This window comes from Octopus bimaculoides, chromosome 3 (genome assembly GCF_046866305.1).
Source record: "Octopus bimaculoides isolate indiv1 chromosome 3, ASM4686630v1, whole genome shotgun sequence".
NCBI classification, from domain to species: Eukaryota; Metazoa; Mollusca; class Cephalopoda; order Octopoda; family Octopodidae; genus Octopus; species Octopus bimaculoides.
In genome coordinates, this window is record NC_142930.1 from 10,262,263 (window position 1) to 10,397,262 (window position 135,000).

Below are 135,000 nucleotides of genomic sequence, written 5' to 3' on the forward strand. Positions count from 1 at the left end.
ACATGATTTATATCACTTAAACAGTAAACCAAGAGCTGACACAACTTCAGATCCAGAAACAGATAACTAGTCGCGAAACTTGACCTACAAGATGAGAATAAGAAACTTTAGGGTTTTTGTTTTGTTTTAATATATCGTATTCAAGAATGACTATACAAATTTTAAAATAAATGTGAAGGAAATTGAAAATGATATTGGTGATCTGTTTAATGAAAATAAATATTCATATTGAGAATATGTACAGTAATTTAACAACTTTTTGGGCAATCTAACTTATGTTATAGTGTTTGTGGAGCGTCATGAAGTTTCTAAAACATATGATATCGATAAAAATATTTCTGGCACCATAAAAGGAAAATGAAATGCTCTGATGCTTTTTCTAGGTTACTATTGAAGTAAATATAATCAATATTAAGTTATCCCGCTACCGTCCCGAAACTCAGTCCGATTCGCAACTCTGGCAGGACGGATCGCCTGTGGCCCGCTATATTTCAAGGTTGTGCCCCAGCATGGCTGCAGTCCAAAGACTGAAACAAGTAAAAGAATATATATGTATGTATGTGTTTATATATATATATATATATATATATATATATATATATATATATATATATATATTTATTTATTTATTTATTTATACACACACACACAGAGAAAGAGAGTTTAAATTATAGGTATTTATATTGGTAAACACATTATAACAAACTTTAATCATAGTAATGATCAGTTTAGGACAGCTGGTTGTCAAGTAAGATACGATATTTTCTTCATTTTTTTTAATACAGGTCTGGGGTGGGGTAATATAAATCTTAATTTGATATAATTTAAAGAACCCATATTGTGCAAATATTAAGTTTACATATACGAGAGAGAATAAAAATGTCTGACGCATGTCCTTCCCTAATTGTTGCAGTTAATACAGATCATCATTTCTTCCAAATATTTGGCGGGATTAAGAATTTAAAATTAAAAAATTCCTTGGATAAAGATGCATAGACTCATATATTTATTTATCTGTTACTTATAACGAAGTATTTAAAGTTTCTAGTTGGTGGTAATATTTTATTCTTTTTAGAAATCCTCAGCATGATGTAACGTTTAACTTATTTATTACTCTGTGGATATCGAGTCTATGTCTCCTCGTTATCTTGGTGACCACTGCAAAACTTGTGCATAAACTCCATCCTTTTTATATCTTAATTCGCTGAATTTTGAGATCGTTTTGTATGAATCGTAGCACATTCACGATTCACATATCGCTTGTGTTTTATTATTTGACTCCGATTCGATTAGATCGCGAACTCTTGTTATAATGCTAACAGCGGTGACTTACATTCGGTTCGTTCAGAACATTTTAGAAGAATTTAATTATAGTTTACTTTATGATTCATACGAATCATAAAATTAAATTTATTGTTGGTTTACCTTGGATTCAACGATAGATAAGTTTACATTTTAAACAAAGTGAACAGTGCAAATATATGACTACACAGATTTCACATTTCTGTTCTCATATTATTTATTCAATGGAAACACTCAAACAATAAAAAAATTTCTCAAAGCAAAAAATAAGTTAGCAAACTATCATTGTATACAGCGCTTTACTTCTACGAAATCACTTAGACTTACCGTATCCTTATCAGATTTCTTAATAAATTTGTTTGACATCTCTCATTCTAAATACCTTTCATACCCAAATGTCATGTTTGTCATTATTCTAATTACTGCTTTGTAATGATCGTGTGGGTAAGGTGTCACCGAGTTAAATCACTTAACTCGACTTGCTTCAGTTTACTAAGCTTCAAATAACCTACTAGAATTATCTGAAGGTGTGAGTGTCAGAGGTAAGATCCCAGCGAGTCTGAAATTCAGTTCTGGTTTCTTTTCTTCCCCACCCTTTTTATTTAGTCTGAGGAGGTGGGACATCATCTATAACCTTTACAAGCCCACTCAGACAAGTGAGGTCGATGCAGTTGATGTTCATCTTATATGAATATCATGAACGTTACCATGCTTACTTCCTCACAGTTAAAATTATTGCGTATACCTGGATAGCGCAGCGGGAAACTACTTCATTGTAACTTATCCTTAATTGCATGAGCCTTTTAAAGATCAGTTTCAATTCTAAAGGGGGAACCCCGACTCGGTAGTGTGACTTCCTAGATATAGAAGTCCAATTCTTTTACAGTATAACCTACTGTCTTAGAATGAGCAATAAAGTTCTAGATACAGAGGAAAGGTAGATAGTTTTCTACAGCGTGATAACTACTGCGTTAGGATCATATTCATTCTAATTCTGATTAAAGGCATTTACACAGAATTTCAGTGTGGAAACTAGAAGTGAGAAAGTCTTGCACTATCTGAGGGTCGTTCGTTCAAATCCACAACAATTTCCATGAGTTTCTCAACAGACCATTCTAAGGAGCTGCAGTTTGGTAGAGTAGTAGTGGCAGTCGATCTTCTGTTCAAACCAAGGAAACTATATTTCCATTTTTGTTTCCAAATTACAGATACTATCAGGATGGAATTTGAACTCAGAGTGCAGGGAACCCGTAGAAATATGACAAGCCATTCATTTAACATTCTAATCACCCTACCAACTCGTCACCACAGTACATACATACACATGCACACATATATGCATTCATACATATATTTACTCATATTCATAACTATATGTAAGTATGTATGTATGTATGCATGCATATATACATACATACATACAGGCATACATACATACATACATACATACATACATACATACATACATACATACATACATACATACGTACGTACATACACGCAATATTACATATATATAAGTAGATTATAAACGCATGTATGTAATGTTGTAGTAAGAATTTTTTATAAGTGTTAGTAGTATTAAGGAAGCTTTTAATTTTGTCCGAGTGGAGAAAAATATCCCTCGAATTGTGAAGCGTCTTTCAATTGTTTAAATTCTATTGAAATTTGTTGGTCGTATTTTACTCTTCTGTTTAGTATGCGCAGCTCCAATTCAAAAGATTCCATCAACTTATATTGCGGTGGACATTTCAGAGTTTTAAAGCCGAACTTCTTATGTGTAAGCAGATTAGGGTCATTTTTCTCGGATGAAGAACGCTTTACAACGCATTCTCTATATAAATGCTTCGGATTTTTTAAGTAACCTCTTTTATATATTTTCTGAAAGAATGGTTATATACTTTGCCAAAAAAAAATCCAATAGATGTTGAATCATAGCTTTAAAGAGCAACATAGAAAGGGGATATGCAAACGTGTAAATTATCCAAAAGTGAAAAAATAGAAAGAATTCAGAACAAAGATGTAGAATAGGATATAAATTATATTTTAAGCTGAACTTACATAGATTGTGAATATTAGTTTCACGTCTCAACGATTTTTAAATAATTAATTTAATAAATGAAACAATTTGGTATTTATTTAGAGAATACGTTATAGAAACTTTTCAAGAAAGACGTTAATTATACAAACTTTTTTGTTGTAGATAAAACATTATTACACAAGTTTATCACTTAATCGTCTCCTTGTCTTTTGATATGTGGCAACAAAATGACGAATATTTCATTCCCGTTAATTAAATATATTACATACACACATTCACACACAGACTCATGTATAGTTAAATATGCATGCATAAATATATACATGGGGAGGAAATTAAGATAAACACAAGTATAAATACATACTCACATACATATATATATATACATATGCAGATATATATATATATATATATATATATATGTGTGTGTGTGTGTGTGTGTGTGTGTGTGTGTGTGTGTGTGTGTGTGTGTGTGTGTGTGTGTGTGTGTGTGTGTGTGTGTGTGTGTGTGTGTGTATATATATATATATATATATACAAATATAATATATACACAGATATATATACATATGTATATACATATATGTGTGTGTGTGTGTGTGTGTGTGTGTGTGTGTGTGTGTGTGTGTGTGTATGTATGTATGTATGTATGTATGTATATACACACACATACACACGCACGCATGCACACACGTAGCTATCTAATTCTGTTTTGTTCAGTGTGGTTTACTGTTTTGCAATAGTTCCTTGTAAATCACACTCGATCATAAATTTAAACTAATAATATACTACAAAAACATCAAAACCCACAACCTCATAATCAATAACACACCACAAGCATGTAAACCCGAGAACAAGCAACTAATGAACAAATTAATCTATAAATTTGACAGTAAAACTGTAAGTTGCAGACTTCATGACTCTGAAATCTATACATATAGAAAGCCACAAAAACTGCAGCATTTGTATTGGCAAGTTTGCTTCCCATTCACACGGTTTTGGGTTCTATCCCACTACGTGGAACATTGCGCACGTGTCCTCTACTATAGCTCCCGGCCAACTAAAACCTTGTGAAGGGATTTGGTAGACGGAAACTGAAAGAAACCTGTCGTGTGTATGTATATATTTTTATGTATATGTGTATCTATGGGTGTATACGTTGTACTTATGTTTGTCCCCACACGTCTTTACGTTTACACACCGCTTGACAACTGGTGTTAGATTGTTTATATCCCCGAAACTTAGCGGTGCAGCAAAAGAGAGCGGTAGAATAAGTACCAAGTTTTTAAAAATTACAAGTACTGGAATCGATTTGTCCGACTAAACCCTTCAAGGTGGTGTCTCAGCATGGCTGCAGTCCAATGACTGAAACAAGTAAAAGAGAGATAAAACAAGGAAAAGATTTATAAATCTCTGAACTTATAAATTGTGAAGTGTCTTTGAGAAAATAAATTGATCTTCTATGAAGTTTTGACAATGATCATCTCAGTTTTTTTATCAACAGAGCTATCTCCCCATTGTATTACAGTACAACTGCTTGAGTATTTTCCAGCCACCTAACCGTTAGTACAATCCAAAATCAGAATCAGCATGACACAGCTTGTGACAAAGCTGCTACTTTGAATAACCAGCACGATCTATCCGTCGAATCTTCTAAAAGATTTTGTGCATCTTATTTCATTCACAATGTTTGAATCAACTCGAGGTTATGAAGAAAGACCGTGCAGTAGAATCAATATCGGGCCTTAATAAGTATTAGGTCTAGTCAGCGACCTGTCACGATACAGGACAGTATTAGAGATATATTAGTTCCCCTCACGCTTGTTGAACCACAGACAATAATATTTATGCTTCGAATAATAAATTGAATATTTGATCTGAAGATCACTAATGTTTCTAGCGCAAAAGCATGATGTATACTTGCTAGTTATTTTATAAAATGAACATTAATTATAAAAAGAACATTAATTTGCATTAGCCATGAAAAGGTCAGTGGATTCCTAAAACATATCTCACAGGTATATTCTGTGGTCGATAGTTCCTTCACTTTCCTTTCATCTTCTTCTTGTAATATGAAATAATTTGATGAGTTGTAATTAAAGTGTTAGGTAGCATATAAATATTTATTCATCTTCGGTGTTTTGACTGATGACAATTATGCTTATCTACAATTATGTTTATCTCTCGGCGGTATGTGTGTACGTGTGTGGCTGGGTGTCTGCATGAATACGTGAGTATGAGCTACATGCATATGTTATTCTTCATTATTTCCCTTTCTGGTGCGGAAATTCTTTCCAAAATATTAACTATTCTGTTTCAAAGACGACATATTGATTCTTTGTAACGTCTAAACAATTTCTTTCAAAGAATATTTTACTGAACTGCACAAAATTATTCGTACTAGAAAAAGAAAAAGAAAAACGAAAGAAAACGATCAACTTCCCTTGATTCACGTATATGTTTCATGTTTCATTCTTCCGTTGCTGTTTGATCTTTTTCTAATGAGGAATACTTCATTCTTCAACTATTCAATGCTTTTACTATTCAATACGAGCTTATTTTTCTTTTAATAACCATCTCAGATGTTTGAACTAGAAACAAAAACAGATGATATTTGTTTTGCGCTAAGTTCAGCGAAAAAAATAGTTAATGTTTGGAATTAGTCAAAGACGGCTAAATAAAATATGCTATTTTATTTATTGGAATGAATTTTCTAAGGCATTATGTTTATTATTGTTTTTACAATATTTGCTAAAGTACTACCACGTCGAACATATTTCCTTATTGCTGTTTATGCATTTGCCATATAATTTTAATGCACAAAACAGCAATAATAAAAATATATCCATGTATTTTTATAGTTATTTTCAAATAAGTTTTCAATAATTAAGAACTGTAGGGCAGTCAAAATTACCAAAAGGAAAGATCGACTTGTTTTAAGTTTAAATCCCACCAGTATGTACCACTAAAATACCGATATCAATTCATCCTTTTCCAGGAAAATTCATTTGTGTTTCTTGAGAAATATACATCTTAAACTTTTATATAAAGAAGTGCTCTCAAGCCCCAGTTTCTATTCTAATAAACAAAATTTACCCCAAATCTAAATTCAAGGAATTTTATTTGCTATTGTAGTCATTACCATTTTAGCATTTCTATATTTTATGACATTATTACAATATCTCTGGCTCACAAAATCCTAATGATAACCAGTTAGACTTTTGGCACAAGGCCAGAAATTTCAGGGGAGGAGGTTCAACTGGTAGTTATTTTATCGACCTCGAAGGATGAAAGGCAATGTCGACCTAGCGGAATTTTAAACTCAGAACATGAAGACGGACGAAATGCCGTTAAGCGTTTTGCCCGGCGTGCTAACGACTCTGCCAGCTCGCTCCCTTGTTTCTTATAGAAATATTAACTGGAAAATTTTACTACCATTACTATGAAGAAAATGGACGTATTTCTTTGTTTAACATGTATTGCAATACGATAACTGTTTAACCTCTAATATTTGCTTTCATTAATTCAAATGTTATGCGGTCGCAATGGTACTGCTGAAGAATTATTACCATATGATGATTTAGAGAAGCAGCTGGAATGATCCACTGTTGCTTTCTTCAAAACTAAGAGAAGAATTTATCTCAATATCGCAAGTTAACGTGATATTCGTCTGTTCAACAGACTCGAAATGGTATAGCAGTAAAATATAATTCTTAAAATTATCTATTTACTGATAGACAGATTGAGGAAACGTGAATTAAGTGTGTTTGCAATTCACTCAGTACCTGAATTCTTCACACTTTGACCTGTCTTTACAAACAAAACCTTAAAACAGCCTTTGTTTAAGTATCTGGGAATTGCAGCACAGTTATTTACTTTTATTGTCTTGGGATTTACACTTTTACCTTCGGTGTGAATCTAATACATTCATAATAGGATTAAATCAGACATTTTGCTCATTTGTCACATTGTAGTTATGTGCGAGGTTTTGAGGGAAGTTTATATAACGCTAAAGAAATTGTCTCTGCCTGAGTTATTATCATTAGTCCGTCTTCACTAAATGACCTCTGTTATTTTAAACTTGATGCACCAAATCAATGAACTAGCTTATCTTCACTTCCCTGTACGTTTTCTTTCTAATCCTTTCTTAGTTTTACCACCCTTTAACTCAAATACAATATGAACTTCATAACGTACCGACTCAAATTCATTTCCCAGATTTTAAACTCTTGAAAATAGTGTATTATGTCGTTCTGTTTTTTTCCGGACTAATAAATATAAATCTTCAAGAACTGGTCATTCATATTCCATCCATGAACGAGATATCTTGCAAATGCCGAGTTTACTATGTTCGCCATCGAAAATGTGGAGACATTGTAAAATTGATAAATTGTTGAATGCTGTTTTCACTACTCACATTATATCTACCGATATTGTTGTCTGGAAAGGTTTCAATCCACCAATCTGATTTTTCCATATATGTATGAGTGATATATTTTAATCCCTTGGCTTTGTGGGGGGTGCGCGTGTGTGTATGTGTGTATGTGTGTAACAAAGGGGAAAAAGGATTAAAAATCCAGGCAAATATTTTTTAAGCATTCCATAGGGATCTAACTTCACTAAATTGTCCAGTGAAAGCCATTGGTCCACATCGACTGTAAAATTATTTTCAGCTGCCCGTCCAATTTTCAAAACCCGAAATTCAAATAGCGAATAAATTTAGGATGAAGTCAAAGAGTATGGGAAAAAAGCACAAATTATGAAGAATTATGCAGTCTTTATTTCTCTTACGCGTTTTTCAGATGGAATGGCATTTCAAAATTCTGCCATGCAGAAATCATATATATTTATATGAAATCGATTAATATGTATGATTTCTGCATAGCAGAATTATGAAATGCCATTCTATCCGAAACGCACCTAAGCGAATTAAAGAACGTATAATTTTCCATTCATTTTGTTTTTCATACAAACACACACACACACACACACACACACACACACACACACACACACACATGCACACACACACGTACAAACACATACACACACACATACACATACACACACATATACACACACACGCGCGCACACATATAATGCTTGTTTTTATGGGAAGCTATATATATATATATATATATATATATATATATATATATATATATATATATATATATAAGTAATTTAACATTAAATTGAAGGCTCGTGCAATACTTTTTAGTGGAGTCAGACAGCAACCCTTTTCGTGAAAGACAAATGTACGCGCGCGCACACACACGCAGACATACTCCTACACACATATGCATGTTTTTAGAATGCCCCTACAATCCTGATATATTGCAGTTGCTATTTCTTATACACATTTTAATTCTGCTTCATTTATTTATCTATTTATTTATTTATTTGCAGGCGATCTACAAACATGCTACTGTTAGCTGCAAATGTCACGGTGTGTCTGGTTCTTGTAGTCTGAAGACTTGCTGGCAGTCATTACCAGATTTCCGCTCGGTAGGAAACCGACTTAAAGAGAAATACAATGGAGCCACTAAAGTTCATTTTAATAGCCGAGGCACTCGGCTGGTTCGACGTAATCATAAGTTTAACAAACCTACAAAAGAGGATATTATCTACTTGGACGACTCACCTGATTATTGTACGACAAACCCTGCAGCAGGCGTTCTTGGAACAGTCGGAAGGGAATGTGACTGGACATCAAAAGGCCTTGGTGGCTGCGCATTAATGTGCTGTGGGAGAGGTTACAATTCATTCCGTAAGAAAGTAACGGAACGTTGTCACTGCAAATTTGAATGGTGTTGCGAGGTGATATGCGATACTTGTGAATATTACGTTGATGTGCATGTATGCAAATGAATTCAACAGACAATAATAATAAGAAATTAGCATTTCATGTTACAAGTGATAATAAAAATTGGTGGAATCAGTTTATACAAAAAAATTATGTACGCCAATTGATTAATATCATAAATATAAATAAAGTTCGTACAAGAGGAGCGAAGAGAAATCTGGAGAGTACAAAAAATTAAAAGGCAATATGGAATTGAATGTTCATTTATATTATATACAGAGACATCATTGTCGTTTGTATCATGGGATACTCACATAAACAGAACAATGATAATTCTATGGAAGAATGGATGGCACGTTGAAATTATGAAACAACAATGGATTATTTTGCTTCATTGAATTCATCTGCACTAATTATATTCATTTTTAATATCTTTCTTTTTAAATATCATTATTTTAGTGAAGCAAAAAAATCAATGAAATATGATTGTTATAATTTAAAAAAAAAAAGAACTTAATTTTGACAAAAATAATAGCAATTATAAATATGTGAACTCAAATAGAAAATCAAAAATATAAATATATAAAACATGATATAAATAATAAAAGAAACGAGAGATAGTGATGAAAGAAAAAATATGGAGAAAAAGAATTCTCTTTAAAAGTGTAAAAAGAAATATAAGCATTTATGAATATTTAATAATATACACGCACAGACACAAACATACACACACATTCTATATACATACATACATATAGATACATATAATATATATACATATAATGTATATATACATATAATATATTATATATATACGCATATAATATATATATATATATATATATACATATATATATATATATATATATATATACATATAATATATACATATAATATATATGTGTGTGTATGCCTACAAACAAAAGAAAAAGTACTCAGTACATGGTGTAAAGTTTATATTTATTATGAATCAGTTAGTAATTCACTCCATTGATGTAATGGTGAGAATCATCAACAAATTCCTTGTAGCATAAGTGTGTGTGTGCGTGTGTGTATTATATATATATATATATATATATATATATATATATATAGATAGATATATATATATATATATATAGATAGATATATGCATATATATTATATATAGGCATATATATTATATATAGGCATATATATATGCATATATATATACATATATATACATATATATATTCATATATATATATATACATATATAGATACACACATATACAAACACACATACATACACATATTTATATATATATATATATATATATATATATATATATATATATATATATATATATATATACATATATATATATGCATAATAATTCATATATACATACATATTAAAAACTCTTGAGGTTTGAACAAAAAATTTTATTGTTTGACATAAATAAAACAAACTCATAACTTCAAGTGGATATCACTAAAAATAACGTTTTATATTTCGTTAATTTTACTATTATAATGTATCATATATTTCCTATCCAAATTCTAATGTATATATATTTTTATTAGGGCTAAATCTCAAAGTAATTGATTTCTTTATATCTTGACACAATCAAGGATTATATAGAGAACATCATTTTCATTTCCCTTATTGTTAAATGTTGCAACTTTAGCATATACGTGGTATCAAAATGAAAATGAAACCCTTGTTAATTGCTAATTTATAATTTGCTGAATAATCAAATAACAAATATATATGTTCGTTTATTACCAATTCTAAGTTAGCGAATAACAAAGACTGAAGAAACATGTCTGGTTATACTGGAAATGACTTCATTAAACTTTCAATGATTATAAAATGCTTAATTTCTTTCAATAATTATGAAATGCTTAATTTATTTTTCTTTGTTTTTTATATATTTGTTTCTTTCTTAAGAAAAGTCTAATTGCATTTCTTAGAATTATTGTCAAATGCAGACGTTTCGTTAACGGATGAATATATTTGGGACATTGCAAATAATAAATTGAGATTTTTTTTATTTCTCTTTTACAAATTTTAGCTCTTCTTAGCTATTTTATTACTTTTTCATTGAAGACATTGGGATGCCGGACTAAAATGTTTTGCAGTATTTAGTTCGGTCTAATGTGTTTCAGAATTCACATCTTGCCGAGGTTGACCTCCTCTTTCATCTCGCCAGTTTTCATAAAATTAGTACCTGTAAGATACTGAAATAACTTACATTACTATACACAACTGTTTTTATAATTATGAAAAGAATTTTTATTTTCTGTTGTAGAAAAATCTGAATTTGTTCTTCTCATTAATGCTGAATTAAATTCATATAAGTGGTATTTCCGCTTCTATTTGTTTCTTTTTTTTTTTAACTGAAAAATGAACAAAAATGTTTATATAGTGGAGTTAGACTGATCGCATGGTCAATGGGAATTTGATACATAAAAAATTTTCACCGCTTCAGATATTTTGAGTATAGAAAATAGAAATTTGAAAAATTAGTTTTACGTGATGGAACACCTGCTGAGCAATAAGAATGACACGCTAGATTGTTTTATGTGTAAGTAAGTAAAAATGGAACGTTTGAGTGAAAAATAGAGTAAGAGTTTAAAAAATCAAATTTGCGGGAAATGCATTTACAACCGACATAATAAATTAAAATTGATAAGGAAAATAATAAATATATAAAACATCATACATGTACATAAAGTAATAAGCTAACAAATAAATAAATGCATGAAATAAAACATTTTCAAGGTTAACATTGTTAATTTAATCAAAAAATGTCATTGTACCTTTCGCTACCGATACTCAAATTTCATACATGCTTTATCTGGCCTGTAAAACCATCCACATTAAACATAATTTTCAGGGTCTATACCTAACTAGTATTGTCATTAATCAACAAGAGCTACCAGAAAAAATATAAAAGAAAATATTTTTGCCACGGAAATGTTATAAGAAATGATGAGTAACTGTAGATTGTCTTTGTAAGTAAATTTTCCGTTATATATTTATCCAAAACCACCTGTTTTAAATGTTCCAGTACAATATATGAGAATTCCTAAGATGACGAGTTATTTGAATATTGTCTTCGTGGAAACTGGAATAAAGATATTAAAATGTTTTGTGTTCTAATAAATACATACCGTGCTAAGTATAGTAGTAACATATACTATATTAATCGCTCCCTCTTTTCATGTTAGATTATTCTACACCATTTTAACTCGTTATATGTGAATAACAGTGTGTTTTGTATTTGTCAATTTTTCTCTGTATTTGTGAATAGAGTATGTACTTGTTTGTATGCGTACAAGTCCAAAAGTAATGTTCGATTTAATTTTCGAATAGATTTTAAAGCACATAAAATCTAAAGTTATCTTTCTTGATAGAAGGTGCTTCTGAAAGTTAAAGTTATTGCATTACAAATTGGTGAACGCGACGCTCAGAAGTGTATGCAGAAGGTCACCACTCTGAATATCTAAAACCATGAGCATTTTTTATAAAATCTAAGTTTCTATTTAACTTGCAAATTGAAATGTGAATAATAAAGAGCTTCTTTACAAGTTGATACACACATACATATACACACACATACATATACACACACATACACTCACACACACACACACACACACACTCACACACACACATACTCACACATATACATTGAGTAGTGAGTAGTTAATCAAACTTTATCTTATCTTTAAAATTCTTATCAACACTTAACTTTTATTGTCATTATGAGTATAGTTTAAATTCATTATAAATTATTTTTGACTCATTACATTAAATGTGCTAGCCTACACTTAACTATCTGTTCTTCACGCATGAGGCAACCTAGAAACATTTTCTAGTGCTATTATTCTAAATTTCCTAATTAGTGAATAATTTCCATACAAAATTATATCATCTCAGGCGTTCTTAAATCTGGTAAGTGAGTGTTCAACCATACTTTGCTGAGGAGGTGTAATGAGACCGAAACTTGTCTAAATTTATCCCCGAAGCTACCAAAGATCACAGTTACAATCCACTGCATTTCTTCCTTGACAGAAATTGTCATTACCGCTAATTTTCATTTAGATTCCAAAGCACTAATTAATTTTAAGCAGCACACTGTGACAATAATTATATTGATGTTAATACTGTAGTCCTTGCCTTCTTTGACAAGAATTGTCATTACCATAAATGACTTTTCTTCTCAGTACGGGTGTAATTCCAAATGATTAAAAAATTCTCTGGGCCTCATTTCATTAAGATAGCCCGCACATAACTATATTTTATTTATAACATACTTCAAACGAGAACAATATTTTCTCTGATCTTCTTCGGGGTTATATCCTACACATATGCATTTTGCTGATATGTGTTTAAAATCGTACACCCCTACAGTATCACACAGCGATTAATTGTACTGAAGCAGAAAATATGTGATGTTTACCACTCTAATAATAATTCATCTGAAAATTATAAAATGTAAGAAAATATTTCCTAATACATATAAACAATAAATGATTTTGTTTCTTTTATCGTCTGTTTCCTCTCCTTTCTATATTCAGAAATCCTGTAACGTGTGTGTGTGTGTTGCGCGCGCGCGCGTGTGCATGTGTGTTATATTGTATAAACATATATACATGCTATATCTCTTTACTCTTTTCTACTCTTTTACTTGTTTCAGTCATTTGACTGCGGCCATGCTAGAGCACCGCCTTTAGTTGAGCAAATCGACCCCAGGACTTATTCTTTGTAAACCTAGTACTTATTCTATCGGACTCTTTTGCCGAACCGCTAGATGACGGGGACATAAACACACCAGCATCGATTGTCAAGCAATGCTAGGGGGACAAACACAGACACACAAACATACACACACACATATATATACATATATACGACGAGCTTCTTTCAGTTTCCGTCTACCAAATCCACTGACAAGGCTTTGGTCGGCCCGAGGCTATAGTAGAAGATACTTGCCCAAGATGCCACGCAGTGGGACTGAACCCGGAACCAAGTGGTTGGTAAGCAAGCTACTAAATATAAATATATACATATATATATATATATAATTTATCTTTTAATTGTTTCAGTCATTAGGCTGCGACCATGCTGGGGCATCGCCTCGAATTTTTGGTCGAATGAACAAATCGACCCCAGTACTTCTTTTTTAAGTCTGTTACTTATTCTATCAGTCTCTTTTGCCGAACCGCTAAGTTACGGAGATGCAAACACACCAACACGGGTTGTCAGATGGTAGGGGGAGGATAAAACACACCAACACGGGTTGTCAGGTGGTAGTGGAGTGATAAACACAGACACTTGCCCAAGGTATCACGCAGTGGGACTGAACCCGGAACCATGTTGTTAGGAGGCAAGCTTCATGCCACACAGCTACGCTTGCGCCTATATATTCATTTTCAGCTAGAAAATTTTACATTTTTACAATGATCGACATAAGTGGGTGTATATGTGTATGTAAGAAGAGATGGAGAGAGATTTTCTGAGTGTGTGTGTGTGTGTGTGTGCGTCTATGTGCGCAGGGAGGTGTCTAACAGTTATCTTTCAACGCTATTACCTTGTTGATCTGTGCTCAAAAGCAATTAAGATATTCGGGTTGACTATAAATCTGAAAAGACTCAGTATTCAGGAGACAACTTCGTGCAAATTCTACGATTTCCGATTATTCCAGCCGTCCGTGGAATATCTGCAGTGGACGAAAGAGTAGCTTTATCAACTTATTTGCCTTCTGTTGCTTTTATTAAACTTTTTTTGCTGGTTTGGTTTTAAAAGATTGTGCCCGTATCCTTCACTGGCCATACGAGATCTGCTGCTGGTGTATTTTCGTTGTCTTTTATCCTAGGCCAACCCAAATCAAAGCCGTTCCAGTCGAGACAATCCTGAAGTGTTTCTTTTCTTTTTTCCCTTTTTTTTTTCAGGCATAGTCTATCTAAAATTATATTATCCAATGTCGCTTTCGTTTCTAAGAAGGTATATTGTGGTTTGAAGAAGATTTTATTCCTATTTCAAGTAGATCGAGCATCCAGACTAGGTTTGCTCGTTAGGTCAGTTACTGTAAATATTTGGCCCAGGGTCAATATTGTATCACTTCTACGTTTGTTGTTTTCCCTAACAACTGGGATTATAACTCATGAAACAAGCTCACCGGGTTGATTAAATTATCTAAATCAGGGGTTCTCAACTATTTTTTTATCTATGGACCCCTTTGGTTGCTATTCTATGCTGGTGGACCACCATAGCCATTCGATGTTTAAAAACGGATTTTATAGATATTTCTTTAAAAATTCCTATTTCGTTTATCACTCATTCACTTGTGTAGATTGAATTATGTAAAACACCAAAGAAAGAAACCTAGCTGTTTCTTTCAAAAGCAAAAGTATCCAAAGCAAAATGTTTTCATGGACCCATAAAATATCATTGTGGACCTAATTTACTATTTTACTTGTGTGGACCCAACAAAATCTTACATGGATCCCAAGGAGTCATATCGACCTCGATTGAAAACTACTGATTTAAATTAATCACAACGATGTTTTAAAATTGACTCTGCAAACTCGGTTAAAATAAGCAAAAAGATGTTTATTGACTTTTTTCGATAGAAACAAAGTATTCTGTTATGTAAGATGATACAGAAGACTAAAGAACTAAAACATGCGGTTGTTTAGACAACAAATCTCAACAAAAATGTTTCATGTCTTTAATGACTTCAAGTACAGATTGTTCCCTAAAGCAAGATAGTCAGTTTCCTATAACTATTGCATCTCACTGTAACATTTATGAGCTTGTGTTTAAATTAAACACTGTACTCGAGTGGCACTAGATGTTTATACACAACATTCACATAGAAACAATTATACCGGACATTGTGAAAACTATCTGAACAAAATCCGTCCTTCACTGCAACTCTACAACGTGATTGTTATTCTATCTTCGACACTCCAAACTATCAATCAGCTATCAACTCTCATTTTCGCTATCACTCATTTTCACATAGCTCTCAGTTGATATAATACTTTATACTTCGTTCATTTGCTTTGTTTTTGTTTTATTTTTGTTTTTGTTTTGGATTTTTTTTTTTTTGCTGTTTCTTAAGAGAACTGCTCGACACAGTTTCTATTCAGCATTCGAACGTTTTCCTCGATGTAACAAAACATGCACAATCGCGCGCATGCACACCTATATATGCATGTACCTACGTACGTATGAATGTACGTATGTATGTATGTAATTGTATGTATGTTTGTATGTATGTATGTAGAGAGAAATATGTAATAATTTATATGCGGAGGAGTTATACAAATGCTCGTACCGAAAGCCATTGCGTAGGACCAAAAATACAGCCCGCTCCATCTAAACTAAGAAACAAGTACTGCAACAACTTGAGGCTCAAAGACCCAAAGCTCTTCAATGCTTTGCCGAAAATATTAAGAAACCTGCACAATGTGAATGTGAATATTTTCAAGAAGAAACTGGACATTCTCCTATCCACGATATCAGATGAACCAAAATCCGGCATGAAGTACAGACAATGGCTGCAGTATCAAACTCTCTCATACACCGAATATAAACCAAGAAAAAGTACATGCAAGAAAAAAAGTACAGAACAAATTCCACCACATAGAAGAAATCGATTACATAAGATGGCTGTGAAAACGGTACAAAGTCACGGTGGTACTCCAGCATGACCGCAGCCGCATAGCTGAAACACAAAAGAAATAAAAGATAGCGCGCCAACAGATGGCAGCACATGGTTGCGTACGCAGTGAGGTCTAGCAGTGACCTTCATGAGGCAGTATGCCTAGTAACATCGCTGTGTTTACTTCGCAAGTTGAGAAATTTGTGTTTTCGTGGTAACGTGTATGCCGTAGTCTGCGATTTTACCATGGACAGGAAGTTGGAACAAAAAGCCAACGTGGGATTTTGCGTTAAATTTGGGAAGTCTACAACAGGCACATTGAGCATGCTTGGGCAGCCTTACGGAACGAGGCGACGGGTTGAACGCAATGTTTCGAATGGCACGGGAACTTCAAAAGCAGAAGAACGTTCCTGGAAGACGATGAGCGATCTGGAAAACGGCTCCTTTCCCCAGAAAAAGAAAGGTTTGGTTGCTATTTCTTGCACACCCTGCTACCACGTAACTGGTATTTCGTGTCCTTTATTGCAAATAGTAGTAGAAGAGCGTGCTAGAAATTGCAGCTAAATCTTTGGAGGTGAGATACATTGAATGCACTCAAAAAAAATCTATGGAAAAGAAAAAAACTGTCACACCGAGGTTATGACCGGGTCTTTTACGAAATATTTACCGTATTTTTAAAGTCACTTTCGCTTAAAAGTATTTTTCCCATCATAATGTGTCTAATGGAAAGGTTAGAGTTTATTCCCTTTTAAAGTTATTTTCGGAGTATCTTCCCATTATGCACCGCTTGGGGTATAACCCCTACTTGTTTTATTCCGTTTGTATTCACATTTCAGGGGCACTTTACTTTCAAAGTATTTTCCTATTATGCGCCGGTTTGGCTGTGTGACAATGCAAGCAAACAAGATTGAATTTCACACACACACACGCACTCACACCCACACTCACACTTACACACACTCACACCCACACTCACTCACACACGCACACACACACACACACTTGTATAACGAGAGAAATAGGGGTTAAATTTAGACGAATTTTTCGGTCTGTACTCCAATCGTGAAGCCTGACTAACAGAAAGAATGTCAAGTGAGGAAAATTGGAATCTACATGCATTTAATCCACAGAGTATTCCATACAAACTGAAAATTAAAGGAGGGTCATCATTCAATGGATTGATACATTTATCGCAGAGTATACTAGCAATCAAACGAAAACAACCAACACGCTGTTGTTACATCACTTATTGTAGGTGACGATTGTTTCGAATTGCTGGAGGAAATATTTCGTCGGTTTATACATTGATTCGTATATATATATATATATATATATATATATATATATATATATATATATATATATATATATATATATATATATATATATATAAAATAATGCAAATCCATATCATCATTAATTAATCAATCAATGAAACAGATTACCCACTTCTAATCACATCAGATCTTAAAGTTTTATGGTAATAACTTTAAGATGTGATGAGAATGATAGAGAGTAAATTAATGACTTAATCAATTAATTCACTAATTAATTACAAAATGGATTTACACAAATCTTATTTGTGCAAATAAATGTGTATAATGAAGAAATTGTTCTTATTTCCTCTAGTTCGTAACCTTTGATATAGTTATGTAACTACCCTGTTTTCATTATTTTGTCTAATTGCCATCTGTCTGACGCAGATGGCAATTATATATAACTTTTTCCAAAGAAAGAAAATAGTTTTATATAAAGGAAAAATTATAGAACCAAACAATAACGTTTCGGACATAGTCCTTCATCGGGCACAAAAAGAATAATCCTGGAAAGAAGAAAAATATAAGACAAAAAAAGATGAGAAAAGAGAAGATAGCTAGGAAAAAATGCACGCGGGTGACTCGCATGTGCGATTTCAGAGTAACCGGAAATGTGAGAGAGGTAATTGCGGTTTTTAATGGCAGGACAGTATCTGTTGGTACGTGTCAATGTGTGTGTGAATATGTATGTGTGAGTGTACCCTTATATGTGAGAGTACATGTGTATTTTGTGTGTATGTGTACATATGTATATATTTGTATGTGTTTACCGTGTATATGAACTGCATGTGTGTATGTATAAACAGTGTGTCTGTGTGTGAGTGAGCGTATGTGTGTTTCCAAGCTCATGTATATGTGAGCATGTGTGACTTAGTCTATAGTGTAAGTTAGATGTGTATGCATGCGTCGGTACGACGGCTAACAGAGGTTAGGTCAAGAGACTGAGTAACGTGCACGTATGCATGTGTATCAGTGTGCGTGGGTGTGCACATGTGTGTGTGTATGTGTGCGTGCGTGCGTGTGTATATGAGTGCGTGCAGACGTACATTCCTGAGGGAGGAAATGTGAGCGTAGTGAGATTGGCTCTGTGCGTGTGTGTGTGTGTGTGTGTGTACAAGTGTATGCGTGAGTATGTGAGTGTCTGTATTTCTGTACATGTGTATATGTGTACATACTCACGCACAAACACATACACACACACACACTCACACTCATACATAATAGATACATATAGATGCATATACAATAGATGCATATACAATAGATGCATATACAATAGATGCATATACAATAGATGCATATACGTGACATGCGCATAAAGAATATATCCAAAGATGATCCTATACAAAAATCATTATATTAAAAACTTGCTATACATGATGTAATTTAAATTTGTTGTTTCTATACATTCAACCCTCCAGGTACATCAGTATTTTAATTTCAAAGTGTGGTTAACGCTAAAAGGAACATAACGAGAAAAAATTACTATAGGCAATTAAAATTTACAATCCTTAACGAGAATCTATACTTCGAGAGAAAAGTAAAATTTTTTCTTCGGTTAATTTTTCACCCCTTGTATAATAAAGACTAGTAGAGTGTCAGATTTGGGACAGGCGCAAAGAAATATTTAGACTGTCTCAGTTCAAATGCCCAACGGATCACCTTCCTTTTCGTCCTCAGGGAACGATAAAATAATGAGCACTCATATAACTCAGATCGATGTAATTGGCTCTACTCTCACTCAAAATTTGCTGCCTGTGTTAAAAATCTATATAATGGATTAACATGTTTTGTTTTGGTTTGTGGATTTGATATAGAGGTATGTAATATTGGGATCTTTTTTAAAACGGGGGCCACATTTTTCATTAATGTTTTACGTAGTGTTTTTGGTACCGAAAGACTTTCAAACTTCGTATACTTATCTATTTTGTGTTATAGAACACAAAAATATTTTTGTATTCGAATTTATTTCATGTAAAAAATTGTCTTATTTCGATAATTTCAACCAATCACTGACAAGTATTCAGTTGTTTACATTTACTCCTTTGGCTGATTAAGCGGTGTAAAGCGTATTTAATTTCCATAGCTTCGTTTTGCTTTTTGCTTTTTAAATTTGCTGTTTTACCCTAATCCTAACCTTAACCCTAACCCTAACCCTAACCCTAACCCTATCACCGATAGAATTGTTTCAGAATCGTTTGTTTATGTAGTCGGCACTTAATGTATATCGGCTGAATGGACGTCAGTGATTGGTTGAAATTACAGAAATACGACAACTTTAACATGGAATAACTGAGGGATTTCTTTTTTTTTTTAAGAAGACTAAGAGAAAAAGATGTTTTATATGACACATTCTACCAGTGTTCCAAATTTCAAAGTGTTTCGTTAATGAAAAATGTGGCCCCCGTTTTAAAAAAGATCCTAATATTGAACAACATTGATTCCAATTTCAGAATCTGTATTTAGTGAGATATCGTCTTGAAACTGGCAATTATTTCGTTTATTAATATGTGGTAAATATCTTAAGTTGGCAAGCTGGCAGAATCTTTAATGCGCCAAACAAAACGCTTACCTTCATTTTGTCAGCCTTTACTTTCAGAGTTCAAGTTCCGCTGAGGTCGAATTTACCTTTCACCATTTTAGAGTCGATAAAATAAACACCAGTTGAGCACTGGGGTCGATGTAATCGATTTATTTATGCCACTCTCTCCAGCAAAAAAGTTGTTAAACTTTGTGCCAAAATTTGAAACCAACATGTGATAATTATCTTATTGATACTTTATCACAGCGTAAAATTCATTCTCCGAAAGTGAAACTATCCATAACGAAGCTCATGCAAACTATCACACACACACTCACGCATATATTAACGAATGAGGAGAACAAGAGTCACTTAATCACGTAATCACCTTCATACACCTACAGTTCGGTGTACTGAGAGTTGAGTGTTTGTGCAAAATACTGTAGCTTTCTCAGAGTTGAAGAACTTCTATGTGGTCGCTCGATCAACAGAAACAGCTATAAGCTATAAGCTAGTGAAGGTTACTCCTGTTCTCTTGTCATTCGTTAATTATTATTACGCTCTGTACTCACGCTTTTAGATTTGTAAACTACTTTTCTATTACCCGCGGCAGAACCAATATTTTCCTAAAACTTGGTAATTTGTCCCTCGCCCCATCCATAATTCTTGCAGCAGCAGTATTGAGTTTGATCTGCCATACTAATGCAAACACACAATCAATCACTTTTAAGGTCAGTCAGGGTCTGACCATGTGTTTCCTCTAGAAAAGGTAGAATGTACCTTAATATTTCAGTTGCTTTCACTTCAAGATCAAAAACTGATTTTATACACATTAAATAACAACGTTAGCTAAATCTGAAATGCTGGCTCATACATATATAATTACGTGGCTTGTTTCAAGACCTGTTGTGGTAGGAAATGTAACTGAGATGGTATACAACCTCACACAACAGAACATGAAGATTCTTTATATATATATATATATATATATATATATATGAGATGGTATAGATTTGACAATTCATATTGGTGTAAAGGAGAATGATAGACATCAAACACACACAAATAGAAAAATCACAGAAAATTTTTGAGAGCAGATTATTTAATAAAGAGAAATTTTGTTGAAGAATGAAGTGTTTTTTTGGTCAACCACATAATTAAAATAAGATATCGACGATGTCAGATAAAAGAGGTATTACCGAGGAGAACCGAAGCTTTCATGAAAAGTGGGAAAATTTGTATTTTGTAACATGTAAAGGATAATATACAATGCTTGACATGTTTGCATAATATTGGTTTCAAATTTTGGTACAGGGCCAGCAATTTCGGGGAAGGGGTAAGTCGGTTACATCGACCCCGAAAGGATGATAGGTAAAGTCGACCTAAAGTGGGTTTAGTAGGCCTTCTTAAAGAAAAGCTGAACAATCTAGGTTTGCCCATTTCTGTTATCCATTACATTTTGCATCATGAAGCAATGTATAGTGGAAGATTACGGATTGAAAACATTAGGGTGTGGTTGTGAAAACCATCAATTTTATACAAGCAAGAACTCTCAAGCACCAACAGTGTGAATCTTTTCTATCCGCTATGGATAATGAATATGGAAAGCCTTTGTACCATTCTGAAGTAAGGGGGATCAATCGAGGGAATGTTTTAAAGAGGTGTTTTTTTTCTTTGTTCGATTTTTTATTTTCACTTTAAGAGAAGAAATTGGATTGTTCTTGGCAATAAAATGAAATGATACTCCCATTTTAAGTGATCCCATCTTTGTTTCTACGCTTGCATTCCTCACTGATCTGAATAACTATCTTAATGTTCTAAACTTGAAGCACCAGGACCGAAAGCTGGTTATAAAAATGATGTGCGACAACGTGAAGTCTTTCAAGCGTAAGCTTTTATTGTGGGCAAAGCAGCTTGCAGGCAGGAACTCAGTTTGCTTCACGGCCTTGGAGAAAGTTGAACCACAGTGCTTGAAAGAATATGCAGGTAGAATTTATGATTTCTGCGATTCCACTGACCGTGGATGTTAATACTGTTTCTGAAGAATTTCAGATGGAGCTACTGCACCTTCAGTGTGATACCATACTGAAGCAGAAATATGCAGAGGTTGGTGTTCCTGATTTCTACCAGTTCTTCCAAGTGAGATATTTCCCAAATTGCTTGCCTCATCTTCGTAAAATTTTGACCACATTTGGGAACACATGTTTGTGAGTAATTTTTCTCGATAATGAAAATATATAAACCTGTGTTGCACTCAAAACTAACTGATGAACAACTACAATCCGTATGGAGGCTGGCCAATTTACGTGATCCGAATCTGAACATAGAATCAGTGATTACTTCAAAACGTTGCTATAAATCATCTTCAAGGTAATTAGAATTCAATTTAGCCTCACTTACAGAGTCCGAATTCAGTAAACAAATATCATAACACTATTTTTATTTACATTTTGTATTAATTCACACATCCCACTTACTGTCGTATGCGTATTGATTTTGGTGAATAGTTAAACAGCAGCCTATCACTTTTACATGTTAGCATTATTATTGGCAGAAATCGTGCTCCCCTCGTCTCACTTTTGGCCGTCTGGGCTTCTCCCCGGGACATAATGAATTTTTCGTCTTTGAGTTTAAAACTCCTGCCCTAAAACATACGCCATGTCCCTAAGCTAGATCATAATGTGTGTGTGTGTGTAATCAAACAATATGTCATCCAACTTTTTAGCAACTTATTCTATTTCTTCAGTGAAGAAAAACATTGTTCTTATTTTTCAACCAATCTTAATATAAGCTGTCCGTTAAATTAAAAGCGTATTCCTTTGGTATAATGATAAAAGTAGATATTACTGTCAATATCCGACTTATAATAATGATTTCAAATTTTGGCACAAGGCCAGTAATTTCGAAGGAGGGATTAAGTCCATCACATCGACCCCACTTGCTCAACTGGTACTTATTTTATCGACCTCAAAAGGATGAAAGGCAAAGTCGGCCTCGGTAGAATGTGAACTCAGAACATGTAGATGGATGAAATGCACCTAAGTATTGTGTTCGGTGTGCTAACAATTCTTATTTCTTTATTGCCCACAAGGGGCTAAACACAGAGAGTACAAACAAGGACAGACAAAGGGATTAAGTCAATTACATCGACCCCAGTGCGTAACTGGTACTTAATTTATCGACCCCGAAAGGATGAAAGGCAAAGTCGACCTCGGCGGAATTTGAACTCAGATCGTAACTGTAGATGAAATACTGCTAAGCATTTCGCCCGGCGTGTTAACAATTCTAGCAGCTCACCACCTTCCGGTTTGTAATAATGATATGGAGTTACATAGGATTTCTTTCTCCTAAGTATTTTGATAATGCCTCATAAATGTTTTGTCTGTCACTGAATTTTTATGGTAAAGAGGACCTTCTTAATTTTTTGTCGTCCTTTGTCAAGATCATTTTTGCGAGTTGCTTGAAACAACAGTATTCTACCTTGTTTGTAGTAAATGGAAAATGACCAGATTTCAGATTGCACGTTTTTGACAGTAGAAACGGTGAATTTATTTCCTTTACGCAATTATATAGGAAATTCATTTCGAAGGCAATAATTAATGTAAGTATATAACACAACATCATACAACAGTTTAGTTGTTGCTGTTTACCCAAGTCTGCTCTCACTGAGCAGACATATAGAGTAAAAGCATCCTCGAAATTACCTTGTCTTCTTTTTGTACTTTTAGAACTGCATTAGCCAATGTGTCCTTCCTCTTTCTAAAACGATAAGATGTGATCTAGGGGAAATTTAGCTGCTACTTTTAGCAAATTGAGTGACAGCGAAATCTGTAGTTTTCAACCATTGGATTACTAATTTTGAAAAACTAGTAAAACATTTAGTAAAATGTAAAACGTTCCTGAATATATTTGACCAAAAGCGATAGACATATGCACTACAATACAATATTAATTACTTACAAAAAAAAACTGAGGAATATTTATCGAAATATATCAAGGGTTAATGTATGGTTGTTGTTTCTTTTTTAAGTTGCTTGTATCCTATTTAAATATTTATATAAAAAAAAAAGAGCCGTGAAAGATTATTGATTTTGCTAAAATAAGCCACGATGGTGCAAGGTTGGGTGGGAACTGCTGTTGTAGAGGTTCCCACATTAACTCAATAGTTTCGTTGTCGTTACTTCTGCTGCTAGTATCCATCAAACGATACAGGAAAATTAATCAGGGCCAAATAATTTCGTGATCTTAATCTTAATTAGCTTTCGAAATTTAAGCAGAGAACTATTTGTGTGCAATACAAAAAAAGAAAAAATTCGGATTCCCGCAAACATTTTAGGAGAATAAAAACTCAAATAATAGACTAAACTATGATTAGATTATGCAAGATGCAACTTTTAAATTATATCAAGTTTTTTTAAGAAAAAAGTCATAAATAAACAAGTTAATGTTTACAATAGAGAGTCATCATAATTGTCTGCCACTTTTATATTTAACATTTGAGAGCGAATTTGAATTTGTTACGTATAATTAAATATGATGTAATAGTTATAATAGTGACATATTATTTTTAGATTTCGGCTATTTATCTTCTGAACTCAAATCCTGCCAAAATCAACTTTGCCTTTCAACCAGATACAATTAAGTACTGGAACGATGTAATTAGTCAACAACTTCTCCTTCAAAAATTGCTGGCCTTTAACTGAAAGGTAAAGTGGACCTAAGCAGGATTCGAACTCTGAGAGCTGTAACAAGTACAACAAAACATTTTATCATAAGTTCTAACGACTACGCCAATTTTTGTATTTCGGGACGCTCATTTTTTTTTCCTCCAAATAAACACACGCACTATATATTTGTTCTATCGCCAAAAGAATCATTGACCAGCCCGAAATGCCGAAATACAACAATATCTGTTTCAACACACGATTTAGCATCAGAAATCTTGCAACACAAATTGATAAACGTATATATATATATATATATATATATATATATATATATATATATATATATATATATATATATATATATATATATATATATATATATATATATATATATATATATATATATATATATATATATATATATATATGAACAATATTATTTATATATATAGTATACGCAGCTGAAAGATTATTTAATTATAAGAGCCATTTATGTATCACACTTAATGTATACATATTGTCGGTAGACCAGTTACTGCGGCATCTTTCGTGAGATAACATCTCTGATGGACGTACTATGTTAAAACCATAATGAATATCAGAGAAAGACAAAAATTCAGCCCAGCTGCAGCTAGCGCGAACGCCAGATGCATTTCAGCTTTTAGAAGCGTACTCACTGCTAGCCACACGCTGGTGGTGGGTCGGTATTATGTATTTGTGTATTAATGCATTTTCTCAAACAGTTTACTCTCTAGGCAGTCTCAGTTGTTCCTTTTAGAGTTAATTATTAATTAACAAAGTGGCACGATAACACTTACTTTTAGAGACGGATTATAATTAATTGGATTTGTTTGAATTTGATGAAAGGGAACAACCCTACTAGAAATTAAACACAGTACGTAAGATGGGGAGACTAAATTCTCGGATACATTAATTCCATTGCTCTGCTATCTAGGCCACATCCACTACCTTAATAGTTAATAAGGCGGTGAGCTGGCAGAATCGTTAGCACGCCGGGCGAAATGTTTAGCGGTATTTCGTCTGCCGTTACGTTCTGAGTTCAAATTCCGCCGAGGTCGACTTTGCCTTTCATCCTTTCGGGGTCGATAAATTAAGTACCAGTTACACACTGGGGTCGATGTAATCGACTTAATCCGTTCGTCTGTTCTTGTTTGTTCCCTCTATGTTTAGCCCCTTGTGGGCAATAACGAAATAGGCATTTCGTCTGTTTTTACGTTCTGAGTTCAAGTTCCGCCGAGATCCACTTTACCTTTCACCTACTTTCGGGGTCGACAAAATAAGTACCAGTTGAGTACTGGAGTCAGTTTAATTGATTTGGTCCATCCCCCAAAATAACTATTGACCTTGTGCAAAAATCTGAAACCAATATTAAATAAGAATGTAAGGTAGCGAACTGACAGAAGCGTCAGCCTGCCGGCATTTCGTCCGCCTTTACGTCCTGAGTTTGAATTCCGCCGAAGTCGACTTTGCTGTTCATCCTTCTGGAGTCGGAATAAGTGCCAGTTGAATGCTGGTGTCGATGTAATCACTCCCCGAAATTGCTGGCCTTGTGCCAAATTTTGAAATCCGTATTAAATAAGAGTAAAACATATTCTTGATTGGAATTTCTGTGGCATCTTGTGTAATTTTTAATAACTTAAGATAACGTCTGATGATTATAAACTACCATATCTATTATCTTTAAGATAAATAGATAATATCCAGCGTTTGGTCATTGGCAATATCTTCACCGTCCTAAACACACGGAGTAAATATTCACAACATACAATGAACATTAAAACAAAACGAAAAGAAGACAAATCATTGTTTCTGTTACTAATACTGTTCTGGCTGTAAATTATCCCTAAAAAGGCTTTCACTACTGCTTAAAAGAAATACCCACCTACCATTACAAAAGTATCTGTTTGTTTATCAATTCGGCAATCGGGCACAATCATATAGGCAACTAAAAATATCCAAGAGAACTGAAATTGTGTTTATAAAAGCTTTTTAAAAACGATACACACAAGGATCTGTAAATCTGTAATAATATAAATACTAGTCTCACATATGGTCCCCCAAATACAGCTGGGAACAGAGTCAACACATTTTGTTTCTATTTAATTTTATTTTGTTTTACATGACTGAACTTCGTGTTTTCTTCCTATAAGAAAAAATACTGCCATTAATTGACTGAGTTTCTGATTTTGGAAAAAGTAACGGTTTTATGATTTGATGATCTAAAATACATTTTAAAATATCATCGGGAAACATATGGTATTGCTAATCTTAAAATTGTGTTAGTTTATACGGCTTTTACTGAAGAGTATAATGTTTCATTCAAGAGACTGAAGAGAATAAGAAAATCATTTTAATATCAATATTATCTCAAACCCAATAGGGGGCTCATTCTGTCCTTCATCTCTCCAAATTCGATAAAAAGTATTTGTTATAACCTAAGGCCACTTCATTCAATCCAGAACCTCCATCAATCAAGATAAGTAATCAATATATATGACATATGTAAGTATCGTACAATAAAAAGTTTCGAGTTGCTTTTTAAAGCTGTTCCACTTTCTCTGCGAAATTATCCCTCATTCGAAAAGGCGCCATCACTAATATATCTTGTCTTCTATAATTCAGAAGATACGAAACTTAATACGTTCAGATTGATGTGACTGTACACCACCGCAGTAGAAACTTCACTGAATATATTGGATCAGACTGTTTTTAGTTCAAATCCAACCGTATCTTTTGATTTCATCCTTCCGATAAATAGTCGACAAAATAGATGCCTTTAGCATAATGAAATTTATTCGCACGTCTCCGCTTCTCTCTAAATAAAATATAGTATAATACAATGGTTTCAAATTTTGGCACAGGGTCAGACATTTTGAGTGGGGTAGAAGTCGATTACATTGATCTCAGTGTTCAACTGGTACTTATTTTATCGACTCCGATAACTATTGATATTAATAACAATATAAATATAATAAAATCATAATAGAAATATACATATATGTATAGAAATGTAGGATATCTCCCACTTTTAAGTCTTCAGACATGGATACGAAATAATGCAGTTGATGAACACTTGGAAAGCTCACTTATATATAGTCTATAGAATTTACTGGCGTATATAGAGATAGAGAAAGAAAAAAGAATGGATAAGAAGGGAAAATAGAGATGTAGCTAGATGTAGCTAAATAATATATTGATTACCAATCTCCAGCCTGTTGTTTTTCTTATTTAATATTCTCTTTTATCTTTTACTTGTTTCAGTCATTAGACTGTGATCATGCTGGGGTACCGCTTTGAAGGGTTTAATCAAACAAACGACACCCAGTCAAACAAACGACACCCAGTCAAACAAATGACACCCAGTCAAACAAACGACACCCAGTCAAACAAACGACACCCAGTCAAACAAACGACACCCAGTCAAACAAACGACACCCAGTCAAACAAATGACACCCAGTCAAACAAACGACACCCAGTCAAACAAACAACACCCAGTCAAACAAACGACACCCACTCAAACAAACGACACCCAGTCAAACAAACGACACCCAGTCAAACAAATGACACCCAGTCAAACAAATGACACCCAGTCAAACAAACGACACCCAGTCAAACAAACGACACCCAGTCAAACAAACGACACCCAGTCAAACAAACGACACCCAGTCAAACAAACGACACCCAGTCAAACAAACGACACCCAGTCAAACAAATGACACCCAGTCAAAGAAACGACACCCAGTCAAACAAACGACACCCAGTCAAACAAACGACACCCAGTCAAACAAACGACACCCAGTCAAACAAACGACACTCAGTCAAACAAACGACACCCAGTCAAACAAACGACACCCAGTCAAACAAACGACACCCAGTCAAACAAACGACACCCAGCCAAACAAACGACACCCAGTCAAACAAAGACACCCAGTCAAACAAACGACACCCAGCCAAACAAACGACACCCAGTCAAACAAACGACACCCAGTCAAACAAACGACACCCAGTCAAACAAACGACACCCAGTCAAACAAACGACACCCAGTCAAACAAACGACACCCAGTCAAACAAATGACACCCAGCCAAACAAACGACACCCAGTCAAACAAACGACACCCAGTCAAACAAACGACACCCAGTCAAACAAACGACACCCAGTCAAACAAAGACACCCAGTCAAACAAACGACACCCAGCCAAACAAACGACACCCAGTCAAACAAACGACACCCAGTCAAACAAACGACACCCAGTCAAACAAACGACACCCAGTCAAACAAACGACACCCAGTCAAACAAACGACACCCAGTCAAACAAATGACACCCAGCCAAACAAACGACACCCAGTCAAACAAACGACACCCAGTCAAACAAACGACACCCAGTCAAACAAACGACACCCAGTCAAACAAACGACACCCAGTCAAACAAACGACACCCAGTCAAACAAATGACACCCAGTCAAACAAACGACACCCAGTCAAACAAACGACACCCAGTCAAACAAATGACACCCAGTCAAATAAATGACACCCAGTCAAACAAACGACACCCAGTCAAACAAACGACACCCAGTCAAACAAAATGACACCCAGTCAAACAAACGACACCCAGTCAAACAAACGACACCCAGTCAAACAAACGACACCCAGTCAAACAAACGACACCCAGTCAAACAAACGACACCCAGTCAAACAAACGACACCCAGTCAAACAAACGACACCCAGTCAAACAAATGACACCCAGTCAAACAAATGACACCCAGTCAAACAAACGACACCCAGTCAAACAAACGACACCCAGTCAAACAAACGACACCCAGTCAAACAAACGACACCCAGTCAAACAAACGACATCCAGTCAAACAAATGACACCCAGTCAAACAAATGACACCCAGTCAAACAAGCGACACCCAGTCAAACAAACGACACCCCGTCAAACAAACGACACCCAGTCAAACAAACGACACCCAGTCAAACAAACGACACCCAGTCAAACAAACGACACCCAGTCAAACAAAAGACACCCAGTCAAACAAACGACACCCAGTCAAACAAATGACACCCAGTCAAACAAAAGACACCCAGTCAAACAAACGACACCCAGTCAAACAAACGACACCCAGTCAAACAAACGACACCCAGTCAAACAAACGACACCCAGTCAAACAAACGACACCCAGTCAAACAAACGACACCCAGTCAAACAAACGACACCCAGTCAAACAAACGACACCCAGTCAAACAAACGACACCCAGTCAAACAAACGACACCCAGTCAAACAAACGACATCCAGTCAAACAAACGACACCCAGTCAAACAAACGACACCCAGTCAAACAAACGACACCCAGTCAAACAAACGACACCCAGTCAAACAAACGACACCCAGTCAAACAAACGACACCCAGTCAAACAAAAGACACCCAGTCAAACAAATGACACCCAGTCAAACAAACGACACCCAGTCAAACAAACGACACCCAGTCAAACAAACGACACCCAGTCAAACAAACGACACCCAGTCAAACAAACGACACCCAGTCAAACAAACGACACCCAGTCAAACAAACGACACCCAGTCAAACAAAAGACACCCAGTCAAACAAACGACACCCAGTCAAACAAATGACACCCAGTCAAACAAACGATCCCAATTTGGTACTTATTCTATCAGACACTTTTTGCCGAACCGCTAAGTTATGGGGACGTAAACAAACCAACATCAGTTATCAAGCGGTAGTGGGGATCAACACAAACACAAAGATACACAAACACACGCACACACACACACACACACATACACACACACACACACACACACAGTTTCAGTTTCCGTCTACCAACTCCACTCACATGGCTTTGGTTGGCCTGGAGCTTTGGTAAAAGACATTTGCCCAAGGTGCTACGCAACGGGACTGAACCCAAATCGACGAGTTTGGGATGCAAACTTCTTATCATAGAGCCATGCCGAAATATGTTTTAGAAATATTTTAGTATATTATATACATATAATATACCATATAAGTATATATGTATATGTATACATATGTGTGTGCTCCTTACTTGAGCCACGCATTCCTCCTCACAGATCTCGACGTCTGTATCCAAAGGGCAGCTGAGGAAATATGCAATGTCCGGTTTTTATCGACAGTGGGTGGCAACAGACCACCTTATCCGTCAGATATGGTGGACTCGGACTCCGGTCTCCGGTCTCACTGGCCCTGCCGGCATTTTTCTAGTCGGTGACTCACCAACAGAGTTCTCCCAACATGTACTCACCAACAGAGTTCTCCACAACACAACTAAACTTATTGTGATTGGGGAGAGCGAGATGACCTACGCGACATGGAGCCAGCCTCGTCCTCCCTCTGTGGACGTTTATCTCCCTCTCTCTTTTGTGTACGTCCTGTCTCACCCCCACCAAAAAAAAACAAATGGAACGCCATCCAATGCAGCATGATCTCAGACGGGCAGGTGCGCCGTCTTGACCAGCACTGTCTGGCTTGTTTCCGCTCGGCCTTCCAGCTCCACAGCGGTATCTGGCTCAATGCAGTGCCATTACTCTCGACTGACAGTCATCTGGATAGAGGCTTTGCTTCGGGATCTGTGAGCCTCACAAATGCAGCTGAGGATTCACTGTAGATTCTTTCCACCCATTGACATGCCATTATAGTGCATGCCATATTCAACGCCATATTACTCACAAAGAAATCATAGAACATAGCCAAGGCGCCAGCGCAACCCAGCGGGGCTGGACAGCGGAGACTGTATAAGGCCAGGCGGCATGATAGTTTTCCCGTTCTACGATGGGAGGCCCCTCATAACGAATGCCAGAGGCTGGTGTGTTTGGCTACCAGTCCAGGCTTCGCTGCACTAGTCGAGAAGGAAAAATATCAAAGTATAGACGGCTCTTTGACAGATTTGTGGTCGAACCTGTGAAAGTGGAGGACTCCAGCCTCCTAGGTCCCCAGACTACATCTGCTCATTGCTATCAGGGCAGAGATGGCTATCCACAAATGCGAGTCCCGGAATATGAAAACTCATCATCATCGGAATTGATGAGAGAATCCATCATCAAATTATGTGTGCGTGCGTGTGTGTGTATGTGTGTATATATATATATATATATAGAGAGAGAGAGATATATAGATATATAGATATATAATGTAGTAGTAGTAGTAGATATAAAGAGGGCAAATGTAGTAAGAAGCTTGTTTCCTAACTACATGGTTCCAGGTTCAGTCTCATTGCGTGACACCTAGGGCAAATGACTTGTACTATAGCTTCAGGCCCACCAAAGCCTTGTGAGTGGATCTGGTAGACGAGAACTGAAGGAATATATATATATATATATATTCTTGCGGCGGACTGGCATCTCATCCAGAAGAGAATATATGCGCCCCATAGAATCCGGAATACTATCTTTATGAGCATACGGCGGCTTGGGAAACTGCCTTTGATCAATTCATATATATATCGAATAGTGGTACAACAATGCACCAATATTTGCTGGAAATAGCACTCTATAATATACGATGCTATAGTAAAGCTTCACTGTTTATATATATATATATATATATATATATATATATATATATATATCTGGCAAAGATATTTGCGGGCAGCAAACATAAAAATTTCATCTTAACTGTAGGAAGAACATTAAATAAATGTACAACCTACATGTGGAAAATCTAGAACCTAGGTTTCGAACTTTACAAATTACGTATATTATCGACTGCTATTTCCAGTAAATATTGGTGCATCGTTGTACCACTATTCTATTATACTTTAACCTGATGGTGCTTTGTTTGACTAGGATATATATATATATATATATATATATATATATATATATATATATATATAGTTGGTACTCCGTCGCTTACGACGTCGAGGGGTTGATCCCGGAAATTAACGTGCAAGTGGCTGAGCACTCCACAGACACGTGTACCCTTAACGTAGTTCTCGGGGATATTCAGCGTGACACGGTGTGACAAGGCTGACCCTTTGAATTACAGGCACAACAGAAACAGGAAGAAAGAGTGAGAGAAAGTTGTGGTGGAAGAGTACAGTAGGGTTCGCCACTATACCCTGCCGAAGCCTTGTGGAGCTTTAGGTGTTTTCGCTCAATAAACACTCACAACGCCCGGTCTGGGAATCGAAACCGCGATCCTATGACCGCGAGTCCGCTGTCCTAACCACTGGGCCATTGCGCCTCCACTAATTCAATAAAAATAGGGCTAATAAAATCTCAAGAAATTTTTTTTAGAAAAAAAACCAGATTAACATAAAGTAAAATGCTTGAAATTCGCTAAGAAATTGTTTCAATTTATAAGATACCTGGGTAAACCTTAAGCGACAATGCAAAATAACTCTTACTTCGTGAAAGTCATTTGATCCTGCATCAATTCAGTACATGTGATATCAATAAAGATTAGTGGCAACATTTTAGTTGTTAGAATGCGGATGTGACAATTAACCTGCCTTCTTCGATAACAAAATCCACGACATTCAGGCAACAATGATGAAGCAGTTCAATATATTTGTTACATATTGCCATACAACGGAAGCAAACAAGAAGGTCAGAAAATGATCTAACGTAATTCAAGAGACAACTTTTAATGTGCTTGAACACGAGCGCGCACGTCCGTGCCGTGTGTATATGTGTACGTGTATGTGTGTGTATGTGTGTGTGTGTGTGTGTGTGTGTGTGTGTGTGTGTGTGTGTGTGTGCGCGTGAGAATGCGTACGCGCGCATCAAGATAAATATTTATCCCACGCACTAGTAGAGATAAGTGGAGTCAATTGCTTGACCTTTTGAGCATTGGAGGAACCTATCAATGGGTAATCTGCCTTATTACCTACAGAGGGATGGGGGAAATGAAGTTGTAATGTTCATCTTTTTTTTTACAAAGGAATTCGTGCAGTGAAGCAAAAAGTAGTAAAAACCAAGAATAGAAATGAATCGTGGAAGGAGGGAGGGTCGTTGTATGGATGCGATAACGATGGAGCCTCTATGCAGTCGCCCGTTGCTAGGAATAGCAATGAAATCTTCCTCAAATTACATCCTATCATCTTAAAGTATTTTTCAAAGAAAAATAGGTACGACCAGAGCGCTTTTTATTTAACTTGGAGTTAAATAACAACTGCCCTTTGCAGGTCTTCATAACACTATCGTCGTCATCATCATCATCATCATCATCATTCAGTCGGGCGACTTGCCCGGACAAATAATTCATATGTAACGTTTTATTTATGTATTAATCAGATATCTTTTGTTGGAATATGTTGTTGTAGGGTTCCAGTTGATCCGATCAACGGAACAGCCTGCTCGTGAAATTAACATGCAAGTGGCTGAGCACTCCACAGACACGTGAACACATAACGTAGATCTCGGGGATATTCAGCGTGACACAGTGTGACAAGGCTGACCCTTTGAATTACAGGCACAACAGAAACTGGAAGTAAAAGTGAGAGAAAGTTGTGGTGGAAGAGTACAGCAGGGTTCGCCACCGTCCCCTGCCGGAGCCTCGTGGAGCTTTAGGTGTTTTCGCTCAATAAACACTGACAACGCCCGGTCTGGGAATCGAAACCGCGATCCTATGACCGCGAGTCCGCTGCCCTAACCACTGGGCCATTGCGCCTCCACCTTATTGGAAAATAACACGTATATATATGACACATATAATACAAAAGCACATTAATATACAAATCCAGAACCGAAGAAAATACAAACATAAGCGCAGAAAGAAAGTATAAAAGGGAGAACAAAAGCAAAAAGAGGAAGAAAGAAAGAAAAAAACATCAATTCAGCACCAAGTGCTTCAATTGATCGCAGGCCAAAAGGTTCAACAGAACCTACTGAATGAAGCAAGCCAACACGCTGGCGGCATTACCACGGGTGATGGTGAGGCTAAAGGCATTAGAACAGCCAAGCATAATTCATATTGATCCTGGCCGGTGACAGTTTGTTGACTGTTCATCCGTTCAGTATAAAGCTGTATTCGCCATTGACTCAATAGTTCATTTGCCAAAATAATTCACATCCACCATACTGCATCCCGTGATTTTTACCAGGGACTAGACTTTGATAAAAATCAACCCCGTGATTTGGTCCGGAGCTGTTTAGTCCCAAATCTACGGCTGACCTTTATCTATTTGCTAATTCGCCCATAGCTGGGACCCTGACAAGTGTCATAGCTCTAGGTCAGAGTAGACCTGGGGGAAATAGTGGTTAAGAAGTGGGCCCATGTTTCTCAAAACCCAGGAACTCTCGAACCAAGGCCCCTCTAACGGAAGCATTTTAAAGTCATACCTACGACATACTGTTTAGACATAGGTGCATTCAACCACTGTGAGAATTTGTAAGAAGTCATTCTTAGTAAGTTGGTTACATTCTGTCCCTATACTTCTGAAATTGCCGAAATAATACAATCAACAGGGATCTATTAGAAAGAAATTGCATTGTTAGTTGGGGTAGACACGTTCCGACAACAACTTTTGGAGTCAAACCAGAAAAACTAATGCGAATGGCTTACCAACCATTCTAAGGAGGCAGAGATGCCTTTAGGTATTTTGTTTAATCTTTCAACGGTGGTATTGCAATATTGATGAGTTAAGATTCTTCACCTCCTGCTACCTTGGTGGGGGTTTGCCCTAAGAGTATCTTTCATTTCTAAATAATGTTGCGGTGAATATAGTCGTTATTACTTCTCTTCATTACATGCTCGTGTGGGACATATTTGATTCTGCCTCTATAGCCTGCATCTATAAGTGCCTTATCATACTTATCCTTGTGACTATTAAATATGTCCTCGTTAGAGGAGCGGTAGGGAATCCTTTTGCTAATGCCTCTTATTAGAGCTCTTTTTACTGATTGTGGATGGTTACTGTGATAGTTTATATACTTTAAGTTAGAGTTAGGTTTCATATAAGGTTGGCGTAAACCCGTATTTAAATTACAATTAACGTCTAAGTAGTTGATAGAGTATTTTTCATTTTCTATAGTAATAGAGAGGCCGAATGTATTAAATAATAAGCTATAGATGTTGTCCAATTAATTTGTTTGTTGATCTGAAGTTTTCTCCATTTTCTGATTACTTATATGTGTATATATATATATATATATATATATATATATATATATACACACATATACATATAAACGTGGTTACAGAATAAGCCATGGTGAAACACCTCTCACGATAAAACTATTACATAACACCTTTCATTTACTTTGTTTCTTTATTCCTTACTCTGTATTTAGCCTTCCATGTGAATAAACGCATTAAACCTACATGCGTTTATTTGCCTTTCTACCTATATATTTATACGCATAAATGTCTAAATGTATATGTATTATGTTACTTGTATGCATGTAAGCACCTACATATACATATATATATATATATATATATATATATATATATATATACAGATATAGGGCAGGGAATCGTCAATTAGTAATAAAATTAATAATTAACAATTTTGCCAAGTAGTTCAGTATGAAAAAACCTTTATCGGTAAAACCATTTGTAATCATAAATATACAGGGATTAGCAAGAGTTGCTTCTCCAACATACTGAAATTTTAGAAATAGCAGTCAAAGAACTACTAATTCCAAACTACAATTTTTTTTGTGGCGCACATGGAATAGATTCTTTGGAGTGAAGTGTTTGAACTCACTAGCCGATAAATTTCGTAAGTGCCTTCCTCATGTGGTTTTGATGTCGCATGATCAAAATTTTCCATGAGTTATATAGACACTTTCAAATTTATTCGAATATTGGGCTGAAGATCGGAATAGAGTACCTTCATACTCTTAACCGTGAAACGTCGTACTCAATTAACTAAAGGCAGGTTTGTTTTTGCTTTTCTCTTCTGTTTTTTATTCTGTGTGTGCCATAAATATCGCCATCCATTAGAGAAAAAAAATTTGTAGTTTGGAATCAGTAGTTCTTTGACTGCTATTTCTAAAATTTCAGTATGTTGGAGAAGCAACTCTTGCTAATCCCTGTATATTTATGATTATATATATATATATATATATACATGTGTACGTGTGTGTGTGTGTGTGGATATGTGTGTATGTATGAGTACGTACATACATATATGTTTGTGCGTGTGTATGTATGTGCATGTACATATACATGTTTGTGTGAGTGTGTACGTTGTGAACGCACGATGTTTATGTATTATGGGAATATGGTTGCATGTATATTTTATCTTTTTTTTTCCACCTATTAGAGTAACTTCCCTTTTCTATATGTGTGCGCGCGTGCGAGTAAGTGTGCGCGTGTGTGCGTGTGTGTGTGTGTGTGTATTTGCGTGTATGTGTGTGTCTACTGTAATACATCAGATCGAACGCTACTATATAGATAAAGTACCAAGCGATGAAATAATTGGATAGCATTACTAAAAGAAAAATGAAAAATAGATGAGTGATCTAAAAGACAAAATTAAGATGAGCATTCCATAAAATATTTTGAGTGATGTGACATGATGGTGATATGCAAATATGAGTGGGGAGTGGGGTAAAGTCAGTGGAGTGGTGTGGGGATAAGCGGGTTGTACGGACTGCACAGGACGGTCATTTTACATGTATTTGGTGTGGTCATGTATCAGTGAACAGCCTGTTTGGCTACTGCACAAGTTGACCAAAGCCTATGCTACACCACTAAGCAGAAAGTACCAATGCTGATCTATTCATATTCTCTAACCCACATTAGCAAATAATGCAGTGTCTTACAGCTCTATGCTGAATGGAAGAGCAAATAAATAACTGTCAATTGACTGCTAAATAAGAAAATACTAGGGGATACTGAAAAGTTCCTGGCTTTGAGCAAAATAAAATTACAAAAGGATCAGTTAATTATGATTTTATTCAACATATTCCTCTTTCAGATTCACACACTAATTACGGCGGCCCTTCAGTTTTTCTAAGCCTTGTAAAAGAACTTGAAAGGTTGAGCATCCAACCTTGCTTTTCGCGACACCTTTAAAGTCAGGAACTTTTCAGCACCCCCTCGAAGATCAAACCGTTTAGCTCAGCACTAAAACCTTAACACCTTTTAAAAGTGATCATCATATTGTAACGACGATGATGTTTTAATGTCGAAGTTTACATCAGGGAAACGACTGAGTGAAGAACAATTCATTAATTGTTACGAAGGCCGTTTCTTAAATTGATTATAATGTCAGTCGTTACACTATAAAATCAACGACGTCATCGCGCCGTTGTGTGTACATAAGTTATTTGTTTGATGCCGCAAAATATTTTCTGTGAATCCCTGATTCATTGAATTAGTATTCTCTGTGTGACTGCTACGAAGAAAGACATAGAAACAGTTGTCTTTATAATTAGAGAGAGAGTGTGTGGATGATTCCATTCTCGAGCGTAACTCTCTGACTCCGGACCGGTCGATGTTCTTGGTTTGGCGTCCATTTACCAAAGAGAGACATAAGAAACCCATCGCGTGTGTGTGTGTGTGTTTGCGCGCGCGCGTTTTTGTATCTGTGTTTATCCCAACCAACGCTTGACAACTGGTGTTGGTGCGTTTATGTCCCCGTAACTTAGCGGTTCAGCATGGCCATTTTTGAGTTTTTTGGGGGTTTTTTAGTCAAATAATCTTTCGTCACACATCTAGACAGAATGGACTAAACAGAACAGAAGACAGAGAGTCGCTGAGAAGTTCACAGAAAGCGTAACGAACGATTTAAGACAATGGTCAAACAATAATAAAGCTAAATTGAAGAACGAATATATAGCGATTGCATTTATTTGGCAAAAAAATGACCGTCCTGAAATATATCAATATTTTAGTTGGTTATATGATTATAGGAACGTGGTTATACACCATTAGGTGTACACCCGCTTCCGTACATTAAATTCTGAAGAAACAACGGAACGCAGATTCTGAATTATCAACACAACAATATTTATTTACAGAGGAAATAGGCAACACTTCGCCCTTTGGTTGCTGAGACGCCGTCAATGATGTTGAGAGGTTATTTGTCTAGCTCCAGAGTTGGAATGTTGGAAAGAGACTGTCTCCAGAGTTGGAATGTTGGAGACACTGCTTGACACGTCCATGCTCATGGCCGGCCGGCCGAGAAAGAGAATGAAAAAAGCGGGAACGTTTAGATGTTGAATTCCACGCATGCGTGGATAAAAACGCAGTAATGGCGACTGTACCTTGGCGCCAAATGACGTCACTACATGATAAATGATCATAGTTGTTTATAGATAGAACAAGTAAAAAAGTGAGATCACCAATCATGGAACCGAGGGGCAGAGTTCCGTGTGGCGCCTGAGTTCGCTCTATCGTGGATTTCAAAATCTTAGCTTATTGTATAACTTTGGCAAAGATTCTAAAACCTTCGACAAAACTATTAGACGGAAATTTTACACAACTTTCTTTCAAATCTACGGCTTCATTGGTTACGTAACATCCGATACTGAATGGCCAAAGTATGTTCACGTAGGCAGTTATGCTTGTCACTCCGTTACTTAGCCCCGTTACTTAGCTGTAATGCTTCACGTGATTAGTTAAAGGAAAAGGCGAAGAGCGAGAGAAAAATAAGGGGAAGAGGAAAAGACGGAGAGAGAAGCATCCATGGCATGAAACTCTATAAAATTTTGCATAAAGTATATTAAGTATAGATATAAAGTGCTACATTACGGGGACGTAAACACACCAAACCCAGTTATCAAGTACTGGTGGAGGACAAACACACGCGCGAGTGCGTGCGCACACAGTTACATTGTCAAAATTAGAAACATTGGGATATTCAAATAATCGATTTAGTTAAATTGAGATTCAATGATTTCAAGCCGGCGACACTCAACACATCTTAATCAATCGTCATTATCGTCACCTGCCGATGTTATTTATTGGAATTAAACTAAAATATTTATTTTTCACTTGCTTCAGATATTAGACTGCGGCCATGCAATGCAAGGACACTGCCTTGAAGAGTTTAGTCGAACGAATCGACTCTAGAACTTTTTCTAAGCCTGATACTTATTGTATCGGTCTCTTTTACCGAGTTACGGGAACGTAGACAAACCAGCACTGATCGTGAAACGATGGTGGGAGACAAGCACAAACACACACACGTGTGTGTGTGTTTGTGTGTGTGTGTGTGTGAGAGAGAGAGAGAGAGAGAGAGAGAGGTTATAGACCACCGGCCATTAAGGTCTGAAGAGACGCTGTAAGGCTAAGCGCTTTATGGACGCCAAACCCTGGGAAACCCCATAGACCGGTCATAACTATCTTTATCTAATTACTCTACTGCTTTATAACTTGACTCTAAGTCTTAAAGTGTGCTTCTCTTTCGGATTTATTGTCGTGGTTCACAACGCATTTTTTTTTTATACACTGAGTGGGTACTACTACCTCGCAAGCCACGACAGACAGAAAGGATGCGCTTGGAGCCGAGAGTTTTAGTTTGCGGAAACAATATTTATACTTCACTTGAGGAAACACAAGATCTCATAATGCAGGGAAACGGTTGCATAACCAAATACCTGCAAACCTGGGGAATTACGTTGCGTGGAAACAATTGTAGTTATTAAAAATAAAAGTTTCTCTGTACTACTTCTTGTTGACTCCAACTTATTCAATTATCCATTCACACACTACAGAAGCCCCAACGCAAATCTGGCAGTACATATAATACTACTGCTGGATAGCATCGGGTGAAATCTAAAGGTACTCTACTATGTTCTCAACAGAATATAACCTAACTATATATATATGTGTGTGTGTGTGCGCGCGCGCGCGCGAATCTATATGAGAGATCTTCTCAAGGCATATAATGCAATATTCTATGTTCTAACACAATATCAAAATTAAGCTGGAGGTCAATGTTGCCATTTGATAAATATTTTTATGATTTCTTAAAAACTCTTCGGGGAAAAAACAAGGCATATCAACACACGTGTGTGACCCATAATTTGTTTCCTCATAACGTCCAGAAAAATCAATATTTCTAAATGAAATTTTTACAAATATGCTTCAGATGGTGCAGATTCTGATTATATCGGAATTTGTCATAAAAATTTTTTTTCCGAGGGTGGACAGAGGAGTTTCTGAAAAGTCACAAAAGTCGGCTTTGTTTCCTCATAACTTTCAGAAAAATTAGTATCCTTTTATGAATTTTGCTACAAATATCTTTCAGATGTTGTAGATTACGATTATATCGGAATATAATGTGAAAAAACATATTGACGGCCTCGCACGCATAGATACTGACACACATCACAATTTTTTTCGAAATTTTAAGTTTCATTTTGTGATGTGTGTTAGCATAGGCGCAGGAGTGGCTGTGTGGTAAGTAGCTTGCTTACCAACTACATGGTTCCGGGTTCAGTCCCACTGCGTGGCACCTTGGGCAAGTGTCTTCTACTATAGCCTCGGGCCGACCAAAGCCTTGTGAGTGGATTTGGTAGACGGAAACTGAAAGAAGCCCGTCGTATATATGTATGCATATGCATGTTTGTGTGTCTGTGTTTGTCCCCCTAGCATTGCTTGACAACCGATGGTGGTGTGTTTAGGTCCCCGTAACCTAGCGGTTCGGCAAAAAAATCCGATAGAATAAGTACTAGGCATCCAAAGAATAAGTCCTGGGGTCGATTTTCTCGACTAAAGGCGGTGCTCCAGCATGGCCGCAGTCAAATGACTGAAACAAGTAAAAGAGAGTAAAAGAAAAAAGAGAATATATATGTATATGCATGTGTGTGTGTTTGTGTGTCTATGTTTGTCCCCCTAGCATTGCTTGACAACCGATGGTGGTGTGTTTAGGTCCCCGTAACTTAGCGGTTCGGCAAAAAAATCCGATAGAATAAGTACTAGGCATCCAAAGAATAAGTCCTGGGGTCGATTTTCTCGACTAAAGGCGGTGCTCCAGCATGGCCGCAGTCAAATGACTGAAACAAGTAAAAGAGAGTAAAAGAAAAAAGAGAATATATATGCATGTGTGTGTGTTTGTGTGTCTATGTTTGTCCCCCTAGCATTGCTTGACAACCGATGCTGGTGTGTTTATATCCCCCGTCACTTAGCGGTTCGGCAAAAAAAATCCGATAGAATAAGTACTAGGCTTACAAAGAATAAGTCCCGGGGTCAATATGCTCGACTAAAGGCAGTGCTTTTTTTTTTTTTACTCCATATCAAATTCCGATATAATCGTAATTTACACCGTCTGAAAGGCATATATTGAACATTTAAAAGAAAAACATCAAATTTCCTGGAAATTATGAGGAAACAAATTCGGAGAAGGAGGAGGCATGCTAGTAGTAGTAGTAGTAGTAGTAGTAGTAGTAGTAGTAGTAGTAGTAGTAGTAGTATACCAAAAAGGAAATATTTCAAGGCTAAAAAAGTATCAAATGGTCTGTTGCATTTTACCACGATGATTTGACGTCTTCCGACGTATAGTACCCCACCACCAGCAGTGCTAAAGAACATTCGTTTTTCCTGAGAATGTTCTAGAAGATTCTCTGTTTCTTTCTTTCTCTCTCTTTCTCACTCTATGTCTTAAAACCGGTGCTCAGTAAGTAACAGCAGCCCGCCAAAAAGAAATTTATGGGAAACCCCCCCGAAAGTAAACTATCGTAATTTCGTGTGCAATTGCATCATATGCATAAATAACAATGAAAAGTTTAGGTAACAGCAGCCAAACCGAAGCACTTAGTTGCATTATAGGACAAACACTGAAGAATAGATTTTGTAATTGATAGTTACTTCCCCTTAGCATCTTCCTTCTGTTTGTTTTCACTTCCCACATTTGTTTGTAAAAATATGGACTCGCAATCGAACGATTCCCGGCAGTCAAAAAAACAGGTAACTTTTAAACACTTTGACATGAGTATTTTTTAATAAACAAATTTGATAATCTAATTGAAAACTTTTCCTTCACATAACGCTAAAAGCATCTTAGAATTTATTTAAAGCGCTTTTAAATTTCAGAATCATCGTGAAAGTGAAACTATTCCGAAAAAAATGAATTGTATTTCCTATATTTGCCATTGATCGCTCTCGTTTATTATTCGTTGTATATCTAACGGTAGTTAATTTCTTCCTACAAGTTTGTAATCTTTGAAGTCGCAGATATCTCATAGGAAAGTATGTGTTACTTATTTACTTCATATTTATATATTGCTCTATTTCATGCAATGGAAATTCCGATTCTAAAAATACTTTTTTAAATTTCAATTTTATGTTTGCATTTTTTTTTTTTACTCTTACACATTCTCAGACACTTTCGCAACATATAGAATTTTGTGAGAACTTTTCCAAAACTCTACCTTTTGTTCGAAAGTTCATGTTCTTCAAACATCTTGACACCCACCCACCCCATCTCTTATCGAACCTTCGGAATAATGGATATTTTTTTGTTGTTGTTCTGGCATTTTTCGTCATTTTATAATACCAAACCTTCAGAAACACGATTAAAATTGGAATTCTTTTCAAAATTACAAGTTTCAAATTTCTAACCCCCTTCCCCCGTCACACACGACACGAAAATTAAATTAATTAAATCAGTTCATCGTTGGAATTTCGCAAGAAATTTGAGTTGTTTGAAATGCAGAAAAGAATAATTTTATTGAAGGAAAATAGAGTGGGACAAACAATCTTGTTTTCCCCTCTTTCTGTCATAACAACAGTTTGTTTCTGCCCTTTTTCTAACTAAAATGGTATATTTGTATTTGTTCTCTCTCTCTCTCTAATTAACTAAACACTCACCAAAAGCCCCAGCAAGACGGGGAAAAAAATCTTGTCAAAACGGACGGATAGACGTAGAATATGGCTATTGAGTAATAGAGCGTGGATGCATGGAAATATCCGAGATGGTAAATGAGCATATCATTTGATATACGCATTTGTTTCCCAACATGGTAAGAAACCTGGCTTTGGGTTCAGTCCCACTGTGTGGCACCTTGTGAGTGTATTTAGTAGATGGAAACTGAAAGAAACCCATCATGTGTGTGTGTGTGTGTCTGTTTGCTCCTTCTGCTGCTTAACAACCAGTGCTGGTGTGTTTATATCCCTGTAACTTAGCAGTTAGGCAAAAGAGACTTATAAAGTAAGTACTGGGGTCAATTCATTTGACTAAAATTTCCTCAAAGCAGTGCCCTAGCATGGCTGCAGTCTAAAGTCTAATGACTGTAACAAGTAAACGATAATATATATATATACATGCACAAACTTGTTACCAGTTCAAATATGCTTGAGACATTTAAACCCGTAAGAAAGTCATTCACTGTATTTTGTCAGGGAGAAAATTTCTCACTGAAGACAGACAAGTGTAAATAGACCGAGTCAGTTCACAGTGTTTCCTAACCAGACTGGTGGATGCATGCATTTTGGAGTAGTTATCTCATCTTCAGCACAAGGAATTGAAAAGACAGACACTGCAAACTAACAAAAGAGACAGGTCCGTCTTATATTCCCATCATTGTGCTTTGATTGGTTGCACTAATCAGTGGTTCACTGTAAATAAAAGTACAGAATGAAAGCACTAAGCTGAGATGTGTATAAATACAAACTTGTTACCATTTCAAATATGCTTGAGGCATATTCGAATCCATAAGAAAGCCATTCATTGTATTTTGTCATGGAGAAATTTTTTTGCTGTAGACAGAACGATGTAAACACACCAAATCAGTTCAAATATGCTTGAGGCATATTTGAACTAGCAAAATGTTTGTATTTATAAACATCACTGCTTAGAGCTTTCATTCCATAAAAGTGCAGTGAAGCTAAGTAAAATCATGGTCAGCTAATTAAAATCACACATACAGGCTTGTCCTTTACAAGTACTGGTACCATGTAAAATGCACTTGTGTTGGTGTCTGTTTTGGCAGGATTTTTGCAACTGGATGCCCTTCCTAACACCAATGACCCAGCAGAGTGGACTGAGTGCCAAGGCACACCCTTGAGGTTTGAAGGCCATAATATGTGGCAGGACATTGCCAAAGAAGTGTGATTAGAAAGTGGGGAGGGGAATGCAGTGAGTGGTGAAAAACCTGGGTATATAGAGTGATGGGGGAACTACTGGATAGCAAAGATAAAGAAACAGAGGGCCATGAGGACAGGATTGGGGAGTGGGAGGTAAACATAGTAAAAGCTGATGAGCAAATGACAAAGTCATAAACTGTTGCATACTTGAAGAGTTGTGGTTTAACTTTAGGCCAACTATGATAAAGTAAATCCTTGACCAAAGGCATTCCAGCTGTGACCATCCTATCTTTTTTATGGGCACATAGGTCTACATTATTTAATCTAAATGATTAAATCATATTTTAGAATGTCAATGAACCAAAAGTAAACTTTTAACCTCTTAACATATTATCTTGTATATTTTCCTTCAGAGATGTCTAGTAAATATATATATATATATATTTGAATGAAAATATATGTTCACTGTACCCTGAGGTATCTGTCACTTATTTCTAACCTGAAATACTTCATTCATGATGTTATTCCCATTTTCTATCAGTAACTTCATAATAAATCATACCTGATCCAAAATAATTTATCTACTTATTCTTCCTTATATACAGATTCAAAATAAATAATAAAAAAATGTTCTTTGCATGGAAATTGAAAAAAAAAATAGGTATGTTAAGAGGTTAAGAAGTAAAATAGAAATTCAAAATAATCTACTTAATTTCTGTATATATGATACTACAAACACATGTATTTACTTGTATTTCATTATATACATACCTAAAGTTTAATATGAAAAGTTCGGTTGTACTTTGTCAGCAGTTAGTACATTAGCATACAATTACTTTTCTCTCATTTAATTTGTCATCGACACTTGCTGCTTGTTACAATAGGTGCTGTTTAAACTATTATCAATATATAAATAATTATATCTAATGTTATTACGAATACCATTGGTATGTGTTTGCTATGACTTTTTATTACTGTTGTTGGCATTATCTGGTTGATGCAGGGGTAATTATTTCTGGTACGTGAAATATATAAGCAATGGGAAAGGGTGACACAGCCACATTATCGTTATTATTTTTATTCTGCTGCTCTTCACCCACCCCTGTCAGTCACTGCCTCTCCTTTATTTCTCCTCCAGACTCATGTATCATTGGTCATTCTTCAACCTTACAAATTTCTACAGTTGTCACCTAGATTCCCCTCTTTCCTACTTATCATTCCTCAACACAAGTTCATTATATTTGCCCTCTTACTTATTCCCTTTCTCTAACCATCTCTCACTCTCCCCTTACTCCTTGCAGCCTCTTCCCACACACATCTTTTGTCCCAGACATTACCATCCAGTTGTAATATTGTAGAGGATTATTAAAGTGCAAGAAAAAAAATTTAAGAAATATAAATACAGTTATTCTCATGGCAGTTTATATACAGAAATTCAGTATATTTCATTGCTTCACTTTTATATTTTACTTTCATTTCTATGGTACTCTTGCTTAAGGGTACTGGCAATGTGCAATTAATTTTATCTTGAGAGAAATATACATTACTCAAGTTACTGATGTCTTGTATTATTTCAAAGGTATACATTATTATAAAGTAAATACAAACTACTGACATGTCAATTTCTAAGTTTGTAGCTTGAAGAACAAATTAATTCAGTTGTGAGAATTAGTCACTGAAATCTGCATTATGCAGCTGTGTCAAATATTGCTTATAAAGCTTTCAGTTTAAATATTACTAGTAATATTTTCTACAATGCTTTGGAATGTGAACTTTTTCTTTCGTTCTTTCTTTCTTTAGTAAAAGGGGTTTTAAGATATATTTTAAAAATCATATCCTCTAATGAGAAGGATGTTATGAAATTAGAGAAGATTGAGGTAGATTAGCTACATTGAAAAATTTTAATATATTGAAGTCAACCATTCCTCTCAGTTCAAATCTTTAGAAAAGAAACCGTCTTCAAGAGTGTATGTTGCGATGCATATTGAAAAAGAACACAGAGCTTCTTTTTGATAAATAACATGTAGACAACCTTGGCATCACTAGAGAATTATCATATCAAAATGCATTAATTATTAGTCATGTTACCATTATGTTTGCTGCGTTCTAGTAACCACAATGTTTCCTCTCTTAATTAAAATTGACTTATTTGTTTAAAATTCTGCATATTTTGTGGAATTCATTCTAGATTGGTTACTCACATCCTGTCAGATGATAATCTCTGATGGAAATAACCTTTTCATAATTGTTTCTAATTGACTATGTGTCATTAGTTACCAACAACAAATTGAAAAACAAAAAAATTCTCAAACAAATACCACTCGTATTTACAGAAATACTGGCACTGTAAGAACAATTGTTTTCTAACTCATGGAAAGGAATCTTCTGTGGGTTCTTCCTTATTATCAATAATAGTTAATACTTGAGACACTTTAAAGACATAGTTCTGAGAAGTTTAAATTTAAAATCCACAGTTTGGTTCAGTTATGTGGTAGACACATTTGAAGAATTTGTCAAAGTCTTACCAGACCATATCAACTCCAAATATAATTCTATGCTATTCATTATAGAGAAAACAAAATAGATAATCTTCCATCCCCAAATGTTTTGGTGCAATCCTCAAGAGCAAGTTTCATAACTCCTAAAGGACCACCCAATTTGAAAATCTCAGTATTCACACAGATCAAGAGAGGTATCACCAGATATCTAGAGCAGCAGGATAAAACCATCTGCTACAATAATGTTACATATAAACAAGAAGTGTGGAGCCGTGTGGCTTAGTGGTTAGGGTGTCAGCATCATGATCGTAAGATTGTGGTTTCGATTCCTGGACCGGGCAACACGTTGTGTTCTTGAGCAAAACACTTCAGTTCACTCAGCTGGCAAAAATGAGTAACGCTGCGATGGACTGGCGTCCCGTCCAGCTGGGGAACACATACGCCATTGAAACCGGGAAACCAGGCCCATGAGCCTGGCTTGGCTTTAAAAGGGCGCATTTATTTATTTATAAACAAGAAGTATACTATGGACAGCTTGCTTGTGTACGGACAGCTATGCTACATGGCAGTGAGACATGGGCTGTGACTACTGAGGATATATAAAGACTTGAAAGAAATGAAGCCAGTATGCTTCACTGGATGAGTAATGTCAGTGTGCATATACGACAGAGTGAGAGTGATTTGAGAGAAAAACTGGGTATACATAGCATCAAATGTAGTGTGCAAGAGAGAAGATTGTGCTGGTATGGCCATGTAATGTGTATGAACAAGGACAGTTGCATCAAGGGGTACTGATTTCTAATTGTAGAAGGAACATGTGGAAGGGGTAGACCCAAAAAAATGTGGGATGAAGTAGTGAGAAAGGATGTACAAACGTTGGGACTCACAGAGAGGATGACAGGAGATCAAGACTCTTGGTGGTTTGCTGTGCTTGAGAAGACACATCAAGCTAAGTAAAAACATGGTGGCCCTTGCATACAGGTTCATCTCTTGCAACTCCACTCCAGTTGAGCATACCTAATCTTGCAGGCTCATAAGTGTTGGTATATGTATATTTCTACATGTGTGTGTGTGTGTGTGTGCCTCCAGTGCTAATATACAGTGTCGCCAAAACAGATTAAATTTCCAATAAGTCATGCCAAATCATCAGCATCCAAAGCTAGATAATCAATAAAATTTTGCCACTCCTCACCATTTTAACTGATCCCCATCAAAAATTGCTGGGCTGGAATTAGATCTGCAGAAATATCAGACTGATTTAGCAACCTTTCAGAAACTGGATCATAGCTTTCTGTTGATAAAATTTCCCTTAATCCTGTAGATACCAACTAGTTCTCCTTTCCCTTTGATATATTTCCTTTCCTATAGCTTTAATAAAGTCTCCTTCATTCCTGTGTTGTGTTTCACTTCCCTACTTTTTGATCCTGTAGTCTTCTAACAGCTTTGGTGATCTTGCATTCAACACTTTATCTTTGACATTAGGCTGTTCTTTTATTCAGTTTTTGTTTTATTCTATACCCAATTACAGATTATTATTTCTGTATACACTTTCTTGAAATCAATTCATTTTATCTCCAATGTATCATGTTTTTTCTATTATTTTCTCATGCATTGAAATGGTTACGCATAAACATCTAAGAGAAAGTTGTTTCATGAATTTAAAATGAGCTGAGTGGGTGTAGAGGAACCTGTTGAGACATATAAGCTTCTATAGCAGCAACAAGTCAGTGGAATGATGTCTTGGTGGTTGCTCAATCTACCTGAAACAGCAGCCAAATTTCTCACAAATCCCTACTATCTTAGAATTGAAAGACTCGTGTAATACAGTAAGTCTGGAAAAGGAACGTAATGATCACGACTAGAACGTTAATCATAGATCCTGCTCAAGAATCGGTCATGCGGTTAGCGTTAATCATTTTTTAAAGGGAGGTAATCTAGGTAATTTTTTTAGAGTGATTTCCCTTCATCTACCGGATTTTTTTTTATATACATCTGACGTCCCGGATAGAAAACGTAATAAAATCAGTGCCAGCTATAATTTCCATAGAAAATCTGTAGAGATGACCTTAATGCGTGTTTTAAAGAATATATTTACAATGCTAATATTTTAAATGTTCTTAATCTAGAATAATCCAACTCTTGAGACGTGACAGTTGTCGAAAATACATTTATTTACGAAAAATGTTAAACTGTCCATAAGAATTATATATATATATATATATATATATATAAAGTGTAGTATATTGCCACTTAAGTGTGGCTGACCCCTAGGGGTGGATGTTACTGTTGCTTTTAGCCCCAGGAGGACATCTCCTCCAGCTGGCTTATCGACACACGACTGTGTCCTGTTTGCCAAGGGAGTTATCCCTCTCACCACGACCAGCAGCACGAACGTATCCGGATTTCAGGGTTATTTCCCTTCGTCGGCGTTCGACAGCTGATGACCTTGGCGAGAGAGAAAAACCTGGCAAATCTTATATCTTCTTTTCCAGTGACATTCTTCACTGATATTGAAAAGGTGAAAACAAGCAATGTTAATTCTCTAAATGAAGTATTAACAGTAACTGCACGATAAAGTGTAGTATATTGCCACTTAAGTGTGGCTGACCCCTAGGGGTGGATGTTACTGTTGCTTTTAGCCCCAGGAGGACATCTCCTCCAGCTGGCTTATCGACACACGACTGTGTCCTGTTTGCCAAGGGAGTTATCCCTCTCACCACGACCAGCAGCACGAACGTATCCGGATTTCAGGGTTATTTCCCTTCGTCGGCGTTCGACAGCTGATGACCTTGGCGAGAGAGAAAAACCTGGCAAATCTTATATCTTCTTTTCCAGTGACATTCTTCACTGATATTGAAAAGGTGAAAACAAGCAATGTTAATTCTCTAAATGAAGTATTAACAGTAACTGCACGATAAAGTGTAGTATATTGCCACTTAAGTGTGGCTGACCCCTAGGGGTGGATGTTACTGTTGCTTTTAGCCCCAGGAGGACATCTCCTCCAGCTGGCTTATCGACACACGACTGTGTCCTGTTTGCCAAGGGAGTTATCCCTCTCACCACGACCAGCAGCACGAACGTATCCGGATTTCAGGGTTTTTCTCTCTCGCCAAGGTCATCAGCTGTCGAACGCCGACGAAGGGAAATAACCCTGAAATCCGGATACGTTCGTGCTGCTGGTCGTGGTGAGAGGGATAACTCCCTTGGCAAACAGGACACAGTCGTGTGTCGATAAGCCAGCTGGAGGAGATGTCCTCCTGGGGCTAAAAGCAACAGTAACATCCACCCCTAGGGGTCAGCCACACTTAAGTGGCAATATACTACACTTTATCGTGCAGTTACTGTTAATACTTCATTTAGAGAATTAACATTGCTATATATATATATATATATATATATAAAGAGGGCGCATGGCCTAGTAGTTATAGTGTTCTACTCATGATCTAGCAATCGGGACTTCAATTCCTAGACCGGGTGGTGCGTTGTGTTCTTAAGCAAAACACTTCATCTCACTTTGCTCTGCGATCACCTCGGCGCCTAACGTGTGGTACACCGTGCAGCTGTTCAGACAACGTCGGTTTGATGGAGAGAGTGAGCCAATGTGCAGCACGAACATTTGATCATTATAAACGAATCGTTTGTGCAGGTCGTTCGGCAAAAGCTGAAAACTAATACGTCGTCTTCGACGGGAGAATCTATCATTCATATATATATATATATATATATATATATATGTGTGTGTGTGTTTGTGAGTGGCTATTTTAAACTAAAGAAATTTTCTTATGCTCCTAGAGTTGTAGATGATTTTTTTCTGGATATTGAATGATAAATAACCAGTTTGTCTGAAAGAAGAGCATGCAAAGAAGCTGAAAAAGACCAAAATCCACCCGATTAGGTAGATTTCACCTTTTATTTGTTGCTGTTGCAAGTTCTCGAGGTGTTTTAACCTTAAAACATATTTTGGCACAAGACTAAAAATATCTTATTAATTTTAAATTAATAGGCGCAGGAGTGGCTGTGTGGTAAGTAGCTTGCTTACCAACCACATGGTTCCGGGTTCAGTCTCACTGCGTGGCACCTTGGGCAAGTATCTTCTACTATAGCTTTGTGAGTGGATTTGGTAGACGGAAACTGAAAGAAGCCCGTCGTATATATGTATATATATATGTATATATATATATGTATGTGTGTGTGTATGTTTGTGTCTGTGTTTGTCCCCCTAGCATCGCTTGACAACCGATGCTGGTGTGTTTATGTTCCCGCCACTTAGCGGTTCGGCAATAAGAGACTGATAGAATAAGTACTAGGCTTACAAAGAATAAGTCCTAGGGTCGATTTGCTCGACTAAAGGCAGTGCTCCAGCATGGCCACAGTCAAATAACTGAAACAAGTAAACGAGTAAAAGAGTAGTAAACTATCTTTAAATTTACAGAGCCATTCTTATTATCACCATCATTGTTTACGCGTCCACTTTTCTATTCTTTCATATGTCAGAGCTTATTGAGGCATATCTTTTTTACAGCTGGATGTCCTTGCTGTTGCCCGCCCTTACCTGTTTCCAAGCAAGGTAATATTTCCTTGTGACTAGATGTGTTGCACAAAACATTGAAAATTAATGATACTACTTGTGTAGCAATGACACTCACTTACAATTATTGCATGATGTCAAGACAAGGAAGCACAAACATATATACATATGTGTGTGTGACAGGCTTCTTTCAGTTTCCATCTACAAAACCCACTCACAAGGCTTTGGTTTGTAGTCTGTGGTGACTGTAGAAGACACTTACCCAAGGTGCCATGCGACTGGAATGAACTCAAAAAAGATTTGGTTGTTTTTGTTGTAGGTCAAGCAACCAAGTAGAGTCTTCCTCTTTAGCTTGATTCAATAGAAACACTGAAGTAATCTAAGGAGCATCAATATGGTCACTGCATGTAATACTAGAAATAATTACCAATTTTCCCTTTAAATCACTCCCCTTTTAAAAAAGGATCATATAAAACTACAATAGCTACTGTAGTATCAGAGACATAATAGTTGATTAAAAAAGACAGGATGGTCATCGTTGGAATGCATCTAATCCTAAGTTTCTTGAATTGACTGACCTGAAACTAAACAGCAACAACCCCAATAGGCAAACAACATTATATTCTCATCTTATCAGAGAACAAAATCATAAATTAAACATGTTTCTTATTGAGAACCATCTGTTTGTCAGTAGAAACATGATTTTCTTTGGTATTCAATTTATTTCTTCTAAGTTTTCTGGGTTTTTAATGTTAATTTTAACTGGTGTAGGCATTATGTTTCAAAAGAAAATATGTAATGATTTTGACAGGATCCAAATCATATATTTTCTAGGGACTAAGCAAATATTCTAATCATTATCTAATAACCGTGGGGGTGCAATGGCCCAGTGGTTAGGGCAGCGAACTCGCGGTCATAGGATCGCGGTTTCGATTCCCAGACCGGGCGTTGTGAGTGTTTATTGAGCGAAAATACCTAAAGCTCCACAAGGCTCCAGCAGGGGATGGTGGTGAACCCTGCTGTACTCTTCCACCACAACTTTCTCTCACTCTTACTTCCTGCTTCTGTTGTGCCTGTAATTCAAAGGGTCAGCCTTGTCACACTGTGTCACGCTGAATATCCCCGAGAACTACATTAAGGGTACACGTGTCTGTGGAGTGCTCAGCCACTTGCACGTTAATTTCACAAGCAGGCTGTTCCGTTGATCGGATCATCTGGAACCCTCAACGTTGTAAGCGATGGAGTGCCAACAACAGATATGATATCTAATAACCATTACCATTCTTACCTATATTCAGTCTATATATACTGGAAGTTCTCAGTATTATTGATTCTTTAGAAAGTGCATCACTTATTTATCCAGAAGTTGAACTGTATAACTTAGGACATATAGGGAATGAGTCATCCTTTGCTGGTCTGCCATATAGATGAAAATTCATACAAAGGAACAATAATTAATGTAAATTAGTGTTAATATTACATAAGTAACATAACTTGATGGATATAATTAATTATATCTAATAAGAATCAACATACACATATTTTGAGCTGATTTTTATTTGATGCATTTTGAATTCAGCAGCATTTTACATCCAATTTTCTATGCTCACATGAGTTAGACGTTTTTTTCTATAGTTGTGTTTTATGACTGGATGCCTTTCCTATCATCACCCATTTTAGTCATGTCTGATGATGTAGAGAGATGCAGTATATGTATTCTAAAACCAAGATGCACAGTATATTTTGAATGTGGAAAGTAATGTTGGTTTCAGATTTTAGCACAAAGTCAGCAATTTTCGTGAAGGGGATAAGTTGATTACATCAACCCCAGTACTCAACTAGTTCTTATTTTATCAACCCTGAAAGGATAAAAGGCAAAATTTGAACTCAGAAGACACACAAGATGTCACTAAGCATTTTACTCAGCATGCTAATAATTCTGCCAGCTGCCTTCGATGTGAAAAGATTAATATTGCTTTAGCTTTTTGTATTCAATTTTTAACTGTATTTTACAGCAACAATGCTAGTATTGTGAATTTTCTATTTATGCAACAACTCACTATTTGCAGTGATGTTGTAGTCTAAACTACATTTATTCTCAACTCAGGTGATTTGAATTTCTATACATTACAAAAATCTTTTTTTTTTCATTTATTAAACCAATCGTACAGACACAAACACACACATATATATATGTTAAAGTCTGTCATACCGGCCATGATGAAATACCACAAGGTATAGAAAATACGTATTCGCCTTTATATATTTCATCCTTTATATTGAACACTCAATATTTCATCTATTCAATAAGACATTCAATACTTTATTTCATAGTACCATCCATTTTTATTTTATATTATATATTGTATATTCCATATTCTATATCCCACATTGGTTTTGCAGGAATATAAATAAAACATAAAAAACAGACAGTGTTGGAACTCTTTTAAACAAAATAATATATTCCTCTATACACAATCCTACAAACCCCCCCTTTTTTTGTATTTATTTTTACTCGCATATATATATATATATATATATATATATATATATATATATATATATGCACACTCACACAGACATACATTTGTTTTGGTCATTGGACTGAGACCATGCTAGAGCAACACTTTTTGCCGATTATAGTGGTCCCAGTACTTAGCAGTTTCTTCTATTGACCATAAAAGAGAAAGAAGCACAGTTAACCCATAAAGCGCTGGGATTCGCACTTACATAGCATAGACTGCTGAGCATATATGAAAATGAGACTGCCATGCACACATAAAAAACAAAAAATAGTTAAAATATCTTCTTGGTATATAATGGTGGCAAGTTTTACATCATCTGAAAAGTCATTTGTTGAACTATTAGTCCTCTTGCATTCTGAGAGGTATCAGAGCGTTTGAGTGACATTAGACCCCCAACAAACACCCATAAATTAAATGCATCTATCTGGGCCACGCTCGTGGTCCAACCCGCTTTATGGGTTAAGCAAGCTTAAAGGGAGGCAACTGAAACATCAAGTATTCTCTTTGCTTACTAATTGCTGAGATACAGTGATACCTCAATATACGAGTTAATTCGTTCACAAAGAACGCTTGTAAAGCAAAAACTCGTAAACAGAAAATAAAAAATAATTCGTAAAGAGGGTCCTCGTAAAGTGAGATATTACTGTATATGTGTGTATAGGCTTCATCTGCCAGATTTTAGTTGCTCGTGATTTTAGCAGAAGCTTTTTATGGTAAAAGACACTTGGCCAAGGTGTAATGCAGTAGATCAGACTTCTTAACTACCTAATTGGGGCTCCATCCATAAATAAATATCTGTATGATATATAGTTCAAGCAGTAAAGAGTGATGAAATGCTCACACAAAGCCAAGTTTGTGATTCCCAGTTAAGCTGGGCCACTTCACTTAATCCTCTTATTTATGATTTATGTGAATCTACATTGCTTTACTTAATCCTCTTAATTGTGGTTTATAGCCATAGTCAATAGTCTAGACACAGTCTCTTCCAGTTTAACTTACTCTTAATACACTAAAGTTGAAACCTTTGCTGATGATCAAAAAACCTATCAAAAATGTTGCCACATTTATTTTTTACATCTTATCTGTATAAAGAAGTTACAACAAGGTATTTACCGTGTTTTGTTTTGTTTTGTTTTTTTTTATATATTTTGGTCACAATGATGAGATTGTGGCACATGGCCTTTGTGGTCCCTCTGAAATCAATGGAATTGATGTAGATGATGTTTCTGATCATCAGCAAAAAAATCATGGGCAAGGAGGGTATTCCTGGTGGCTGACATTCTGGCAAGAGACAAGACAGAATATGGTGCTTAGAGGAAGTGCTCATAATGTAATTTATGAGATTAAAAACAGAACTGTGAATCAGATGGGACTATGTGGAAAAGGTATGAGACCAGTCACCTCCAAGGAACAGAAGTCACTGTAATAACAATTGCAAAGACAGTAAGAACATAGTGTATCTATAGGTCAAAGTTTATAGTGACTATGTGCCAGTCAATCAGGATATCTGTGGATGCAATCTAGGATGACAGTATGTGCAGCAACTGCTCCATCTCAAATGTGGGAGCAATATTCCTGAGAGCTAGCAAATATTTGAAGTTGTAGTATTGTTCAAAAGGCCAGTCTTTGAGATGCAGTGTTTGCTATGTTGTGTGTGTGAGACCACCAGGAGAGATCATCAGTGATTGTAAGGCTTAACATTTGCAGCAACTTTGGCGGCTTTAGTTTTATGATGTCCATGGTTATGGGCGGTGGGAATACAGGAGTGCTTCCTTCATAAGTACAGTTGAAGGAAACAAGATTGATATGACCCCACTGGAGAATGTATTTGAGGTTTCTGTTTGTGAACCTTAGTTTTAGCATGGGATGTGCAGGTTGCATGTGATAACTAATGTGGATATGGAAAGTTAAAGAGTGAAAGGTGGTATCAGCTGCTTCGTACATTGTTGGAAGTGACTGTAAATATGTCATTGTTGTACTGGATGCACACAAGAGTTGAAAGAATGTGGAGTCTTAAAGAGGGTTCCATCAGCACATCTAGTAATGATCCAATCTGACTGGGAGCTTCTGAACTAAAAGTTAAGAGGCAGATGAGATTCTCTAAATCAGCAAATGTACTCAGTCCCTATTTCTTTTATATTTTCATAATTTTCACGTGAAATCGAAATCAAGTTAAATTCGACGACTGGCACCCATGCCAACGTCGTCTCCTTCATTGGACACGAAACTCAGCTTGCGAAGACTTATTGGGGCAAGCGAAAGCGAACTCATGATGGCACCTGTGCCCAGTGTCACCTTTCTGGCACTTGTGCCCGCGGCATGTGTAAGGACTTTCGAGCGAGTTCGTGCCAATACCGCTGGACTGGCTCCTGTGTAGGTGGCACGTAAAATACACCATTTTGAGCGTGGCCATTGCCAGTACCTCCTGACTGGCCTTCATGCCAGTGGCACGTAAAAGCACCCACTACACTCTTGGAGTGGTTGGTGTTAGGAAGGGCATCCAGCTGTAGAAACTCTGCCAAATCAGATTGGAGCCTGGTGTAGCCATCTGGTCCACCAGTCCTCAGTCAAATCGTCCAACCCATGCTAGCATGGAAAGTGGACGTTAAACGATGATGATGATGATGACATTTTCAAATAAAATTCAAAGTGAATAACATGTTGCTAGACAAAATACAAGCAGGACATATTCTCAAATTATGAAAATATATTTTCTCATCTATAATGAACAGTGTCACTAGGTCGTTAACTTAATTTTATTTTTATTAAATAGAATGGGGTTTTTTTGGTGGGGGTGCTTTTTGCTTTTTTTAAGCTGATGAAATGTAAAAATATTTAGAAATATATGCATTAACTTTCTATTTGTCTCCATTTTCAGCTGCAAAAGAAAAGGCTTACTCCTCTGAATCTGGTAAAAAGTGATGGTTAGTACCTTAGTTATTTTATTTTGGTTTTTGTTAATTTATTCTGTTGTATACGTTTTTAGTAAGAGGAAGTGTAAATTGGAGAAGGAAGTGTAAATTTTTACACTTGAACATCTGTGAGTTAACATCTTTAGTTAAAATGTGTGGCAGTGTTGGTGGTAGTGAATTTATGAGGGATGCAATTCTGGAGAGGAGGATTAGAGAAAATTATTTAGTGTAGGACCAGACAAAAGATACAGCAAAGATTACAAGAAGTGGAAAGACAGGATGTTGGTTTGTTTACATCCCAGTTCATCAAAGAGACCAATAGAATAAGTACTAGGCTTTAAAGACAATTTCTTCAACTAAACCTTCTCATGAGTGAAAAGATTTAGATTGATTACAATACAGTAATCTAATCACATCATGTGTCCCACAGAGATAACAAATCTGTTATCTTTGTTTAATATGGGAAAAAGCACCAGATTACTCATAGTAATTCTGACTGAAAATTCAATCAAGATGATGTTTTAGTTTCATATATTGTTTTACATGTGTTATTTGTTTAAATTTTACTTACTACATTATATGTACAGGGTGCGATGGGTAAACTGTTACCATTTTATATTTTTAATTTCGTTCATGCACATTGCATTGTTTGTTTTTGATTTTGTCAACTACACAGTATAGTAGGGTCAGTTGGGCATCGTCTGTGAGAAAAACAGCCCCATGATGCAATTCACTCTGCCAGAAATTTGGAGATAACATGCTGTACTGCTTGGCATTCACACCAGAAGCTCCGTTGCAAACATTTCAGAGTGTTTGGGTGTCAATCTGAGAACATGTTCTGAGAGTGATAAAAATCAAACATCCAGTCAACATCATGGTGTTGCAGTGATCACTAGTGATTGCGATGTTATGCCTCCATTCATCTTCCCACATGGCCCAAACTCAACACGGAGGCCTTCATCAAGTGCCTGGAGGAGGTAGTATTGTCCTGGGTCAAGAGGGTGGCTGCTGGAAGACTCTGTGTCTGGCAACAGGACTCTGCACCATGCCACACATGCAGGAGAACCCAATTATGGCTGTCAGACAAATTTCTGCAACCACATCACCCCTAACATCTGGCCACCTAACTCCCCAGACTGCAACACCCTTCATTATTATGTGTGGGACACAGTTGAGCGAAAGACCAACAAAACTCCTTGTAACACCAAAGATGAACTGAAGGCAAGGATTATGGCAGCATTCACCAACTTAAACAAGGAGACCATCCAGAAGAGTTGCAGGAGATTCTGAAGTCAACTGGAGGCTGTGGTTGAAGCCAATGGCGATTTTATTCAATAAATTTACTCTTCAGTATTTCAAGATATTTTTATGTAATTTTGGTAAATATATCTGTTAAAATGAGATAGTTATTTTCATTTTTGAGTAACTTAGACAACAATTTATTCACCGCACCCTGTACATTGATAATTTTGATACTCTTTTGCCAAACTTAAATTCATTTATTGTTACTTCTTTAGATTGGAAAAGTATGTTTAAAATTGAAGATACTAAAAAGGTGAAGAAGTTTGATGGTAAGTCTGTAATTATATTTTAATAAGATAATGGTGGTTATGACTTTCTCTGTGATGTTGTTGAGTTGTGATAACACCATAAAAGTCTTAGGGATAAAATACACTGAAATAGTTTTTTTTTTTTTGCTTTTTCTTGTCACAAAAAAATAGTTTTAATTCAGCTCTAAAAGTTAATGAAATAATGGTCAATTTTACTTTTTGCAACAGTAAGCTATACCACTTTTTAGAATCTCTCTGCTTAGAGTTTGGTAGACTCAACTACTGAAACATAAGTATCTTGTTATAGATAACTCAGTATGTTAACTGCTTATAATATACAATCCTACTTAACTAAATTTCCTTCATATCCTACTCTATTGAGTTTTAAAAGAAAGGTTACAATGTAGAATGTAGTCCTATGCATTAAAAAGATGAAGTGCATTTGTTAATAGATGTTGTCCATGTTGTTGTCAATATCTTACTAATCTGTATGATACTGTCTTAAATAAGCATACAGTTTGCATGGTTAAATTTTATCAGCCCTCAGAAACATTATCATCATCAACAACAACAGCAACTACATCTCACTCAAGCCCATTCCCTACTGTTTAAAAAGGGATTCTATAACAGATATTCAAAGAGTAGCTGGAAGGCCTGTCAAATAAGGGAAATTTCATCATTGATGATCATTAGATAGAACATACTGGACAGAAACCAACGAGGAAGTTTTTATATAGTCACTCACCGTGCCAGAAATAGCAGCCAAATTTCACTCAGATCACATCCTACCATCTTTCAGTTATGGAAGCTAAACCTGGAATTGAGGGGACTTAAGATAAACCTAGCAAAGATGAAAGCCTTAGATTGTAGAAAAGAAGACAGGACCTTGGTACCTTCAGAGAAATGATCTTGCTCAATATATTGAAAAGGGGAAGGTATGAATTCTCTACACTATATTCAATATAAGCTATGAATACACAAGTGATTTAGTGGAATCACTGGCAGATTATCCAAGAATGTAAGCTTCATATGAAATAGATGTACTGGAAATTGAACCTCTTAAATCCCAGATGGTTCATTAGAATGGTGCTTTTTATGTGCCACCAGCACGGAAGCCAGTCAGCTGTTCTGGCAGCGATCACACTCGGATGGTGCTCTTAGCACTGCACTGGCACGGGTGCCAGTCATCGAATTTGTGAATTTGATTTGATTTTGATTTCACTTGCATCAACAGATCTTCGCAAGCAGGGTTTAGTGTCCAATGAAGGAAAGGTACGCATAAGTGGGCTGGTTACACCCCTGGCATAGGCCACAGGTTGTCTCACTTGGCTTGCCGGGTCTTTTCACGTACAGCATATTTCCAAAGGTCTCGGTCACTAGTCATTGCTTTGGTGAGGCCTAATGTTTGAAGGTCATGCTTCACCACCTCATCCTAGGTCTTCCTGGATCTACTTCTTCCACAGGTTCCCTCAACCACTAGGGTGTGGTACTTTTTCACACAGCTATCCTCATCCATTCGTGCCACATGACCATATCAGTGCAGTCGTCTCTCTTGCACACCACATCTGATGCTTCTTAGGTCCAACTTTTTTCTCAGGGCGCTTACACTCTGTCATGTATGCACACTGACATTACACATACAGCAGAGCATACTGGCTTCATTCCTTGCAAACTTACGCATGTCCTCAGCAGTCACGGCTCATGCTTCACTGCCATGTAGCATGGCTGTTTGTGCACATGCGTCATACAGTCTACCTTTTACTCTGAGCGAGAGGCCCTTTGTCACCAGCAAAGGTAAGAGCTCTCTAAACTTTTCCCAGGCTATTCTTATTCTAGCCGCTACACTTTAAGTCCCCTCTCCCCCGCTACTGACTTGGTCACCTAGGTAACTGAAGCTATCAACTACTTCTAGTTTTTCTCCCTGGAATGTGGTGGAAGTTGTTCTTTGCACATTTTCAATGTTTATTGCTCCTGAACATCTGCCACATACAAAATTCTAACTTCCTAGTTAACCTTCCTTTGATATTGCTGCACCTCTTATGTGTCCATAGCTTGCACTGGGTACATCTTATAAAGTTTCTACCTACACCTTTTCTACAGATCGAGCAGGGCCATGTACCTGTGCTTTGTCTACCTTCCTACTTATTAGGACTTTGGTTTTAGCTAGGTTGACTCTAAGGCCCTTCGATTCTAATCCTTGCTTCCACACCTGAAACTTCTCTTCTAGTTCTGATAGTGACTCAGCAATAAGAGCAAGGTCATTAGCATAGAGGAGCTCCCAGGGGCATCCTGTCTTGAATTCCTGTGTTATTGCCTGGAGGACTATGATAAATAGGAGGGGGCCAGAGGACTGAAAAAAGAATAAGGAACATAAAACGGAAATTTTTTTAAACTGACAAACATATTCAACATGATCTACAGAAAAAGGTAGTAAAATACCATACAAAACGACTAGTATTGCTTGACTTGTTGATGCACACCTCATCACACAATAATACCAGACATACAAGATTAGACTAGACAGCAAAAGAAACACAATTTGTTCAGCCTGCAGCCCACAGAATAAACTACTGCATAGTTTTACAGTGTTGGATGCGCCAGTGTTCTGTCCAGACATTCATTCTTCAATCTACGTAACTTACATTTACTTAAGCAGGAGTGTCAGAGAATGTATCTAGTCAATAACAGAGTTCTCTCCCTTACATACAAAAGACTCCTTCTTAGTTCAGTCACTAGGATGCTCAACTGACTTGCTTGTTTCTTTTCCCATTAATCTCATCGAATTTTAGGAAAACCTGACATCGTTTGAGGTAAATCCAGCAGGTTTCCTTGAATGTTTCTTAAGCCAGAGACAATTCATACAGTGAAAACACCCCTTCTCACCAGTTCCAAAAATGGCCAAGGTCAGTTTAGCTGTGTCCACATGGGTCAGATGGAATTTGTTGAAGCTGACTTTCTGCAACCAGATGCCCTTCTTATTGCTAACCCTCACTTGTTTTCAAGTAATGTAATATTTCCACATGACCAGATATGTTTTCATGGATGATTGGAAACAGAGGACAGCACTTGCATGATGGTGACACTCATTTACAACCACCACATAAAATCAGGGCAAGGAGACAGTCTCACACACATACACACACGCACACACACACACATATACACAAACAACATGCTTCTTTCAGTTTTTTGTCTACCAAATCCACTCACAGGCCTTTGATCGGCCCAGAGCTATAGTGGGAATTATTTGCCCAAATTGCCATGCAGTGGGACTGAACCCAAAACTATATGATTAGGAAGAAAATTTCTTACCACACAGCTATATTTATGTAAGTATGTTTACATACGAATTGACCCTCTGCTTTCTCTTCTTTTTTCCACTTCTTCTTCCAAAAAGACAGAAACCAACAAACAAAAAACTCACTTGTTCTGTTGTACAGAAAATAATTGAAATATAATCTATTAGACATGTAATGTAAACTGCAAAGATATACTGTTTAGCTGCAAGTCAACTTTGGTTCTAGCCCAGACCAGCCCATCTTTTTAGGAGTATCTATGACTACACTATCCAATTTGTCCTTCATTAAGACAGTAATGTTTAATATAAAAGAGGTTTGACTTCTCTTTCTAGCAGTTTTCTACTTAATTCCTTATAAGATACATTTAGCATGAACGTGTTGAAGAGTTATATCAAGGGTTAGCTAAGAAAAGTCAACCGTCGTCTGTTCTTGCTAACTTTCTCTTCAACAAATATTGTTTAACATCTTGGTTTATTTGCCAATTCACAATTGCTGGTTTATTCTAAAAATTTCATAATATATTATTTTACTATCCATTTGGGTAATTTATTTTTCAGGTGTTGACGATTCCAAAGCACTGTTGAGTCACAAAAATTCATCAACCGATTTTGTTTTGGCAAGTTTGCTGGAATTTCTGTGTTCAATACAAGGAAATGATAAAAAAGCATCTCAGTCAAAATTCCAGGGTAAGTTAACCGTGTAAATCTTTGCTTTTAATTTCACAATATAATGTCCATTAACTGTGTTTCAAATTTCATCATGAAGACATTCATCATCAATCAGCATCATCATTTAAGATCTGCTTTCCATGCTGGTGTTGACTGGAACTGGTAAGCCAGAGGGCTGCACCAGGTTCCAGTCTGATTTGGCATGATTTCTACTGCTGGATTCCCTTCCTAACACCAACCACTCCAAGAGTGTAATGGGTGCCTTTTAAAAACCACCAGCACAGGTGCCATTTACATGACACTGGCAATGACCATAATTATGATTTCATGGGTGCCATTCACATGACACTGACAGCGGCCACGACTACGATTTCATTTGGCCTAACGAGTCTTCTCACACACAGCATATCGTCAGAGAACTCGATCACTTGTCATTACCTCCATTGGGCCCAGCATTTGAAGATCATGCTTCACCACCTCATCTCATGTTCCCTCTTCAATTAGAGATCAGCATTTGTCCTCATCCACATGCATCACATGACCATACCAGCACATTCGACTCTCTTGCACACCATATCTGATGCCTCTTATGCCTAGTTTTTTTCTCTCAAGACATTTATGCTCTACATTAGTGAAATTAATTGTGTAGGGATACCCATGGCAAACCCCTCATCTGATGGTAACATTCCGCCTTTCAGGGTCAATGAAACAAGAACAAATTGAGCATTGGGGTCTCTGTCATCAACTTATCTCCTCCCCCAAACTTGTACCTGTAGTAGAAAGGATTGTTATTATTATTAAGGTAGCAAGCTGGCAGAATCATTATTGCATTGGACAAAGTGCTTAGCAGCATTTTTTCTGGCTCTACATTCTGAGATCTAATTCTGCTCAGGTTGACTTTGTCCCTTCAATCTTTTCAAGGTCAATGAATGAAGTACCAGTTAAGCACTCGAGTTATTGTAATCGACTAGCCTCCTACCCAAAAAATTCAAGCCTTGTGTCTATAGTAGAAAGGATATTACATAGTTTATACACCCCAAAAGAATGAAAAACAAAGTCGACTTTGGTAGAATTTGAATTCAGAATGTAAAGACAGACAAAATGCAGCTAAGCATTTTGTTCAGTATGGTGACAATTCTGCCAGCTCATCACGTTCTTTAGAAATATGATAATAAAAGGATAAATTGTATAGCCATTGTTTCTTATAGATAATTTTCATAAATCTTTTTTTTTATTCCAGATATATCCAGCTTCCTAATTGATAAAGATTTGCTAAGTCCATCAAGTACTCTGGATGAGTTTCAGGGTCTAAGAGCAAACATTTCTAAGATCCTTTTTAATCTTTTATTTTTCAAACAAATACATGTAAGTATGCATTACATTCTTATATCTTTATTGCATACAAACTAATTGATAAATTATTCTTCATGGATTTTATTGTTATTGAATATATCTCTGTAACTTCACACACACACACATAATTATATATTTAATTGTACTAAGGTTGTGAACTGGCAGAATTGTTAGCACGCCAGGCAAAATGCTTACCATTTCATCTGTCTTCCCATTCTGAGTTCAAATTCCACTGAGGTTGACTTAGCCTTTCACCCTTTCAGGGTTGATAAAATAAGTATCAGTTGAATACTGGGGTCGATGTGATCAACTTAACCCCTCCCCTGAACTTGTTGGTCTGGTGCCAAAATTTGAAATCAATATTTAACAGCATTTCATCAGTAAATAAGCTACACACTCAACATTCACCATGTGCTTTTCTGTGTTCTCTCATTTATTTAACTTTTGCAGGAGGTGTCTATCTCTCCTTAGCTTTCCTTTACTATCAACATGCAGCACTTGTATCTAGCATGGGTTGGACGATTTGACTGAGGACTGGTGAACCAGATGGCTACACCAGGCTCCAATCTGATTTGGCAGAGTTTGTACAGCTGGATGCCCTTCCTAACGCCAACCACTCCGAGAGTGTAGTGGGTGCTTTTGCATGCCACCGGCACGAGGGCCAGTCAGGTGGTACTTGCAATGGCACAGGTGCCATCACGATTTCGCTTTCGCTTGCCCCAACAGGTCTTCGCAAGCCGAGTTTAGTGTCCAATGAAGGAGACGACATTGGCATGAGTGCCAGTTGTCGAATTTAGTTCGATTTATGAGCACAGTTTCATGCATACGTCTGTTAAATCAATTTTTTCAGTCTATCCCTCAAGGGAAAATTGGACATTCAACATATGCACTCATTAGAATATTTAATTATATTATTTCATCATCATCATCATCACTCTTTAACGTCCATTTTCCTTGCTGGCATGGGTTGGATGGTTTGACCAGGGCTGGCCAGCTGGGGAGCTGCACCAAGCTCCAGTCTGATTTGGATTTGGTTTTTATGGCTGGATGCCCTTCCTGCTGCTTGCACAGCATGTGCCGAGTGCTTTTAACATGTCACTGGCACAAGCACTTTTACGTGACACTAGCATGATTGCTTTTATGTGGCACCAGTATAGGACTCCTGCAGGCCAATCCTCTTCACCAGGGGATGCGGCCTTAACAATTCAGCTATGGAGGACGGGTCTTTACTCTAAAATCAGAATATTTTGGCAACTGATAATCACATAAATAACTTTATGGATGACAAATGTTGGGAATGTTTTTATGGAGTTCATTATACCTGTAGAACTTCACTATAGAAACAGATGAAAGTTGTCATAAGGTAGTTGCTGTGAATTTTTAATTGAGCTTTAAACTGGCTGAAATCTTGGGTTAGTAGCCATTGGTTCTTCCAGACATTGAAGAGAGCGAAATTTTATGCACATTTTTGTAAAACGTATCTACTTGTAACAAACTCCAATGTAGCAACCAGTCTTATCTTGTCAGTTGAAGGATGCAGTTACTTTGAATCTATTCCAAACATTTCTTTTGTTTGAATAAATTATACATTGATCTAAAAACTATTTTTATATGCTCATATAAGTATAGATATATATTACATGAGTATGATATCCAGTATTATTGTGTGAAGTTAAAAATTAAAGTTACATTTTTAAAGCTGATTTTATAAATGTTAATTTCATTTTTTTGCAGGTTCCATTAAATAAATTACCTCAAAATATTCAAATATAGTAAGTTAAAGTTTTATAAGTTTAAAAAATATTATTATTTATATTTTTGTATAACTGTTAGTGTTTTTTTTTCTGTTTTGTGTTTCTGTCTTTTGTTTTGTTTTTTTAAGCTGCATTGTTTGTGACAGGACACAGAATAACTGTTTGCTTCCATTATTAGCTTGAACTGAATGACTCAACTGGAAAAGCTAAAGCATTTTCCATTTTAAAATACTTTCATTTGTCAATTCATCTTTCATTTGCACTTCAGTTTGCTCATCCCAATACTCTCAACCTCTTCCTTTTTCTCTAAATTCAAAATTTACCTCTGCTTAAAGGAGCTACAAATGTTGGGACTCAAAGAGGGGATGACAGGGGACTGAGACTCCTGGCAGTTTTCTGTTTGAAAAGACATATCAAGCTAAGTCAAAGTAGGGTTGCCCTTGCATATAGGCTTCACCCCTGCATCCCTCTCCAACTGAGCATTCTTAATCTTGCAGGCTCATAGTTGCTGGTGCCACGTAAAAAGCACCCAGTACACTCTGTAAAGTGGTTTGCATTAGGATAGGCATCCAGCCATAGAAACCATGCCAAAACAGGCATGGAGCCTGGTCAGCTCCTGCCAAACAGTCTAACCCACGCCAACACAGAAATGGACTTTAGATAATAATAATAATAATGATGATGACAACGACAACGATTCCATTGCTTCCTATGACCACTGCTAAATAACCTGAAGTTCCATCTTCTTTATTTAAGTGTGTTGATTGATTGAACTATAGTCAAAGCTATGCTGATGATTTTTAGCAATAAGTCTGCTAAACACCTAACCATACTAAAATGTTTACCTTCATCAACCATCCTTCTGCTTCTGTAAATTGTAAACCCAACATTCAAAAGAATTGTAAACAAAAAAAAATATTATTTTCAAAAGCTTGGTAGCTGTCCTCTGGTAATAATTCCAGCTTTTTATCCCTGCCTGAAATCACTACTAGGAAATCACCTGGAATGCAAAAGACCATTTTACTCAGAACACTGCTACAAACTAAATTCCTTCTTTCCCAATTTGCTGCCAAGTATTTTAGACCGTTGCCAAACAAATTTCAACCAATTTGGATGATTTTGGTATCTTCCCACATTCAACTTAGATGGCTTTTTAGTTGAGACCATACTGCAAAAGCCAGAACCTTTCTTGTGTTGTCAGTTTTGCAGCCAAATCAACAGTGAACACAAATATTTCCATGAAGATAACTTATAAGTAAATGTAGGCTTCTAACAAGTCTGAGTTGAAGAGTGCAGAAGTTTAACTGATGATCATGTTAGAAGTGAGGTGTAATAAAACCTTGGGAGAGAGTAACCAAGATGTTAGGGTACCATTATGTTGTCAAAATTAATTGACGGAAACAAGTCAAATGGAGTTTTAAAAATGTACCTGCAGTTTTTATTACGTAGATAAACTTTTTTGTGCTTTTCCTTTATTCAATTTTTTAAAATTCCAGTGAACGCTATAAACTTGAATTTGATGATGAAGGTCATATTGGCAAAGGTGGATTTGGCTCAGTGCGTAAGGTAATTGACTCCAAGAAAATATTTCACAGACAAAACACAATTTGTCTTTAATATTGTTTATTTTAAATATTCTTTTTTCTGTCAGACATGTTAAACCTTTTCAGCTATATTCTAAGTGCTGTTGTCGTTGTTGTTGTGGCTGCTGTTGTGTTGTCGCTGGAACTGGCTGTGTCCTGTGTGCTCAGTGGTTAGACCTCAAAAGATACAACTTGTCTTTAACCCTTTCGTTACCAACCCGGCTGAAACTGGCTCTGGCTCTGAGTACAAATGTCTTGTCTTCATAAGTTTTTAATTAAAATCTTCCACCAAACCTTAGTCACAATTTATGTTCTTAACACTAACTGAATGATAACGAAGTTAGTTTACTAAATTCTTTGTTATATTTAAAGTAATTGAAAGAAACACAGAACATCTCAAAATAAATACAGTAACGAAAGGGTTAATATTGTTTATTTTAAATATTCTTTTTCTGTCAGACATGTTAAACCTTTTTCAGCTCGTGCTAAATATCATACATATTCTAAGTGTTGTTCTTGTTGTTGTTGTTGGACTACATTATTCAATGTCATTTGTTTTACATATTGGTAGGGTGTAATTTGAAAGATATTTAACTACTATTTCTTGCAAGTTACTCAGCAAACTTAAAGCTTCCTCAGCTTTAAGTCAAGATTCAACTACTTCCTTTTGTAAATAGCTCACCCGGTAGGGTTTTTCTTTTACATTAGCCCATGATTCACATATATATATCTTGCATATAGAAATATCCCTCTATATCCCCCTTTTCCTTCAGTGGTAATGCGTATGTAGGCAAAAGTTAAACAAACCATGAGACAAGAAACTGTCTAATTGTCTAAATACCTTCAAATCTTCAATGGTCCACAAATATATCCATTCATTTGTTTAATGTCTGTTTTTCTGTACTAACATGGATTCAACATTAATTCTGAAAAATTTGTAGAATACATCTATGGCCCACAAATTGCTCTAAGTGGTTGATGTAGTTGTAACGTCCATGTGAAGAGAGGTGACAAGAATGGCTCCTTAGTACATCACACGGTCGATATAATAAATATAAAAAGGATAAATGCATATGAGTGCGAAAAGAAAAAGAGAGACACAACCAGGTAGAATGTTTAAGAGGAGACTTTATTGATATGTTAGCATGTGTGTCTGTGCGCGTCATGTATCTATACTATAAAAGGCAAATCTACTCTGTGTGTGTGTATGTTTAAAATTCATACATTTACACAATTCAAAATTTCTTCGATTAAACAATCGCAATTAATATTCTAAATACAATAAGTTAGGTCACTGCGTCATTTTTTCACTCCAAAAAATTCCTAATAGCGAATAAAATCCTTAATACTACACAAGTAAACATTTCTCCCTAATAAAATCTAATTTCCTCTTTCTAATACAAATCCATTCAACTCCTACTTTCTCTTATGAACCTTTACGAAAAATCCAACAACAAATACAAAAATAAAGGAAGGAGAAAAAGAAAACTATTTCAGTATCAAATCACATTTTGATACTGTAATGACAGATACTAAAAGTACATACAAAATTACTTTGCCCCTCTAAAATTAACTATTTCTATTCCTCTTACACATCGTTTCAATTGCTACTTTCTCTTATCAACGTTTACGAATGATCCAAGAAAAAAGACAAAGAAATGAAAGAGAGTGAGAGTCAAATAAACAGACACACTGCCAATCATACGTAAATACACACATATATATGTACCTATAGTTACCAATGACCTCATTCTAATTGGCAGGAATTATAAGTTTACTTTCCATTTCTAACACCATCATTTACCAGCGAGACATCTTTCTCAAATACGATCAACAAACATTTATTCCCTACAAACTGAGTTTTTTTTGAAAACCTTTTCGTAAATCTTGAAATTAACACCCGCATCATTACCTACCTAACCCTAACACTGTAGTGAAAATCGTATGGGTGTTAATCTGAAAATTTAACAATCTTTTTTAAAACACTTTTACTTACTAACATCTTTTTTATTTAGTGTGTGTGTTGCCCATATATATATACACTTAAGACTTAGTTGTGGGTTGCGAGTTTGATCGGCAGAGGTCATTATTATTATTATTCATTTATTATTATTATTATTATTTTAAATTTTTCCCACAACGGCGGCTTCAGGCAGGTGGAGAATAGTCGATTATATTAACCCCTGTGTTCAACTGGTACTTATTTTTTAGACCCCGAAAGGATGAAAGGCAAAGTCAACTTCGGCGGAATTTGAACTCACACACTCATACATACAAATATCTGTCATTCTCTTCCAAATACGATCGACAGTCAAACATTTATTCCTTACAAACTGAATTTTTTTAATATCTTTCTTGAAACGTATTTACTTACTACCATATATAGACACAGAATACACATTAATACACACATACATACAAATACCTGTCATTTTTTTTTTAGTGTGTGTGTGTGTGTGTGTTGCCCATCTTAATATATAATGCTGAAGTTCTGTACTTACTAACATTTTTTTATTTAGTGTGTATGTGTTGCCCATATATATATACACACTTAAGACTTAGTTGTGGGTTGGGAGTTTGATCTGCAGAGGTCATTATTATTATTATTCAGATTAACACCCGCACGATTTTCACTAGAGTGTTAGGGTTACGGTTTTTGGGTCAGGGTTACGGTTTTAGGGTTACGATGAGGGTTAGTCTTACGGTTACGGTTTTAGGGTTAGGGTTACGTAATCGTACAGGTGTTAATCTGAAAAATCACCGAAATGTGAAAACTATCGACCCTCCCATCTGTTATAACTTTTGTTATTCTGTTTAATATGTACATAGATTATGCCTCCAAACAAGAGAGCTTGCTGGGGAAAGAAAGCAACCGGTTTAAAAAGACAGCAACAGACTGCAGCAATTCATCACATTCCAGAAGTTACTTTGAACATAATGCAAAACGGTGCATCATCATCTACTGCCCAATCTGATAGAATTCTGCCAGAACTGTGTAGCAACAGATCGCCAGCAATTGCTTCATCAGAAATTGCCGTCATACCTCCTGCGAAAAGGAATTACCCTGCTATGTGTAATCAAGGCAGCGCAAAAAGTTGTTTTGCACAAGCATTTGTATAGCCAATTAGACGGATGAAATTTACGTACATTTAATAATGTTACACAAAACAGCCTTCAGACTTCCCCTATTAATTTCGTCTTTTGAATTATGAACATATTTACATCATAAGGGTTTTTTCATTGTAAGGCTTTCTTTTTTAGTTGATTTTCACCTAGCAAGACTTATCGTAGATGGCGTAATAAGTCACACCCGGACAACGTCGGGTTATACTGCTAGTACATAATAATAGACAGGCCGTCATGAGAACAATGTGTATGTCTGTGCATAGGCATGGATGTATGCGTGTGCGTTAAGTACAGCGCATTGAAAGAGTCTGTAATGAGAAATTGGAAGAATGTTCAGACACAAGAATGATAAATGCCATTTCGTAGTCAATTGTACATGATAGTTGAAATGCTGTATCAAGAAGTTGCGGCAATGATGCAGAGCTGGTTGTGGCTGTGATGCTGCTGTCTGGGTCCCTTGGTACAGGAGTTCTCGCAGGTTGTATTTTCTGTTAACCATGATGAAGTAATTCACCGACAGTGCTGTATGAACCTGTGTGGAGGTGTTGGTTGCTCTGTACGTAGAGAGATGATGTTGACATTAGGATGAAGGCGATCTTTCGATACTAATCCTTTTTTTTTTTTTTTGTCAGCGTTTGTTTATATCAATTCGGCATTTTCCGTAAGGGAAGGGGGAAAGAAGGGAAGAGTTTCTTTGTTCTGTTAAGCAGTAAACAGTAGGGAAAAAGAAAAAAAGCAAACATAAACACACACTCTCTCTCTCTATCTATCTATCTATCTATCTCTCTCTCTTTCCCCCTCCCTTTAAAACACATGTCAGTTATCTCTCGGCTTCTCTCTCGCTATCTATTTATCTCTCTCTTTCTATATATGCATATATCCATACATATATGTACATACATACATCTATATGTATACATACATGCATATATGGGTACAGGGCATCACAAAAAAACGTTAAACTATATATATATATATATATATATATATGTACATACACACACACATATATATATACATACATACATACATACACACCAAGCTTTATCTATCTCATTACCTCTCCCTCCCAATCTCCCTCTCTATATATATATGTATACATACATACATACTGTGTTGTCGCTGGAACTGGCTGTGTCCTGTGTGGTCAGTGGTTAGACCTCATAAGATCTGAAACCAAGACAATTGAGATGATGTGAAGCTGGAGTTTTTATAGGGAGCAGTCAGCTCAAACTGGGGTTTAGAGCAGACTGTCTCACGTGACCTTATTTGACGGCTGTGACTGGTTGGGTTGCATATTGGCGCGCGATAGAGCAAGAGACAAATTGCACCAATACCAACCAATCAGAGTAGTGGACACAACAGGGTCCAAAATGCGGCCAAAGACTAGCTGTTATCTACTACGTCCATATTTATGTATATATAACAGAGAGGCAAGTGTCTGCTACACATTCATAACTGAGATACTTTTAGCAATGTGTATGGCAATGTTTTGGTGGGATATAGAAATATTTATGTATTACAGATTTTTTTTTTATTGATTAAAATTTTTTTTATTAAGCAACATTTTTACAGGAAGGAAAAAAAAGATATTAAAAGTACAAAAGATCAAATTATTGAAAACAACAAATCCCAGAACTAACTCATTAAGGAAGAAAAGAAAAAGAAAAGGCAGTGGGGGAATAAGCAGCAAAAGATGGGGAATAGGAGTGAGGGAGTAACAGGTTGTGCACTCCAGTCCAAATAGCGTATTCATCCACACCTTGCAAACATAATTGCAAAGGTATGGCTTCAAAGAATGGCCAGCGACACTTACTACAGCAGCCACCCCACCTTATGGGGCTCGTTTCTCAGATGGGCTGCTGTTATCCCAACTTTGTGGAGAAAATCAGCAGTGTGGAATCTGAGGATGCCTGAGGTCTTGACAGTGACTGGTACAAACAGATAGCGGCCAGTCAGGCTCCTGTACTTGTTCAACTTTCTCTCTTCTGTATTATGGGTAGGGATACCTGGGTTTACAGCCAGTGCAGTAAGGTTGGAGCTGGAGAATGTAGGATACATAACTAAATTCTTAAAATTATAAAGACACCATTTCCATGCCTTCAACCTCAAAAGATCCATTGTAGTAAACCTTAATCCATTCTAAAAAACACAGTAAGAACACATTTAATCATTCAATTTTTGTATATTTACTGGTTGTTGCTTAACCACAGAGACTGCCCTATATTGACTGTTATTGTTTAGCATCAGATCTGCTATGAATGAACAGACCCTATAATCAAAGGCATTCTAGTCACAACCATTCTGAGCTTTTTTTTTCCAGATATTGTGCATCTCATTATCATCTCCAGTCTATTTGGTCCACTATTGCATACATTAGGTCCTCTCAGGTGTGCTCAGAGCCTTCATAAATTTGTTTTATGTAGGTTCGATGTGATCTACAAATATTTGTATACCCATCCTTTGGTTCCCAAAGAAGAATATCGTTGATCTTATATGTTGCTCTCCAACAATCTCCAATGAATCTTGTTCTTCTCTGATGAGAGATGATATTAGTGGTAATATAGAGAAGTTCTTTCGTAGCATGTTGTCTCCAGGAGATGTCCAGAGCAGCTCAAAGCATTCTTGTATAAGTTCCATCAATTTTCTTTCCATGATGCTTCATTAGTACCCATGTTGTACATCTATATAACATGGATGTTATATGGACAGTGTATCTAAAATTGTGTTAACTAATCAGTTGTGCCCTTCCTTTGGCTCCTGTTGCTTGTCAGTCAAGTAACCATTGTAAAAGTTCTTTCATTAGTTCAATTCCTTTGTTGACTTGTGTGTATACATTCTCTCTTTCATTCTTTTACTTAATTCAATCATTGAACTGCAGCCATGCCAGAGACCACCTTGAAAACTTAAATCGAATAAATCGATCTCATCAGTCTCTTTTGAAAAACTGCTAAGTTACAGGGACATAAAAAAACCAACATCAGTTATCAAGCAGTGGGGAAACAAAGACACACACACAAAACAGGCTTCTTCAGAGATTCTTCTACCAGATTCACTTATAAACATTGGCCCTTGACTATAGTAGAAGTGATTTACCCAAGATACCACGCAGTAGGACCTACCTCAAAACCATATGTTTGCAAAGCAAACTTTTGAGCACACAGCCATACCTAAACATGTGTGTGTGTGTCTGTCTATGTGTCTGTGTGTAGGTATGGATAGGAATAGATATAGTCTTAACATTGTCCATGAGATTCATTCCTGTGTACCTCTACCCCTATCACCAGATGTCTTTCACTCTTCCCACTACTGCAATCTTGCAATCTTTACCCTTCTGTCATTTTCCTACCTCTCATCCCTTCCCTACTTGCTGTACTGCCAGTCACCACTTCCTCTTCTCAGCCACTTCTGTTGACATCCATCTCTCCACCTTCCTCCCATTCATATTTACTATCGATCACCTCTCTGCTCTTTTTCAGTATTTACAACACTCACCATTTCCCCTGTCTCTAACAGCCTCTCACTTTTGCCCCCATACTTTTGCAGCCTTTACCCAGTTACCCTTCCTGATCTTCTATTCCCCACACTATCTTTTATTCACCTTATAGATTGAAAGTACACTCTGGCACCTTGTCACCACTATCTTTATCTTTCTTTCCAACTCCACCCCAATCATTGAGACCCAGCCTTGTATATTGCAAGGTACCATCCTTTCTATCATTCTTTAACTTCTCAACACCTAACATAAAGACACTTCACTCCCAGCTAAGTTGAAGGGGTTCTTGCAAACTATATAGTGACCTTACTAGTGGTGGTGCCACAGAAAAAGATACCCACTGCACTCTGGAAAGTGGTTGGCATTAGGAAAGGCATCCATTTGTAGAGACTATGTCAAATCTAAGACACTACAGCGAATCATGATTCTCTAACCCATTGAATCTTGTGGAGCTGTCCAACCCATACCAGCATGGAAACTAGGTATGAAATTATGATGATGGCATATATTCATGCACATTCAGAGTATGCACCAGGCAACCAAGAAGAAAACAGCAGGCCTCAGTTCGGCCATTAAAATAATTGCATTCCAAGATCAGGTGATTTCTGTCCTTGCAACACACCATGCCTACAATGGTAGCTCCAATAAGTTTTTGATACTGTTGGGGTTGCTAGCAGGTCTATCATTTTTGTAGTTCTTGACCATATCTAAATGTTTTACAAAATAGAATAGTTAATATTTAACAAAATAAATTATAAAACAATTGTCATAGGAAATATTCTGCAGTTGATAATTCATTTTTGCAGAAATTAATAAAAATTAATATCTATTTGGAGTACCAAAGCATTACTCATTAATGTATTGAAAGAGAAAGAGAGAGAGAGAGACTGACAGTTAATTTCCTGCATTAAAATTAACTCTTAACTATTTTCTTATATCAGGCAATTAATAAACTAGATGGACGACATTATGCTATCAAAAAAATTTGGCTAAAAGATAATGACAGCACAATTGAAATAAAGCGAGTAAGTATTTATGAAATTAAGCATTAAACAAATAGTATGATAATTACTGATAGTAATTGTGAAGTTGTTATATTTGATATTTCATATTTGGAATGTTATTAACAACATCATGTAAAAATTTTTTTATGAATATGAATAATGGTTTGTTTGCTCATTCCCATTTTTTTTTCCAGATACTTGATGAAGTAAAAACTTTAGCTTGTTTGAAACACAAAAATATTGTTGGGTATAATTCTGCTTGGCTAGAACAAGACATTTTTATGACAGGTAAGTTCAATTTTCTTTTGCTTTTAATTCTACTGCAGATTGTATAAAAATATAGAATAAGCAATGTTTTCTTAGATTTGAATTTTTTGTACTGAGCATTAAAAGCATTCCAGGGCCATAACCATCTTGTCTTCCTTTAGGGATTTGTAGGATTGCATTAGCTAATGAGTCCTTATGGAAGGCAGTGTGTGATGTGAGGGAGATTTGGTTACTATGTCTAGCAGGTTGCACAACCACAAACTATATCAGGTCATCCCATAAGTTCTGTCCGAATTTTGAATAAAGAAAACAAGTGATTAAATATTATATTTAATTGAAATTTAATCATCAATGTACTTTCCCTGATTATCTATGACTTCCTTCCATCTATTTACAAGCTTTTTAATCACATCAATGTAAGACTCTTTTGGTTTCAAAGCGAAGAACTCTGAAATATCAGTTTCAACCTCCTCCTGGCTTGCAAAAGTTATGTCCCCCAAATGATTCTGTAAACTACGAAATAAATGGTAGTCTGAAGGAGCAAGGTCGACAGAATAAGGTGGATGAGGAATTTTTTCTCAACCAAGCTCTTCGATCTTCTGTGATGTGATCTTTGCAGTGTGGGGTCACGCATTTTCCTGATGAAACATCACTCCTTTTCGATTCACTAAAGCAGGTCTTTTTTTCTTCAAAGCTTGGTTCAAACGCTCTAAATGCTGACAGTAGACTTGAGCATTGATTGTTGCATTAGGTGGTAACAATTCAAAGTGAATTACTCCTTTGCAATCCCACCAGATAGAGAGAACCTTTTTCCCATGAAGTTCCCTTCTCAGTTGTGGTTGAGCTTTTCCCCTTTTACCAAACCACTGTTTACGACGTTTAACATTTCGATAGAAAATCCATTTTTCGTCACCAGTCACAAGTCTATCCAAAAAAGGGTGAAATGAGTTCGTGAGAATGGAGAGAAGAGCAGATGTCAACTCAGGATTTACGGTTGCTTTCGGACAATTCATGAAGCACCCATTTTCCAAGTTTAGGAAACTTTCCAAGTTGTTGAAGATGACGATGAACAGTTCTATGGTTTGAATTCAGCTGTATTGCCGATTCTTCAACAGATGATGCAGGATTTTCTTCAAGTAATGCCTTAAGGAGCTTATCATCAAACTCAACTGGATGTCCCATTCAATCTTCATCTTCAAGGCTGAAATCTCCACTTCTGAATTTTGCAAACCATCTTCTACATTCATTCATGCATTCTTTCCCATAAACTGAGTGTATGTTTCGAGTCACTTCGGCTGCAGTTTCCTTTTTTGTACTCATAAAGCATTATGTGCCTCAAATGCTCTTTGGATACTTTCATGTTAGAAAGGGTTTTAAAGAAAGAAATTTTAATTCTATTATTCTGTAAAATAATATTTAATTAGTTTAAATGTACACAAATGCATAAAAATAACTTTTAATTCCGTTAGACATGCTAAAATACTATTAAATTTCATTCAATTTTAAAAAAGGTAAAATCGGACAGAACTTATAGAATGACCTGATATAACTCTATAATGTAATTGTGTTGAATGCACTGCTAACTGAAAGATATCTAACTATTTATGGAAGGAAAAAGTAGTTGCCACTACATTGAAAGACAAATTACTCCTCAAATTAATATTGTGCTAAACACTACTAAACTGACTACTGCCTGTATAATGTCATGTAGCCTTAAAAATCATTATTCATCATTACTAACACAGGTTAAGTCGACTTCTCTGTATTAATTAGACATGCACATAAAACCCTTGTTTATCCTTTATGGTTTCATTCTCTGAAATTTAGCTGTGTAATATTGATTTGATTAATGTCACTATGGCATTTTTTTAATCTACAATTTACTATCATTGCTACCAGCCTGTATTACCAGCATTGCAATCAAATCAAAAAAGTTAGCTACCCGCTAAATGCCTTCCTGGCTTGTAATGTTGAGTTCGGGTCCCCAACTGAAAATAAAACCAGTTGTAGACCAGAATCCTCCTATTTAGAAAAAATATTTTATCTTTCATTCGTGTATTATATCATCATCATCATCATCATCATCATCATCGTTTAACGTCCGCTTTCCATGCTAGCATGGGTTGGACGATTTGACTGAGGACTGGTGCAACCGGATGGCTACACCAGGCTCCACAGAATAAAAAATGAATTAGAAAACTAATGGTTTCTTACATTAGCATAGGTCATAATTTAGTGGTTTAGATAACCAACTCTTGGTACATATCTGGTATTTGTTTTATTGACACTGGATTTCTTGCTCTGGCTTGCCTCAGGATCATGTCAGTAGTGTGGAGAGCATCTGTGAGGTGCTGTGCAAGCCTTATTGGACCTAAAATTTTAGGTTGTGCAATCAACTATCTGATACCCAATCAAGCAAGTGGGTACCACAGCAAGCACAGAAGCTATGGACATGAACTTCGATGAAGCTGACTACTAAAGCAATAACCACACGCACAGACATTGCTGATATTTTGCATGGGCAATGGTCAGCCATCCAGGATGAAAGCAAAGTTAACTATGATAGGATTGAATTCCAAACATAGAGGTAACTAAAAATGGGAAAGTATCCTGTTTGGTTCACTAATGATTCTACCATTGACTGTTCTAAATTAACAAAGAATATTTCTGTTTTACAATTCATTTTTTTTTCCAGGTCCATCAAATGAAGGTCCAGAGATGGAACGTTTTTCCTACTCAGGTTTAGCCCCTAATGCAGGGTAATATATTTTATACTAACTACTATTATCTTTCGTTCATGGTATTACTGCAGTTTCTGTAGCATAATTAATAACTTTATTCTATATACGTTATATTATATTATTTTATCTAGTTCTATTTATTTTGCAACTGGTTTCATCATCACCATTTTAGCATCGATTCTTTCATACTTGCATGCGTCAAACAGAATTCATTGACTCAGATTTTCTACAGCCAATTACCCGTCCTGTCATCAAGCTTCACTTGTTTCCAAGCAAGGTAATATTTCTCCACAATCAGACGTGTTGCTATGAAAGATTGGGAGCAAATGGCACCATTTGTATAATGGTGACACATGTTTAAAATTATCATGGCAGGCTTCTTTTCAGTTTCCATCTCCCAAATCCATTCACATGGCTTTGGTCATCCCAGTGGTGTAGTAGAAGACACTTACCCAAGGTGCAAAGCAGTGGCACTGAATCTGAATGCACTTGATTGAGAAACGAACTCTTTCGCAACACAGCCCTACTGGTGCCTGTTATTTTTATTATTTACTCATACTACTGACCGAGACCTTTGGAAATGTGCTGTGTGTGAGAAGACCCGGCAAGCCAAGTGAGATCGTTGCCAGTGCCCCTGGACTGGCTCTTGTGTGGGTGGCACATAAGATGTACCATCCTGAGCGTGACCGTTGCCAGTACCGCCTGACTGGCCTTGTAGGGTTTTCGAGCGAGATCGTTGCCAGTGCCCCTGGACTGGCTCTTGTGCGGGTGGCACATAAGATGTACCATCCTGAGCGTGACCGTTGCCAGTACCGCCTGACTGGCCTTGTAGGGTTTTCGAGCGAGATCGTTGCCAGTGCCCCTGGACTGGCTCTTGTGCGGGTGGCACATAAAAGACACCATTTCGAGCGTGGCCGTTTTCGTGCGGGTGACACGTAAAAGCACCCACTACACTCTCTGAGTGGTTGGCGTTAGGAAGGGCATCCAGCTGTAGAAACTCTGCCAAATTAGATTGGAGCCTGGTGTAGCCATCCGGTTGCACCAGTCCTCAGTCAAATCGTCCAACCCATGCTAGCATGGAAAGCAGACGTTAAACGATGATGATGATGATGATGATTTACAACATAACAAAGCTTTGTGTTGTGGTTTATAATTTTAGAAGTTTACTTATTTAGATTTTTGGCTGAAAACTTAACCAATATCATTAATTGATTGTTTGCTATTTTACAGTCCTCATCTTTTCAAACGGTTATGAATATTAAATGTGAATGGGATGGAAAAGCCATTAGGGATTTTATTGTATGTATATTATTTGATAGTGGAGATATGAGGTTTAGTGGTTAGGATGTTAGACTCATGATCATAAGATTTTGGTTTCAATTCCTGGACAAGATGATGCATTGTGTTCTTGAACAGAACACTTCATTTTGATGTTGCTCTAGTTCACTCACATGGCAAAACTGAGTAATCCTGCAAGAGACTAGTGTCCCATCCAGAGGAGAACATATGCACCACAGAAACCAGGAAACTGGCTCTATGAGTTTATATGACTCGGGAAGGATCCTTATCCTTTTATCTATATTATTTGGTTCAAGATCTTTATGAAAAAATAGTAGGGATAGCAATACTCTTCAAGAGGGTGTAGTAAAATATCTTGCTAAAAACTTCAGAGGAGATTGTTCATTTGTAGTAACAATAGAAAAGCTAAGGACAAAACATGATTGCAAAGTTGAGTTTATTGTTGAATAAAATCAGTTAAGGATGTGGATTCCTGATAAGACACATTATCTCAGATATAGAATGGAAATAATTTAAGTTTTATTGGTTCAAATTCTAATTCTTCATCTCAGGTGATATACCTTCAAGCATTTACAAAGTATTTTTTTTAATTATAGTTAGCTAAAACCAAAGTCCTAATACCTAGCTAAAGCCAAAGTTCTAATAAGTAGGAAGGTAGACAAAACTAGCTAAAACCAAAGTCCTAATAAGTAGGAAGGTAGACAAAACACAGGTAGATGGCCCTGCTCAATCTGTAGAAAAGGTGTAGGTAGAAACTCTATAAGATGTACCCAGTGCAAGCTATGGACACATAAGAGGTGCAGCAATATCAAAGGAAGGTTAACTAGGAAGTTAGAATTTTGTATGTTCAGGAGCAATAAACTCTGAAAATGTGCAGAAAACAACTTCTGTCACATTCCAGGGAGAAAAACTAGACATAGTTGATAGCTTCCGCTATCTGGGTGACCAAGTTAGTAGTGGGGGAGGGTGCGCTGAAAGTGTAGCTGCTAGAATAAGAATAGCCTGGGCAAAGTTCAGAGAGCTCTTACCTCTGCTGGCGACAAAGGGCCTCTCACTCAGAGTAAAAGGCAAAGTGTATGACGCATGTGTACGAACAGCCATGCTACATGGCAGTGAAACATGGGCCGTGACTGCTGAGGACATGTGTAAGCTCGCAAGGAATGAAGCCAGTATGCTCCGATGGATGAGTAATGTGAGTGTGCATACCCGTCAGAGTGTAAGTATCTTGAGAGAAAAGTTGAACCTAAGAAGCATCAGTAGTGGTGTGCAAGAGAGACGATTGCGCTGGTTTGGACGTGTGGTGAGAATGGATGAGGATAGCTGTGTGAAAAAGTGCCACATCCTAGTGGTTGAGGGAACCTGTGGAAGAGGCAGGCCCAGGAAGACCTGGGATGAGGTGGTGAAGCACGACCACTAAAGCCGGTGCTCCAGCATGGCCACAGTCAAATGACTGAAACAAGTAAAAGAGTAATCCAGTATGTTTTATATTTCTTTAAAAAACCAGGAGGGTATGAACAGATGGAGATTTGGTCAATAGTCTAACAAGTCAAGTAGCTATGTACATATTCCCTTTAATCTCTAAAAGTTGTTGATCCACCCTCAAACAGTTTGAAATTATGTACTATGGTGTTGCTGAAAAGCTCTTGGCTTTGAGTAGAAAATACGGAAGGATCAATTTATTATGATTTTATTTAACATATTCCCCTCTCAGATTCACATACTTATTGCAGTAGTCCTTCAGTTTTTCTAAGCACTGTAAAAAGAACTCAGAAGGTGGAGCTTCCAACTAGGCCTTTTACAATGCCCTTAAAGCCAGGAACTTTACAGCACCCCCTTGTACACTGCTATATATTGCATTATCAGAAAACTCTTCATCTCTGAACTATTCACTAACATAAGTTGTACTTACTGCATCATGGTTGAATGGTTAGAAATATGAAAAGGCTTAAGATGTGGAAAAAAAGAAAAAAAACTACCATAGGAAAATAATTATCAAACAAGATATAAAAAGAACTTGAAAGGTTTGGCCTCCAACCAGGCCTTTCACAATACCCTTAAAGCCAGGAACTTTTCAGTACTCCCACATAATGTAATTAGTATAAGCCCATCATATGAAGTCCATCTCACCCATGTCTTTTGATTACATTTGAAAATCACATATATGAGAAATAAATGTCAAATTATTTAACAAAGACTTGAAGCTGTATCCCAGGCTTAGCTTGCCACACTATTGTTTAATAAAATAATTTGTAAGTATTTTAATCCTCTGGCATTTAAACCAACCATATCCAGCCCAAATATTTAACCTGTTTTGTATTCAAAGCAATCAGACCTGAACTCTCACACCTACCATACATCTTAAAAATAAACAATCACATCACTGAAATTTTAAAGCTATGAGATAATGTGTGATTAATTCAAAACAATATGAATAAGTGAGCATTACATTTGACAACGTAATCTGAATGTTAAAGGTGAAATCATAATAAACATTCCTTTTTTTTTTTTTTTTTCCTTCAAGCTTTCAGAAATTAAATATCAAAGAATTAGATTCATCTTTCAATTCAAGTGATTCCTCTGAAAGTTCTGATAATCAACTTTGTAACTCTCAAGGATCTCCGCTAATTGTAAGTATCACTTCTTTTTTTATTTTTCTTATTTCATTTGACATTTGCTTCACATATTGTTATTGATGAATGTTTTTTTTTTTTACTGATTTTCTGCCCCAGGCTCCAATCTGATCTGGCAGAGTTTCTACAGCTGGATGCCCTTTCTAACACCAACCACTCTGAGAGTGTAGTGCGTGCTTTTACGTGCCACCGGCACGAGGGCCAGTTAGGCGGTATTGGCAACGGCCACACTCAAAATGGTGTTTTTTACATGCTACCTGCACAGGAGCCAGTCCAGTGGCACTAGCAACAACCTCGCTCGAATGTATTTTCATGTGCCAGTAAGGTGACGCTAGTAATGATCGCGCTCAAATGGTGCTATTTACATGCCACCGGCACGGAAGCCACACAGCTGCTCTGGCATAAATTAAGATCATTTCTAGATTTTGTAATTAGCTTTCAACAAAAACCACAATCTCCTGTATTAATTTCTTGTTTGAGTTACTTCAGCTTGTCATTTTTCTTTTACCTTTATTTTATACCTACTTTCTCTTTTATTTACAGGAAATATCCTTTTCTTTTACTCAATTTTATAATCATTTGCGATTTAGTTACATGGCTAGTGTAATCCTCTATCAGATTTTTGGAGATAAATTCAAAATGCTCTACTTTTTCTCTCAGAGGTCTCCCCAAACAAACATCATCAAGAAACCAGACATTGAGGTCTAGCTCGACACCCATTTTGGTGATGTCATCAATGCCCAGTGCAAACAGAGAGGGCCTAAATGGGTCTCCCTGTTGGACTCCTGAGGTGGAGGTGATGATGTGGTCACCGAAAGAGAGATAGGAGGGCTCCTGATAAGCCTGCCATGCAAGGTGGTAGAGTCTACGGCTGATGGAGTTGAAGGCATTCTTATGGTCAAGTTTGAGGATGACCTTAGGTGACAAGGAGGGAAAGTTGGCATAGGCTCTGATAGCATGGGCAACAGCTTCACATCCCAATTTGGTGCCCACTCCTAGTTGGGTGGAGGAAAATTCCTCCTCCAATAAGCTTGAGACTGATTGTAAGCACACCTTTGCAGTGAGACGGCAAAGGGTGAAGCCGACCACAATGGGGCACAGGTCTCCATTGGGTTTAGTGAGCCCAAGTCTTATTTCTCCAGATTTTTTTCATTTTGTGCTGAAGATTATTGGTAATTGCTTGCAAATATAGAGGAACAGCCTCATTTTGAACTGTAACTTAAAGTGTCTTTCTCAAAAATCGGCGTAGGAGTGGCTGTGTGGTAAGTAGCTTGCTTACCAACCACATGGTCCCGGGTTCAGTCCCACTGCGTGGCATCTTGGGCAAGTGTCTTTTACTATAGCCTTGGGCCGACCAAAGCCTTGTGAGTGGATTTGGTAGACGGAAACTGAAAGAAGCCCATCGTATATATGTATATATATATATATATATATATATATATATATATATATGAATGTGTTTGTGTGTCTGTGTTTGTCCCTCCAACATCGCTTGACAACCGATGCTGGTGTGTTTATGTCCCCGTAACTTAGCGGTTCGGCAAAAAGAAACCAATAGAATAAGTACTAGGCTTACAAAGAATAAGTCCTGGGGTCGATTTGCTCAACTAAAGTAAGTATAGTAAGTATAACAGCTTCGCATATGCTGGGGTCTAATCCCATGACGCATGCGTACGAACAGCCATGCTACATGGCAGTGAAACATGGGCTGTAACTGCTGAGGACTTACGTAAGCTTGCAAGGAATGAAGCCAGTATGCTCCGCTGGATGTGTAATGTCAATGTGAATACCCGTCAGAGTGTAAGTATCTTGAGAGAAAAGCTGAACATTAGAAGCATCAGTTGTGGTGTGCAAGAGAGACGATTGCGCTGGTATGGACATGTGGTGAGAATGGATGAGGATAGCTGCGTGAAAAAGTGCCACACCCTAACAGTTGAGGGAACTCGTGGAAGAGGTAGGCCCAGGAAGACCTGGGCTGAGGTGGTGAGGCAAGACCTTCGTACATTGGGCCTCACCGAGGCGATGACTACTGACCGAGACCTTTGGAAATGTGCTGTGCGTGAGAAGACCCGGCAAGCCAAGTAAGATCGTTGCCAGTGCCCCTGGACTGGTTCTGGTGCGGGTGGCACATGAGATGCACCATTTTGAGCGTGGCCGTTGCCAGTACCGCCTGACTGGCTCCCGTAGGATTTTCGAGCGAGATCGTTGCCAGTGCCCCTGGACTGGCTTGTGCGGGTGGCACATAAAAGACACCATTTCGAGCGTGGCCGTTTTCGTGCGGGTGACACGTAAAAGCACCCACTACACTCTCTGAGTGGTTGGCGTTAGGAAGGGCATCCGGCTGTAGAAACTCTGCCAAATTAGATTGGAGCCTGGTGTTGCCATCCGGTTTCACCAGTCCTCAGTCAAATCGTCCAACCCATGCTAGCATGGAAAGCGGACGTTAAACGATGATGATGATGATGAAAGGCGGTGCTCCAGCATGGCCACAGTCAAAAGACTGAAACAAGTAAAAGAGTAAAAGAGATGACTAAAGAAAATATTAAACTTTTCAATTTGTCTTCAATTTTAGCTTTAATCAATTAAATAGAAAAGGTATTTTTGTAAAACAATTTTCTAAATTTTCTGTCAGGTATATGTGGGTTTGTTTAAAAATTTTAAAACCAAATTTTATTTTATGGTTTATGTTTTGCTTTTTACAATACATAATCCTATGTCAGTCTTGAAAGTGTTTTATTATAGTTTGTTTTCTTTTTTCTTTTTTCTTTTTTTTTTTTTTTTAGCAGTATAAATCCTGTAAAACACTTTATATACAGATGGAACTTTGTGAACAAACATTAGAAGACTGGCTGAACTCCAGAAACAGTGAAGATGATAAACCACTAGTTGAGCGTAAGTTTACTCATGGATTATCTAAGTAACTGTTAAATGGATTACTTACTAGTTTTACTTATTGAAATACAAGGTTGTGCTAGTAGTTATATTATGTGTACAAAAAATTATTTATTTGTATCTTGTTCAGAAGGTTAGATATGAGCCCCAATCCATAACAGTGTTATTATTTGACTGTTTAAGCCAATGTGTTTCTGTCAATAAGTTCAGTTGTGTACCCAGGAAACTAAATGTACCAGTGATACATTATTTATTAATTACATTAATATCTTTCTGGTGCCTATTCTTTTAAATTGTCAATTGACTGGCCCAGGTTCAAAAGCAGGTATTCTAAACATTTTCACAACTGCATCATAGTACCATTGGTATGCTGCAGCACTATCTTTGAATTATTAAGCTATACACAATCAAGAATGCCTATTCACCATCACTCATATAATAAAGAAAGCTATTAGTCTGTCTTTCTTAAGTTTTGCCATGTTAAATGACTCCATTTCTGGTGATGATGTACTGTTGGCAACACAGAGTATTGATTTTTTTTTCTCTTTTTACTTCTTCATCTCCATTACATATTTAATGATTTTTACCTGCTCATCTTACATACAAAATATAATTAGAAAAATAAAGCAAACAATATTAAACTGGTTATTATGAGAACATCAGTTTTTCCTGGGGCCATGAATAATGATAAATCTAATTTAGATTGAAAATTTAATTTCAAATTGTTTATTTGGTTGCCATTGATAAAGAGATGCAAAACATTCAAAATCTGATTTTAAAATGATTACATAGCTTGTAATTGGTCAAGTACTAAACATGTTTGACCCAACAAAATTAAAAAGATGAGCAATAGTTAATATAGAAATATGTTAATTTGACACCCAAGATAAAGCTTCCATTCCTCCTAGACAAATCTAATATTCCAGAGAATGAAATATCTGCTTTGAATCATAACAACTGTAGCAGCATTTCTTTGAAAATTTCAAATTGGAAATGACATAATCTTTACTCTCAATCAAGTATTTTAAGATACAATTCACTGAGTTAGAGAATATCCTTGTTATAAAATCACTAAAATATTTTTCTTAATTAATATTTTAGATTCTGTATCATTCACCAAAATATTATTTGACAGCAATGACTTCTTTTCTTTTCTCAGGTATTGATACTGTAAATAATCTGAAAATTCTCCAAGAAACTGTGGAAGGTTTAGAATTCATACATTCCAGAGGAATTATTCACAGGGACATAAAGGTAAAATATGCTTTTTGTCTTTTAATTTATTCAAAGGAAATAAATTCAGATATTAATAATCCATGGAGATCCATGATACATAAAATATTATTACATGAAAACATCATCATCGTTCTCAGTTATTCATTTTCTAATGATAGTATTTCATAATATTAGATGCAATAATGATGCAAGAATCTAAGTTAAGATGCTAACAACTATTGACAGTAATGTTAGAACAGCTCTTGTACAAAGTTTGTGTTATGGGGATAATAATACTACTAATAATGGAATACCTCTCCCACATGATGAGTGGTATGTTTTGCTCTGAATTACAGATATGCTCTTGCCACTTGTACTGTCAGAAAAGCAGTGAACCACTGATTAACCATTTCAAAATCTATAATCGACAATGCTATTGTTTACCAGGTGTAACATTTAGTAAATATAAGGTAGCAAGCTGGCAGAATCAATAGCCCACTGGGCTTAAATGCTTAGCACCATTTTGTCTATCTTTACATTCTGCTTTCAAATCCCACCAAGGTTGACTTTGCCTTTCATCCTTTTGGGGTCAATAAATTAAGTACCAGTTGAGCATTGGGGGTCGATGAATCGATTTATCCCTTCTCTAAAATTGCTGGTCTTGTGCCAAAATTTGAAACCAATATTTAGTAAATATCCAAAGACCTGTTGCTCACAAGTAAAGAAGACAGTTCCATCATCATTGTATTAACGTCCACTTTTTCATGTTTGCTTTGGTCAGACGGAATTCACTGAGGCCAATCCTCACCTGATTCCAAACAAAGTGATATTATTCCATGAGAAGTGATGTTTTTCACAGAAGAACACCACTTGTATGGTGGCAATGCTTGTTTACAATTATTGCAAACACACACACACACACAGCTACTTTCAACATCTATCTACCAAATCTACTTATAGGGCTCTGGTCAACTCACAGCCATAGTAGAAGACACTTGTCCAAAGTGCCACTCAGCAAAACAACCCAAAAGCATGTAGTTGAGAAGTGGACTTCTTAACCATATCACCATGCCTTCTCTTGTCATTAAAAATATACTTCTCAATACACTGACCTACTATATTAAGAAGTCATTAGTGTTGTCTCTGCCAACTAAATCTTTTGAAGTAGACAAACAGTTTATGTAAGCCTTAAATGAGAGGTAATCTGAATCATGTATCTAACAAAATAGGAGCACCCAGTTTTTCATTTTCAGGCTTTATTATTCAATGAAATATATTTATACTACTATTTCTGTTTACAGCCGGCTAATATTTTTTTAAAAGAGAACTTCTCAGTAAAGATAGGAGATTTTGGCTTGGCGAAAAGAAGTTACACATCTGATTCAGATGTAACCAAAGGTAAAGCCTTTTCTTCTTAATTATTATTATTCTATTAAATTAGGTACAAAGTTGTACTTTTTTCCTTTTAATGGATAAGGAAAAATCAGATATAATTAATTGTATTATTTACTGCTTCATCATCATCATCATTACCTTTAAACATCTGTCTTCAATGCTGGCATAGTTTATTAGTAATATTTCTTTTTGTGACATGCATATACATTTCTTTGTGTTGATTCCTGTAGTTTTTCAAAGAAAACAAGGCTAAATGAAATACTGGGACATTTTTTGTTATGTCTTAGAGATATAATTTAAACAGCCACACTAGCTGTGAAGATATTGGGACACTATATGATGATGGTTTGTCAGAATTCTAGTTTAAGGAACCCATATAACACCTCATAACTTTTTTTATTTTTTGGAATTTTCAGAACATTTTTGTGAATTTGTGTTCTACACATGGGAATTTATACAACTATGAAAAAAACAAGAAAATTTTTTGTGTGATTTAAGGGTAATTTATCTGTTGTTTTTAGCACATCCCATGACCATCTGATACCGTCCTCATTTCTTTGTCACTCTGACATATATTGATATTTTTCATTATTTTTCTCTTCATAAACACATTTTATGTAACAGTGATGCACCCATGGGTGGTCGACTGGTGGGCTTTAGGCAACAAATTCAGACTATCTGCATTTTAAACTCTGATTTTTTTTAAAAAATTGAAAAAGAGTTCAATTTTAGGATTTAAGGGGTGAGGGTTAAAAAAATTTTTTAATTTTTGTTTTCATAATCATATTAATTCCCATGTGTAGAGCATAAATTCTCAACCATTTTCTAAAGATTCCAAAAAATAAAAAAGTTATGGGATACTTAAACCAGAATCCTGTCAAAAGTTCACATATTCACTATAGTGGTTATATTGTAAGAAAAGTATCCAGCCTTAAAAACTACATGTTTCAACACTGTACAAATTGTATATCTGTTTTTGTAATTGTTAATACTTTCAAGTAACTATTACAGTAACTGTGACATTGACAAGAGAGCAAATGATGCTGTTATGAAACACTTACCTAGCATGAATTAATGAGGGAGTTTTTATGCAGCCAATCAGCCTACTAGAAATAGCAACCAAATCTTGCTCAACATTCACTCTATCATCATAGATACACAATACAGCCTGCAGGCTCTCAACTCTTCTCAATTAAATCCATACACTGATCTTTTATCAAAAGAATCTCTTCAAATTTTTCTGAATTCTTCTGCCACCATCGCTGGTAAAGCTATATATATTCAAATTCTTATTCTACTTCATTCAAATGTAATATTTTACTTTTCTCCCGCTTCCCACTGGACATCATTACTTCTTTGGATCACTATTCTCAGCTCTTCAGTTGCTAACAACAGTAGTGTCCCATCCATCATCACACTTCCTTACATTCTGCTAACTCTTCAAATTCTCTTTCTCTTTTCAACTTTCTCTCCCTCTCTCAATACTTTTCACAAGATACAGAAATACAAGGAGGTACTAAAAAGTTCCTGGCTTTGGAGTAAAAGAAAATACAGGAGGATCAGTTAATTATGATTTTATTCAACGTATTCCCCTCTCAAATTCACAAACTTATTACAGTGATCCTTCAGTTTTTCTAAGCCCTGTAAAAGAACTCAGAAGGTTGGGCCTCTAACCAGACCTTCCACAATACCCTTAAAGCCAGGAACTTTTCAGTAGCCCCTTGTACAATGCTGTACATTGCATTACCAGAAAACTTTCCATCTCTGAACTATTTACTAACGTAAGTTGTACTTACTTCATGAACAAATGGTTAGAAATATGAAAAGCCTTAAGCTGAGGAAAACAACTACTCCAACAAAGAAAACTGCCCTAAGAAAATAATTATTAAACAGCAAAATATATATAAATGTATTAAATTAACTATGATAAATATCTTGTCTTCCAAAATATCAACATGTTTCTCCTTTACAATTTGCCTACTTGAGCAAAACTGAAGAATATTTTGATAAATAGTCAATGATGAGTTACTGTATAGCTTATTTCTTTTATTTATTTCACTCATTAGACTGCAGTCTCCCAGTTCAGACTACTTTCTGAAAGCCATAAGTGTAAAGTTAATATCTTGTTTGTTCCTTTCCATCTGTTTCAGAAGATTTTGTTTCCCTTTCTGTGGGGGTTGGTACATCAACTTACTCGGCACCAGAACAGCTAAACTCTTCAAATTATGACACAAAGGTAAACACATTAATAAAGCTATCTTGGTTGGTTTTTCTTTCATAAATAGAGTAAATATAATGATTTGATTGACTGTCTTTCGCCAAAAAATGATAAAGTTTTACGTAAGAATAAAATGCATGTTTAAAATCATTCTAACATCCACTTTTCCCATACTTGCACAGTTTGGATGGAATTTATTGAGGCAGATTTTTTATGGCCAGTATTCAGAGTAAAATAAAATTGTTTTGTTTATCTATAAAAATTCTATGGATATTATAAAAATACTACAAATGTTACTCTCATAATAAATATTTAATTTACAAAGAAAGAAGGGAAACACTCTGTGGCCAGTTGGGTGGCTAAACTTAAAAGCTAAATTACACCTACTATCTTACAGAAGATAGAATACATTGCATAATTTAGTTCTAAACACACGATGTAACAAAATGAAAATGGCATTGTCATAGTTAGAATGCCTTTAATCATAGGCTTGGTAACTCAGGGTTGTCATTTTTCTTGTACTTCTCACAGATTTTAATCAAGCTTCCACCCTTATACGCCAATAAACATACATAAGGTAACCAAAACCAAGAAAACACATTACCTAGACCAAGAACACAATGGTTATCACTACTATCACCAATAGAATAATAGAAAATGTATAATTTTATTTTTAAAATGTTCCTCTAATTGTGATATATTTAAATAACACTCTCATGTTCTATTACAGTCAGATATATACAGCCTTGGCTTAATCATATACGAACTGTATTACTCTTTCACTACAATGTCTGAACGTACAGATTTGTTCAATGTGTTGAAAGAAAATTCTAAAATAGATAACTTAGTAGTACAGAACTTCCCAGATCAGGTAATATTAATGCTTTGTACCTTTGAATTGTAAATAACAGCATGTTGGTTAGATGGTAAAATCATGGCTTGTGATTTTTCTTTTTACATTAGTTGTTTAGCTGGTTTATTAGTTAATTGACATTTGTGTAATGTCCTTTTTCATCATCATCATTTAACATCCATTTTCCATGCTGGCATTTTGGCAGTTTGACAGGATCTGCACTGTACTCCATGTCAGCTTTAGTGTAGTTTCTACAGCTGGATGTCTTCCTAACACCAACCACTTTACAGTGTGTGCCAGGTTTTTTTTTTTTTTTTGTGCCACTGGCACTAGTGCAGTTACCAAATAACTTGCAAGACAGGAAAGTAAAAGAGAAGGGAAAAAACTGAGGAAAGGAAATTCCATCTTTGTAATCATTAATACATAGGTTTAGTAAGTAATAGCTTGTTCCTTTTATTAAATTGTTTATTAAGCACTGGTCTAATGTTTTGTTTGTTCTTTAACTTTTTAAGTCATTTGTTGGTTTAAAAAGCTGCATGTGTTATGTATTGTGGATTCTGTTTAATCAAGCCAAATGAAATTGTAGCTGTGGCCAGTGCCAGTGATCCATAACAGCATCCATGCTGGTGACATGTAAAATCACCTGTTTTGGTGACACATATAAGGTACCTACTACAGTCTCAGAGTGGTTGGCATTAGGAAGGGCATCCAGTTGTAGAAACCAAGCCAAAGTCGGACTGGATCCTGATGCAGCTCTCTGGCTTGCCAGTTGTAGTCAAAATGTCTAACTCTTGCTAACAAAGAAAGTGGACATTAAATGATAATGATGTGTGCTATGTTTTTTTATATCTTGTAACTCCTGGGTGAATATGCATGCATGCTCACTCAATCAATCAATCTCACTGTTATATTGAAAATGTTTGCTTAACTTAGAAAGAGTGTGTTCAGAATATAGAAAATTGATATTGATTAAACAAAATGACCAAGTGTAAAACTGTTTACCAACATTTCCATATTATTCCAGTATGAAAAACAGTTAATAGAAATGTAGAATGGTGATGGTGATGTCTATGCAGAGCAAATGTAGACAGATACAGGGGTCCCAGACAGACAGACAGAATTTCGCTTTTACTAATAGAGATGATGGAGATATTAATCCATCTTTGCCAGATCTGCATAGCTAGATTTCTAATTGCTTTTACACTAACCTGATTAATAATTGATACCTACCATACACTTACTTTGTGTGTACCAAACATGAATACATCATCATCCTTTAACATCCATTTTTCATGCTGGCATGGGTGGATGTTTTGACAGAAGCTAGCCAACTGAAGAGCTGCCCAGGCGCCATGTCTGTTTTGGCATGCTTTCCACAGCTGGATGCCCTTCCTAATGCGAACCATTTTATTGAGTGTACTGGGTGCTTTTGTGCAACACCAGCACAGGTGCTTTTACATGACACCAGCACCCATGATCCTGCAAGATTAGTGTCACTCAGCTGAAGAGAGATGCTGGGAACATGCCTGTATGCAAGGACAATCCCAATTTTACTTAGCTTGACATGTCTTTTCATGCAAGCAAACTGCTAGAAGACTTGGTCCCTTGTCATCCCCTCTGTGAGGCCCAACTTCTGAAGATCTTTACTGACCATTTCATCGCACGTCTTCCTGGGTCTACCTCTTCCACACATTCCATCCACAATTTCGAGATATATTTAATATTTCTTTCTCCCCTCTACAATATGTGATTGAAGAAAAAATAGTAAAAAATGTACTATAACCCATTCTAAATATTATATATCAGTTTGTTTTTTTTACCTCGAATCTCAGCTGTTTAATAGGAAATTTTAAAGCAATTAACTTTTATTCCATGTGTTATTTGTTTTTCAAAGGCTGAACTAATCAAGAAAATGACAAAAAAAGATCCTGCTGAACGGTTAACTGCACAAAACATCTTGAGCCAATACTTATGTACTTCAAAAGATGTAAGTGAATTAGTATATATTTAAAACTTTTATAATTTCTAGAGTTTATAGTGAGTCACTGTGAAGGCGCAATGGCCCAGTGGTTAGGGCAGCGGACTCGCAGTCATAGGATCGCGGTTTCGATTCCCAAACCGGGCGTTGTGAGTGTTTATTGAGCGAAAACACCTAAAGCTCCACGAGGCTCCAGCAGGGGATGATGGCGAACCCTGCTGTACTCTTCCACCACAACTTTCTCTCACCCTTACTTCCTGTTTCTGTTGTGCCTGTAATTCAAAGGGTCAGCCTTGTCACACTGTCACGCTGAATATCCCCGAGAACTACGTTAAGGGTACACGTGTCTGTGGAGTGCTCAGCCACTTGCACGTTAATTTCATGAGCAGGCTGTTCTGTTGATCGGATCAACTGGAACCCTCGACATCGTAAGCAACGGAGTGCCACCCATAGTGAGTCACTGCTTCCATGTCCAAAAAGAATTCTACCAACTGTGGTCATGTTTTTATAATTAAATGCTATCTTCTGGAGTATAGCAAAATAAGAAATATTATATTGTTTTTTTTTTTGTTTTGTTTTTTAAGTTTCAGCTTAGAGCTTCAGCCATGCTGATGCACCACCGTGTTGCTACACTGTTATTACAGGGAGCCTCTTACAATATGTGGCACTTGGTGAAGAATGGAGTTTGATTTAGCAACCCTCATTTGCACCTCCTGCCGCGAGGTAGGTTCATCTGGGACTCTCGATAGGAAGAGGTCCAGCTTTGATTTAAAAACTCCTACATCTACTTTGTGCAGATTCCTCAGGCTCTTTGGGAGAATATTAAAAAGCTGTGGGCCCCTGAATCCCAAGCTGTTGCAGTAACCGGTCCTGAAGCGCGATGGCATTGCTGGGATCTTTGGCACTATGCAGCGTCGTCCCGTTCTGGCATTGGTGTAGCTTTCAATGCCAAAATTTGGCACAATTCCTTCCAGGATCTTCCAGATGTATATTACTGCATACCTCTCCCGCCTTCTCTCCAGGGAGTAGAGTCTTAGCTGTTTCAGCCTTTCCCAGTAGCTGAGCAGTTGCAAAGAGACAATCTTCTTTGTGAATCTCCTCTGGATTGCTTCAAGGTCTGCTGTTAATTTCAGACTGGTGGGTGACCACAGCTGCGAGCAGTAATCCAGGCGGCTGAGGACGAATGTCCTCCAGAGGATCATCATGGTTTCCTTATCTCTGGTTCTGAATGTTCTCAGGATCCATCCAGCCAATCGTCTGCACTTTGTTGCCATTCTGGTAATGTGCACTTGGAAAGAGGTATCATCACTCATGTCGATACCCAGGTCTCTCACTGATTTAGGCTCTGGGATTGAAATTCCCTGTGGACCAGTGTACTCTGTAAGTTTCATATTCAGTTTTGGACGTTGGTAGCGCAGGGCTTGGAATTTTTCAGCATTAAACTGCATATTATTGTCCTCAGCCCATCTGTAAACTGAGTCCAATTCCTGCTGCAGGTGTGCAACATCACTGGAGTTCTGTATTTTCTGCGAGACTTTTGTATCATCTGCGTAGCTTGCAAGAGTGACTATCCGGGCACTTGAAGGCATATCTGAGAGAGCGACTATAAAAAGCAATGGTCCCAAGACAGTGCCCTGTGGAACACCGCTCATTATTTGTATTTTCATAGAGGTGGCTCCATTAGCCACTACTGCCTGACTTCTATCTTTCAGAAAGTCATGTAACCACTCTCCAAGTTTTCCAGCTATGCCAAGATCACGCAGTTTGTGGCATATCACACCATGATCCACTTTGTCAAAAGCTTTTGCAAAATCAAGGTATATTACGTCCACATTTGAGTTGTTGAGTAACTGCCTCAACACCCAGTCGTAATGTTGTAAGAGCTGGGTCTTGTAAAAAAATTTAACAATTTCCTCTGCATGGAGTAATTGTATAAATACAAAAAGAAATCTTTAACTGCCATCCTTTATTCCTGTTCAATTATATATCGTGTGCAGCATAACACTGTAACAATTCTTTCTTTTCTTTTTTGTCTGGTCAGTAAGTATTATTTACTATTTGCTTCTATCTAGAAATCAAAGGAAATGATTACTATTCCCTTCAGACTTTTGTGATCTGGACATAAACATTTTGAAACTGACCCATTTTCCATTACATTTCAGACAGATTCAGTGCAGAGTTGCTGAGGCAGAAATATCGTTATAGCAAATATTCTGCTCAATACCATAGATTTGCTTGTCAGTTGCTTGATCTTAACCACTTGAGCAGGAGTAGTTGGGAAGCATCATAGCCATGCTAAAAGGGATTCTTTGAGGATTTAATAAATATGACAAAAGCAAAGTTTGAAGGAAATATTAGCCATTTTTCATACTTTCTAGGGGTAAACAAACAGGAAATAGCAGTTGCAACCAAAGGACAAAAACTGTGTTACATTAATTTTACTACTTACAGTAAGCTGCAATAGATAAACAAACAGAAAAATTATAAGGATGTATTATATATCTATTTTAGATATGATGTACATCAGTTACACTGAATACTAACCAGAGAATTTAAAACATGCTATGATAAGACATTTCTGATTTTCTGTAATCATCTGGCCTCCATAGGATTTTCGAGCGAGATCATTGCCAGTGCCCCTGGACTGGCTCTTGTGCGGGTGGCACATAAGATGCACCATTTTGAGCGTGGCTGTTGCCAGTATCGCCTGACTGGCCTCCGTAGGATTTTCAAGCGAGATCGTTGCCAGTGCCCCTGGACTGGCTTGTGCGGGTGGCACATAAAAGACACCATTTCGAGCGTGGCTGTTGCCAGTATCGCCTGACTGGCCTTCGTGCAGGTGACACGTAAAAGCACCCACTACACTCTCGGAGTTGTTGGCGTTAGGAAGGGCATCCAGCTGTAGAAACTCTGCCAAATTAGACTGGAGCCTGGTGTTGCCATCCGGTTTCACCAGTCCTCAGTCAAGTCGTCCAACCCATGCTAGCATGGAAAGCGGACGTTAAACGATGATGACGATGATGATGATGATGATGATTTGGTTGTGTTAAGTCAATGGAAAGAACACAAATTTCATTGAGATTTTAAATGCAAAAAAATGTATTCTTATCATTAGCAAACTTTCTATTGTCACTGCTACAAGCAACAAAGAAGAGATGCTTATACCAAGTGAGATAATTCAAAGTTTGTATGAGATGTTGCAGTCAAAAACAACAGTATCTATCGTCATGTGATTTTAGCAGCTTGTTGATTTAGCTATCATCATCATTACTGTCACCATCCATTGGCTTTGGTGCTATAGCTAAGCATGTGTCACTGCTGCTTACGGGTTCTGCTGGCTAGTGGCTAAAACACACTAAATATATGTCTGGTGTCCTTATCAGAAAAAGTGTGCCAAAGATGAAATTAAGATTTTGTTTCACCAAACATCTAAATGGGCAATTTTTTAGTTATATCATCAATAATTGAGCAAATCACTGTTGTGTTGTTTAGTTGATTTTGCATTTGATACAATGATCTGGGTTCAATTTCTGGGTGTTTTGGGACTACCAAATATTCTTGCGGCAGACATATATGAAGTTGGTGTCAAAATGTTCCTAGACTAGTTCTGTAGCATACCGACAGATGGCAGTACACAATTGCATGCGTGGTGAGAGCTAGCAGTGACCTTCATGAGGCAGTGTACCAAGTGACACTGCTGTGTTTACTTTGCAAGTTGTGAAATTTGTATTTTTGCGATCACGCGTATGTAGTAGTCTGCAATTTTGTCATGGACAGAAAAAAAGAGCGAACGTGAAATTTGGCATTAAATTTGGGAAGTCTGCTACAGAGACTTTGAACATGCTTCGGCAAGCTTACAGCAATGGGTCATATGCAATGTTTCAAGTGGCACAGGTGCCTCAAAAGCAGAAGAATGTCTCTGAAAGATGATGAGTGATCTAGAAGAACCGCCATGATCATCACCCCTGGAAATGTGCTATTGTGTATCAAGAATTCATCCCCCAAGGCTAAATCGTCACTCGAGAGTTCTACTGTGATGTTTTGAAGTGTTTGACGGAGGACATTCAGTGAAAGTGACCAGATCTGTGGAGTGCGAAGAGTTGGATTCTTCACAACAATGCACCCTGTCACCAAGCTCTCCTCACTTTTGAGTTTCTCACCAAAAACAACATAGTACCCCTTCCACACTTGCACTATTTACCAGATTTAGCACCTGCGGTCTTTTATCTCTTCTCCAAGATGAAAAGGCAGAGGTTGCCATTTTAACACCGTTATTGAGATCCAGAGTGAATTGCAGAAGGTTCTTGACTCGCTTATGGAAAGTAACTTTCGGGCTGGATTCCAAAACTAGCAGGAATGTTGGGACCAGTGTATTGCTGTACAAGGGGACTCTTTCGAAGGTGATGATGTTAAAACTTCGGTAAATAAGTTATTTTTTATTAGCCTGAAAACCTTTTGATACCACTTTGTATAACCCTAATATAGTCTGAAGTGTAATTTTCAAAGTTTCATTTGTATAATTGCTTACTTATTTTATTTTTTCTTGTTCCTATTGTTAGGATATTATCAGAGAGCAAAAGAGAGAGATTGCCTGTCTAAAAAACAGAGTAAAAGAATTAGAATTATTACTACATAGTCATGAAGGTAAGATCTCTATTTCTTTCTTAAATATCTAGGGCTATTGGAATAAATAATTCTAATTTTCTTTTTCCAGTTATGGCTGAGTTCCTTTCGAGCATTGGGCCTGACGGAAGTGAAGTGGCTGAGTTCCTTTTGAACGTTGGGCCTCGTGAAGGCAAAGTGGTTGAGTTCCTTTTGAGCACGGGGCCTCATGGTGACAAAGTGGTCGAGCTTCTTTTGAGTGTTGGGCCTCATGGAGGCAATGACCAAGACGTTTGACATTATGTCATGCTTGAGAAGAAGACCCATCAAGCCGAGCAAAATCACAGCCATGGCAGATACCGGTGTCAAGCAAATGGCACTCATACCAGTGGCACATAAAAGCACCCATTACACTCTCGGAGTGGTTGGTGTTAGGAAGAACATCCAGCCATAGAAAACTATGCCAAATCATACTGCAGCCTTCCAGCATACCAACTCAGTCAAACTGTCCAACCCATGCCAGCATGGACAACAGACATTAAATGATGATTATCATCATCATTTACCCACTTAATATAAGTTATAATTAATGGTGATGCATTCTATAAATTGGAGCCATTTCTTTTCATTTGTATTGCTAATACTTTGGAGAAAGGCATAAAGCACAAAATTTGTCATTGATTTCTCATAAAATCTTAAGATTTCACACCTTACTTAGAAAAATAAATGATTAAGAAAATTATTTTGTTGATCATAAGGTTTAAGTTTTACATATTCAGAATTTGAAGCTTCGTGAATATAATATTGAATTAAACTCTGATAATCATCATTTTTACTTCATGCTTAACTCATACTATTGTTAAAACATTTTAATCATATGGAGTAATAGTTAAAACTATTTCAATCTAAATTAATTTTATAGATGCAGATTCTGTATTTATAACATTAACATCAAATATGTATTGTTTTTCATTTACTTCAGAGAGAATGCGTACAGAAAAATGAAACCATGTCAATTAAGAAAGGTGACAAGTCTCTTTTGAAGAACTCTCAGGTGTAATCCAATTATTTCTTCCTTCTTTACACCTTCTGCATCTACTTCCACCAAGGAACCAAAAACAGGTGCACCTCTGTGTGGTCTACTGGAAATAGCAGTCAGATTTCTTTTACATGACTCATTTTTTTAAAAATGATACACTGGACAATGTAATCTAGTGTACGCAATGCCTGAAAGACAGGATGGTCATGTCTGGAAGTCTTTTGATCATATGTCAGCTTTATCACTCAAGGCTGACCTGGGACTAAGCACTACCAACAATTTGCCAGAATATCTTGAAATGAAATGCTTTTTTTTTTTTGCTTCAATAATAATGTATAAAAGATGGATATGTAAACTTCCACTTGCACTTTTAAATATTTAAAAACTTTTATGAAATTAATTTGCTTTTTTATCTAAAATTCCCATAAAATTTATATTTTCCTTTCATTAACCTCAAAAAAAATTACCAAATATCTTCATTTCACACAAGATAAACATTTTATTGTAAATTAGTTTAGATCTTCTGGTATGTTTGCAAAGAGTTTATAAATTTCATGTCTCCATTTTCTAGAAAGGTTTTGCCATTTCTGTATTCTAGGTTTTTAATTGAAAATACCTTTTGCAGAATTCCATCCTCTCTAGATTGGCAGCAATGAGAAAGCTGGTTGTAGATAAATATTTTGTGAGAACAGTTCAAGCCATGTATCAAGGTGCTTAAAGCAGGATCATCCTTGAACTGTCACTGTTCCATGTTTGCTTGGACCAGACCGAATTCATTGAGGCAGATTTTCTAAGGCCAGATGCCCTTCCTGACACCAAACCTCACCTGTTACAAAACAAGGTAGTATTTCCCATTGTTGGACATGTTCTTTTACGGAAGACTGGAAGTGAGCAACACCACTTGTATGATAGGATGTTCGTTCACAACCATTACGTGATGTCAAGACAAAGGTACACACACACACACACACACACACACACACACACACACACACACAAAAGGTTTCCGTCCACAAATCCACTCACTAGTTAAAAGGCATCTTGTCCAAGATGCTGCACAGTGGGACAGAACCTGAAACTAGATGACTTGGGGTGCAAGTCATGCTTGCGCCTATCCGCATTAATGAAAGGTTCCTTGAAATGCTCACAACCTGATTCTCATTGTGGAATCTGTTGAGGAATTACAAAAGGACTAAAAGTAAACATAAAAATCTAAGACCTTGAAGTATCTGGATAAGGCAGGGTGAGTGGGGGTGCATAAGCTAAAGCTGTGGAATTAATGTAAACATTAGCCGAAAGTGCAAGGTGTATGGAAGAAGTTAAAGAAACTGTTACCTTTGTTTCTCTTTATAAGAAATGCCTGGTGGTGAAACATAGGAAATACAAGGGAAATATGGAGAAATGTCCATATTGTAAGGCTAGCAATTTCGTGGGGAGGGGTTAAGTTGATCACATCAACCCCAGTGTTCAACTGGTACTTATTTTATCAATCCCCAAAAGATGAAAGGCAAAGTCGATCTCTGGACAGAATTTGAAATCAGAGTGTGATGACAGATGAAATGTCGCTTGGTGTGCTAATGATTCGGTTAGCTCACTGCCTTCCTCTTAACTCATATTAATTATATAAAAACAGTGATGATATTCTTTTATGATTTGATAAAAGCTCAAGAAAGAATTATCTTTTTTTTTTATAGTGTTTCTTTTATAACTCATTATTTATAGAGGTACTATTTAAAGGTTTTATTTTCAAATAGAGTATCTAGCAAAAGTCAAATTGTATCAAAGATAATCAAGTGGGAAAACAAGAAAAGCTGTGATAAAAATGAAGACTATATAATCATATTCAGGATATCAATGTTATGAAGTGATTTTTCATCTCTATTAAGTAAAGTCATCATGTTTAGCTTCTTATAAACATTATAGATTAGAATATTGTTAAGAATTATAACTATGTTAATAAGAACTATCGGGACCCATGAATATTTAACGGAATTTATGGTAAACCTATTGGGTTATTTCTTAAAACTTTATCCAAAAATCCTGAAAACAAAGCCTGTGTTGTGTCTGTATGGAAAGGTAGTTGCTTATCTGCTACTCATTGGAAAGTGAAAGAAATTGGAATATGATGATTACTTAATTCATTTTATATACTTTATGCACAATTTTATAGACTTAAGACTATAAAATTCACTCTTTTTTTCCCATAAGCAAAAAAAATATATCCTGTATATTTAGGGGCAGGTGTGGTTGTGTGGTAAGAAGCTTGCTTCCCAACCACATGGTTCTGGATTCAGTCCCATTGCGTGGCACCTTGGACAAGGGTCTTCTACTATAGCTTCATGCCAACCAAAGCTTCATGAGTGGATTTGGTATAAGGAAACTGAAAGAAGCCCATTGTGAATATATATATATATGCATATCTATCTATATGTGTGTGTCTGTGTATGTCCCTCCACCATTGCTTGACAACTAATGTTGGTGTGTTTATGTCCTTGAAATTTAGCAGTTCAACAAAAAGAGACCGATAGAATAAGTACTAGGCTTACAAAGAATAAGTCCTGGAGTCGATTTGTTCAACTAAAGATGGTGCTCCAGTATGGCCTCAGTCAAATAACTGAAACATGTAAAAGAGTGAATATTTCACGGAATTGAATTTATGCGCATGTGCGAGTGACACGTAAAAGCACCCACTACACTCTCTGAGTGGTTGGCGTTAGGAAGGGCATCCAGCTGTAGAAACTCTGCCAAATCAGACTGGAGCCTGGTGTTGCCATCCGGTTTCACCAGTCCTCAGTCAAATCGTCCAACCCATGCTAGCATGGAAAGCGGACGTTAAACGATGATGATGATGATGTGTTAAGTGATAGGTAATATAAAAAAAAACTTAGTTCAATTTTTTATAAAAAATACAATTTTCATTATCCAATCACTACCACAACCACCATCATCATCTCTATTTCTCTCTCCCTCCTTCTTTCTTTGCCTTTCTTTAATCTCATCATCAGAACATCACCCTTCTGCTAAAATTATATTTGTAACTCACCTCTACCTTCAACTAACTTTTTTAACCATGTAATAAATATTACGTTCTCCCTACCTTACATCATGGACGCTTCTCTCTCTTTCTGTCTCACTCTTTGCCTTATCCTCATCCTCTTTTTCTTTCTCCCTTCAACTAATCACATGAAAGCATTGCAATTACATTCCCTCCACCTCACTTCATGGATGCATCTCTCCCTCTTTTTCTATAATCATGTGAAAGTGTTACCAATGGAGTCAGTAAAGCAATGACAAGCAGAATTATTATACGTACCCTCTCTCACTCTCTGGGAGAGAGGCACAAGCACATACACAGACATATACACACACAGCAGTAACTTCCGCCTACCAAATTCAATCACAAAGCTTCGGTCGGCTCGGGGCTATAGCAGAAGACACTTGCCCTAGGTGTCACACGGTGGGACTGAACCCGAAACCATGCAGCTGGGAAGCAAGCTTCTTAACCACACAGCCATGCCCGCGCCTACAGCAAATCTTTCACTCATACTATCTACCTCTCAGTAGTAGACCTTTACCTATTTCTTTTCTTATTAGTTAACTGCCTCTTATTGCGCATGTATGTTGTACATGAAAATATATGTATGTTGTACATGAAAATATATGTATGTACAATCAATCTGATAATAGAGGAATGCCAGCAAGAATATTAGCAATGTTGGATAAGGAGGCAATGTGTGATGTATTAGAAATAGGATGGAAGATTTAGAGACAATAATATTACTAACAATGATTAATCAGTTGATAATAAGCTTATTATTTGGGTTTGGGTTTTTTCCATACTAGCATGGAGTAAATGGCTATATTACTGAGGCAATTGTTTTACAGCCAGATGCCTTTCTTAGCATTAACCCTTACCTTTTTTTTTAAGTCAGGGACCTCTTATTCTACACATTTTGAATGGTATGAAACCAGCAATGATTTGTTAATATGGGAAATGATGACATCACTGCATGTAGATCAGTGATTTTTCAGACACACATACAAGTGTGAGTGCGCACACACAAACAACAAGCTTCTTTCAGTTTCCACCAACCAAATCTTCTCATAATGCTTTGATTGGATCAAGGTTATAATGGAAGACAGTTGCCCAAAATGCCATGTGGTGGAACTGAACCAGAAGCCACATGGTTGGGAAGTGAACTTCTTAACCTCACAGCCATACCTGTGTTTAATGAAAAGAATTATGAGTGGAAAGTTAGTGGTGGTATGGAACAAGTGTGAGAAGTGTTCGAAAATCAAGAGAAATCCAAATACTTGTTTGATATAATGTGATTGTGTTTATTTTTATTTAGGCTGTGTCAATTTTTGTTATACTAACTTATAATACGCTACTGTTCATGAATTCAAACGTTACTACACTAATCATGATGTACTTCTATGAAAGACACATTACATTGCATGTCTACCTTGTTAATATTGAATATTTTCATTTTATTATTTCATTGGCCAGCAGTAAGCTATAAAAACCAAATCATCTAACAGTATACAAATCTAATAAACTATTATTCCATCTATACTAACATACGACATATTTTGTTCATATTTTTATAAATTGTTAATACCTTTGTACAACTTTTATTCATTTTTTTGACATTAAAGCTATTTTTTAAAAAATACTAGTTTGTGGAACTTTATTTTAGAAAAAATGTTGAAATTATAAAGTGTAACAAATTCATTACAGAATTACAGTAAAAAAGTTTGAATAATTGCTTCTCCTAGTTTAAAAAGAAAGCATATTATTGACATGGTGTGTAGGTTGAACAAAAAGCAAGCCTTTTTATGTGTCCATGTTTCAATTTCATAGTCATCAACATCATTTTACAAATCAACCTAAATATTTGTCCCTTTTTTCCATTGAGACTTGTGCATGCTCTCTGAAAGTGAGTATGCATCTCTTGGTTCTGATTTAGTAAGAAAAAACGTTTTGAAGAAAATTATGTAAAACAGTATAGAGCTCAGAAGAAAGAGAGAGAAAACTGACTGAAAAGTTCATAGGCTGACCAAGATACTCTCATGGAATGAGACCAACTGTGATCAACATACTCTCCCTTGCAGTCCACACACTTCTTTCATCCTGTTGTTCAAAAAAGTCATTAACAGCAGATATGATGTCATCATCACTGCAATACTGGTTCCCAGCCATGTTTTTACATGTTGGGAAACAGGTGATAGCCAGATGGGGCCAAATCAGGAGAATAAAGAGGCTGATCAACCAGTTCAAAGCCACAGTCATCCACAACAACCATTTAAACCAATAACTTGTGTGCTGGAGCTTTGTCCTGAAGAAACAAGACTCCTTCTCTCAGTTTTCCCAGGTGTTTGATCTTCATAGCCTTTCATAACTACTTCAGCAAGTTGGCATAGTACACCTCATTGATGGTGTAGCCTTTTAGAAGATATTCAATAAACACAATGCCTTTTGCATCCCAAAAAACTGAGGCCATTACCTTCCCTGCAGATGAAATGACCTTAGCTTTGTTTGGAGCAGATGAGGAGGAGTGTTTCCACTGCACGGATTGTCTTTTTGTCTCTGGTTCAAAGTGATGAACCAACACTCCTCCTGGCTTAGGAAACATTCAAGAAAACCAGCTGGAGCTACCTCAAACAATGTCAAATTTTCCATATGGTGAACATGATCAAAGTTTTCCTTGGTGATGGCAGTTGCAGGACATTCAGACCTTGGGTCATTTTCATGACTCTCTCTTCCTCTTCTTAAATTCAGTTGCCCACTTTTGTTGATAAAGCTGGAGTGTCATCCCATAATATAGCAAGCATGTCAGTATGAATATCCTTAGGGGCAAACCCTTTTTCTGCCGGTACTTGATAACACCACAATGCCAAATTTGCCCATTTTCAAGAGAAGTCACTTCTAGTTACTTTTGAAGTTTTCTTTGAACAATCATATGTCAGTTTAGCTGAAAAAAAAAACAATGCAGTTATTAACAGAAAGAGTTGAAATTAATGCATGCAAGACTTCACAATCTTAGCATTACTTTTCTTAGCCTTTGACCTTGTCACAAGGCTGATCTTCTCATTAAACCTTCAATCAAACTTATCTGCCCCACTACATCCAGCCTCAGATATATTAGTAAACCTATTTTGGATAGAATTATTCTTGTTGTCAAAGATAAGCTTAATCTTTGGGGTAATACTGGTGAGATAACAACTTGGTTCCTAATAAAAGCAATACTCAGTATTAAAAACTATTATTTTTCTATATCCCATATTTTACTGAATAAAGCTAGGAAACTAACACATTCACTCTGTGATGAATATAGACATGATACTAATGACAAGAAAAACTCTTATTTTTTTCAATAATAAATTCTAGTGTCAATCATCCACTTCTAAATTCTTCTGATTCCAAGCAAGTTACTGACCCAGTTAGCTTATTTTTTTGTATACTGACTGCTAACACATTTTCCTAAAACTGAAGGTGGCCTATATAGAGACAGTAATTTGCTCATTGCTACCAATTATTCCAAATTATTCAACCTATCTACAAAGCTCTACATAAATTTTTCCACAATTTCAATTTATACCTTATCTTTGATAATAGTTTGATACAGCTAATTTCATAGATGTTACTTTAGATTTAAATTCAGGCTTGTATTTTCTCTTTCATAAAACTAATGAATGTTTCCAGTAGAGTAATGTTAAATTTAACCCCTATAGATTCATAGTGTTTCCATTAGAATTTCCAGCCTATCTGCAAATGAAGATCATCATCATTTAACATCCATTTTCCATGCTGGCATGGGTTAGACAGTTTGACTGGAACTGGTAAGCCAAAAAGCCGTTCCAGTCTTATTTTGGCTTGGTTTCTACAGCTGGATGCCTAACACAAACTACTCCAAGAGTGTAGTAGGTGCCCTTTACATGTCACCAGAACAGGTGCTTTTACGTGTCACCAGCACGAATGCTACCATGTGTCACCGATACAGGTGCTTTTACATGTCACTGGCTAATAATCACACACCTTACTATAATAAGTCCCTGCTAACCAGTGGTTTCTCTGATAAAATATCTGGCATCCTTAATTCTAAACTCAAAATTCTACTTCTACACAAATCTCCAATAATATTAAAGACATATTGGATATATTGAATAAATCCAATATTATCCTATTTTCTATGAACAATAAGTATAATTCTGATTTTCACTGTCATAGAGTTCTCCATGAAATACACCCTTTTCTTTTAAAGTATAATTCTAATACTAATCATATGTCCCTGGTATTGCCCAAGATTATCTCAAAAAATGATGGCACAGATGGGCCCAAAACTCATCTTTTGAATAATGATTCTACCCAACTAAAATGTCTTGGATGACAAAACAGGAGCAGAAGGTAGTCAGTTCTATGCTTTACACCTACCTCCATCTTGTTTTCTGAATAAATCTAGATAAGCTTTTCTTTAATATTCTAAAGTCTAATATCCCATTTCAGCCTCAGTATCACTCCATATTTAATACTTCCACTATATAGTTGCCTTTCACAACTATACAAAATCTTGAATCTATAATTGTAGTTTCTAACAGATGAAAACTGAACTAGGTTCTTTTAACCCTGGATATAATAATTATAATAATGACATTTGTGTTGCTGTGACTAATTCTAACATCAACTTTTCTAACAATAATAATAGCATCTCTTGCTACAACTACCTTGTAATAATAATATGAGTGAAATCAAAAATAAAATTAGGAGCAAAAGTAAAACTTACCTAGAAATTACTCAAATATTAGCATCAACACTACTACTAATACTAATAATAATAACTATATTACTTATGATAATAATATTATAAAAGAGAAATTGATCTCCATCTGTTTGTTCGTAACAACATCTGTGTAGAGAGAGAGAAGGGGAGGTGAAAAAGTTGTTGAGAGATAAATACAGTGAGAGAGAGAGAGAGGTGAAAAAGTTGTAGAGAGAGAAATACAGTGACAGAGAGAGAGAGTGTGTGTGTGTGTGTAAAAGATAGATAAATAGGTAGTGTTTTCACCTCAGTAACTAACAAGTTTTGATTTAAAATGTGAGAATTTTAAGTGCAAGTCTGTCAATACAATGCAACAAAGACTTAAAAAAAAGGCTATATGCATATAATACATATAGTTATTTTGGTGGGGTTATGTGTGTGCAGGTATTTCTGTATTCCTTTCAACATATAGACAATGCAACACAGACTTTAACAAAAAGCCTTTCAATTTGAAAAATTTATGAAGGTACATGCCTGATTAACAAATATTGGGTCATCCCATAAATAATGCAATTTTTTCAATTGCATGAACCAAAAATTAGAGGGGGACAGGATAAACTACCTGCATCAACTTGCTGTAAAAGCAGGTAGTAATTTTACCTTGTAGTTATTCTTAGTGTAAGTTCTGAAGAGTACAATTCAATTTTAACAGTTATTTTTTCAAAGCTATAATGGAAGTGACAAAGGTGCATATTTGGTATATTTTGCTTTAGGAGTTGAATAAAGGCAACAACACAACAGAAAGTGCAAGGAATATTAATGCAGTATATGGAGATAAGACAATAAGCATAAGCCAGTATCAACAGTGGTTACAGAAATTCCAACCCGGAAACTACAGAAGACAAGCCTCGTCCTGGATTATCTGTAGAGCTCAACAAGTATGTCCTGCAAACCCTGATGGAACAAAATCCCATCGTAACTGTTGAGGAACTAGCAGAGAAGCTTGGATTTGTTCATTCAACCATTCATCAACACTTGTGTGCCATCAAAAAAGCCAGCAAATTGGGTCAATGGGTTCATCACAAACTTTCTGAGTCTAATCACGTGCAGAGAGTGATTGTGTGCTCTTCTTTGTAGCCACATCTCACAAATGAACCTTTGTTTGGACCAAATAGTGACTGGTGATGAGAAATGGGTTCTCTATAAAAATGTCAAGTGCCAAAGACAGTGGGTAGGGAAAGGAGAAACACCAGCACCCCAGGCTAAAGAAGGTCTTCACCCACGTAAAGTGTTATTATCTGTTTGGCGGGATATGAAAGGTTTAGTCCACTTTGAACTGTTAAACCCAAACCAAACGATAACAAAGGAGATCTATTGTGAGCAGTTTGAGTGGCTTAAGTCAGTGCTTGAAGGAAAATGACCATCTTTGGTTTCAAGACAAAAGATGTTCTTCGATCAGGATAATGCTTGGCCATATACAGACAGCAAAGATGACATTCCAAAGGCTGGAGTAGTTTGAATGGGAAAGGATGCCCCACTCACTGTATTCGCCAAACATTGCCCCATCTGATTATTATTTATTCCACAGTCTTCAAAATCATTTGGACTGAAAAAATACGAATTCTGTAGACGAAATCAGAACGGTACTGGAGGAGCATTTTTCATCACGGACAAGTGAATTTTGGAAGAGAGACCTTGCAAGTCTACTAGATACATGGAAGAGCATTGTAGAAAATGAAGGAGAGTATATTTTAGAGTAAAAAAAGAACTTTGTCTTTATTCTGAAAAATAAATGAAGTATTAAAAAAATCTGCATTATTTATGGGATGACCCAATATTTTTACTGGAAGTATAGCAATGAGCAATGACCTAGTAATAATGATAATAATGATAAAACAGATCAAAGAGGAGACAGTGGCACACATTGTGGAAGAATGCCCCAACTTGGTACAGGAAGAATATAAGAAATGGAGATACAACCAGGTTGTAAAAGTTTTACACTGGAAACTGTGCCACAAGTGGGGATTTGAAGCTGGAAACACATGCCACAATCATCAAGTCAAAATAGTACTAGAGTTGGAGAAATGTAAGATTTTGTGGGACTTTCCTATTCAAATAGACAAGAAGTTAGAAAACGATAGACCAAATATTACAATCATAGATAAGGAAAAGCGAAGTTGCTTACTTATCAACCCATCATGTCTGTTTGATTCCAGGATCATAAAGAAAGAGGAAGAAAAGCAAAGAAAATACAATCCTTTAAAATTCGAAATAGGAAGAATTTGGAGCATGCAAACAGTAAAGGTCGTGCGTATAATAATTGATGCGTCGAGAATAGTAAGCCAAGATATAGACAAATGGCTGAAGGAGATTGAAATAGAATGCCCAGCAGAGCTCCTACAAGAAGTTTGCCTCTTAGGGACAGCAAGGATTATCAGGAGGGTTCTGAGCACTTGAAAGACAGCCAAAAACATATAGATGCCTAAGGTTATCAGTAGTAACCCACTAGCCACATAAATCCTACCAGAAATAAGACCAAACCTGACCTTTGTTTCTATAATAATAATTGTCCCAATAGTAAAGAGGATCTAGTTACATTCTTCTTAATAATAATAATAATAATAATAATAATAATAATAATAAATGGTATAAACACATGCCAGAAAAGGTCACAGAAAACAAGAAAGCAACCATACTCTGGGATATGCCAATACACACAGATAGAGAAATTAAGGCAAATAGACCAGATATAGTTATCAAAGATCATGAAGAAAAAAAATGCTTTCTAATTGATGTATCAATACCAGCAGATGACAACGTTTCTCTAAAAGAAATGGAAAAACTTTCAAAATACAAAGACCTGGAAATAGAGATAACTTGATTGTGGAATCTAAAAACAGAAACAATTCCTATCATAGTAGGTGCCTTAGGTATAATAAAAAAATATCCAGACAAATACATAACAAAAACACCAGGAGTTACAAATATATATAACATACAGAAAATTGCACTACTGGGTACTGCACACATTCTACGCAAAACACTTTCAATACAGTAAACATAAGAGCACCACAGCAAACCACAGCACATACCCAAGGCGCACAGAGCTGCGCTCGGTAGTGAAGTGAAAGCACGTTATAAAAATAAAACTACTGAACAATAATAATAATAATAATAATAATTATATTAATAGCATTAATAATATTACTGATAATAGTGTGATGAATAAGAAACATCATCATTACCAACATCATTTCATCATTTTAACATCCTCTTTACAATGCTTGTAATGGTTGGACAGAATTTATGGAGATGCCCTTTCTATCACTAAACCTCACCTGTTTCCAAGCAATGTAATATTTCCCTATGGCCAGACTTGATCTCACAGTATGCTAGAAATGAATGACAATGATAATCATTTACAACTGTTAGTAATTTCATGACAAGGAAACACACACACACACACACACACACACACACACACACATATATATATATATATATATATAATAATATTATTAGGGACAAAATCCAAAATTACAGGTAAAAAACTCAATTAAAATCAATTTATAAAAAATTAAATTGAGCCTTATAGATAAAGTATATATAAAATATATATAGTTTTAGGGAAAATAACCAATTTTCAAGAACTCATCGATGAAAATCCACTATCACATATAGAAAAATTAATAATTAAAAGCACAATAAATGAGTATAATATAAAGTAAAGTAAATATCATAAGATAAATATAATAAAAAGATTACACGTGTTTCATAACCAATTTTCAAATAGAAAAGAAATTTAAATCGATTAAAATCAATTGAAATTATCTAAAATAAGTTCTATTCAAAAATATAGCTACTCGTCAGATCGTAAGTAGAACAATAATTAGATATATATCTCAACCAACAATAAGTACCAAATGAATTAATATGATATACTTATTATATAAAGATAGAAAAATTATTTAAAAAATATCATAATATCAAAATAATAACCATTCAATAATCATCCCTTCATCCATAATAATAACATGTATATTATATACAAAAAACATCTTACCTAAATTATCATTGTTTTAAATTATCATTGTTTTAAATACAAGTTGAACGAAGTTTAAGTTTAAAATAATAATGAAGATAAAATTAGTACATATTTAACCGGTGTAATAGTTAAAGCTATACTATTTAAAGCTAAAGACGTTTATTTAATTATGATTAAAGATCAATTGAATAATAGAAAAATACAAGATTATTTATTTCTACAAACGTAATAATAAAAAATATGAATGAAAAAATTATGAATGGAAAAAATTATGAATGAAAAAATTAGGAAAGAAAAAATTATTAAGAATAAAAGGTTAAACTTTATATATATATACAAAGTTTTGATTTAAAAAAAACTTTAACGATATTATAAACTATAAAGATTAATAATTAATCAAATAATATTAATCAAAAATAATCGAAAATATATCAACACTATTCCAATCGAAGTTCTAATATTATGTTGAAATGAAACTATAACTCCTAAATAATATAGTGTTAAATAAGTTATCTATTAAAATAATCTATAAAGAACCAAATGAATAGTATAAAAACAAGAATACATATTATTTTCAAATAGTAGAAAATCTTTAGCAAAGTGAAAATATATATATATATATATATATATATACAAACATAAATACAGCAGGCTTCTTTCAGTTTCCATCTATCAAATTCATTCACAAGGCTTTGATCAACCTGGGACTATAGCTGAAGACTTGTCCAAGCTGTCACACAGTGGGGCTGAAACTGGAACCATATGCTTGGGAAACAAACCTCTTGCCACACAACTACACATGTGCCTATAGCCAACACAATCATTTTCACTCTCTATTTTAAAATGTGAGTAGTGATAGCCATCTATGGCAAGAAACCTGTTCTGGCCCCTTCTGTCATACTTTTACCCCTCATCTTCTAAACTGTCCAAATTAAGCCAGTATAGAACATCAACAGACATTAAATGATGATGATGATATATACATATATATCATCATCATTTAATGTCTGTTGTCCATGCTAGCATGGGTTGGACAGTTTGACCGGGCTGGCATGCTGAAAGGCTGCACCATACTCCAGTCTGATTAGGCATGGTTTTCTATAGCTGGATGCCCTTCCTAACGCCAACCACTCCAAGAATGTAACGGGTGTCCATCCTCTCTACCCGACCCTGTAGTTGTAAATGAGTCCACCATCATTACAAAATATTACCTTACTTGAAAACAGGTAAGAATTGGCAACAAGGATGATATCCAACCATAGAAAATCCACCTCAACAAAATTCATCCAACCCATCCAAGCTTGAAAAAGTGGATGTTAAAGCAAAAATGATGTGTGTGTGTGTGGTGTGTGTGTGTGTGTGTGTGTGTGTGTGTGTGTGTATGTGTGTGTGTGAGCATGCGCTCCAGCATGGCCACAGCATTTAGGCTGAAATGTAAAAAATGATAAAAGAGATCCACACCAAAATTGGTACAGCAGGTAAAAATTTATAGGGCAAAGACTAGTCAAATTTGAGGATGATCCCTGGGGTGCTAAACTGTAGTTATGCTTATATTGTGATAAGAAGCTTGCTTCACAGCCATATGTTCTGGGTTCAGTCTCACCATGTATCTTCCACTATACCTTTGGGTCAACCAAAGCTTGTGAGTGAATTTGGTAGACAGAAACTGAAAGAAGCTTGTTATATACATTTATTTATTTGTGCCTGTATTTGTCCCCCCTCCCCACCAACGCTTGACAACCGGTGTTGGTGTGTTAATGTTTCCATAACTTGGCGGTTCGGCAAAAGAGATCAACAGAAATACCAGATTCAAAAAGCAAGTGCTGGGGTCAATTCGTTTGACTAAGATTTCTTCAAGGTGGTGCCCCAACATGGCTGCAATCTAGTGACTAAAACAAATTTAAGAGAGAGAGAGAGAGAGAGAGAGAGAGAGAGAGAGAGAGAGAGAGAGAGAGAGAGAGAGAGAGAGAGAGAGAGAGAGGGGGGGGAGAGAGAGAGAGAGAGGAGAGAGAGAGGAGAGAGAGAGAGAGAGAGAGAGAGAGAGAGAGAGAGAGAGAGAGAGAGAGAGAGAGAGAGAGAGAGAGAGAGATGTACACATAGATTAAATGGTATAAACAGTTAGGATCCAATCAATGTAGTGACAATTTGTATCAAAAATTATTGAATATAAATAGTTGAAAAGTAAAAGAAATTGGAGATTGAAGTATCTTGAACTTACCTCAATCAATTGTTTTTTTTTTTTTTTTTTTTTTTCAATTTCTTTGGATTCTAATATTTTCAGCAACAGAAATTATATGTTGCTTCTAAATCAGCTTTCCAAACTTTCAAATATATGTACACGATTTTTTGCTTGTTTTAAATTTTTCTGAAAAGATTTTTTGAATTTTGTGTGGAGAAATTCAGACATAGGATTCTGAAAAAAATTCTTTTTCAAAATTTCAACTATGTTAAAATCTCCTGCTTCTTCGCTCAGCTTTCAGAACACCCACCTCACTCCACACCAAATACTAACACTACAGATATTTCAAAACTCAATTGATCATTTCTGTGTGTAGATGCTTATCAAACCAATATGAATTGAAGGAGGCCTCAATATGGGCGTTTGAGATGTTTATAATAAAAGCCCAATTTCTGAAATTTGTTTTCTTTTCAAAAATTTTAATTTTTTAAATCAACACTTCCCTGACTGTTGGAATAATATACATCACACATGCATGGTTGTTGTTGGCACTCAGTCGCTTACGACATCGAGGGTTCCAGTTGATCTGATCAACGGAACAGCCTGTTCGTGAAATTAACGTGCAAGTGGCTGAGCACTCCACAGACACGTGTACCCTTAACGTAGTTCTCGGGGATATTCAGCGTGACACAGTGTGACAAGGCTGACCCTTTGAATTGCAGGCACAACAGAAACAGGAAGAAAGAGTGAGAGAAAGTTGTGGTGAAAGAGTACAGCAGGGTTCGCTACCATCCCTTGCAGGAGCCTCGTGGAGCTTTAGGTGTTTTTGCTCAATAAACACTCACAATGCCCGGTCTGGGAATCAAAACCGTGATCCTATGACCGCTAGTCCGCTGCACTAATCACTGGGCCATTGCGCCTCCACACACATGCATGGATGCATGTTGAAACAAGGAACGTTTCAATGTGGTTGCTCAACATACTAGAAATTACAGCCAAACATCTGAAAAATTTTTTTCATCTAAAATTCTAGCTTTATATCATCCACTCACTTAGCTTTCAGGATAATGAGACCCACCCAGAGAAATATGGAATGCATCAGCAAAGTTGTTTCCACTCTCTCTAACCAGCTTACGCAGAAATATTCGATAAACTTTTGCCTCTCCCCCCCCTGCTCTTCCTTATTCTGCTTTCTTCAATGTTGACCAAGTTTTAAATCATCACCAAAAATCAACACAAAACCATTGCCTAAGCCCTCAGACCAATATGCTATGTGAATTTGTAAAAGTAGAAATAAATTATTTTATGCACCTTCACAGATTCTTATAGCCTTGCAAATGGTTCCTGCTTCAGTCAAACCGTCCAACCCATGCCAGCATGGAAAATAGACATTAAACGATGATGAGGATGATGATGATGATGATGACACATTCACAATAGACTTCTTTTAGTTTCATTCTCTCAAATTCACTAACAAGGCTTTAATCAGACTAGGGCTATGGTAGAAGTACTCATCCAAGGTGCTGCAGTGGGACTGCACCAAAATTTGCATGGGTTAGAAGGAGTTTTTATATAGCCTGGTGCCTTTCCTGTTGCCAAAATTCACCTGTTTCTAAGCAAGGTAATATTTCCTCATAGCCAGACACATTTTGCAGAGAATTAGAAATGAATGACACTGCTTGTATCACAGTGATACTCATTTACAACCATCACATTATATATATATATATATATATATATATATATATATATATATAATATATATATATATATATATATATATAAATATATATATATATATATACATATATTGTACCATAATATAATACACCTTAAAATAGAAAATGACAAAGCAAAACGTTTGGCATCACTTGCAAGACATTTAATTTAAACAGAGAATATATGTTTATATTTTCCATTTCAAATGTTTAAATACTTTTAGGTGTAGGAGTGGCTGTGTGGTAAGTAGCTTGCTTACCAACCACATGGTTCTGGGTTCAGTCCCACTGTGTGGCATCTTGGGTAAGTGTCTTCTACTATAGCCTCGGGCCGACCAAAGCCTTATGAGTGGATTTGGTAGACGGAAACTGAAAGAAGTCCGTCGTATATATGTATATATATATATATATGTATGTGTGTGTTTGTCCCCCCCAACATCACTTGACAACTGATGCTGGTGTGTTTACGTCCCCGTAACTTAGCGGTTCGGCAAAAGAGACCGATAGAGTAAGTACTAGGCTTCCAAAGAATAAGTCCTGGGGTCGATTTGCTCGACTAAAGGCGGTGCTCCAGCATGGCCACAGTCAAAAGACTGAAACAAGTAAAAGAGTAAGTGATGCCAAATGTTTTTTTTTTACATTTTCTATCTATATCCATCCGCCCAAGAAGAAACCACTTCTAGCTACCTTTGAGAGGCATTCTCAGCACCATATTTTTCAGTTGTAGTTGAAGCTGGAGTTTTAGTGGTAAACCAAACTGAGCACTCACCTATTACCTCAATGAATGAATTCCCATTGTCTATTTGCTACAATATATATAAATATATCATCATCATTTAGCATTTGTGCTCCATGCGGGCATGGGTAGGATGGTACAAGAGCTGGCCAGGCCAAAGCCTGCACTAGACTTCTGTAACTGTTTTAGCAGGATTTTTACAGCTGGATGCCCTTCCTAACACCAACCACTCAGCAGAGTGGACTTAGTGCTTTTTACGTGGCACAAGCACAGGCGAGGTCAGTTTTGACAAAGTTTTTAGAGCTGGATGCCCTTCCGAACACCAACCACTTTACAGTGTGGACTGAGTGCTTTTAAGTGGCACCTGCACTGACAGGGTCACCAAGTACTTGCAAGACAAAAACTTTTAAGAGGGGAGGAGGTGATGATGAAAGGGTTATAGTGAGACAGATATAGACGTCTTGCTGAAGCGGAAGTACAAGGTTACCCAGCTGGAGAGAGAAAGATCAGGGATGAAGACAGAAACACTTGTGCTACCGCAAAGAAAATACATGGTTGCCCAGCCTGTGGGAAGTGGAGGAGGTGGGGGGAGAGAGGGAGACCACAGGATGGAGATGGAGGTAAAATGCTGGGCATGCTCACAAGGAACGGGGATTGGAGTATAAATGAAGTGGCTGAGTAAAGGAAGAGAGTGGTATAGATAGTGGCAAGTGCCAGGACATGCCCTTGAGGTTCAAATGCCATAATATAAGTGACAGGATATTGCAAAGGGAGTGCGAGAAAGACCTGGGTATATATAGAGTTGGAGGGGGCTACTGGATAGCAATGATGAGCAGGGGGGTGAGAGCTCAGCTTAGTGAATGAAGGAGGAAATGCGAGAAAGAGATGTAAATTGGCTTGTCCGGGTAGGGTGAGGGTAAAGTTTTCTTGTTATGTGTGGGTGGTACACCCAAGTTGGGGGCTAGCAGATGGCAATAATAGAGTGAGATAAGGCATGTGGGTAGAACATACAGCAAGCAAGCAGAGAGCAATGATACAGTGGCACAGGGCCAAGATTGGGGAGTGGGAGGTAATCATAGTACATGAAGTGGGAATGTGAGGAAGAGAAGGGATGTAGAAACATAGTTTGGTTCATTGTGGTAGAGTGAGTGAGAAGTTTCCAACACAATGCTTCTAGAACTTCATATTGCCAGACATCTCGGTCCATGGTCATTTCCTCCATGAGGTCCAACTTCCTGAGATCAGTCCTTACCACTTCTTCCTGGGTCTCCTTCTTCCATTGGTACCATCCAATTTCAGTGATCAGCACTTCTTTATGCAGCTGTCCTCATTCATACGCATCACGTCCAAACCAACGTAGTCTTCTCTCCTGCATGCTACATTTGATTTCTCTTATGCCCAACTTTTTTCTCAAAACATTTTCACTTTGTAGTACATGTGCACTGATGTTGCACATCCAACGGAGCATACTACCTTCGATTCTGTTCAGTCTACGCATGTCTTCAGTATTCAGAGCCCATGTCTCACTCCCATGGAGTACAGCTGTCGGTACACAAGCATTGTATAGTCTACCTTTCATTCTGAGAGAGAAGCCTTTTGTTGCCAACAGAGGTAATAGCTCTCTAAACTTCCTCTACCCAATTCTTATAGAAACAAAATATATATATATATATATATATATATATATATATATACTGGCACCTTGGGCAAGTGTCTTCTACTATAGTCCTGGCCAACTACAGCCTTGTGAATGGATTTGGTAGATGGGAACTGAAAGAAGCCCATGATACACATGCTTGTGCTTGTATTTGTGTGTGAGTGTGGTGTCTGTTCCCAACCACTGTTTGACAACCAGTGTTGGTTTGTTTACATCCCTGTATCTTAGCTGTTTGGCAAAAGAAACAGAATACTAGACTTCAAAAGTAAGAACTGGGGTTGATCTGTTTGACTAAACCCTTCAAGGTGGAGCCCCATGTGGTTGCTTCCCAACCACATGGTTTCAGGCTTTGTCCCAATCTGTGGCACCTTGGACAAATGTCTTCTACTCTATAGCCCTGTGAGCAAATTTGGCAAACAGAAAATGAAAGAAGCCCATCATACATATGTGTGTGTGTCCTACTACTTGAAACCAGTTTTGGTTTGTTTAGGTCCCTGTAACTTGGTGATTTAACAAAAAGACCAATAGAATAAGTACCCAGCTTGAAAAAGTACTGGTATTGATTAAAATTCATCAAAGCAGTGCTGCAGGATGGCCACATTCTAATCACTGAAACATGTAAAAGATAAAAAGATTTTATATATATATACATACAACACACACAATAGGCTATTTTCAGTTTCTACCAACCAGATTCGCTCACAATTCTTTGGTCAGCATGGAGCTATAGTTGAAGGCACTTGCCCAATTTGCCCTTCATTGGGATTGAAACTGAAACCACGTGATTGGGAAGACAACTTCTTAACCAATTGGCTACACCTGCATCTATATATTTTTTCCCATTTTAGTTGACTTCACACTTTGACATTTACATTTGACGGATATTTGTCGCCATCTTGTTTATTGTTAACATAATGTTTCAGCCGATGTACTCTCCAGCCATCATCAGGTGTCCTGGGGGAATTTCGAACCTGGGTTCTCATTCCTAAGGTATTTTTTCCAATATTATTATTATTATTAACTGCCTGGAATCGAACTCGGAATCTTGGGGTTAGTGGCCTGTGCTCTTAACCACAACACCATATGCCCATGGGCAATTATGGAGAGAATTTTAGGGCTTATAAATCTAATATTTTTCTATCCTCCCTTAATACCGGTTCCCCTGTGCTATTCATATCTACACTAGGTCGGCTTAGGAGGTTATTATGTCCTAGGGTATGTGCTGCCTCTTTTAGTTTTCCAGTGGTGTTCTCTGTCTATTATTTTAACGTCATCCCACAGAGAGAAGTGATCATTTTTCCGTACATGATCAGCTATACCCGATTTATCAATATCCGTCAAATGTAAATAATGTACATAATTCCTCATCTCTCAAATATAGAACTGTTTCACATTTTGACTTAAAGCATAGCTAAATAGTATCTCCGATTGACATAAAAAAGTAACAGCTGCTAAGAATGAAATTTAGAATCTAAGATAAGATGGAACACAGTAAAAATAAAATTAATAATTTTTTTTTTTTTTTCTAAATAAAAATGATAACATTCTAATAAGATTTTTTATAATTTTATATATATATATATATATATATATATATATATATATATATATATCAAACAACATAATATTGCTGTTAATTGAATATTCTTTTCTACTCTAGATACAAGGCCTGAAGCTTTTGGGGAAGGGGCCAGTCAATTAGATTGGCCCCAGTACACAACTGGTACTTAATTTATTGACCCCGAAAGGATGAAAGGCAAAGTCGACCTTGGCAGAATTTGATATTGTGAATTTCAAGCCCTGTTCAAGAACATGGAATATTCTTTAGCAAGTAACATTTGTAACCAGGAGTTAAATACTTTTGCTACTAAAAGAAGTTAGTTTAAAATGCAAATCGTAACTGAACCACATTCAATGCCAGTGGAGCACTAACAGCACCATCCGAGCATGATCATTGCTAGAGCAGCTGTCAGGTTTCTGTGCGAGTGGCATGTAAATAGCACCATTTGAGCATGATCATTACCAGCACTTACTGGCACTTGTGCCAGTGGCATGTGAAAAAACATTCAAGTGAGGTTGTTGCCAGCGCCACTGGACTGGCTCCTGTGCAGGTGGCATGTAAAAAACACCATTTGAGCGTGGCCATTGCAAGTACCACCTGACTGGCCCTCATGCCGGTGGCATGCAAAAGCACCCACTACACTCTCGGAGTGGTTGGCGTTAGGAAGGGCATCTAGCTGTAGAAACTCTGCCAGATCAGACTGGAGCCTGGTGCAGCCATCTGGTTCGCCAGTCCTCAGTCAAATCGTCCAATGATGATGATAATTGAAAATACAAAAAAGACATTTTTTTTTACCAAAAATATGTTAATGTCATTTAATAAATGACTTTACACCCATTTACAAATCAGAAATTACTGAAGAATATGCCAGTATGATAAAGTATTCAATAGCTTAGTCAACATCACTCTATCTGTGGGGTAGTCTCTTCGCCTGATAGAAATAGCAACCATATCTCCCTTAAATCCTATCTACCATCTTAAAAAAGAAAAGCCAAAGTAGACAATGGAGTACAAAGAAGATGGAAAATCATGACTGGAAAGGCTGTGATTGCAGATCTGCTCAATCAAGCTTGAAGCTGAACAACAATCTGCTAGAAATAATTGCTAAATCTTTCTCAAATCACACTCTACTATCATCATCTCCATCATGGTTGGGTTGGATGGTTTGACAGGAGCTGGCAAGCCAGAGGACTGCCCCAAGCTCAACTGAATGTTTTGGCATGGTTTTTATGGCTGGATGCCCTTCCTAATGGCAATCACTTTACAGAGTGAACTGGATGCTTTTACATGACACCAGCGGCATCCTTAAACAAAAGGTAGTCAGATAAAGTGAGTTTCAAAAGATAAGATATCACAGATCTGCTTGAGTAGGCTAAACCGAAATCAACAATTCACAAGAGTATCAGTTTGCATCTCATATTATCTAAGCTACAATGTGAAATGATGATGCAATGTGAAAGAGTGAAGATTAATCTGTTGAGCTCCACATTAAACTACTGCAAAAACAATTTAAAAAGTAGTGAACAAGAGAGAAGTATAAAAGAAGTAATGCAGAATGCATGAATTAAAAATAGAATACAAGGTCATAATATTTAATAAATAACGCAAAAACATGAAAAATTTATGTTGTTTCAGTTAAGTTAAGACGTTTTGAACGAATAAATGCCATTCCATGAGTTCGCAAATGTACTTTAAGGAGATGTTCACTTTCAAACACTTTGTAACATACATTACATTCAAAAGATTGAGCTTGTTCAGTTGCATCATTTTCTATATTACTTAACTGTTGTGGAGAACTTTCTAAAGCATTTTCTGTTTTAAGTTTATTTTTTTTATAAAGCAAACCATGACTGCTCAAAAATTCATTTGTTTGTTTTATTTTATGAATCATAAACAAATGCATCCGAAGTGAATCAACTGCAGTAAAACACAATCCACATTCACTGCACCTGATACCATCACTAACACTTTTGTGCTCTTGTATATGAATTTGAAACAAGTTATGATCTTTAGTGGTAAAGACACATTTAACACAGGAAAAAGTTTCTTCTTGTGTTTTTAATTTCTTTAAGGGCTGGTTATCCACATTAATACCATGTGCTTGCTCTTTAATGTCAGTTTCTGTAGATTGCTTAGCCACATTTGGTTGAAGCGCTATTTTAGAACTATTGCTTTTATTACGAAGCGTTTTATGTTTAGAAATTATATGTTTTTCAAGTTGGATCCGACGTCTGAATACCTTTTCCTTGTTCATTTCTTTACAAACTTGACATGAATAAAAATGTTTTTTCTTTTCATGTGATATTTGTATATGCCTAACTAAGGAGTCATTTGATTTACACACTAAGTTACATAAATGACAAGGGAACATGGCTTTCTTTGAATGGATATTTTTCTGATGTGCTATTAACCAGTTCTCTTGCTTGAAAAGCTCATGACATTCTTTGCATTCAAACACAGTTGGTAACTTTCCTTGACTAGATTCTCCACTACAAAATTCCTCATGCTTGTGGAGATCTTCTTTTGTAAGAAAAGCAGCATTTGTACACATAAGACACATATAAACTCCTGACTGCCGATGTCCTAAAATATGCTGCATGAGACGATTCCAAGATTTATAGGGAGCACTACAGTATTGGCAAAATTTTTGTGTATTTCGAGTTTTTGTAGTAACTGCAGAAGAATCATCAAGTTTATTTTCATGAACCTTTGATGAATGCATTTGCAGTTGACCTTCAGTGGCAAAAAATATTTGACATAAAGAACAATATGCAATACCTTTATCTTTACATTTTTTAGATTTTATATCATCCTTTTCTGTTTTTGCTTCATTTTTGCTATTAATTTTTGACATTTCAATTTTATGGATTGCTTTCTGATGGGTTTGGAGATTATGGGCTGTTTTGCAAACACAGTCACAAAATTCACATCTGTGTTGCATAAAATCAAGATGATGACAATTTCCAAGATGAGACAACAAAAGTGAGCGTCTATCAAATATAACCGAACAAACAGAACATCGGAAAGCATAATCAACACCAACTTTTAAGTCATTTATGTGACCATCAACATGATTCATTAATTGTTGGATATTATGAAAAACTGTATCACACAATGGGCACTTGTAAATTTCCTTCTTTTGTTCTTGTTCAGATAAATGTACACTTTGGTGGTGGTTTTGATAAAAAGATTTGGCTTTAAAAGCCATTGGACAAATTGAACATTTGATAAAAGTCTCACTGTGTATAGAAATAATGTGATCTTTTAATTCTGGACTGTAGCAAAATTTTGCAAAGCACTTAGGACATGTAAGTGGTGCAATACGGGAAAAATGAACACACTTATATTTTAAATGATGCCTGAAAGATACAAGGTTAGGTATTAACTGTCCACATTCTGGACAAACATGTGGTGTTTTTTCATGATGGATACGTCGATGTGCCTTCTGTGCACAATGTCTAGGTAAATAAGTTTGACACAGAGCACAGTAATAGGTAAAAGTACAAGCAGTTTCTGAATGCCCAAAATGGTTAGCTAAAGCACGAGCGGTATGGAACTTGGCACCACATTCAATGCAATCAAAGTTATTGCTATCTTCTGTTGTCTTGCGAACTGGTATTTGTTCAGAGTCTCCTATTTCAAGAATGTCAGTTATACTTTCAGGTAGTGGAACAATGTCAATTTTATCAGGTTTAATAGTAACTGGCTGAGATGGATAATGTGAACGGACATGCTCCAGCACAGAGCACTTATTATAAAAAATAAGCTTCGTTGTACAATTGTCACAGTTATAAGTTATTTGCATGCATTTACGAGTCTTATGAATATGTAAACTTGACTTAAATAAAAAAGTATCGCCGCACTCAGCACATGAATGGTAACTAACAGTTATCTTATCTATTAGAGATTTGGGTAAAGGAGCAGGAAAATATGCTGGAATAAGATTAGTTCTGCTAAATCTTTTCTGTTTTAAATTGTTGGCCAACTGACCTGTACCATCTGACTTCTTAAAGATTACATTATCATTTGGTAACAAAGGTTTTTCTTTTCTAAGAATATTTGGAACTTTTAACTGAAAGCTGTTTGACGATATTGATGCAGTAGTAGGAACAGTTGAACCAGAAGGAAGAGAAACCGGTAAAAATATTGCATAAGGGGATACAGGACTAATTTTCACAGAACCAAGAGGTTGTGCATTGGGAATTGTTGTTGATGAGCCTGATGAATTTGAGTTAATTAACTGAGTAGCATTTGAACTACTAGCATTAAGCAGTTTCCTTATTTCATGAGTTTCACCAACCGAACTGGATGCATTAGAGACTGATTCAGTTTTGCTATCATAAACTTTAGAACTTGCTGACTCATTCAACTCAGAGATGTCTGTGGGCTCTTTTTTAATGTAATTCTCAATTTCAGTAATACTGAGACTTGCATCTTCATTGTGAAATGAAGTAGCAAGATTAGAAGAAGTAATAGGCATGTTGGAAGGTAAAATTATACTACATTCAGTTTCATCGGGTTTTGAAAAATTTGAAGAAATACTATCTAAAAATGAATCACTTGTGATTTTATTATCAAAAGATGGTGAAGCTATTTCTGAAAGGACTCTTTTACTGCTATTTTTATTAATTTTAGTGAAAGAACTCTTATTTTCACCATTCTTTGTTGCTTCTTTTCCAACATTTATATGTAAAGAACTATTGTCTTTTGTAACAGATTTTGGTTTACTATTTCGATTTTTGGTTAAACATTTATTGATTGATTGGTTTTCATCAGGAGAACTCACAGTAAACGTGGATTTAGGAACTACTAATAAATTTTTGGTTTTACCTGAAACAGTTTTCATGCAAACAGTATCTAAAGGATTTGAAGATATGGAAGAGTGACTGGAAGTAAAAACTACTGAAACTAATTGATCAGCTTTAATATAATTAGATGATTTGATTTGAGCATTTTTTTGCTCTGTAAAATCTTCATCTTCCTCAACATGTAATTTTTTTGATAGATTCAACTTCTTCTTCTTTGCAGAAAGTAGTTTATTTTTTTTTAAGCACAGAGATTCTTTTCTTGACTCTTTAACATTTCTCTTTCCATTTTGATTGGCTGAATTAGCATCATTTAATGATGCAGAAAATATGTGCTTTGTCTTGATATTTCTGCGTGGCCTTTTAGAGACATTACTGGATTCAGTCTCAGAAATAGTGGCTCTTGCTGGAGATGAAGTAATGTTTTTATCATCTTGATCAGTTTCAGAGGACTTATTAAGAGAATAAACTGTGTTTGCATTATCTTTATCCGCTTCAATTTTGGAAGTTAATTCAGGAGTATTTGCTTTCTTTTTTATATTTGTCAACACTTCATCTGGAACTTGTTTATCGGCTAAATCATTATTCATAGTAAAACTAGTAATTGGTAATGGAGTTTCATCTGTTTTAGATGTATCAGCAGTAACAAAGCTGGAAGCCTCTTGAGTTGGTGATTTTGAGAGAGTTCTGCCCTCATCAAGCAAATGATCAGAAGTATTTTCTTCTGTTACTTTAGATAATTTATCAGGAGCTAAAACAGGCAAATTTTTTTCATGTACTAAAAATACTTCTCCACCAGTACTTTTTTCAGCAATTTCTTTGCTTTCACTTTCTGGAGGCAATTCTATAAAAGATTTTAAATTTCTTTCAGGAGTTTCTTCCTTACTAGACAAAGTTTGAGAATTAGAAACTCGTTGCAGCTCCTTAAGTGAAGAATCAAAATCGTTCTTGCAATTTGGGGATCTATTTTGCTCAATTGAAGCCTCAGGTAATGCAGACTTTTTAGAACATGCCTCAATATTGTCACTATTAGGAATGGATATTGGTTCTACAAAAGTATTTATCTCAGAAGATTCAAGTTGACAGTCACTACTTAATGACTGATCCTGTTTGTTATGAGATATTTCCTCCTTATTAGATATTTTATCAAAAGTATCACTCATATTGTTAAAAGATTTTATACATTTTTTTGGTAGTAAAGTTATTTTTCCTGCCAATGAATTTAAATTATTTTTAGATCCAAAAGATGAATTATCATCACTGGAAGTGGAATTTTTTTTAGATTGTTCTGAATCAGTAACACAATTTGACGATGGGAAAAAATTGTCATTACTGTCCTGAATTTGTGATGTGTGCAGTAAGTGTTGTGAATCATGTATCGTATCTTTGTTATTGCATTTTTTAAAATCTGGTTGACCAACAGAGAAATTTTTAGTTGTAGAATCAGAGCAATTATGAGAAATAATGTTTGGTTGTGCATCTACTTGAAAGTTTGATAATTTACTTTCAAAACTCTCAGTAGAGACTAATTCCATTTCCTTATTAGACTCCATTTGATGAGAATTCAGGAAACATTCCTTTTGATCAAATTGTTGAGTACAATAAACATTAGATATATTATTCTCTTTTGCCAAGGTATTATCCCCACTTGAAAATTCCTCATTGGTGTATACACATGACTGGTTTTTAGGGAGTTCTTCAGTCGGCAGATCAGCTCTTACAGCAGAAGCACTAGCATTTGCTAATTGCATCAGTGGTGACTCAAGTATTGAAGGGGAATCAGTAGTATCCATTGACTCCATTTTCTTCAAGATATTCATTAATTACAAATCATTTTGGTGCATTCAGATATGAACATGATGTAAGTCTCAGCATCATTCTGTAAGGTAAAAATACAAGAAATAATACCAGTTCAATCTCATAACAAAAAAAAAACAAAAAACTACAAATAACTACTTCATAATCTTACCTACATACAGAATTATCAATGAAACAATAGAACTTGTTCACTACTCCAGAAATCTATTTATGGAGTTTGTAATCATCCATGCTCTTCTGCTCATCCAAATTAATATTCAAGTACATTTGGAAAACCAAATGCTTGTTGCTCCCATGAGCCTTTTATGTACAAATATCTTGATTCATAAGACTACAAACTTTCAGTAAGTATCAATACATGTAAAGTAATCTCAGTCCCTGTAACATACTTCATATACATGTTGAAGGGAATTTCTATAATATCACAAATTACAACATTCCACCAAGCTTAAAAATAAAATGTCAGCATTCTGTCAAGAAAGTAGCTACATGAACAGTGTCATCTTTGAAAAAGTTAAGCTATCCAATAAGGTGTATTAAATAAGACTGGCTGTCTATGGAAACTCCTGTGCACTGATGACCTTATTCTTACAACAGCATCCGTAGATCTGTGGAAGAAATTGCAAACATGGAAGCAAAACCTGGAATTAAAGGACCTTAAAGTAAACTTAGACAAGACTAAAGTTATATCAAATAGAGGAGACATGACACTGATGTTGTCAGGAATGCTCAATAAGTAGAAAAGGAGTAGGTAGAAACTTAATAGTGTGCCCAGTGTAAACAGTAGTTGCACAAGAGTTTTAAGCACAAAGAGCATCCAGGAAATAGATTCTCACAACTGTTCAACAGGCTTTCTGGAAGTAGTCAACAGTTTTTGTTAACAAGGTGATTTAGTTGGCAGTGGAGGTGGGTGCTCTGAAATCATAGTACCCAGGGTAAGGATGAGGGGGGGGGGGGGAAGTTCAAAGAGCCTCTACTTTGGAATGAAGAGTAAAGTGTATGATACTTGTGTACAACACAGAAGTGAGACTGGGCCCTGAATGCAGAGGATTTACAATTGTTAGACTATAAATGTTCTATCTAGTGAAAGTGTCTGGGCATCATTGCATTGGTGAGCAGTTCATTAGACACTGAGTACACCATAGTCTTATCTTTTAGAAAATGAAAATAGGCAAGATTAAACAGTTTTTTTGAAACATACCTATATCTTGCTTACCTGAAAGAGGAAAAAGATCAAAGTTCCAACAAACAATTCTGCAATTATTAACATAATGGTCACTAGTGATGAAATCATTGTCATCAATGACAGACAAAGATTTTTAAGAATTACATAGAGACTAGGAGTCATGTTTAAATTAAATTTTGATGGAAATCAAAATACTAGACTTGTGTGTACTGCAAACAATTCCAGTGAAACACGACAGTGGACTTGTCAAATACAGGACTGAAGATATTTACCATCAAAATCACTAACTTGATAAAGCAATGCAAACTAAAACTTGTAGCTAAATTAAAGATCGTATATCATCCTATTCAAGACAAATATTGTCACGCTGCTTTGTATGGCTTCTCTAAGGTAATTTCATGTGGATACTGAAGGGCACTAAAATATCTACATCATCATCATCATCATCATCACTTGTTAAAACTTAAGCAAGAGTCTTTGGTCCTCACTAGTCTGGAAGATATAAGTATAAATTTTGCTTACAATGAAATGTTAGATCTGCAGAAACATCTACGGTACCTTATAGGTGATTAAAACTAGTGAAGTATAAGAAAATTCACTGACGGAATGATAACTATAAAGAGAATGAAAAAAAAGGACAGCATGATATTGGTTTTAGATTTTGGCACAAGGCCAGCAATTTCAAAGAAAGGTGTGATTTAATTACATCAACCCCAGTGCTCAAATGATACTTATTTCATTAACCTCAAAAGAATGAAAGGCAAAGACAACCTCAGTAGTATTTGAACTCAGAACATAAAGATGTATGAAATGCTGCTAAGCATTTTGCCCCGCATGCTGATGCTTCTGGCAGCTTGCTGCCTTACAACATGATATTAATAAGTAATCACTGTAACAGAATCTTTTGTAATCAGGAGAGATATCTTATTTGAGCAAGAATTTAATGTAAGACTGTTGCATAATATCATATACAACACAGAATCCAAACTAGTATTCCAACCAAATGGCAAACTGACCACCTGTGATGTAAAATAGCATTCTGTTGATGGATGCAGACTTATTCAACACAGCAAAACTCATCAATTAAACAATATTCCCATTCAGTGAGCCATACTTATTTACAGCCAGGAGGAATGCAGATTCAAGAATAATTTGTTTAGAATACAATGTATTACCAGTGAAGTGGTATGAGCTATCAATGTTTTGGTAAGTAATCCAACACTTTAAGTTGGTCAACTAAATATCTGTTGTGGCTATGTAAAAAATATGTAAAACAATGATCAGATTGGAGCCTGGTGTAGCCATCCGGTTTCACCAGTCCTCAGTCAAATCGTCCAACCCATGCTAGCATGGAAGGACGTTAAACGATGATGATGATGATGATGATGAATGATACTGAGGAAAATATGTGTTGTTAACAAGCAAGCAGATTCAGTTTTGATTGACTCAAGGTAAAAATGAAAGAGAAATACAGGATAAACTGAACAACATAAGCTGAGGAAGATATATTACATAAAGGTAGGAAATCAATAAACTAATGTTAAAAAGACCAATTGCATATCGGTCATGGTAATAAGTTACGTTATATCAGCCAAACTATACTCTACAAGAATTTGTATTATATATTAAACATATTTATTATTCTTCTATGATAGTTTTGAGATTTCAGGACCATGTATTTTGTATGCAGAAAGAATTTTTTTATAACTCATAAAAGCAGAGCAGTTGCCAATATTACATACAATTTACTTCAACTTGTCATATTGATATTCCATACTCTCTCCCACTCCATACGGATATTTCCCAAACTGCATTTCCACCTTTGCTTATTACTCGCTACATTCACTTCTACTCCAATTTCAGAACATTTGCTACTCTCCTTCAGTATCACCTTGTATCTTGAGATGCTCTGGCATCTAGTCACCACCATTTGCATCTTCTTTCTAGCTACCCCCCCCCCCCCCCCAACAACAAATAATGTCGGTAGCCATGTATCTACGATATAGCAAAACACCTGAGCTATCATACTTTTTAGACCCCAACACCTGGCATACAACCACCTCCCCACCCACTTAGTCAAGGGCCTTTTCTTTCTACTGCACTTTCTTATCTTGCAAATTACATGCCAACCACATTTATGCCAGTGGCATGAAAAAAAAGTATTCAGTACACACTGTAAAGTGGCTGGCATCCAACTGTAGAAACAACGCCAAAACCGAACCTTGTGGCTCACCATATCCTGTCAAACTGTCCAACCCATACCAGCATGGAAAACAGATGTCAAGTCTCACAGAAGCAATGATAAGTAACTGAGACTTTTGATGATCTGCTGTGCTTGAGAAGACATGTCAAGCAAAAGTGAAATTGTAGTCGTGACCTGTGCCAATGACATGTAAAAGACACCCAGTACACTCAGTGGAATGGTTGGTATTAGAAAGGGCATCCAGTCATAAAATCCAAGCCAAAACAGATTGACACCCGGTACAGCTCTCCAGCTCCAGTCCACTTTACCCATGGTAGCATGGAAAACAGACACTAAATGATGATGATGATGATGTCCTGGTATTTGGGACAGCATTTAACCATGGATCATGTCATAATTTGTTCAATTTTTTAGCCACTTAAATCTCAAATTCTTTTGATAGTGGAGCTATTGCTAATAGGGTTACTAAGCGAACATCAAAAGAATCATCATTTTAAAGTCCATGTTCTATGCTGGCATGGGTTTGACAAACATAAAGAGAACTGCATATAAAGAATGTTATAAGCACTACCAATAACAAAATTGTACAAAATTTCAAAACACAATACCAAAGAATAAAAATTGCATAGGGACAGCCAAATATGGTTGAATAGAAGCAAGCATATCTGAAGACTAAACTACAACTAGTGCTATCTCAACATTTTTATATTTGAGAAGATAACATAAAATGTAAGATGGAATAGATTTCTGATTTTTACATATTCAACATGTGGTTTGAAAATTGAAAAGAATAATGTATTTGTATTTTATAACTGATTTTATGAGGTCTTAAATATTATATCCTATAGCAAGATTATATAAGGTTATTTGTTAACATGGCTACAAAATAATAATTTCTACTTCATGATCAGTAAAAATACAGTGTAAAAATAAATATTACAATAACACTAACAAAGAATAAAGCAGACAAAAGTCATAAAAAAGACAACTGTGATTCTTCAGAAATATAAAGAATGTATCAAGTTATTTATTTTATGACCTTCAATATTTCATTTTAGTAATGACACACGTCAGACATTATTCAGGAATTGTTCCTAGGTCATCGTCCATTTCAAATTCTTCTCTTAGCCAGCATGTACCTCTTCACACATTTTAAGCTATATCCAAAGGTAGCTTTATTGTTTGCTATATATACACATGCTATTTCAATAGCATCCATTTGGGATAATCTTTTCTATTCCATTTATATGACATATATGTAAATGGTCATTTTAAACTGTCCAATCAATGATTTTTTTTTATGCATATTTATTTAACCATCTAAAATACTTGACCACTTTAGTTCTAATTTTTAACATGTTTAAGAAATCTATTGTTACTATTTCTCTCACTGTATATTTGTATATTATCTTTAATCTTGTTCTATAAATAGATTACTCCTAATCCCTTTATTTCTTTCATTCTCACACTTTTTGCTAAATATTGTTTTCACATTAATATTACATTACATTGGTTTAAATTACTCAGATATTCATAAGGATTCACAAGTATTCTTAATCTTTATTAATGTAAAATTTGTTTTTCACATGAACAAACCTATTTCAGTTTTGCTTGAAGGGCCTAAGTTCTGAAATCAGAAAGTGAAAATGGACATAAGACCCAAGATACTTTAATGTAGCCACACTAAAACTAATACAGATGAGCTAAAAGTATAAGTCAATATTAATAATGCAGAGATAGTAGCAGGATTCTCCATCAGAATTCAATATTATTGTGTTAGTCTTTCATCAAACTACCTTAGGTATATTATTGATCTATCATATTTTTGAGAAAGTCTCCAGTGTTATGTTCCATTGAGTTATTTTGATGAAATAATGAATACTAATCCTAACAAATTGCACTTTTAAGTATCTATTTTCAGTTAAATAGTGCAACAAGTTAACAAAATAATATTGCAATATATTTTCACATTTTATGTGTTAAATGAAATACATCTGTCTCTAATAGCTTGTACTTAGAATAGTTTGTCTGACCAAAAGTCAGTTTGCAGAGGAGTCAGGGCAAATTAAGTCACCTAGAAGTTATATCTAAAAGTTGCATGATGTGTGGAGAATATGAAACCATATGATAAAACTGCATATCCAACAGTATGGCATGTGCCAGACCACATACAATATTACTACAAAACAATGGACGGATTGTAAATTATGCACTACATACATATATTGCCATGATGGAGTTTTCTTTTTTATTTCTCTTTTTTTTATATATATAAATTTCACTTCACGAAATGTTTCTTGTATTTTAATTATTAGGTTTGATTTTTTTTTTTTTTGGCTACCAGACAACACTAATGAAATGCCAAAGATGAACTTCATACAAAACTTTAATGAAAATGGTTTCAGAGAATTAGTTGATTATATCAGTATAACATATATATGTAATATATCTGGTTAAGAAACGGAATTGCATATTTTAATTAAATTAATGAGAAATTATAAGAAATAACTTTAATTTTTAGATTTGTTCAGACACATAAAATTCTTTTTTACACGCTAAAAAATACCATAAAGATAATTATCTTAACTGTATTTTAGATGCCAGATCAAAGTTAAGGATGAACTAAATTCAATTTGTAATTTAAAAAATAAAACAAGCAAAAACAAAAAAAAAACACTCTGAAGTAGTTGTGAAATTAAAAAAAAAAGTAACAACTACAAAACTAGTTCAACCAGATTAATAGATATCTATAAAACGTAAATTTATTTGAAAAGTTATTACATATATTCATGACAGTAGCTTAACATATTAACATCATCCAGGAAGGAGCAAAGGAGATATTAGTTGCGTTTAACTCTATTTTATGAGAAGCTTTCTCTGCGCCATTAGATATGACAACGATGTGTGTGAGAGAAATATGTGCTTTAATATCCCAAGTACGCAACTTTTAACTAAAATACTCACCATGTCAACTTGAATTTACGGATACATTGGCACAAAGTGGAAAACATATACAAGTTGTAATTAATATATAATAAGCTGATGGAAGAAGTTTTTTTTTCCGTTTTTTTGAGAGATAGATCACAACAGAAGAATGTTGATGTGAGGAATCACGTGACGATGAATGGTAGTATGAAATATACCGTCATTCATTGCGTCGTCGTCGAACTGTTGAGAGAGAGAGTGAGGGAGGGAAGGCTGGGGGGGGGAGGGGGAGGAGTAGAGACGAAGCTGGGAAACAACTGATTCAGGCTGCAAGTCTTTTAATAATAAATAAATAAATAAATAAAACTCTTGCAAGTGAGAAAGAAAACAATTGTCAATTAACACGTTCGCTTCAAGATTTTATACTGCGCATCGGTAAAGGTAAATAATGTTTGCAGTAATCACTATTATAGTCTAACAGAAATTAGTAGTAATGAGAAATATAATTTTTTTTTTTTTTATGTATATCTACAGATAAAAAACGTGCCTTTCTAAATGGGTATTTATTTTTATTATTATTTTTTTTCATTTTCGAAGTGGTATTAAAATAACCACGAATCAGTTTAATTTGGGAATAACATGCTAAACGAGTCAAGTGCAGTTTGGAGTATGAAAGGTGACGATAGTATGTGATGGTGAGAAGATAAACATTGAAGAAGAGAGCGGTAACTCCACACTGCTAACTTTAACCAGCACGGTTAATCCAGTGTAAACATCTGCCCAAATTAATAAAGAATCAAATTATTGGTACATTTCAGTGTGGTTCTTACACTCACCTAAACTAAGCATTTTTTGTTTGTGGAGGGGAGTGATTATGTCATTAGGTACCAGGTGATTTCGACATTTTACTGGTCGTTTAAAAAGCAAATAGTTTATCAACATATTGTCTTTGATATTTTCAATGTACGATTAATACACTAATTGTTTTACTGAAGTTTCGTTGGACAGGGATGTTTGAAATTAAAGCAAAAAAATGTATGTTAGTTACCAAAACATTAGAATGATAACTATACTTTGATTGATAATAGGTCAAACTCAACTGTTTAGATCTTCGGGTTGCATTACAAATATTAACGTAAGAATTTGCATTCATTTTCTAGTAATTGCGATTTACTATGAAATATTACTATTAATAGCTAACCACTTGAAATAAATAACAGTTTTTGAAGTTAATCACAATTTTTTACGTTGATAATGTAATTCAGTTCAAATATAGTCTTAGAAAATAACTGGTAAATTTTGTTAACCATCTGCTAGTAAAGAAAAGATTCATTTCTAATTTAAAAATCGAAATAGTGTCGTAAAAATTACAAAGATTAAATAAAAATAATAGCTGGAGCTCTAATATTTGCGATTTTAAAAAGATTTCAAAGCTTTTTATTTTGCATAACATACCTCATTATTAAATATTATATTAAAAAACAACAAAACACATGATTTTGATTCAGTTATATTACATTAACACCAGACAAATCATCCGCATTTAACATTCATTCCTTTAAAATTACGTGACGTAGATCCATTCTAAGTCAATTACCATTTAACCTCCTCCAGAATCACTTTTGAAACATCTTACTAACGAAAGAAAGATCAAGTTAGCTGATCTTTATTTTAAGCTCCTGGAATTTGTAAATTGAGATACACGCGTGCCGCAATGAAATCCTAGTGGTGAAGAATTAAGACCTTAATACTGTATCCAAAGGCGTGTATAAAATAGTAAATGAAACGGTCAAGACTAGAAGAGATTACTTGTTATATTTCAGGAATAGGTGCTTGAGGTTAACCATAAGAATGATTTAGATTAGCAGAATTATGTCCTTTTTATAGAAAAAAAAAGGGAAGAATTGGACTGTCAGATATATACATAGACTAATAAAGAAGTAAAGATTTAGATTTATGGCTATTGATTTACTTTCTGGTCCTGTTTAAGATGATTAAGAAAATATTTGACAAATTTTACAATAAATACTATTGATGAATTTGAATATGAAAAATATAGACAGATAGACAGACATTATCCATGAGGGCAGGATTGCTAACAATTAAAGAAGCCATAAATAAAATTTTCAACTACATATGAGAGGTCATCAGTTTATACATGAAATTACACAAGGAACAATGTGTGATGTGTATTAAGAATGAGTTGAAACCCTATTAAGTTAGAATTTTACAGGCTATGTGATCCTGAATTGTCTGCTCCTTAGATAAAATACATATATTGTTGGCTGTTATATATTTTTCTCTATTTCTCCCTCTATTCATTCATCTTTATATATTAATGAGAAGATGGATTGAACAGGCTTCATTAAAAATTGCTACAATAGTTTCAATGCATTATTATCAGCTGTTAATTGTTGAATGTTACATAAATTATATGCAATATTGTTTTATTATGATTCAATAGTAGCAGTATAGATGCACATCCTCGGGTGACCAAAATCAATCTGTTCAATCCATCTCATATTAAAAATTGTTTCTTTATGGATATTTGTGAATTTCCACATAGGTAGGCCCAGGAAGACCTGGGCTGAGGTGGTGAGGCAAGACCTTCGAACATTGGGCCTCACCGAGGTGATGACTACTGACCGAGACCTTTGGAAATGTGCTGTGCGTGAGAAGACCCGGCAAGCCAAGTGAGATCGTTGCCAGGGCCCCTGGACAGGCTCTTGTGCGGGTGGCACATAAGATGTACCATCCTGAGCGTGACCGTTGCCAGTACCGCCTGACTGGCCTTGTAGGGTTTTTGAGCAAGATCGTTGCCAGTGCCCCTGGACTGGCTCTTGTGCGGGTGGCACATAAAAGACACCATTTCGAGCGTGGCCGTTTTCGTGTGGGTGACACGTAAAAGCACCCACTACACTCTCTGAGTGGTTGGCGTTAGGAAGGGCATCCAGCTGTAGAAACTCTGCCAAATTAGATTGGAGCCTGGTGTAGCCATCCGGTTGCACCAGTCCTCAGTCAAATCGTCCAACCCATGCTAGCATGGAAAGCGGACGTTAAACGATGATGATGATGATGATGATGATATCAAGTAACAGAAGTCTTACTGCAAGTCACTGATATGAATGAGTTATCTAGTTACAGGTCTCTAGTGTTCATTTGTTGGTTTAGGTATTAAACACTTATGCTATCAAAACACTATAAACCATGAGCATATATTCATTATCCATTTATTTAATTTGTATTATTAATTTATTTAATTTGCAATTAAATAACCTATTTGTAATTTATAACAATGACAAAGTCTTTGTTTTGGCACCCCATGACTACCAGTTTACTTTTGTCCCTGATACTTTCATCTATCCTTATATAATGTGGGGTTGCTCTGTATCTTCTATATAGCAAAACACCTGCTTGCCCCTGACATAAAAAAAGATCATCTCTCTTCTTTCTAAAATACCCTTGGCCATCATCAATTAATCAGGAGGGGCTTTTTCCCTCTTCTCTTTTTCTTGTCCTTCCCATTTTGCAAGTTACTTGTCAATCCCACTAGTGCTGGTAGCACAAAAAAAGCACCCTGCACTGACTGGGTTGGCATTATGAAGAGCATCCAGCTGTAGAAACCATGCCAAAAGCTGACATGGAGGTCACCGGATCAAGACAAACCATCATGCTAGCATAGAGGATGGACTTTAAAT

The 135,000-nt window shown here is 36.0% G+C and overlaps 4 protein-coding genes across 19 annotated transcripts in view; 3 read left to right on the top strand and 1 right to left on the bottom strand.

The window, feature by feature from the left end:
* LOC106883934 (protein Wnt-5b) overlaps positions 1-9,785 on the top strand; it is a 299,459-nt gene extending 289,674 nt beyond the window's left edge. The window contains exon 4 of the mRNA XM_014935079.3: positions 8,753-9,785. Coding sequence (XP_014790565.1) covers positions 8,753-9,214 — 462 coding nt within the window. The 3' untranslated portion in view covers positions 9,215-9,785. The remainder of the gene's footprint in view (positions 1-8,752) is intronic.
* Positions 9,786-42,703: 32,918 nt separating this feature from the next.
* Positions 42,704-103,296, top strand: LOC106883935 (eukaryotic translation initiation factor 2-alpha kinase 1). Of its 15 annotated transcripts, none has more exons than XM_089348546.1 (20): positions 42,794-43,166; positions 52,305-52,349; positions 57,714-57,759; positions 59,265-59,318; positions 63,154-63,282; positions 64,505-64,629; positions 66,352-66,389; positions 67,868-67,937; positions 75,518-75,601; positions 75,775-75,868; positions 78,543-78,606; positions 82,409-82,514; positions 85,301-85,409; positions 86,569-86,663; positions 87,926-88,022; positions 90,170-90,255; positions 90,968-91,108; positions 92,985-93,077; positions 97,628-97,712; positions 98,653-103,296. In XM_089348546.1, exons 1-20 carry the CDS (start codon positions 43,125-43,127, stop codon positions 98,673-98,675), a joined length of 1,626 nt encoding a protein of 541 aa, XP_089204672.1. In that variant the 5' UTR covers positions 42,794-43,124; the 3' UTR covers positions 98,676-103,296. The 15 variants fall into 15 exon arrangements, with proteins under 15 accessions (XP_014790566.1, XP_052822603.1, XP_089204672.1 ...); XM_052966642.2 differs by lacking the exon at positions 52,305-52,349 and adding an exon at positions 51,786-51,865 and having other exon boundaries at positions 42,909-43,166; XM_089348548.1 differs by having other exon boundaries at positions 42,985-43,166; positions 90,173-90,255.
* A 16,633-nt stretch (positions 103,297-119,929) lies between these two features.
* Positions 119,930-131,499, bottom strand: LOC106883936 (uncharacterized). Of its 2 annotated transcripts, XM_052966640.2 has the most exons (3): positions 131,342-131,499; positions 129,974-130,004; positions 119,930-125,049 (listed from the first exon to the last, which is right to left on the bottom strand). In XM_052966640.2, exon 3 carries the CDS (start codon positions 124,988-124,990, stop codon positions 119,987-119,989), a length of 5,004 nt encoding a protein of 1,667 aa, XP_052822600.1. In that variant the 5' UTR covers positions 124,991-125,049; positions 129,974-130,004; positions 131,342-131,499; the 3' UTR covers positions 119,930-119,986. The 2 variants fall into 2 exon arrangements, with proteins under 2 accessions (XP_052822600.1, XP_014790569.1); XM_014935083.3 differs by lacking the exon at positions 129,974-130,004.
* Positions 131,500-131,598: 99 nt separating this feature from the next.
* LOC106883937 (bifunctional peptidase and (3S)-lysyl hydroxylase Jmjd7) overlaps positions 131,599-135,000 on the top strand; it is a 36,322-nt gene continuing 32,920 nt past the window's right edge. The window contains exon 1 of the mRNA XM_089348562.1: positions 131,599-131,743. The gene's annotated coding sequence lies outside the window, so the exon portion shown is untranslated. The remainder of the gene's footprint in view (positions 131,744-135,000) is intronic.

Excerpts from the sequence above, each read along its gene's own strand:
- LOC106883935 (XM_089348546.1), top strand. The coding sequence starts at position 43,125 with ATGGACTCGCAATCGAACGATTCCCGGCAGTCAAAAAAACAG. Across the intron at positions 67,938-75,517 it reads GATTTGGCTCAGTGCGTAAG|GCAATTAATAAACTAGATGG; the intron begins GTAATTGACTCC and ends TTCTTATATCAG. Across the intron at positions 97,713-98,652 it reads ATTACTACATAGTCATGAAG|AGAGAATGCGTACAGAAAAA; the intron begins GTAAGATCTCTA and ends CATTTACTTCAG.
- LOC106883936 (XM_014935083.3), bottom strand. The coding sequence starts at position 124,990 with ATGAATATCTTGAAGAAAATGGAGTCAATGGATACTACTGATTCCCCT.